Raw genomic sequence first — 116,174 nt, 5'->3', positions numbered from 1 at the left:
TGGGGAGGGCTAAGACCAGGAGCCCTCTCCATACACCCGATGTGTGACGTAATGAAATGCCACACTTCTGCGGATCCCAGTGCAGACATTAACCCTTGCAATGCACTGGGCGGGGGGGTTTGGGGTTGTACATTTTTATTGTATAGGCTTTGGGTGATTTCTACAGAGGTGGATTTATTGTAATCCAGCCTGTGGTATAAATGAGGTGACTGCTGTAGAGAAAACTCCACAGAACTAAAAAGCATCATCCCTATTAGACTGTGGCCAAATATAGAATATTTTTTATAAAATATAGATTGTAACCTAGAAAATATATTATGTGTATTAAGGATTTATGTTTCAGATAAAAAGTTGGTTAAAAAAAAAGTGACATTTCCTGTTATCGCATTCCCCTTTTATAGGGATAGACTGTATTCTGATGGCAGCCATGACTGATCTCCTATGGCTTCAAAGAACAGAATAAATAGGACCAATATAATGAACAAAAACGTCATCATTTTCCACGTTTATTAAACATATTTACAGTCAATTACTGACAGAAGAAAAATAAAACACAGAACTATTACTTATATACAGGTGGCCAGGGTTTTCTCTTTATGACCCACATGTGTTGTTAACGCTCGCAAACCTTTGATGGACGTAGTGAAGCAAGTGCTTAGGGAGACAATCCAGCGAGTTGGACAGTATCTCTTTAAGGGAAATCACAGTCTCTAGGGAAAGTCTGGGAAAGGAAGGTAAATATATATTATCAGATTGTGTACGCAATTGCTCATTTAAAGGAAATCTACCATCAAAATCCATCATGATAAACCAGGGACACTAAGTCATAGATCCAAGCACTGTGATGGTGGTCATCTTATTTGTTATCTATTGCCTCCTTTCTTTTTAAAATCAATATTTCAAATTATACTAATGAGTCTGAAGAGATACCCTAGCACCTATGTGATCTAGCTTTACAGACTCTTACGTGGTCTCACCCTTCACCCCTGCTCCCTCAGCACTGAGAATGCTTGCTGAGGATGCAGACAGTGTAAAAGTATGTAAAGACAGATCACAGATGCGCTAGGGTAGCCCTCAGGCTAATTAGCATATTTTAAGTTGTTTTAAGAGAGGAGGCCATGGATAACAGATATAAGTAGATTGCCTCAGTCACTGTGTTTCCCCAAAAATAGCTAGGCCTTATTTTCGGGGGATGTCTAATTTTTCCCTTGAACAAGAATTCACATTTATTGATGAACAAAAAAAAAGACATTTTTCTAACATCCTTATTACGGTATATACTTGAGTAAAAGCAGAGACCCCTAATTTTACCATCAAAAACTGGGAAAACCTATTGACTCGAGTATAAGCCGAGGGTGTAGTATACAGCCAGCCCCAAGTGGTACACAGCCAGCCTGCCCCTGCATGTTAAGCATATTAAAAAAAATAAACTTGTCAGTTTATTTCACTGACAAAAATTGAACACTCTGCTATCACATTGGGGAAGATTTATGCAACTGTTGATAATAATAGTAACTTTAAAAAAAAAAAAAAAATGGTCACCCCAGTCATGCTGCGATGAGTAGACAGATTCCTTCCCAGTGCCCTTTTTCTCTGATCTGCAGCAGAGGAGCTTCACTACTGAGCATGTACATAAGGTTATGCCACTCATCTCCTTTAACATCATCGATCTGGGGTACACAACCCACGGGTGACATATGGCCCATCAAGCCTTGAGTTGCCTCCTGCTGTCCAATAAACTCTGGTGGAAGTATTCATTGGTGCAGGAGGCCGGGTAGCAGTGCTACAGAGTCTCGAGTCGTCTCCTCTCTGTGTCCTGACTCCTGATGCTGGTTGTATGCGGTGGGGTCAGCACCTAGAGGTGCTGGTCAGCTGTGCTGCTCCTGGCACAGTTCTGCTCCAGGTCCTGATGCCAGTGCATACAACCAGGACACAGAGCACAGCGGCACATGGAAGAAAGAAGAAGCTGCAGTGTGGTCCTGGGAGGAGAAGATGATCCAGGAAAGGAGATTTTAGTCTTTTGTCTACTCTGGGGTCTCCACAATTATTATCTGCTCTGGGGTGGTATTTGGTGCTCTACTTTTGTAGGTAGTCCATCTAATGTGCTGGTTACAGGGACAGCCCCTTCTAGTCGAACAGTATGATTATATGGTACATGGACCAATAAATGTTGTTCACTCATGGCCTAAATCCTTAGATCAGGAATACAACAGCATTTAAAAGGAAATTTCATAATTTATTATATATTTGTGGAGTCTGCGTCGGTCCATTTTATAACTACTCAGCCTCCACCAAAATAGTCACTGATTCAAAATACCTGGATTTAATTTATTTTAGCCTTGAAAAGGAAAGCTGCAATGTGATTGGTTACTATAACCAGCAAATGGCTTTTTATATACCATTTTTATACATTCTCCCCATTGTCTGCTATTAGAACAGAAGACAGACAGTACTGTGAACGCGCCTCTGATTCTTCTTTATCTGCAGTGATAAATTACCTTAGTAAAGACCTTGGCTGTACCGAAAACACCAGAACTGCGTTACTATGAGCCTGTAAGAAAAAGGAGATATAACTACACAAGAGGTACTGCAGGTGAAGCAGGGCTCTGTTCTGTCACACAATGGGGCAGTTTCATCCATCTGTTCGGTCATAATTTGCTTTTTTTTTTTTTAAAGTCACTTTTGCCACAGTACAACCAAAAAGTTGTGGCTTTGCAAAAACAGGACATGTGCACCGAAAATTATGCAGATGTGCCAGAATTTTGACACAGTTTTCTGACAAAGTCAAGCAAGGGGGTGCAGAGTATGACCGGCCAGACTTTTATCACCATGTGTAATGCAGCATAAGACTGTCTAGTGTAACTCTGCACTTACCTTGTGTACCTTCTGATAAATCAGCCCCATTGTCTTACCAACGCGTTGTGTATCTAAATACAGGCCCTGCAAGCATCTACTTAATATGCAAAGATACTAAATAAGACGTTTATACAAAATCCCTCCAATATAATTTTGACAAATGTCATCCTATAAAATTATGATCCATACAGAAACCCCACAAATGAAAAAACACAATTTCCGTATAAGATGCGAATAAACAACAAATATAGTTACCGCTTTGTGATGGGCAAGTAGATTGTTGGCACATCCTCCAAAGACAAATATTTCCCCCTCCTTACTGGCACATGCTGTGTGCCACAACCTGCAAGCATCACACAATATATCATCTGTGAGAGGGAATAGGATGTGATACAAGCACATGGGATTTTCAGGGCATTATGTCGTTTATTACTCAAGGTTTTCATAAACTTCAAATAAGGGAGGGAGACAATTGTGTTCCACAAACTGCGGGAATTGTATTGTCTCAAAATACTTCTAGTGACAGAGAGCAGAACTAAGAAGGACGGGTACAGACGAGCCCCTCGTACAGCTTGTAATGACGGAGCCCAAAAAGGATCACATGACAACGGCTTCTTACCTCGGTTTCCCAACATGGCAGCTCTGGAATGGAATCCACTCATTTGTTTTAATACTGTAAAGCCAAGTGTCACCTAAACACAGAGAACTCATCAAATGTAAGAGATTCAGGACCATTTGTCAGATTTACAGCAATGTACAGAAGGCCTTTCACTGGTTACAAATTATTTTGGTACTAATTACATGCAAAAAAAAAAAAGTTAAAAAGGAGTCTGACCAAAACTCTCTGGTCATTAATGAGTTAAACGCACCAAATTCTGGGCCCCCCTATCAGTGACTTACTCAGAGGTTGTTTGTCTGTGGTAAATCCACCAAAGAGAAATAGGGTGTCTTGAGAAGCTTGTGTTAGTGAATGCCAGGATCTCCCCGCTGGAATGACACCTTGAGGAATTCTAGAAAAGGGATTGGTTGGAATTAGGAAACGTGGAATGGAGAAAACATCAGTTATGGCAATCATGATACTTTTGTGAGCAGGACACAGAGTCTGAGAGGAAACTATTCTAAGGAGCAACTAGAATTGTTTTAAGTTATATATCATTATTAGAGATGAGCGAGCACTAAAATGCTCGAGTGCTCGTTATTCGAGACGAACTTTTCCAGATGCTCGAGTGCTCGTCTCGAATAACGAGCCCCATTGAAGTCAATGGGAGACTCGAGCATTTTTCAAAGGGACCATGGTTCGGGAATAAAATGTGTTAATTAATTGAAAAAGAATGTCTTCTGATAAGTTAGCAGATGTATGCAAACATCTGCAATCTATTCTTCACTGTTCCGCGCGTATATTATCTCCCGACAAGTTAACAGATGTGAAGAACAGTGAAGAATAGAATAAAAACAGTGACCACATGATCATTTAAGTGAAAAACACAGTGAAGAATAGATTGCAGATGTTCTGCACATCTGCTTACTTGTCGGGAGATACGCTGTCCCGGGATCCGCTGCTCTTCTTCCGATGTCTCCGTGCCCAGATGTCTCCGTGCCCAGATGTCTCCGTGCCCAGATGTCTCCGTGCCCAGATGTCTCCGTGCCCAGATGTCTCCGTGCCCAGATGTCTCCGTGCCCAGATGTCTCCGTGCCCAGATGTCTCCGTGCCCAGATGTCTCCGTGCCCAGATGTCTCCGTGCCCAGATGTCTCCGTGCCCAGATGTCTCCGTGCCCAGATGTCTCCGTGCCCAGATGTCTCCGTGCCCAGATGTCTCCGTGCCCAGATGTCTCCGTGCCCAGATGTCTCCGTGCCGCTCCCCGATGTCTCCGTGCTGCTCCCCGGTGTCTCTGTGCTGCTCCCTTGTGTCTCCGTCCTGCTCACCGTGTTCTGCAATGTCTTCTTCACACATATATATTGTTCTTCACATGCTATTTTGTTCGCACCGTTCCGCGCGTATCTTCCGACAAGTAAGCAGATGTGCCGAACATCTGTAATCTATTCTTCACTGTGTTCTTCACTGTGTTTTTCACTTAAATGATCCTGTGTTCACTGTGTTCACTGTTTTTATTCTATTCTTCATTGTTCTTCACTGTGTTTTTTTAATTAAATGCTCGATCTCGAGCAGGGGAAATACTCGTCCGAGCAACGAGCCGTCTCGAGTACCTTAATGCTCGAACGAGCATCAAGCTCGGACGAGCATGTTCGCTCATCTCTAATCATTATATTTATTTATAAAGAATAATACTGCAATGTAACATGGGCATTCTGGACCTGGTAGGTGGCTGCTGCCTATGGGACTATGTTTTATATCATCATTTTAAGGGGTTTCCCACTATGGTCACCATCTCTATCCAGGAGACAAGATATAAGCCTGGGGTAATGGCCCATGAGTCCTTTGAGGTGCCCCAGTGCAATGCTTCACCTTTGCTTCATCCATTTCTATGGGACAGCATTGTGGGTCTTTGTTTTATGCAAAAAGTACTGGGTCCATTACCCAGTAATATTTGCTAGGTCTACCCCATGTATGCATCTGATAACATGAAATCACAACATTCCTCCATGGAGTTTACACAATGATTTTTTTTTAATATTACAGTCATGGAAATGGAATAATTTAGGGATAAAGGTAATGATTTTTAATCGTAGTTTTTCCATTATTTATCAGGTCACCACTGAGAATAACAGTTTTTATATTTTCAGAGATCAGGACTTTTAGTTATGTTTATGATTGTGTTTGTTTTTATATTCTAGGGAAGGGGGGGCGATTTGAATTTATTCATTTATTATTTTTTTTATTTATTTTTTTCACTGTACTTACAGACCCCTCTGGGTACTTTGGGATCGTTCCTACCATATACTGCAATACAATACAAACCTGCAACTAGCCTCATTGGTTACAGAGTGCTGCCTTGGACTTTCACATTTCTATTGCAAAATATGGCAATTTTGCTCATGATCTGTAACAGTGTGCCCCCAGCACACTGTAGCAAATTTCGAGAAGTGACAAGCCCTGGAGTCTCACATAGACTCCGCGCTCTCATGGAGACAGATAGTCTTCCAAGATTGTGCCGTAGGGATTTAAATTCCATTGCCAGCTTTTAACAAGTTGATACCTGCAAAGGGTGCCACTACCTATTTCAGGTGTTAGCGCTGGGTGTTTTCTGCATTTTGCAGCAAACACCCAGTCTGTATGGAGAGGACTCCCATACTATTATCTCACCTGTCAATGTGAGAGTAAAGCAGATCAGCTGCTAGGTCCACTCTACTAGTAGTCCGAATGGCACAAGAAATGTTACCTATTTAAATAGAACCCGTCAAGGCGATTCGGGGCACTAAACGACCCACAGGTCTGTAAATCCGTAGCTATAAGCTAGCTACGACTAGTACCAAGAAACTTTTCCAATATACAGACTAAAAGAATTCTGAAATACTTACACTTCATGCCACTCCCAGGTATCAAAATTCAGGTAATAGAGATCATTCATTCTGGAGTCCTAAAAAAATAAAAGTACAATGTAATTTTATAGAAATTATCATTTTCTAATGTGCAAACCCAGCTGTGAAGACAGGTACTCACCCTATATCTACCACCAAACATATAACCTCTATTTCCTACAGCAGCACAGGCGTGAGCGGCTCGCGGAGAGGGACTTTTACCCTATAGAGAAGATTGGTGATTGTGCCGTTTTTGCACAGGTCATACAGTTATTTCTTCCACTAGAAGGCGGAGTCAGATTTATATTTTACCGTAGTCACAACGCGATGCCAGGTCAAGTTATGTAGATGAAGAGCATGGACGTGATTATTCCAACCCCTTGGAAGACCTGCATTCTGACAATAAGAGATATGACTAAATTATTGAATATAGAATATAGGAGGATTTTCTTAGGTCTCACATGGTGGTCACATGGGCTATTCGTGTGCAAGAGGCCTAAGGCTGCATTCAGAAAAACGTATGCCCGACAGACAGTAGCCTTCCGATAGAGAGGAGGGGTGACCCCTCCCCATGGAGATGTACGGCGTATGGGCCGCAACACGGGGAAAGATAAGACATGTCCTATGTTTTCCCTGTGTACGGAGCGGTACCATATCGCTCTGTGCGGCCATTGCCATCTTTGGGGAGGTATGTGAAGTCGCAAGTTTGCGCCCATACATACGTTCCCAATATGTTCGTCTGAATGTAGCCTAAGATATCCACAAATACCGACTGCTGCAGAAACAGCTTCATTTAGGTGAAAGCAAATGATTTTTCAGCACAGAAATTTCTGTCAAGTGTGAGTTAACCACAAGGTCGTCAGTCTGTCAGTCCTGCAAACAGTCTGTTATGCATGTATTTTACCAGGGAAAATATGTAGCATAATAGATCTAGCATTACGATGGGATTTATACAAGCGACTTCCACGTTATTGCTGTGGATTCTGGGTAAGGAATTGAACAAAAACCAGCTACATTCATCTGGATTTGGCCACTGTGGTATGGCTGCTGAATTACTTTTCTGTAAATTTGGCAGCTAGTTTACTGGAGAATACTATGGCCTCATGCACACGACCACCAGGAGTCAGCTTCACACGTTAAAGCTAGCTCACAGCAACGTGCCTCACCGCACCGTGACAGAGCCGGGAGCCGTGCCACCACTTAAAGAGCAGGTCCTATACTTACCCATATTACGGGCAAGCCATCAGGCTCCCATGGTGCCAGACCATACCGGGACTCAAGCTTTCCCCTGTGCATGAGGCCTAAGCACTTGTGTGCAGCTCTCCTGGTTTGTCTTTCACTATGCTACCATGGTCTGGTTTCTACCGAAAACCTAGGTCACCTGATTACCCGGTGACCTGGGTAATGGAAATGTCATTATTATACGGCACTGATATACGTACTCCAAAAGAGGTTTCATCATACTCAAACGTCCCAATAGAATCTTCTGGATAATAACCATATCCACCAAAGAAGATAATCCTGGAAGAAGAATAGAGAGCCATTACCCCTCTGACATTTTAGGGAAAGCACCATATAAATATATCTGGGCTTTTTCTAAAGTCAAAGAGTTGAACTGTTAAACCACATTTTTTAAAATAATGTTTTATTGAGTTTCCATCCATCTTACACAAGAGATAAATCTTGGAGAATAAACTAATGATTTCTGGCTCTGCAAAGACCTAAAGGAAATCTACCACCGGATCAAGTGTTGTATACCAAGCACAGTTAGAGGAGTTGTCCCAGACTATACAAAAAAAAAAAAAAACAAAAGGTGGCCGGGAGGGGGCTGCTAAAAAACAAAAAATAAACATGTACTTACCTCCTGGCGCCCTTGCTGCTATTTCTCCGGTTCGTGCCCCATGTAAACAAACATGGCCATGGAAGTGCCACTGCATTCAGCTTCTGGTCAGGCCCGACACCCATTCACCCCACATATACAATGCTGTGAATAGGGACGGGTGGGCGTGGCTGGCCAGAAGCTGAATACAGCGCTGCTTCCACGGCCATGTTTGTTTACATGGGGCACGGACCACAGTGACAGCAGCGCGGGACACCCGGAGGGGCACCGGGAGGTAAGTACCTGTTTATTTTTTTAAGCAGCCCCTCCCAGCCACCTTTGTTTTTTTGTATAGTCTCGGACAACCGCTTTAAATTCAGGTGATGCCCCATGTGGCAAGATTCACTTTTTTAGCTTCTTATGCCCTTGTTTTAAAAACAAAAACTAAAAAATGAAGCAAACGAGCCCAAGGGGCTCTGGGCTCTATATCCTTTAATGGAGCCCGGAGCCAAACAGACTCATTTTGCATAATTTTTAAGGGCATACGGAGCTTTGTAACCATTGCAATAAAAAGCTACAGGTAAGTGAACAGCCCAAATGGCTCTAAGTGTATGCAAACACATTGCGGAAATTCCACATCCAATATCCATGGTTTCCATGTGCGTTTTTCATGTGGATTTGTCTATTTTCTGTGCCTTTTTATGTGGATTTGTTTTTTACCTGTTTTGTTTCACCTCATCAGACGACATTTCAGACAAAAATCTGCATCACATCCGCATCATGGAGCAGTTTTGATGCAGATTTTCACTCTCCCATATACTACAATGTAAAGAAAGCATGCAAGGACGCAAAAGACACGAACATGATTATTTTATGTTCCACACCGAGCAACAAAACAAAAAAAATGCATCATCTACATGACTTATTCCAAATCACATTTATTTTAATACTACTGTATTACGCTGCAGATTTTCTGCATCAAAAGCCTAAGGGGGCTGTACACGGGCGTGTATATGTGCCGTATGGAGGCCGGATCCCATAGTCTGCACACACAGCAGAGGATGGGAGTCCTTCTTCTGGTCAAACAGCAGCATCACAACTGTATTAACTACTAATAGCCGTTGCGTTATATTTCTATATAATGTAAGGACTCCCGTCTTCTGCTCTGTGCAGTCCGTAGGATTATACCACTATATGGCACATATACACGGCCTGCACAGGTTTGTGTGAAAAAGCCCCAAGACAGAAAAAAGTCACATCCAAAGATAAAGGAGTTAAGATTGACACTCACTTGTTCTGATAAACCCACACACCCAGTTTATCCTTTGGAGATGGCGGGGTTCCTTTACACTCTAATCTTTCCCAAAAAAGGTCACCGTCCCTATAGTTCAGGTTTAACATGAAAAGCTGAAAAGGAAATCATTGGAAAATAATTAAAATAAGCAGAAATTTAAAAAAAAAAAACTACATTTCCCTCCACTAAGAGTTATTGGGCTGACATCTCAGCTATTTGGAAGTTGTAATTTGGGGGTTACAATTCTGTATCCTGTGCTGGTCTAGTAGGAATTGTCTAAAAGCCTATACATTATATACTGACCATATTGGTGTTTCCATGTGCATGATGACCTCCGAACAGGTAGAGCACACCATCCACACACGCGGCACAGCTGCCAGACATAGAGGGTGGGACATTTCCCTTGGTCTTCCTCCTCTGCCTGGAATATATTGGCACAGTATAGAGAAACAAGGAGAAATGTGGACTACAAATCAATTGCAACCCCCCACCCTCAAGATCTGCCCACAGGGAAGAATAAGTACACATCGTACAGCCAAACTTCTGGTGATAGAGGGTATAATACTAAATAAATGTATTTCACATGTAAAAACTCTAGTAAAGCTCTTATTCTATGGAAATCTACTATTAAAATCCATGGGCATGTACTTATAGATCCAGACATCAGGACTGTGGTAATCTTATATGTGTTATCCATGGCCTCCTTCCTTCTAAAGAAAACTTTAAGAAGAAAACTTTTTAAGATGAAAATTATGCTAATGAGATCTTGTCCATGCTCTGGCTTCACAGGATGTTACAATGTCTTGCATTGGGGGTTGTTTTGGGGGATGTTTTTTATTGTCTGCATTGGGGGTCAACAGTATCATTATGCTCTACTCTGGGGTCTGGTATCATCATTGTCTGCTTTTAGGTCCCCAGTATTATTAAATTTCATAATTTAATGTATTATGCTACAAAACGTATCATATATTTGTGTAGTCGGAGTTGGTCCTTGTTATTACAACTCTGATCCACAGCCCCGGTACTTGGAATGTGGTTTGAAATGCACAGCAAACACATTGTGGGAAACTCCTCCCCTAAAGTTCTTAATACACCCAAGTGACCCAGATTTAGTGACCTTTACCCTTATCCACAGAATCTGCCATAAAGACAGGAAAACCGCAGTAAACTGATTATTCACAACTCACTCACCAGGATATCCCATTTACCATGTCATAAATCCAGATTTCATCCCGTGGCAGGTAGAAATCATAGAATCCTCGGACAGGAGCATTCTGTAAAGACAAAATGCTCAAACTGATTATTTCATAAAGCGGGAGGAGTTGAGCATCTTATACATATTGTCCTATCTGCAGGCAGCATGTTATGGAGCAGGAAGAGGTGCACAGATTATACATAGTGTCCTATCTGCAGGCAGCATGTTATAGAGTAGGAAGAGATTCGTAGATTATACATAGTGTCCTATCTTCAGGTAGCATGTAATGGAGCAGGAAGAGCGGCATAGATTATACATAGTGTCCTATCTACAGACAGCTGACAAATTGTACATACCGGTGGTATCTGATCTGCAGACAGCATGTTATAGAGCAAGAATAGCCGAGCAGATTGTACAGTGTCCTATCTGCAGGCAGCATATTATGAAGCAGGAACAGCTGAGCAGATAATAAATAGTGTTTACAACACTGACAAGTGTTACAGGACACACCACTGTGTAACATCTCCCTATGGCCAAATTCTTTTCCATCAATACCATCACACTTGTCCAGGCCAGTTGCATTAGTTAGGAATGAGCTTTAGACTGTTGGGACTCCCAACAATTAGGGGAATATGGTCCTGAAAATCATGACTGCAGCTCCATTCACATGCTACAGGACAGTGATCTGGCACAGTGCCATAGTATAAAGCAGTGGTCATGTAGTCCTGTGTCAGTGGTGGTCAGGCCCGCGGCTGTTATCCCCACATGATGTCCTAATATTATACATGTGTACTTATACCCTGGGCCTCACCCCCCCTCCGGAATACATAGGAGCTGTATTCTGATTGGCTGCTGTATGTGACAGCTCAGAGACACATCGCAGCTGTCACCTTGTATCCTCCCCACACAAACATCCGAGTCCCGTCACTGACAGCCACATGACCGCTCCGCTCCGCCGGGAGACTCTCATCTGCCCCGGGCACTGCCTCCTCCTCCTCGTCTTCTTCTTCATCATCAACATCGTTGTCGTCGTCGTCGTCGTCCTCCTCCTCTTGCTCCCGCTGGGCAGGAGGGTTCTCATTGTCATCAGCCATCGCTGTATGTAACTAAACCTCAAGGCGCACGAGTTCTACGTAATGGTCGCATAGAAGGAAGGGGTGATGGCAGGGGCGGGGCGTCTGCACAGAGGGGGCGGGGCTCCCTACGTAACTAAACAGTCGAGCAGGAGCGATGATATATAGGTGTAACGTGTAGGGCACCAGAGGGATGTATGTGTATATATCCTGGGACAGTATGGCAGGGAGTCAAAGGTCATATATTTCAAAAGGAACTGTGCGTTACGGAGTTAAAGGGACAGGGCTCATTTATTTTACATGGGACTGTATTTTAAGGAGTTAAAGGGGCAGGGTTGATATAGTTTACATGGTCCTGAATGTTAGGGTGACTAAAGGAGAGAAATAACATTTTTACATGGGATTGTGTGTTGGGGTGAGGTAAATGTAGCAAAATATACATTAAGGAATAAAATAAAGGGAAGTTACATTTTTACATAGGACTGCAAGTTGCAGTGGGCTGTGCTGTTTGAGAAATTTTTACACGGTACTGTGTATTGGATGAACCAAAGTCAGGGGAGTGAGCTTTAAAAGGGAACCTGTCATCAGGATCACACATTTGCAGTTAATGACAGGTTTCCATACACTTATTAATACTAGTAGCAAATAGTAGTCCAGCAGCACTCAATCCACCACTCAGGTAGTACTGTTAAAAAATCTCTTTTTCTTCCTTTATTGCATCAAGTGATAAAAACGTACAGCAATGGATGGATAAATACACGGATCTACGCGTTTCGACGCTACTGCGTCTTAATCATGATCCCAAATAACATGAAACACATCAACATATATATAGGTTAACTTACCCAATCGTTGACTTGCCGCTGTATGAGGGGGGTGGAGTGAGTGGAGTTTCTTAGTTCCGTTTCTGAGGACCTCGTGGATGCGAGAAACCGGAAGTAACGCTACTCCGGAAGTGTCCTCAAGTCACGTGACCCGTCATGTGGTTGGTCATGTGACATGTATGAGTGAAAGCTCCGCCTCTCATAGAGCCGCAAGTCTAGTGTTCCGCTGGGCAAGAAATTACACTTTATGTAGATACAAAACAGATAAAAATCAGCAAGTTGCTGCATGTGTTAGATTCTTGATCTTAGGTAACCAAAATAAGTGTGGAGTGTGCGGCCCATATGAATATTCATGATATCATTTTATGTTGAATCAATGGCTGTTAGAAAAGCTCAGATTAGATTTATCATATACATGTTTGATGCTGGAACATCATTGTAGCCCTTGGCAACCCATACATATTTGTGTCCGAGTCAAATGTCGTTTGATATTGTGTAAAATATTCTTAGATAATTGCGAGCTTTTTGTATGACAAATCATGGAGTCTCTATATACAATAAAAATTATATATATTATATATATATATAATTTAAGTATTGGTTGACCGATGTAACGAAATCGGGGGTAAAGATGTATGGCAAACGATGTATACTAATTAGTATGCATGTGTACTCGCCCTACAGGAATAAGTAAGAAAAGACATGGGCATCTGTAGGCAGAAAAATGGCTAATCCCCTTCTTTTCCGGTAGGTATATACTATCTAGTCTAGTAAACAGTAATAAGATCTAATCTTCTGTTCAGGCCATCTGGATGTCGACTATTGAGGACGAACATCCAAAAAGTTTCCCTATTATAGAGTAACCTCTTGATGTCGCCTCCTCTTCTTGGTAGGGAAATTTTTTCTATACCATACCAAAAGAATCCCCTGGTAGATTTGTGGTGCTTATCCCGAAAATGCCTTGACAGTGTGGAGATATTAACATTGTTATTATCTATGTCCGATAGATGTCTCCGTATCCTAATCTTTAGAGCATTAGAAGTGTGTCCCACATATTGTAATCTGCATTCTGAGCACCCTGCCACGTATACTACATTTTCTGAGTTACAATTAATGTAGCTTTTAATCTCATATGATTTACCCGTAGAGAAGGACTGGAAACTGTTCTGAACTTCAATACAAGTGCAAGCTTTGCATATGTTATGACCGCATCTAAAGCAGCCTGGATATCGTAGCCAGTTGGGGGTTATACTGTTGCCTCGTGCACTGTCAAATAGACTAGGGGATACAACTGAGCCCAATGTTTTGGCTCTTTTAGCTACACACTTGATACCTGTTTCAACAATGGGGATTAGTGTGTCATCCTGTGTTAAAATTGGAATATATTTGTTGATAATCTGTTTGATGCTATTAAACTGCCTACTGTAATTGGTTGAGAACACTATTGGGTGTGTACCCTGTTCGTGATGATGTTTCTTATTCCGATTATGTGTTAGAAGATCCTTCTGTTTAATGCCGTCTATTTTATTGCTAGCTACTTTCAAATCGCGGGGTTTGTATTCTCTCTCTGTCAATCTTTGTATGAGGGCCTCTTTTTCTTCCTTAAATATTGTATCTTCTGAGCAATTTCGACGTAACCTTATCATCTCTCCATACGGAATGTTTTTGACTACATGCACTGGGTGGCATGACGAAGCCAATAGTATAGAATTGCCTGCCGTGTCTTTTCTAAAAGGTGTTGCTAATACCTTACCATCTTTCCCCTCCAAATTTAGATCCAAAAAATTAACACGTGGTCCACCAAAACAGTATGTGAACCTAAGGTTCATGTCATTCTTGTTAAGATAAGAACAGAAATCCTCAAATTGATGTATATCCCCCCTCCAAATCCATACCAGGTCGTCTATATATCGTCCTAGCCAACATATAGACTCCCGGTATGGATTGCTGTCTGAAAATAGGAACACGTCCTCCCACGAGGTCCTCAGAAACGGAACTAAGAAACTCCACTCACTCCACCCCCCTCATACAGCGGCAAGTCAACGATTGGGTAAGTTAACCTATATATATGTTGATGTGTTTCATGTTATTTGGGATCATGATTAAGACGCAGTAGCGTCGAAACGCGTAGATCCGTGTATTTATCCATCCATTGCTGTACGTTTTTATCACTTGATGCAATAAAGGAAGAAAAAGAGATTTTTTAACAGTACTACCTGAGTGGTGGATTGAGTGCTGCTGGACTACTATTTGCTACCAGTTTTGATCGTATGCTTGAGGATCTGGAAGGCGTGCACTCCACACACGGGAAGGTCCACATGAGGAGGAGGATCGTGATTGGGTGAGCGGACAGTGTTTTCTTCTTTTTTCAATTGACTTATTAATACTAATTCCCAATCTGCTTTTATCATTAACATTACTGCTCCCAGCCAGCAAACTGCATGGAGTCACAGGAGGTTGGATCATCCTCATCATCTCCTCTGTCTCTTCCTGCTTCCCCCCTCTGTCCCGCCTACATGAGCTTAGAACATGGGAACTAATGGCTGTATGAAGGAGGAAAAGCTAGTAGGGGCCCTGATAGGGATTTTTATGCAGGGCCCCAACAGCCCTCTTGACTTTTGTAAGGTGAGTCCTAATTAACCCTTTCATGATTGAACACAAAGACCAAGACATGTCAATCTCTTAGTCAAGATCTTCTACCCTTTAATAAACAAAATACATAATATATAACAGACAGAAGAATCATCAAAGGGGCGTGAATAGTATACTCCAAACCTATTGGTCATCAGCACATTCTGGGAAAAAAGTTAATTAATTGTGCTCAGTTCTCAGAGACCTTGTACACAGATATTGTTTATACTAATGCTGAGAAGAAGGTGATAAGTGGCTCCAGAATCATATTATTATGCAGCATCAAGGACAGACTGGCTTCTCATTAAATGTCAAAGGGTATTAGCTGACAGGACAGCACACAGGTTACATAACATGAAGTTTGAATGATGATATTAACTTGACAATGGTCAGGGAACATGGCCGCTGTATCTAAGATGGCGGACAGTAGTCAAGATGGCGTCCGAAACCAGTGCGACCTCCTTAACAATTCCCCCCTTTGAGCTTTGCTGGCCTGTAACTCCATCCTGAGCGACCTCCTCAAGCTCCAGGTACCCACAGGTAGGCTAAGCCCGTACCTGCTGGACTTGTTAACTCTTCACCAGATCCCCTGGAGGCCAGTCACTCAGGGGTTACAGGCCCGCACACTCAAATCCCCATAGTTCATAGGTTTGTAAATAGGCAGCATCATCCTCCGCTCCGGGCACTTCTCCTGTCGTGGTTCTTACCGCTTGGACGGCCATCTGGGACATGGTGGACTTGATGAGGGGAACCACACAACGCGCAATAAGTGACAAGAGCAAAATCACAATCCCCAATATCACCCCTACTTAACAGAAACCCTTCCAATCCCCCATCCACAAAGTGGAGGACAAAGTGTCCACCCCAGAGTTTCCCTTGAGTTCCCTGGACAGCCCTTCAATCTTTTCACGAGCATGGGTAATGGATCCATAGGGGGCGATGTCATCTGGGATGTATATGCGACAGGCCACTCCCACCATCTTACAGACTCCTCCCTTCTCAGCAAGGGTCATGTCCAAAGCCATGCGGTTCTGGGAAGCATCTCGGATATAATTCACAAATCTCTGTTGATTACAATAAAAAAAAAGTTAACCCAACCAACATCTTTGCTCATAGCTCTCTGGGGAATAATGATCTGTCATGGGGAATACCTGTCCATATCTGATTGTGGGCCTTGTACTCATCTGGGACCCCCCCCCCCCCCTTGGTGCTCCCACTGTATCCATATAAATGTTGTCATCTAGGTGCTTCTCTCTCAGACCTTCAGAATCCTTTGGGGTTCTCTACCTTTTCTTATGTGTCTGATCAACCTTATCCCTGGGGATCACGAGGAAGGATTGCACAAATCTTATCACAGCACACTCACCTTCCCAGCCTCTAGGCCTGACCTGACTCTCCTATCCCCACAAATCCAGTACACATCAGACACTGCTAATACAGGGTTACCTGTGCTCTCAATGTTAAAGGAGGTCATTGTCTTGTTGCACCAACCGTAGGTAAAGTCTCCTACCATGGGGGTACCTACCCTTAAAATGGCCGCCACTGAAGAATGGTAGGGCGTGTCATCTTCTCTAACCACCAGATACAGGGGTGGAGTCTGGATTACAGGGGCCATTTTTCACTCCAAGGAAAATATAAAAAAATCCCTTTTTCTCAAATTCTTTCCACATCAAAAACTTTGAAATGTCCCTTATCGCCTGTCTCTTTCTTCAATGGGCACTCTGAAGGATTCCTGTCACTCTGTCCTGGTCCGTCCGTCAGTCAGAGGCTCTAAGTGTCTGTTTGCAAAGTTTTCTCACTTGTACAATCATCAGATCATCTGACACATCCCAAAACCTTCAAACCTTCAATACTTTTTACTTAAAACACAAAACTACCAGCCCTTATGTCCGATCATGTCAACTTGCACTTTTCCATCAGTCCTACTTAACTCAACAACCTTCTGTCTCTGTGCATCTTTCCCCTTCATGTGGGACACAATCTGAGTAGCTTTTCTAGGTCCGCACCCTTGGCTTACTTTACTTTGCTTACTTCCCATCACAAATGTCTACAACTGCAACACTGCCAAACCTGTCCCCCACAGATACAACGAATCCGACACCTTGTGTGACCGACTCCAAAGAAACTAGATACCAGACTTCCACAGAGGACTCTTTACCAAGTCTCCCTTATTGACTCTTAACCAAATCAACTCTCTTTACTGAACTACTCTCTCCTTGACTCTTTACCAAGTCAACTCTCTTACTGACTCTTTACCAAGTCACTACTAGTTCTTACAGTCATCCACAAAGTCGTTCAGACTCCAAAATGAAGCTAAACGCACACTTGATCAGAGTGGGTCTCCGCTGCACGTGCACAAATTGAGCTCTATACCTCTATGGGCAACCCTATTGACACTAGTCAAACAGTACTATAGACACTATGATAATCTGACAATCACAACAAAGTATCTCCTACTTTAGCAGTGTGGACCTCTAAGGGCTACTCCTTCCCGTCCCACAGTTTCAGCTAACATCACAGACTGTCTGACCATCCGTCTCTGTCCAGTCTCTGTCCATCACCTTACAAAGTGGTTCTTTGCCAAAAACTCTGAGCTTAGGTTACAGTGAACAACAGTGGCAAATACATAACACAGAGACAGTCTTACCCGGTCCGTCCAACTAGTGAACCAGAAGTGACATATCAAGGTAGACAACAAAAATTAATATCTTACCCTGAGAGCTCTCTGGTCAGTTCTGTTCACCAAGCCGGCGGGGACCCTTCACGGAGGCTGTCTCGGTGTTGTTGTTCCCTCCTAAGCCCACCCAGAAAAGGACGCCAAATACTGATAGGGATATTTTATGCAGGGCCCCAACAGCCCTCTTGACTTTTGTAAGATGAGTCCTAATTAACCCATGATTGAACATAAAGACCAAGACACACGTCAATCTCTCTCTTAGTGTATGTAAAAAACTTCTACCCTTTAATAATCAAAATGCATAATAACAGACAGAAGAGTCATCAAAGGGGCGTGAATAGTATACTCCAAACCTATTGGTCATCAGCACATTCTGGGAAAAACAATTAATTAATTGTGCTAAGTTCTCAGAGACCTTGTACACAGATATTGTTTATACTAGTTTGCTGAGAAGAAGGTGATAAGTGGCTCCAGAATCATATTATTATGCAGCATCAAGGACAGACTGGCTTCTCATTAAATGTCAAAGGGTATTAGCTGACAGGCCAGCAAACAGGTTACATAAAATGAAGTTTGAATGATGATATTAACTTGACAATGGTCAGGGAACATGGCCGCTGTATCTAAGATGGCGGACAGTAGTCAAGATGGCGTCCGAAACCAGTGCGACCTCCTTAACAGGCCCCATGACTCAATGTGGTTTGATGGCAGGTAACTTTTATATACTTTTAAAAGTGAGAAGAACCAGTAATGTTCATTTTAAAAGCAAATTGGTAATTACCGAGCAATACAAAGCTTTGGGGTTATGTGAAAATGTGTGATCCTGATGACAGGTTCGCTTTAATGTAGGAATGTATTTTGGAGGGGCAGTGTTGCTGTGTTTTTTGTCTCCCAGTATACATAGAACTACATTGAATTACCTCAGGCAATTTTTTTTTTTTAATAAAATTTTTAACCAGGGTTGTCTGAGGGGAGCCTTTATTGTAGAGTGAACCTCTTAACAGCATTTTCACCAGTAAAACCACCTTCAGTTAGTTTTTCTAATTTTATGTTGAAAATCGCCCATTAAAGTCCAGGTCATACCTGCTTCAGGGATTTCCCTTGGACTCTCCATTTTAGAAGAGTAAACGGTTTTCCATTCCCCTTTCTGCTTCCCATATACAGGTGGTCCCCTACTTAAGGACACCCGACTTACATACAACCCATAGTTACAGACAGACCCCTCTGACCTCTGGTGAAGCTTTCTGAATGCTTTACTATAGTCCCAGGTTGCAATAATCAGCAGTAAAGTGTCTATAATGAAGCTTTATTGATAATCCTTGGTCCCATTACAGCAAAAAATGTTTAAACTCCAATTGTCACTGGGGCAAAAATTTTTTTTTTCTGGATCTACAATAATAAAATATACAGTTCCGACTCACATACAAATTCAACTTAAGAACAAACCTCCGGACCCTATCTTGTACGTAACCCGGGGACTGACTGTAGTTCAATGGAGCTTCTGTTATTCTTCTGTTATTTGTAGCGGTAAAATTCATTAAAAAAAAATATCAAGCGGCAGTAAATGAAGCTGCCAAATGCAGGTGTGTAACCCATAAAAAAAAAACACTTTCAGACTTTTTTTTAGGAAACTTTATTTAAAAAGGTTGTCTGGAATTAGAAAAAAAGTTACTGGGGATGGGGCTCGTATTAAAACAATAAACCTCTTATACTTTCATCTCTCTCATACTCTCATAATGTCATAGTCCTGTGAGGCTAAATCACATCACACCCCACATTTAGCATTAACAAGAAAAAGGAGCTCTGAGTAGAACCCATAGAATGACCATCACCCAACGGGGGAATTTTAATTAAAAAAAAAAACTGTCTGACAACCAACCACAGCAAAGCACAGTTATTACCAGGGCTGTGGAGTCGGTAAGCCAGAATCCACTCCTCAGTATCCCTAACTCCGGACTCCAGCTCCACCAAAATGGTATTGCTCCAGTATCCTAGTTTCCAGGTCACTCTTGCAGTGCTGTGATGGGTGCAGTCCTACCCAGTGCCTTTATTCTCTCATCTGTAGGAATATCTGTCCCGAGCATCAGAATTATGTCCAAGTCGGAGAACAGGCTGAGCGCTGCCTTGAGCAATGGCCACTGTGGCAATGCATCCGTGGATGACCTCGTCCCACAGCTTGTCCAGTTGGAATTGGACGCCAAAAGGACAGGGAGCAGACATCCTAATGTGAGTACAGTAGCACGGTTTTGTGTCCCTGACCAATTTCTTTAGGTCTACTCTCCACCAGTTTACACCGCCCAAAAATGTCTGTGACACATTAATTGTGTCTGAGTTTCCACTCCACCAAAGCCACGCTCCTTTTTGGAGAAGAGTTGGAGCAGGCGGAAAAAGTAATTTTTTCTGGCACCACCAGCTAATAAAATAGGTTGGAGAGCAGAACATGCAGTGAGAGCACCACAAAACTGGCAGAAACACCAAAGTAAATGTCCCCCAGTGTCTTTACTTTGGATATGCATCAGCATCAGGATCCAGATCAGAGCAGCTCTAGCAGCAGGAGCAGATCCAGGTGTGGTAAGTATGTGTCAGCTGTACTGCACTAGGTCCTCTCCTGCTCTTGGTGCAGCTCTGCTCTGGCGCATGCAACCTGCGTGGAATACAGAGCAGGGCGGCACATGGAGGAGAGAAGAAGCTGCTGTGTGGTGCAGGGGAGCCAGGAAAGGAGCTGGGGAATCTAGTATGATTATGTGCTCAGAGGTCTCCAAATTATAAACGTTGTCTTGGAGGTCCCCAGCACAGTGGCTTAGTGGTCAGCTCTACAGCCTTGCAGCGCTGGGGCCTGGGTTCATGTCTCATCCAGGTCAACATCTGCAAAGAGTTTGTATGTTTTCTCCGTGTTTGCGTGGGTTTCCCCCGGGTCCTCCAGTTTCCTCTCACACTCCAAAACATACTGGTAGGTTGATTAGATGATGAGCCCCATTGGGGACAGGGACTGATTTGTCAAGTTCTGTAACATTTTGTACTGTACTGCGGTTGCTGGTGTGGCCCCTTAAAGCTGAGCCGTATGACAGTGTGGCCCTTGGACCAATAAATGTTGCTCAACCCTTGCATAAATCTTTAGATCAGGAGCAGAACTGACATTGAAAGGAAATGTCATCATTTTTAGAATATATTATATTTTCGCAGAGTCGGTCAATTTTATCACCAACTCCTTAACTCCCACTCCACTATCCTGGTTATTACTAAGGGCAACAAAGACAGATTTTCTTTAAGGGGAACTACCATCAAAATCAAGCACGATACGCCAAGGGCATCATGTGCAAATAGGTCCAGGCACATATACTTTTTTATCTACGGCCTCCTTCCTTCTAAAAGCAACTTGTAAAATTATGCTAATGACCCAGAAGAGCTCTGTTACCAGCGATTCTCTGTGCTGTAGCTTCACTATGCTGTTACAGTGTGCAAGGAGCATTTCCAACTTCCACTGAGTGCTGAAACAACAAGGGATGGGGAAGTGCAGAGGGGAAGAGTAACAGCCTGTGAATTTGAAGCAGGGAGGGGCTCTGGTAAAGCCATAATTATACAAGTTGATTAATGAGGGAGGCCATGGATAACAAGTATAAGAAGATTACAATACAATGCTTGGATCTATGAGTAATGCTGGTTTATCATGATGGATTTTGATGGTAGATTTTCTTTAAGACAAATCTGCCACAATATTCATATATTATGAATAAAACTTTGTGAATATATCAGACAATATATTGTATATAACAAAATCCTTTAATTTTTTTTTAAATAGTTTATTAATTTGCAGAAAACAAACAAAATACATTAGAAAGGTGAAAATGCAGTAGACTTTTAGTGTTAATGTATTTTTACATGGGAGACTCCTTAAACAAACACAAAAAAGGGAACACTAACACAGGTTCATATGCCATCGCATAATGTTTTTTTACTTGCCAACAGGCAGTATGATAGGTGTATTCCCAGTACACATGTCATCTAGAACACAAGTGACTGATTTTAATGAGGACGTACAATGTACTATACATACCCTAAAATTTAAAAAAATATATTGACCTTTTTTCTTTTTAAACAGAGAATACCAAGAATTTACAAAGTATACGAAAGCAATACATTAAACATACCCAAGACTAGTTGGGAATTAAATACAAAGGATAGTGTATGAGGGTTTTTTCTTTACGGTTTGTAAAGCGGACAAGAATAAATATGCAATGTATTTCCCTATAATAGCTGCTACTGTTCACTATCTCCAGTGATGGGCCAACAAGTGCAAGTTGACCTGTCAGGACAGAGGTGGGTCTGTCTAGTCACGAGGCTCCAATTTGCAAAAAAATAAACAACCAATTATAGATTTGTGAGATTCTCATTGTCCTTGGATATTTCAACCCCCAAACACGCTCCATCTTTGATATCCACTAGTTCATCGAAAACCTCTTTGTAGGTCTGATTAAACTGTAAATATGGAAATTCCCACGACATCCTTTGACGTGGTCTACAGAATATTTTAAGCAGTTATCTATGCGGTTACGTGTAGTGCAATTCTATTAAGTGCAGATTTACAATTCATAAAGGGATTTTTCTAGCTCCTACATCACACAAGTAAAAAAAAACTGCATTTTTGTCGGGAATTTATAAGCTTTCCAGATGTACATTTCATGTCCTCAAATAAGCCTTAGCCTTAAAAGAAATTTCTTGCCATCTTTCTAAAAATGAGCCTCTGGTGCATCAATGTTGTGTCTGCCTGTACGCGAACCCTGTTTTTTCTACAACTTAGGCCCCATGTGAACTGCTGTTGTGGGGACGTAAATATGGCTGACAACTGGCCTGATGTCACCGACCAATGACAGTGCTGTGACACTATGACAATAATCATGTGAGCACAGTGCTGGCTGGCAAAAAGGAAAGAAAATGGGTCTCCAGCATTTGTGGCTAATTGAGAAAATGGGAAGTTAAGTCTGTAGAGCTGATAGAGTTCTCTACACAATACTATCTTTATTAATATCTTGTCATGTTTCAACATTAATAAAAGGAGCAAGGAGCATAAGAACTTGTCTGCTCACTAAAGTTACAAAAAGAGGGACACTACACTATATACAGCCCACAAAAGTATCCCCTAACCTTCTATGTGGACAAAATATATACATCTTACTTATTACCATGTGGGATAATGGAAGCACTTGCATTATGGTATACGGTGGGTTATGCTAGGTTTTACATTCAGCACATATGTCAGGAAAATTTCCAAGCACATGTGCTGAATATATATCCTTGCATGTTGTCAACAGATTGTTAATAGGGCCGGTGATCACTAGATGGCGCTATATTTGCTCCGCCGCCATACTCTGTGCATATCATGTATTCTGATAAAGTAACATGTACCAGTGAATATAAAACATTTAGAAACCACACCAAATGTTTGCATCAGTCACATATAGCAAAGAGCCCTTTTCAAAATGCTTCTCTCAAAGGGTTAAAGACAAGTAGAAATAGCCTGGGACTGTCACCATCCAGTCTTGTTGTTATTGATTTCATAACAACTCTCCCTCCTGCTCTGGCGGAACCGGGCTGCCGTCCAGAACGTGATCCTCTTGTTGACCTGATCCAGCAGCCGTAAGGGTAAACAGGATAATTGGTTTCTTAGTTGGAAGGAATGTTTCCCAATGATATCCAGACACAACCTGTAGTAAAAAAAAAAAATCATTGATTGAGGATTGCTGGCAAGTGATATGAATCCCCAAAACTAAATAAAACTGACATTAAAAAGCATTGCCTCTATCCCTTCATTGTCCCTCTACATTGCCTTCAGCAATGAGGTCCTAAAGCTGTATGCAAATGACCTGTGGGAGGTCCAATGAGTCATTATCATATTCAAGCTGTCCAGCTTATTCATGAGTGGGAGGTACAGCAACACTCCCCAGTGCTTGACTGACAGTCTGTATAATGATGTAATGGCTCCTCCATGTGCTTCCTGGTGCTGGCGCCCCCTGCAGCCTTTGTGTATGAGCTACTCCTATACACATGACTGACAGCCTGTATAATGATGTCAGGTATAATGGTGTAATGGCTCCTCTATGTGCTTCCTGATGCTGGCGCCCCCTGCAGCCTGTGTGTATGAGATACTCCTATACACATAACTGACAGCTGGTATAATGGTGTAATGGCTCCTCCATGTGCTTCCTGGTGCTGGCGCCCCCTGCAGCCTATGTGTATGAGATACTCCTATACACATAACTGACAGCTGGTATAATGGTGTAATGGCTCCTCTATGTGCTTCCTGATGCTGGTGCCACCTGCAGCCTGTGTGAATATTATATACTACTATACACATGACTGACAGCCTGTATAATGGTGTAATGTCTCCTCCAAGCGCCTCCTGGTGCTCGCGCCCCCTGCAGCCTGTGTGTGTATAGGAGAGATACAACTGCTCCAAGCAGCCATGTTATAGCAGAACATGTCAGGTACTTGTGTAGCTGATGTCTGTGTCTCACACATGTGTATTAGAAGGATGCAGCATGTCAGCAGATAGAGCACACACACTAGCCATGCTTTACTATACATTACACACAGACATGAGCAGGGGGAGGAGAGGGGAGGGGTAACGGGGTGACATCACTGCCTCTGACCACGTGACCAGCCTCATTTACATAATAAAGAAAATATGATTTTATAATGATTAATGTATAAATTGACTAGATAAAGGCTGTGATGGATCCTTATGAGCTGCTCTAACAGTTCGTGGTGACAGAATCAGTAACAGAGACCTGATGGCAGGTTCCCTTTAAACTGGTTTTCCAGGTTCTTCGTTTTAATAATAACCTTAAAGTGAACCTGTCACCAGATTTTACCGCATTAAAGGACTTCTAACACCAACCAAGCACACGGAGATCCACTGTTCTTTAAGCTTTCTATGCCATTGTTTTTTAAGAGAAAAGGCTTTAACGCCTTCACGCCGCAGCCCTTTTTTTTTTTATTTCAAAAATCTGTAACTTTTTTATTTTTCCATGTACAGAGCTGTGTGACGGCTTATTTTCTGCTTAACAAATTACACTTCAAAATGGTGGTATTTAATATTGCATGCCGTGTACTGGGAAGCGGGAAAAAAATTCCAAATGCAGTGAAATTGATAAAAAAGGCATTTGTGCCGTATTCTTGTGGGCTTGGTTTTTTACGGATTTTGAGTCGGTACGATTACGGGGATAACAAATTTATGTAGGTTTAAAATTAAAACCTCTTGTACAAAAATTTTTGGGGGATTTTGCCATCTTCTGGCGCTAATAACTTTTTAATACTTTGGTGTACGGAGCTGTGGGTGGTGCCGTTTTTTGCGGATTTTGATTTCATTTTTAGGACTGTACGACCTTTTGTTCACTTTTTATAGAATTTAAAATTTTTTTTTAAAATGGCAAAAAAAGTGCCATTTTCGACTTTGGGGGCGATTTTTCGGTTACGGGGTTAAACGCAGTGAAAAAACTTTATCAAATTTTGATAGGGCATTTTAGGACGCGGCGATACCTAATGTGTTTATGATTTTTACTGTTTATATTAATATCAGTTCTAGGGAAAGGGGGGTGATTTGAATTTTTAGGTTTAATTATTATAATTTTTTTTAACTTTTTTTTTTATTTTTACTATTTTTCAGACTCCCTAGGGTACTTTAACCCTAGGGTGTCTGTACGATCCTATCATATACTGCCATACTATAGTATGGCAGTGTATGGGGATTTTACTCCTCATACATTACAATGTGCTGATGGGTCTTCGTGAGATCAGGCGCTACCATGGCGACGGATCACCGCCCCCCGATGACGTCACGGGGAGCGACGATCCACGGAAAGATGGTGGAGCCCATGCAGGTGGCGATCAGCAGGAGAACACCCACGATCGGTGCCGGCACTGTGCTGTATCTTACCCTGTGTTTATGGCCAGGCACCGTGCATCACTATGGAGAGGGGAGGGTGAGCAGCATGTGCATGGTATGGTGCCACGAGTACTGCCAGTGGGCGCCATAGCCGTCAATGGGGACATATAAAAAATAAAGACAAAAAACAGAGACAACGGAGGGCGGCGCCTCGGGTGATATCGTAAGGCAATTAGTGAATGTAAAGAAAGTCCCAAATTGGGTGCTCACCATTAGCCACCTTGGCTAGTATGCATCAAGCCCTTTAACAGGGTAGCAAGGGAATGGACGCGGTCCCGGTCTGCTGCTCCTCTAGCCCAAAAACGAAGACGCCAATTCCAAGAAGCGGAGTCAGCGGTATACAATATATAAGGATGGGTTGGCTAGATTCTACGGGCGCTGACCACCGACTGAGAGTATCAGCGAATGTATCACTGGTTACAAATCCAAATAATTTATTGATAAAACCAGAATGGTAAAACAAAAGTACAGGAATGTATAGTATATCCTCCTATTTAGGAGGATTTGTAACCAGTGATACATTCGCTGATACTCTCAGTCGGTGGTCAGCGCCCGTAGAATCTAGCCAACCCATCCTTATATAATGGGGACATATATCCATCCGCAAACTTGCAGTCTGATATATGTCCCCACGCGGACAGTCTGAAAGGGGCCTAAAATACTAGCCCCCTTAGATGAGTCAAGTTTCAAGCCCTTCCTCCTAAGACAAAATATGATTCTTCTCTGCTCATTTTCACAAGATTTTAGTAGGTAAAATGGGCAAGATGTCACATAAAAGAGGAAATTCTAGAAAAGACATTCTATACCCTACCTAAGGGGGGCTGATAGTTTAGTGGGGTCAAATATGTTGATAGGTTCCCTTAAATAATAACACTATTACTTCAAAAAATCATGTAATCATATACAGTAATAATAATAATAAATTTCAAACTAGAGGAGATTCATACAAGTCTCACAATCTATGAGGGAAAAGGTAAATATGCTTGCAACAATTCTTTATAACACGGTGTGAACCAGTCACCACCAGTTGGTATCTGTGTATACCACAAAATAGTAGCCAAAGGAGAGTGTAACAATCTAAGTTTGATGTGGGACCCAACTCAAGAGCCCATCAATCATTTGATTCTGGCAGACTCTGGTGCTGGAATAATAACAGAGAATGGAACGGAAGTCCAGCTCCTTTCTGTAGCTGAGTAACGGCCTTTATCATCTAAATGACTGTATGAGCACTGACTGTATGATGCACACAATTAATTCTCACCTTTGCAGTGGGTATGGCTGTGTCTGAAAAATCAGCAAGTCATTACAATGACCCTGCAATAAAAAAAAATAAACACATCATCACCAGTGGTAATAGAGAAAATACAGAATGACAATGAACAGTAAACAATTTGAGTAAAAAGCAATCAAAAGTTCATATAGTTTCAAAATGGTATCAATAAAAAATGTATCCAATCACGCAATCAATGACAACGTCCACAGCTCTGTACACTCAAGTCTGAAAAAGTTACAGGTGTAACGTTTTTTTTTTTTTACTGCATGGTTTTTAAGGTATTAAGACATAACCCAACTATATGAATTTGGTATGTCTGTGATTGTACTGATCCAGAGAATAATTCCAACATATTTAGAATTTTTTTCAAGCTTCCCAGTACATGGCACATTATATTAAACGGTGCCACTAGAATATAAAATTAGTCTTGCATATAACTTTGGAAATCGGAAACGCAAAAAAAAATGAAAAAAGGGGGTCAAAATCACTGTCTAACTCTAGGATCTGGAGTAGAACTGGTTTTAACAGGTGACATTTGAGGCTGAGATCACAAACTTGGTGAGATATATTAATGTGTGAGTCGTCACACCAATGCAGAGTAGAACAAGACAGTTTTTTCCCTGCTGCTGGTGCAGTATAAGACTGGTGAGTTGTACTTTGCACCTCCTATTATTTGGGCTAGTTTACTGCACCACAACAATTAATTTTCTGGTGCACACGCTATTTACGCCCCCTAGTTATTGAGGACACATCCCTTTTACAGACGCGTCAGAAAACTGCCTAAAAACAGTCTAAATCTTTCAATAAATGTTGAGCACAGCATTTCATGTGCAAATTACTCCTGTTTTCTGGCAAAGACAGATTGATAAATCTTCCCCACTGTGTTTGAATTGCATTTAGAACTAAAATCTTGTGATCTGGAATGTGCACCACATATTTGCCTTTTAATTACATCTAAAATATGTGGTGCTCGTTCCCTATCACAAGCATATAGGACTAAACACATCTACGATTGAATTGCATTTCCCTGATGTTATTGCATTTATAAACACAATTCAAGTGCAGCGTGTGAATGCCGTCTATTAAAGAACTTACAGTATAGCTAACTATGTCATCTTCCATTGGAATTTTCTGTGTATAGACAGTGAAGCTTTTAATGTCTCTTTTCTCATCCCTCTCCAACACTATACCAACCCACGTCCTTAGACCATGTTCACACCATTAGGTAAATGTGAGGAGTGGTCATGGGTGGAACTTTGGGCTGCATTTCAAAATTCAATGAAAACATTACATGTAAAAAAGACCTCCGAGTATCCCACATTTTTATTATAAAGGTTTTACCATTTTTAATTTGGGATTACTTTTACTTTCATTTGAGCGTTACAGAATGCATTTGCGGTTTTTGTGGAAATGAATGCGATTGATAACCAGCACCGGGTGTCTTGGATTTAAACAATACAAGACACCGGGTGCAGTTTCCACTGAAACACATATGTGATCGGGCTGTGCTAAGACCCTGTGGGATTTGAATATGCTTCCAAACAGAATCAAAGTGGCACATGTGACCGCATACTTATTGTGGGGGAAAACCCCACTGTGATTAGAAATACAATTTGAGTGCAACTCAAGAGAAGTGCACCCAATCGTAGTTGTCTTTAGACCTAAACGCGTCTGATGAAGTACGAGCAACATGTGTTTTGCATTGTTTATCAGCTTATTCCAGATTGCAAGGACTTTCCGGACACATCTGCGATTGGGACAAGCTCCTTCCCACGGTTGTTGAATTGCATTTCTCACTGCAATTGACATGCAGCGTGTGAACATGGCCTTAAGAGGTTGAATATACAGAAATTACCATTTTCTGGTTCCAGTTTTTGTTAGGACGCATGTAGATGAGGTGAGCAGACCTACAACTACTATATATCAGATAACAATTTTATGCCTACTAACAGTGTCTATGGAGAGCAAGTCGTCTTTGCTGCCACCAAACACCATCACTTCATTATCTTTTCCAGGACAGGCCGTGTGCCAGAGTCTAGAAATAAAATGACAGATTAATTAGCAAGTACCAGTAACTGAATATTCCGAATATTAAAGAGATGAGGAGAGCAAGCTTTGTGATAAACTCCAGAAAACTCTGATGGTTCATATTTAATGACAAGTGTTTGATATTATGAAATACAGTAGTCCCACCCTCATTTGTCATATCTCCTACCTCTACTTCCCAGTGCCCCCGTCCCTTAAAAGGAAACCTGTAATCAGAAATTGGCCTAATAAACCACTACCAATATGTTGTGAAGCAGCTATCATTGACCAAGTTTGGTGGCATCATCCAGAAAAAAAAACCTTGAAGTTAGATGTATAAAGTCAGGGAGGCAGAGAATTTTACACGGAAGTCAAGCTCTCCCTGCCTCTGAACACCTCTTCCCATTTGATTGACATCATGCGACAGACTTTCCTGGACACAGGACCATCAATTACAGTGAAGGGGGAATTTTAAGACAGGGAAAGCTTGACTTCATTGTTAAACTTTCTGCTTCCTTGACTTCATAAAACCAATTTACATCTCACTTGAAAGCTGATTTTCTGAATGATGCCACCATGATCTAGAAGCTGCTCAGCTACTTGACAACATACTGCTAGTGGTTTATTATGGCAAATGAGTGTTATACAACACTACTGTATTTCATAATATCAAACACTTATAGGATTGTGTATTTTAATTATTTTCATAGATTATATTATATTCCATGAAAGTTAACAAGAATGGGTAAATTGGGGAAGTAGAATGCTGGCGGTGGGAGAATTAGAGGTGGGGTTTCTCCACATTAGTTGGAGTTGTCAGAGATTAGACAGTTCTTGGAACGGGTCCAGAAGATTGAAGAACTGTTGGAACTATCAATTGATGAGGCAGCAAAGGTTCTGGTCCTTAACATACTTAGCTGTAACCTTTAAGGTCTGAGGAGTAACCATATTGAATACCGGTATTTATGTTGACTGTCCCTACTGGCAAAGGTGATCATTGCGAAAAACTGGAAGAATGTTGTACCCCCATCAGTGCACGGTTAAAGAATATGAAAAAATATACTACACTGAAAATCAATGAATGGAAAAGGATCTGGCTATGCAACTAAAAGTGAATAGGTAATGAGGAAGGGATAATAATAATGGTTTTTTCCCCTTTCTCGCTTGGGGGTGGGACTGGGTGGGTTAATAAGGACATTGTAAGGTTTGTATTTATATATTTAGTGGGATTTATTAGTATATGAGTAGAAATAAGCAACTCTACCGATATAAGAAGTAAATAATTGAGATGCTGCGCTTTCTTGGGATGTCACATGGTAGGGCAATTTATTGCGAATGCTCAAGTTCCTTCTTTTTGCTAAATAATGTGATTAAAAGTTTCTTTATGTAATTAGTATTTTAACTTAAATCCGATAAATAAAGTGGTTCAAAAAAAGAAACGAGGCCACATCTGTCTATGGGTTATCAGCAATACTACACCCAGCCAATTGACAACTATGGCACAGCAAGAGGCACAGGGTATTTTTTATTTTTTTTGTCTTTTGTGGGGTTAATTTACTATTCTAACTCTTTCATCTAGTGATGTAACACAGTGATATAAGAGATAATTACTGTTTTTAATAGTTTTATTTTCCATTTCATTCTCCTTTAATCATATTTCATATCTACCAACTAAGTTTATTTTAGGTGTATGCTCAGCGATAAGACATACATCTGTTCTGATACCTGATCAGTGGTAAATCTGATGGTCACCATGGACATGACATATGATCTCTAAGGTTAGCTTGTTTCAATTATTTTTTTTTTTTACACTTTATGCCAATTTCACTGCATTTACCACTTATTCACCATTTGGAATAGTTTTTTACTTTAGTTTTTTTTGTTAAAGTTTTTATTGTCAATTTTTTTGCTATAATTCCAAGAAATAAAAAGGAGATAACATGAAAGTCATTGGGGGACATGTATCGTTATTTTGTCCTGTTTTTTTTTTCTCTCTTCTTTTTGCAGGTTTTTTGGATTATTTGGGTGCGACTAACGTATCTGCCAGGGGTTGAATAAGTTTGACGCTGTGTTTGTCTTTTGCAGTGTTCCTAAATATATCTTTCCAAGACAGATGTTTTCTGACAGACTTTTTAGGTGCAAACTGAAGTACAACTGACCCCGTGCTTAGTTGCAAACATGCAGCTAAAAAGTCACAAATTTAAAAAAAGCAAAGCAGAGACAAAATCTAAAAAAAATGTATCACCACGTCAATTTAGAAAGATACATATCGCTGCTAAAGGATCCTGACTGCAGCCAACTGTAAAGTCACAGAAGAAAACAAACGACACATGTGCCCCATTATGTTACACAAGTCACAAAGTAAATATTGTAATTCTTGAAGACAGGAGTATTATACTGTTCTTTTTTTCTTCCTTTCCAGAATGGAAACCTTGTGCAGAGCTGTTTTAGTGCCCCAAGAAGTATATCTTTAGGGATATCTTTAGGCAGTATATATCTCTGTCTAGGACACAGTTAAATTTACTATGTGTACTGAGTTTTGAGTGGTGTAAGCATACGGACAGAAGCCCTTGTCTTTCTCACCTCATTCTCGTCGTGTATCTCTGGCAGCAGTGGGGCTTCTCTCCTTTGAGGATGTTCCTTCAGTGCATCAGGGAATGCCTGTCCTGCCATGACTTGGTTGATATCCTATATCTTATTCATTCCTAGATTGCCCTTATAGAGTCTCTAACTTAGCATCTAAACCTAAACATTCTAACAAAGCAGGTTATTTACACAAAATATCAATTGTACCAAATAGCCATGAAATACAGCAGGTGTTTTTATAATGAAGTGTAGGGTTCCTTTCTGTAAAATTAGTATACCTCCAAATTAAAACCCTAAGAAATAATGTGGAACTGTAGTAAACCCAAAAATGTCACCCCTCAGAGTCCCACAAAGCCGATGATTTTAGTAGGAGTCTATACCAAATCAGAAAGAGCAATAAATAAAATCAAGGCTTGTTTCAGATGAGAATATAACAGTCAGAATAATTTTCTTAACTAATTATGGATTATGGTTGAAGGAGGCATCTTATCTTACTGTATTCTTGTGCATGATAACTGCAGATACCGTCTCAGACCTGCGTGCATATATAGAATATAGATATTTAAGGGTTCATTCAGACGGCCATCTGGGGGACGTACATGTGGCCGTAAATTTGCCACATGTGTGGCACCGCTCCGCACGCTGCCGTTTCTTATGGAGGGGGTCACCTCCCCCTCCTCTCCAGCGCACGACGGGTATACTGCATGTGAATGCACCCTAAGGCAGGAAAATCTGGTCTTACTATATTGTAAACAAAGAAAAAGAACAGTATATGGAAAAAGCCAGTAACATAGGAGAAGGTTTATTCACAGTGCCTAAGGGTAAACTGCTCCAAATGTCCATTTTTATACTGATATCCAGTTTCAAAGGCAGCAGTGATCTATGTCTCTGAAATCTTTATTTCATAGATCATGCCCCTTAACATATCTCTAACTATTACAATTCAGTAAATTCTATAAAACACACAGTATATTTAAAGATTTTCCAACAATAACACATCCATGATAAGATGTAATACTGGATGTGTCAGTATTCCACCTGTAAATTTACGTTCAGTGTATTTTGTTGAACAATGCAAATATAGGTCCTTTTATTTTCCCAAAAGAATATTGCTGAATGTAAATAAATCAGGAATTATAATGAAGAAAAATAGGACAGGTAACGTTTTTCTAATACAGATGATTAGCACAATAGATTATTATTGGCAAAATATTACAGACCCCAAAACCCCTGGATGTACTGTAGTCTATAAATATGCTAATCTGAAACAAGACTGAAGGTATTTATCATTGTGTGTACAAAGGAAAATTAGAAAGATGTGATCCCTCTGTGGCATCTATTCCACTTTTCTCTAGCACTAATTTCAATAAATTTCTCCCAATAAATCTTCTTCTACCATAGACCCATATCAAACTATTACATGTAGTATATGTGTTTTGGAGATATCTTACCTTGGCTGATCTTTGGGTAAGTGTTTCAATTCTGTCCATACATTGGTTTTGAAGCTATAGATCCATCCATCGCCTGAGTAACAAAACATATAGTAAAGGTACCAGTTCTAATGAGAGGAGGAGGTTGGCAATAAGGCACACTGCTAAATTCTTTTCACTAATTATTTTATACATAATGAGTTAAATTCTAATAATAAGTCTTTACCAAAATACTTAGTATTCATTTGTGAGTAAAAATAACAGATAAGAAGAGATGCGATGTTCCAACCTCAGTCAAGCTTGATCTGTACCTGGGTATGGTGGTCATAGGAGTATGATGTAGGTGATGCAGCCATACTCCTATGACTACTATACCCAGATACAGTTAAGGCACGACAAAAGTCCATATGACCGAAACGTTGCGCCTCTTCTGATCTGATATAGATATTAAAAGAATGTTGGTGTGTATCTTGTTCTCAACCAACTGAGTAATCAACATACATGTATAGCAGTGGATTTACCAAAAATGGCTGACAAACACATACATGTATAAAACTGCATGCCCCCACTGGATGAGTTCAATTCTGTCACATGCATCTGCCAATAATTACTCACTTAATGGTACACTTTCTGCACTCAGTCCTCCATAAAGAAATAGTTGGTCATCTCCAATGGGTGTTAAGGTATGCCATGATCTGCCAGGAGGTTTTTCTCCAATAATCTGGATCCTAAACATCAGGCAATTATTATTTATTTAATGATAGCACATCATTTATTCAATGGGACTCTACATTTGAAAACCTTTTGCATAAAAACAAGCATAAATAGGTAGAAAAGACATAAAACTAAACTGAACTGTCACAAATAGAAGGAAGACCGTGCAGTGAGGGCTCCCAATCCATTTGAAAGGGTTGATGGCAACATTAGGTGAAGGAGCAATATAGAGCATGAATACAGCCCCAATCACACAATACAATGAAGTATGGATGCTTCGTTACAACAAAGTATAAATGTTCAATAATTGCATGCTAGACCACAGTAAATTCTTTTGCAGAACAGCTTTATCGTTCAATAGCTTATATACAAGTACATTAGGCATAGGTACTTCACCCCTCTTCGGTTGTAGTATGCCGTAGTAGTATTGTACAGTCCACACTCAATCTTCTATGGCTCCACTGAGACAACAAGCGCCAGGTGAGTCCTGTCCAGGACTCACCTGGCGCTTGTTGTCTCAGTGGAGCCATAGAAGATTGAGTGTGGACTGTACAATACTACTACGGCATACTACAACCGAAGAGGGGTGAAGTACCTATGCCTAATGTACTTGTATATAAGCTATTGAACGATAAAGCTGTTCTGCAAAAGAATTTACTGTGGTCTAGCATGCAATTATTGAATGTTGAATAGAAGGAAGGGGAGAGACTCCTTACGATAGACCAGTGTACACACTCAGGAGAAAAGAAGGAGCGATACATGTTTTAAAGTTGTAACAAAGTATAAATGCTCTGATGTCTGGTTCCTGGGACCAAATGAATAATTCTAATTGTGAATAGGTAGGGTCAAAGCAGTTAGCAAGTGACATAGCTCAGCAGTAAATACAACGGGGGGATTTATAAATGCAAATATGGTGAAATGCCTTGTACCACAGTTATCAAGGCTTTTAGACCTTTTTTTAGCACTTTCCTGACTTGTCCGATCAAGAGATGACTTGCCTCTGGAGATGGGCATGGCATCATGTGAAAGGGCGTGGCTTGCAGGAAATCGTTCAAATCGTCCAAAATTCTGGCACACATTTTACGGCAACTAAAAGTAGGTCTACGGTAGGAGGCGACAGTCTTATGCTGCACCAGAATTCATCATCACAGTAATAGATCTGGCGCAGCAAAAGACAAGTGTTTTCCAGCTAGAGACTGCTGGAACCTGAGACACTTTATTAAATTCCCCCCCAATGTTGAGTTTTTCTATTCTCTGGATAACCTCTTTCATAGACTGGATTGAGTTTACATGATCACAATATTTACTTTTGGACATTCTGCTATTGGTTAAAACAAGCTTGTTGATTAACATTTTATTTTTACTCATTCCTCTTACCCTCCAGACCAAGTCCATGTGTCCAAATTCAAAAAGTGCAAATCATTCACTCGTGTTTGCTAGAAATAAACAAAAGTCAATAATAAAGGTTATTAACTCCTTTAGAAACTACTTTTCTTTAGTGACTATTGCATTTATAAAGAGACTAGTACAAAAAGGGATGTATTAAAAACGTTTTATCAAGCTCAGCTTCCTCACTAAGATTCAGATGCTGAACACCTTCTTTCCCTTCATGCACGAGCCTCAGTTACAATATCCAGCAAGCCATAGAGCTCTGCCACAACCCCCCCTCCTCCATCTCGCAGGAGACATCTCAGTGTGATACAACTCTATCACTCTGTCACACCCCTCCCATCACACAGGTTATCGTGATACAGCTCAATAATGTTGTTCCCCTTCCTCAGTCATGCCCCCTTGTGTTATACGCACTGCCCAGTCATCTTACCCCAATGTTCTTTGATCCGCCAGTGATCTTAGATTATTCTCTACCTTAATTAAAACCTCTCAATCACGTCTCCAGGACTTCTCCGGAGCTGCACCTATTCTATGGTGTGCCCTACCCCGGACTAACAGACCAATACCCAACGACCAACGTTTCAAAACGGGCTCTTAAACCCCATCTCTTTAGGCAAGCACACACATTGGGGCACATTTACTTACCCGTCCCTGCGTGTACCCCGATCCAGAGTGTCCAACGAGAATGAACTATGCCGCGATTCACAAAAATCACGCGCCCGATTTCCTGCATGTGTCGCTTCCCCGCTCAGGTCCGCCGGAGTTCACCTTCTTCCCGGTGTTTGTTAGTGCATTGGCTTGCGACACAATTTTACTGTTAAATCCTGCACTCAGTCCGAATCCGTCGGAACGTCTGAAGGCCCCCTAATTTTTTCGCATGAAAGCTGGGCCAATGCATGCAACACAATCCCCTTCTAAATGCCTGTCTCAGCGGCGCGATACCCGAAAACGCTCGAAAACCCGACGGAAATGTGGCCACGGGATCCTTAGTAAATAAGCCCCATTAAGTGCAGTTAGTGAGTGTGATAGGCCTGCCTAATTAAATGGGGTTTAAGAGCATGTTTGAAGCTTGGGTTTCGGTATAAGTCTAATATTCCGGAGTAGGGCAATACAGGGAATTGGTGCAGCTCAGGAGAAGTCCTGGAGACGTGAGTGGGAAGTTCTAATTAAGGAAGAGAATAATCTTAAGATCACTGGCAAATGGAACAGTGCGTGTTGGACGGGTTAGACAGAGAAGAAAGCAGATGTAGGGAGGTGCAGCATTATGAAGAGCTTTGTGGATGAGGGTTATTCATTTAAACTGTCTTCAGAATAAGACGGCAACCAGTGCAGTGACTGGCATAGGATGAAGGAATCAGAGAAGCGTTTGGTATGAAAGACGAGCCTGGCTGCTGCATTAAGAATAGCTGTAGAGGAGAGAGTTTAGTGAGGGGAAGACTGGTTAGTAGGGAGTTACAGTTGTCTAGACGAGAGTGAATCAGAGTCACAATTAGTGTTTTAGAGGTTTCAACTGGTCGGATTCTAGAAATATTTTAAGGTGAATCCAGCAAGAGTGAGCAACAGATTGAATATATGGTGCAAAGGAGAGGTAGGAGTCCAACACAACCCCAAAACAGCAGGCCTGCTATCTCAGGGTTAATGTGGACATCAAAGACAGAAATGGAGAGATCAGGGTTGGGTCAGTTAGTAGGCGGTGGAAAAACAAAAAGTTCAGTTTTTGGAAGTTTCAAGAAGAGGGAGGATATGATGTTAGAGACATCAGAGACAGTCACTGGTGTTCTGCAATAAGGCAGGGGTGATGTTACGTGCAGTGTGCTTTAGGTTAATAGAGAGAAGCATCCTGAGGAGGAGCTGGTGGTCCACAGTATCAAATGCAGCTGAGAGATCCAGAAGAATGATGAGAGAATAATCCCCTTTGGATTTAGCAGTGAGGAGATCATTGGAGACTTTAGAAAGAGCAGTTTTAGTGGAATAGATAGAGCCAAAACCAGATTGTAGGGGCTCAAGGAAGGAGTTAGCTGAGAGATAGCGGGTTCAAAGCCTTTAACACCTTGCCGACCGAGGACGAACTATATCGTTCTTGCGCGGCAAGGGGTGTATGGAGAGAGCTCACGAGCTGAGCTCTCTCCATACACAGCGGGTAACGGCTGTATATAACAGCCAACACCCGCCTGTCACTGCCGCGGTCGGTGCTGGCACCGATCGCGGCAGTTAACCTGTTAAGCGCTGCGGTCGAACCCGACCGCGGCACATAACATATGCGATCGGTTGCTATGGCAGCCTAGAGTCTCATTGAGACTCGTAGGCTTGCCATGTGCAATGATTTATAATAGCCAGCAGAGGACAGGCTATTAAAAATCATTGTAAAATTGCTATATACTTTAAAAAAATATGAAAAAATAGTAAAAAAGTAAAAGTTTAAATCACCCCCCTTTCCCTAGAACTGCTATAAATATAAATAAACAGTAAAAATCATAAACACTTTAGGTATCATCATGTCCCAAAATGCCCGAGCCATCAAAATAAATTAGCGAATTTTTCCGGCGTTTAACCCCGTAATGGAAATTGGCGCCCAAAGTCAAAAATGCCACTTTTTTGCCATTTTGAAAAATATAAAAAATTCAATAAAAAGTGATCAAAAGCCCATACAGTCCTCAAAATGATAGCATTAAAAACGTCATCAAAAGTCGCAAAAAATTACACCACCCACAGCTCCGTGCACTGAAGTATGAAAAAGTTATTAGTGCCAGAACATGGCAAAATGAATAATTTTTTTTTTTGTACAGAAGGTTTTACATTTTTTTAAATGTATGAAAACATTATAAAACCTGTACAAATTTGGTATCCTCGTGATCGCACCGAACCAAAGAATAAAATAGACATGTGATTTGGGGCGCTCAGTGAAAGTTGTAAAATCCAAGCCCACAAGAAAACGGCGCAAATACGTTTTTTTTCATCATTTTCACTGCATTCTGAATTTTTTTCCCGCTTCCCAATACACGGCATGGAATAATAAATACCATCACTATGAAGTGCAATTTGTTACGCAAAAAACAAGCCCAAACAGAGCTCTTTACATGGAGAAATAAAAAAGTTACAGATTTTAGAATGTGGGGAGTGAAAATTTAAAATGCAAAAACAAAAAAGGGCTACGTCCCTAAGGGGTTAACACAAGCAACTTAAAAAAATTACTGTATTTTTCGGACCGTAAGGCGCACCATCAATAAATGCCTGCTAAAACGTCTAGGTTCATATATAAGGTGCACTGGATTATAAGGCGCACCTGATTATAATGATCAGCAGGTGGCAGACCTGTGCACAGTTCAAGGCAGCTGTTGTATGCAAGTACGGTTCATGTATAAGGCACACTGGACTATAAGGCGCACCTTTGATTTCTGAGAAAATCAAAAGATTTTTTGTGTCGCCTTAAAGTCCGAAAAATACTGTATTTTGTTTTACATTCAAACCACATAACAAAGTGATACTTACTAGTACCCGGCCAGCAAACACATATCCTTTATTTCCAAGGAGGGCGCAGGAGTGGGCTGCCCGGGCTTGAGGCGGCGAGTTCTGGTAATCAGGTAAGCGCCACTTATTAGTGGACATTCATGATAAAGAGATTAAAAGATATTTCACATAGAGGACATAACACTTACTTTTACCACTGGTTGTATCCAGTTTTGTTTCTCTGTGTCAAACACATGGACATCATTGTTCCATCCCCAAAACATCTGACCTTCCTACAGAACAGTAAAAAAGGAATAGTATCAGGGTCAGAAAAATAAGGCTGCTTCTTCCAAAAATAGCATCCTACCTGGCCACAGATTTTGTTTAGCATTGAAGCTCCATAATATTTACTGTAAAGAGGTTTTAGTTATCCATGTCTTATGCCTAAAGGATATAATAAATCAGATCATGAGGGTCCACCGGTCAGCAACCCTTCCTTCCCCTCCTGCTTCTTGCACACTGTAACATAGAGGGTCTGGTAACACCCCCAGTTGGCCATTGCCGCCTGAATCGCACACATGAAAACTCAGTCGTGCCTGTATCTTTAAGATATAGACACCATTAATGCACAGAGAGGCACAGTCTGTGCCGCTCTGTAGGACTCAGGTAGCATGCCCCGACACAGAGCAGAAGAGCCAGGAAGATGAAGAGGGCGCGAATGGCGGCATGACAGGGTGACAAGTCGAGGTGAGTAACTACTTTATTATGTTTAGAATTGATAGTATGTAAACCCTCAATTTCTGTATAATACTTTTTCTACAAGTGTCAACATAGTCGAACCAAGAATACAAAGCATAACTTAAAGGGGTTGTCCGAGTTTTTGAAAAAAAGCTAAAAGTGGCCGGGACAGGGCTGCTTAAAAAAAATAAAGATGTACTTACCTCCCGGTGCCCTCCCGTATCCAGCGCTGCTGTCACTCCGGTCCGGGCGCCATGTAAACAAACATGGCCGCCGGAGCAGCGCTGGATTCAGCTTCCGGCCGGCCGTGGCCGAGCACGCCTATCCGTCCCTATACACAGCATTGTGTATGGGGGCCGGAAGGTTGTCGGGTCCGGCCGGTACTGAGTCCAGCACTGCTCCGGCGGCCATGTTTGTTTACATGGCGCATGGACCGGAGTGACAGCAGCGCTGGATACGGGAGGGCACCGGGAGGTAAGTACATCTTTATTTTTTTTAAGCAGCCCTGTCCCGGCCACTTTTAGCTTTTTTTCAAAAACTCGGACAACCCCTTTAACATAACTAAATTGTCACAGGAACAATTGCATGTTTTATAGAAGTGTCAGTTCCTGGAATCCCCTATAGGCGACATGGTTCAAATAAGTGTATTTCTGCTCCCTCCTGTAAATCGGGTTCATGGGTTACGAAATGGAGTTACTATAGTGCTGCCAGGGCTTCCAGATTTCCTCCAACAATTGATGCCTTAGAAAACAATAAGCTAACGCTTTTTCGAAATTGAATGTCTTAATTATTGCCATCTCTAGCTCTCTCAGAGAGGCACTGTTTGGTGATTTCCAATACCTAGCTATCGCCATCCTGGCTGTGGTAAGTATTTTAGCGATCAATGATCTATGTCTAGGTGGTAGGGTTTGGAGGTCTAAATCTAGAAAAACCTGAGCTGGCCCTTTATTAAGTAAGGAACCCATTAATCTTTCTAGCATATTATAAATTGTACTCCACAAGAAGATGGTATCTTGGGACAGTTGCAGAGTGTGTGCAATAAGAAAGCCTCAATTTAAAGCAAGCATACCTTCTTGTTACAGTTGGTGTCCTGATGCTGGATCTTATGTAAAAAAGCCTTAAAACCGTATCATTTTTGCAAAGTCTTTTTTAACTTATGCCAATCGGACCAGGTACTCCGGTGCCCTGGTGACATGCCAGGAGTGCCCGAATCCAAATAGCATAATTTAAAAAATGTTTTTTTTTTTTGCTTTTTTTGTTAAATTGATACAGATGTATTGCTCTTCCAGAAACAGAATACCAACTGCAACAAGAAGGTATGCTGCTTTAAATTGAGCATTTCCAAGAGGTAGATATCCTTTAAGTGTGAAAAGAAGCTGCAACCAAATGTATAGGATTTCCATTAAACTCTCTGTTATAGAAAAGTGTAATAGGAAAAAAATCCGGAAGTGAACGGAAAATTAACTTCCGTTATTTGTAGTTGAAAAAAAAGAACACAGCTGCTGCACTATATTTCCCCTGCTATAAAGAAGAGAAAGACACACATGTGAACTTAGTCTAAAACTACCACATTCATTTATATACATGGAGGCTTTAATCAATTTATTCAAAATGTTCTGCAGTTTTACTTTGTGTTTCAGTTCCTCACCATTTTTAAGATCTCTTTTGTATGTGTTTTCAGTGGAACATGAACAGGACATGGATTTTAGCTTCTGGGAATAAACAAGAATTCTTCCATTCACTTACAGCAGCCAGAGTTCTTAAAAATAAGAAAGTGAAACACAAAGTAAATGATAATATTCCAAAATTTACACATGGTTTGTATTTTAAAGGAAATATATTCACCAGAAGCAAATGAGAATCATAGAATGTATTTAACTGGTTTATTGTGTCCATTGTTAGACACATGGTAATGAAAACAAACAAACAAAAAAAAGTTGTGTTACCCATGATGCATCATGTACATCAAAGCAGTCGTTAAGTTCATTGTGTCTCCGACTTCCATAGCCTCCAAAATAGATCAATCTGCATGCCAAAAAAGTTATATTAGTGGTGGTATGGAGAGGGGCGAAGTATGACTGCTCCAATTATATCTGAGGGGCTAAATAGTAGGTAAAGCAGTTACTGATATATAGAATACCCGGCATCTTACCCTAAGGCCACATGCACACTGATGTATGCCTGCACAGTTACGGTCGGCGGCACACGTCATCCGCGATGGAGAGGAGGAGGGGTGACCCCTCCCCTCTCCATAGCGATCCACGGCGGAGGGCCACATATTACAGCACCGTATCTCTTGGTGCGGCCATTGCCGGTCTATGGGGGGGGGAGGCGTGTGCCAGTCTATGGGGGCTTGCGGCCGTAGATTTGTTCCCTAGGGTCGTGTGAATTCGGCCTAAGCTCCAGTCACAATCTTGTGTCATAAATAGAATGCGGTCTGATGGCTGGGATACCCAGCAATCACAAAAATGGGGTCCCCAATTGTCCTCAATATGAATAGAGAGGCAGTACGCACGAAGGACCACTGTTAAATCACTTCTAGGGGACCAAGTAACCCGAGGACAGTACTCTGGCCATTGGGCTTAATAGTATAATGACATTTGAGGATTCTGTAATACTGTAGGGGATTATAGGGACAGCAGTCACCCTATTTAGATCACAAACAACCAGACAGGATTTCAATAGATTAAAAAAAAAAAGCAGACACCGTCATTACTGCCACTACCAACAATAGATGATGTCACAGCATAACAAATACTTGTGCAATCTCCAAAGACTTTTTTTCATGCAAACATGGTCAAAAAATTGGTGCCGACACAATAATATATCCGGGCCAATGTCTAGAAATCGTTCATTGAGTACCCAAACAACTATTGCTGCCTAAAGCCCAGAGGCCGCAGTAAAGGATAATACTAAGTGCAGTTACTAGAGAACTACTATCAGAAAACAAAAAATATATATTTTGTTATTTGGTTTTAGCTGTACCATACAGCCTTCCTCAGGATAGCATCCATGTATGAGGATGACTATGTTGCTGTATCTGTATATATTTGAGCCTTGTTAGTGTAAAGGACAAAATCTCTGCCCAATCTAAAAAACATGGAATAAAAGCCATACAATGGCATCTGGATAATGGTTACCACTGCTTACAGATCTTTATAAACCCAGCAGGATAGTTTGTCTCTAGCAGTCGGTGGTTGACCCTTGAAATGTTTCACTTGCTTCCAGGTGAATTCTCTGTTACCAGATCGCAGATTCACATAATACATCTGTATATTTACATGCAAACAACAAACAAAAAAAACCTGTCAATTCCACATAATGAAAATAATTGTAAAAACTTAGATTTTTCTAATGTGAATTAAAATAAAAAGGTAACACTATGAACTCTATGTCAAAGTACCACATATACTTGTGTATAAGCCAACTTTTTTAGCACAAAAAAATGTTACTCAGCTTATACTCGAGTCAAAAAAGGCAATACTCACCCTTCCGACACCCCCCTTAGGTCTTCTATTCTTCCTGCAGCTGCAGGTCCATGCGGTACACAGGCTTTGACGTCAGCTGCCACATACATCAGAGTGTGTGGTGTCTGCCGGCACACAAAATATGATGGCACCAATGGCTGACGCCACAGCCTGTTTGCCAAAAAGAAGATAAGACCTGCAGGGGGTGTCGGAAAGGGAAGTTTAAAAAAAAAAAAAAATGTATTAGGCATACTGGTGCTGACTATATACGGGGGCCAGGCAGGCTAGATGCCATTCACTGAATGATCAATGTAGACATCCATTTACCTGATTGCTGTAGCCCTTATCATCATATCCACCAAATATGTACAGTTTTCCATTCAAACAAGCCCCACAACTACCAGACATGGACGGGGGCATATCACCATCTGTTAAGTGCACACGCCTGCAATTATTACATAAAAGGACAATATCAGTGATTACATACAGACCACAATACAAGGTCAGCAGGGAAGTAACAATAAATAGTATAAGCACCTACAGACTTAGGTCGCACAATGCATCGAAACATCAATACTTGTGCAATACTTTCAAAATCAGAACAGTTCAATACTGGGTTACTGGGTTTCTGTCACTTGCAGTACTGAATGATTTCTACTTTTCTACAGACTGAACCTGTCGGGAGGGGATTCCCATAGAGGAGACATCTGTCCATCTATGGCAGTGATGGCAAACCCTTTTAGGAGCCGAGTGCCCAAAAAGGATCCAAACCCCCCCTTTATTTATCGTATGGTGCCAACCAAAAACTAAAGCAGTAACTTATTGCTCCCTGATCTTCAACAACTTTCAATCATATTGGCCGCCTGAGGACAGCAACACAGTAGAAAGATAGGAAATTTGCATAATGTTAGCTTCTTTCCAGTGTCGCTCTGTGCATAGAGAATCATGGGGCCAGCAGGAGGTCCTCCAAAGATAATTCGCCCCTGTCTATTCATTCACTCCCTCTTCCTACAGTCCCAAGTAGTGAACTAAGTATCAAAATATGACTGAAAGCAACATCTTTTAAGTTGCTTGGAACTGCAGGAAGATTCTTTTAGCTCTGTCTGGTGTGCTGGGGCAATGGACCGGGTGCCCACCCGTGCCATAGGTTCGCCATCACTGATCTATGGTGTCTAACTCTCAGGGCTGCCCCAGACATAAGGTCTCTGTGTTATTAAATTAAATATTTATTTTCCCAGCCCGGGGTGTTAACTCTCCACCTCCACACTCCACCTGCCATAAGGATACAGAGCCTCTATCCACTGGACTATGGGCTTACTGGTTGTCAATGGCAGGATTTTACGTAGCTTCACTACAGCCTCCATAAAGTTACACTATAACGCAGGCTTAATGCACTGGTATATAGAGACGAAAAAACAGCATAGCATATGGACACCAAAAACGCCTATCTAAATTAGCCATAAATTATACTATATAGTATACTATTTTATATTAACATTGCCAGGACAACCATCACAATTAATATAATAAACTGTCATAAAACACTAAAGCTTCTCCTGCCAAATCACTGGTTGACCGTTATTGATCGCATGTGTTTTAATGGAAACGCATATGCAATTAGGCCTAGCCTCCAAACATTTGCATTGCATTTCTAAACCCAATGTAAACGCCCCATGTGACCGCAACCAAAACATTAAGATAATACTTTTTTCCTTTTCTTGAAAGTATCGTATCGGTATCGATACTTTTCTGGGTATAGTATCGCAATCACAATTCTGTTATCGGTGCAGCCCTACTACAGACAACTTACCATAAACCATTTTCAATGTCAAACACCCAGATCTCATCATGTGGAAGGTAAACTTCATTTTCTTCTATTGTCTGTAAAAGCAGAGTAAAAAAAAAAAAATTATGAAGAGCATAAAATTTCTACCTTGTAAGAAAATATGATTAATAAATTATAAAAAGGAGCCAATGGCTCTCCCATAGAGTAGTAGATCAGTATGGTAAAAAAGCACACAGGTGTCCCGGACCCAAAAGGGGGAGGGGGGGGGGGTGTTATCTGGTATCCAAACAAATTTGAAGTTTTATTGACAGACAGATTTAACAGACGCGTTTCGATGGAGGATTCCCTCTTCATCAGATCCTACATATACCTACACATAACTTTTTTTTTATTCTTTAGTTCCAACAATACAGGACGAGGCGTTCAGAGCTCCCCACCTTGACTTCAGCGTTAAACTCTCCTCCTCCTTGACTTTACACAACCAGTTTACATCTCACTTCAAAGTTGATTTTTAGGATGATGTCACCACACTGGGCCATGAAAGAAACAAAAACTAGGAAGGTGTTAAGCTGCTTGATAATATTCTGGTAGTGTTTTATTAGGCCAGTTGCTGATGGCAAGTTCCCTTTAAGTACGTAAAAAAATCACAATCGGGTATATTAAATTTATCAGCATTGAACTAGTTTGTTATATTTAAATGTGACATACAGGTAGCAAGGGTAGCTCCATCAATACAGACAGTTGTCCTACACCAGCATTGAACTAGTTTGTTATATTTAAATGTGACATACAGGTAGCAAGGGTAGACAGTCTTATACTTAAAAGGAGAAAAATATACATTCTTAACCCCTCTGCAGTATTTTTTCCAAACATCCACCATTGCTTGGGTAGAACTGAATGTAAAGCAGGCTTATCTAAACCTAGTCACTGAGGGGGGAATGTAGGGAGTACAGACTGGTTAAAACTTAACCTTTATTCAATAGGTAATATTAAAATGTTGTAATACACGATAAGTAGATAGTGTAACCACAGTGTAAACCTAACACCATTGAGTGTACAAAATAGGTGAAATTTAAAAAGAGGAAGACCCCAGACCGCAATATTGCAATCAATGAATTAGTCGGGGACCCACGGTATATACAGAGGAGGCTAAGAAATTGTGGATGATAGGGTAGTCTGAGTGGTAAACCTATCAGTCCTAGAGTATTTGCATATCTGGACTCTACGGAGCTACTCTAATGTATTGACTATCCCCCACTAGCTCTCCTAATGATAGTTTATATGATCCGACGCGTTTCCTGATTACATTCATCAGGGATCATGATGTACTAAGTTAATAGACTAGACTTAGATATTCATTTTTAGTCTATCTAAACACTGATACAGCGTCTCCCCGCATTGATGATAGCGGCTACCGCCCGCGGGGAACGCCGGGTATATAAAGTTTACGCCACGCCCTCCATTGTCCTCACGGGGTGGCCCTTAGCCAATGGGAACGGGCCTGGGTAACATACCCCTCCGCACTGGGCCCGCCCCATTCACGTTGAAGGATGGTATATCCAATGAAAAGCCGGAGGCCGGAACCGACTTCCGGTCATGTGACCGTGCGTCATCGGGCCTCCGATCATGTGACCACGCGTCATTGGCATGCCCAAAGGACCGCCCCGTTATGACGCGGGTCACAAGCATTGGAGGAGGTGCGGGCGAAGGTAAACAATATTATAGGCCACTCCTAGATATGTATAGGACACGGATCCATGAGGTAAGTTTAATTTATGAGGGAATAAAAGGATACTTATCACTTAGCGTCCCCGATGGGGTGTTGTATAGTTGCGATCTGCCAGTAATGGACCGTCTAAAAATAGACAATATAGAATAAGACCTCATTCATGATGTAATGGGGTAGTGAAGCCCTATAGTCGTGATTATGCTAGGTTAGAGTGCCAAACTGTTGAGTGTAACTAAGACGAATATGGAGAGCCATGGAGATATAGAGACATAAGATAAGATAAAAATAGGCCAACACAGTGTAGAGCATTTGCCAGAACAGGATACTAGGCTTCGAGAGGGTGAAGAAGAGGGCCCTATGATACTGCACCTAATTCAAGAATGCACCATATCCATTGCACAGGTAAGCTAGAATGGCTATTAGAATTACAGGAAACTAGTGAAAGACAAGCTCTCATTGAGGCCGTCTGGCTCAATGGTCCTAAGGGTGTAAATCCATCGAGTCTCCTTTTGACAGATCAGCCTATCCCAATTGCCTCCCCGTTTGGGTGGTCTAACCTTCTCGATGATCTGAAAGCGTAAACACTTAGGGTTACTGCTGTGTTCATTTGCAAAGTGTCTAGCTACTGTCGTCTCCCGGTGGTTTCTAATGTCGCCCATATGTTCCTGTATCCTGATTTTAACCGGACGATGGGTTTTTCCTACATAGTTGAGCGGGCACGGGCATGTAAGCATGTATACCACTCCTTCAGTACGGCAGTTGGAGTAGTCCCTGATGGAGAATGTCTCTCCCGTGCTCACGCCCTGAAACGTGTCCCCTAGAAGGACCAGTGTACAGACGCTGCAGTCTCCACATTTGAAGGTGCCGGTCCAAGGCGAAAGCCATGTAGTTGCCACTCGAGCCGGTTCAAGATGGCTGTGAACCAACCTATCCCGTAGATTTTTCCCTCTCCTATAAGTAATAGAGGGGTAAGGTTGCAAGCAATCTTTAAGATTCGGGTCCTATCTAAACCTAGCCAAATACTAACCAGCAGATCTTTAATTGAAAAAGTTTTAAAATATTTCCTCTTAAATACAAAACCAATTCTCCTTCTAAGCCTGCAACCATACAATTTTAATTAGATCCAACAGACAAGCTTAACCATATGCTTCCATATTAAGTAAACTTGCTCTTCCCCAGCGTTGTGAAGTATATAGTATGCCTTTAGACACCCTAGTTCTATCCAGGGCCTAACTTTTCTTCGTGGGAAAACCCCTTTAATTATGAAATCTATTGATGGCCCAATTTCAATCCTCAAGTATGTGCACCTTGTGAGCACATAAATGAATAATCTATTTTCAGATTACTCACTATCAAAAGGATTTAGAAGGATCTGACTTTTACTTTAATTTATGATATTTTATAATAGGAGATATTCAAATACATATCAATTGTTTGCTTGAGAGCTGACAGAGATGAAGCTTGGTTAATGCATGAAATAATAATAATATCATATGTTCTTTATATAAACACCAAATCCCTTCCATTTTATTAGTTTAACCTAATTAGTTTAACAACCCATATAATAAAATTATATCATTATTGAACCCACATGATGAACGCTGTGAAAAAAAATTGTATAGCCTGCAAATGGGGCCAATGAGGAAACTAAAATCCTGGCAGGTGCAAGGTGCTCCTTCCCCTCTGTGCCTCGCTGTGCGCCCATAAAACAAGTAACGGCCACATGTGCGGGAATAAATTGCATAATAAATTAGAAGATGGGTTTTCTCTTTTTATCTTTTGGAATTGTGTAAATTTTAGGGCTAAATGGACGTATAACTGACAAAATTTGACCATTCTAAATTTCACCTAAATTTTGATTCAATTACTATGAAGATCTCAAGGGGTCAACAATCTTCCCAAATCTTGTTTCTGATAGGTTGAGGGCTGCAGATTTGAAAATGGGTTGATAATGTAGGGGGTTTTTGATGTTGAATATGTAAAATTTAATTCAAAACTGTATTTATCCCCAAAATAGAAAATTCTGAAAAAAACGAAAAACCTATGTTTGATTTGCAAGCCTCGTGACATCAAAATATATTACCCAGACATTACAAAAATTATGAAAATTTAAAGTAGACATATGGTAAATCTATCTAAATTCCAAAAACGGGGCTGAGCTGTAAGCTAAAAAATGGCTGCGTCAATCTGCTTTTCACCTATAACTGGGGTAAGTAGAAGAGTGACCCTCTGTGAGGGCAGATGTTTGATCAGACGCAGCAGCTCTGACTATCCCTTACAGACCCAGCGGTCATGTGACAGCCACCTCCCCTTCTCTTTAAATTGTGCTGCTTCAGCCCGATGCTGTGGGGAAAGATGCACCAATTCTACCTAAGGTCTCCAGCTTTTTCTGACAACTTGAGAACTGGTCCTGCTCCTGTGATGATGCTGTAGGCTCGGGAGCACAACCACTGACGCATTTCATAATTCAAAGAGGAAGGGTAGGGCTTCGCCGATTGCATACGAGTTTCCACTGAAATGCATGCGATCAGAAGTTAGCTCCAAAAAAAGGCAGTTTTCAATGTCTTAATTTTCACAAATAACTATACAAAAAGTCCCCAAAATTAGCCACAGACTTAGGCCGGCGGCACACGTGGAGTTTTTAGTTTTTTTGAAAACACATCCATTTTTTGACTGGTTTTACCAATTATCTTAATTGAAACGGGTCAAAAACGCATGCGTTTTATAACGGACTGCTTAAAAACGCCCCAACAACGGCCCGTGTGCGTGGAGCTGTGAACCCGTTTTTGGGCCGCTTTCCCAATAATCTTGATTACAACAGGTCAAACAGGTTAAAAACAGGGGTTTTTTTAACGCATGTGCTCTTTAACGGACTGCTTAAAAACAGGCCAAAAGACTGATTACTGCATCAGGATCCGCAGCAGATAAATGACACGCTGTGAACGATAAGTCTGTAGCAGAAAGCGGATTTTGCAGTGTGTATGGGATTCAATATTCTGTTACTGAAGGTTCCATTGACACAACCAACATTCACGCCCCCAGTAGTAAATGCACCATAGTCAGACCCACAGTACTCGGGCTGCCTACACGCGTTACGTCCACACACATGCGACCACCTCTTACCACGTATCCCCCCCACACATAGAGACAGTGCTGGTCCATGGCGGCGCAGTGACCGCTCCTCTCCTCCGCCACACTGAAGCGTTGTACAGCGGCCATAACCTGTCAGTGTGGTCGCATATGCGCTCCCCCAACTGTCAACATCATCCCTATCATAGCGATAACACAGACGGACGGTGGACAGCGAGGAACAAATTTCACTCCGCGTTTATGTTTACGGTGTCATCTCGCAGCTATTCATATACGAGGGACTCTGTCCACTATAGTTATCATTTACATGTTAGTTATGGACGGGAAAATATAATTGTTTATGAAAGACGCCGACTGTATTACTTGGTTTATAACACTAGAGTCTGGGAAACTTTGGTCTCCAGAAAAATGGCGGCGGAATGTGGACTTCAGAGGACATAGTGCTTAGTCCCCTATTGTCAATCTTCCTGTGAAACAGAGAGCATGTTTACGGAATGACGTCATCGCAGCTGTGTGTGGGGTTTGGCGCGAACTTTTCGAGATGGCAGCTGACAGACTGAAGAGTAAAGTTTCCTCTGCTTTCAAAATGCATGGCCTCCTCCTACGGGCGTGAGTAGCCGTGTACAGAGGGCAACTGTGCCTGGGTGTGATGCCGGGAGGCTGTAGTTGTGTGTTACAGATTATAGGGGGCGCATGTTCACCACTTTAGGCCCATACATTATACACTGGAGATTACTTATACCATGGTTTTAAGATCTTTGCTTGCTGCCATGGGAATGACCTAGATATGTGAGAGAGTACAGATACATATACACACCGATGTGTCTAATGGAACAAATGTATTTATAAGTGGACAACCCCTTTAATGGACACCTACCAGCAGATTACCTGTGCTCCGCCACTCTTCACAGATAGCCGGTGATGTCCGCAACTCTCGCTGCGCAAGGAATGGTGTTCTTGCGCAGGATTTGCAGACAATAGGTTGTCTGAAGAGTTGGGGGTAATGATTATTTGTTGTTGGAGCCATGAGGTGCTCGGGTGACGTCAGCCTGACCGCCTCGGGCTCTTTTACATATTCATAGAAAGTTATTTTCTCTTTAATTCCGAGGCCATATGACTAATAAACAAGACTTCCCGCATCCCCTGCGTAATGCTAATTAGATCAGTCTACCACCAGTAATATGGTGGTGTCTTTTACCACGGAAAACTGCCCACATAAAAACTATGGGAAGATGGGGAAACAGATCTAGTTGCCCATGGAAATGAATCAGAACTAAGCTTTACTTTTATAAACCGCTTTGGGAAAATATAAACTTAGCTCTGGTTGCCATGGACAACTAGAACAGTTTTGCCTCGGACACTTCTGATAAATCTTCCCCTTTATATCCCGAAACCCAACTAATGAGATGACAAAGGTCACATTTAATTGGGTGTAATATGTATTGAGATCCCTACAGTGTGCTCTCTGATTGTTCTATGTAGGAGATGGTTAATAACATGAACATAAGTTAGTTGCCTCTCCCCCATGTTTAGCTATAGAAGCAGATAATTTGTGTTATCTACAAGCTGTGAGCATATTCTTCTCTGCAGCCCCCTTGCTTCTCCTCTCTACTGCCTGCTGTCTAAGAGAATGGAGGGGGCGGTATATATCAGAGGGCTATTACTTTGGATCACAAGTCACAATACTGTTATCTGACAAATAATCCCCTCTTCAATTTGATACTAGGATTGTGTTTTTAGGTGCCAGACAACTGAAGATATTAACTGTTTAAAGAGGAGCTGTCACCCCCAAAAAGACCCCACCAAATATGCCCTCCATAATCCTCTCCCCAGCCCATTTCTATTTATGCCAATGTCTTTTAAATTTATTTTGGGAAAGTTGGTTTTAACAGATCTGACCACTTACCAAATAAGAGGTCGGATCCTTGATCCCCTGCGCTGGCAGTCAGCTTTATTCATGAGGGGGCAGGCGCTTCCATGCTGCTGTCAGCTAAGAGAAGCCGGCAGCATCGCATATATTGCACAATTATATATATTTGACCGGGGCTGTGATTAAGTACGCCACAGCTGCTGTCCTCGCGGCTGGCCGGTGCTGTGAGTAAGTACGGCACGGCTAGCAGCGATTGCGCAATATATGCAATGCTGCCGGCTATTCTTACAGGTCCCCGCTGACAGGGGCGTGGTGGGGGAGTGTCAGCCAGCCCCCTCATGATTAAAGCTGACTGCCAGCGCAGGGGATACGAAGATACGACCTCTTATTTTGTAAGAGGTCAGATCTTTTACAACCAACTTTCCCAACATAAATTTGAAAAAATTGGCATATATAGAGATGGGCTGGGGAGAAGATTATGGAGGTCATATTTGGTGGGGGTCTTTTTGGGGGTGACTGGTCCTCTTTATGGACATCTAACAACAAAATAAAGTGTAATAAGCCAGGGACACACTCATAGATCCAGGCACCACAGGTCTCTTGTCCATTTTTTGTGGTTATAAAGAGGCTTAGTGATGGCTGCTGAATCTAATGGCTAGCACGCATCCCAAAATGACATTCGTGTACAAGAGAGATCACAGTCAAACCTCTTGGAGGCCATTTAGCCTCAATCCCCCCTGATGACACAAGACAGAGGAAGCATATTGTGGAGCCGAGAGTCCTTGTATTGTACAAGTAGCCATCTACAACTTTCTAATACTGCTGACGGCAAGAAAGTACTTGGGAGCCTGTGATATCCTGGGATATACAATAGGCAGCTTATACAGGAATATTCCAATCATTGTGAAAATATTCTGCATAGCACCATTACCACTTTTTAAATGTTGGGGTTGGCAAAAAAGACTATTTTGATCCTGTAGGGCAGCTGCATTTACTGACACTTAAACAGATGCGTTGTACAGATTGGATACATACATTATGGAAAAGATTAACCAAATTTTCTTAATATCAGGACAACATGGCTTAATCTTCTCCACTGCCGAACATGTAGTTCTTGGGCTGATGAAAAGAGGGAGACTTGGGTTTGATTAATATATAGATCAGATTTATATATAGCATTTTCAACACTGTCCACTTCTTTGATGCCGATTCTGTCTTTGCAGCATAGCAGAATTTGCATGGAATTTTTGATGGAAAGTGACTGACATGTCTTATATTTTTAGCAGGATTTGCATGGATTATGATGAGGATAAAGGGCAGGTCACTACTTTTGTAAGCATGTGCTGGAAGCCTTACACTGAAGTTGGAGATTTTGGCACAGATTTTTATTTTTTTTTTCAATGGAAAATTCATGCCAAAATCTGATGTGTGAATGTAGTTAATGAAGTTACCACACGTTCACAACATCCTTGTATACAAATACATAAGATAGATGGTAAGTGTAAGGAATTGTGAGGTTAAACTGCTGGGACCTCTACCAATCACTAGACCTAGAATCTGGGCACTACCGCTCCATTCAATGCTTTTCTATTCAGCAGTGCCATAGTGTTGAATGTTCCATTGAAAAGGAGTGCATGAAGACCTTAAGGTACATCTGTGTCTATTTCAGGGAGGCCAGCAAGTTTCTCAGTGAAGTTCTCCGATCTGTAAATGAAGTAGAGCTTGAGGATGTCATTGACAGCATCATAGATGCCGTGGAGAAGCAGCCATGTAAGTATTTTACCTCTTCTCATATGCTGAATAAAAAAAATAAAAAAAACCTGTGAATCTACAATTATATTCATGAGGAAATAATTGCACAAACCTATAAGATGGCTGTATGTTCAAGTCTCATTCCGAATTAGGTGTTTTGTTTTTATTCCCATTTAGTGTCTTCTAATATGATTGAGAAGTCGGTGGTGGAGACTGCAGTACAGGAGTGTAGTCGCACTTGTGATGAAACCATGTAAGATAACACTTCAGAATTACCTATATGATAATTCAATGGATCATATTATGAATGTACTGACAGTAAATGTTTTCAGAAAAAAATCAGTACCTGGTAGATATAGTATAAAATAATTTCCTATTATCAGTTTGATAAACTTTGGGGCTTATGGTTGATCACTTTCCTTTATTAAATTGGTTGACTAGGATTTAAAAAAAAAAAAAAACTTTATATTTGGCTGTGGGGCTGTAAAAATAAACCTTATATGCTTGCCTCTCTCTGCACTCTGCAAAAACGTCCATCACTACCGGCCTGTGTTGTGTACAGAAGCCTGCAGTGCCACCCTTTCCCAACCACTGTTGTGCACCTGCTGCTGCCAGAATCTCCTCTAGCTGGAATTGTGGAACAGCACAGCCGGCTTCTGTATACAAATTGAGGCGGTTGGCGTTATGGGTGAACAGAAGTACAGAGAGAGGTCAGTATCAGAGGTTTATTTATCTATTTTAGTTCCCGATGCTTCCCCTTTAATCATAGCATCAACCGGTTAACAAATACCATTTCCCTATACTCTTGTTGTCAACCATTTATTTGAACAACTCTGCATGTCACCAGTTGCACCCACTGCAGGAGATATGTTTGGCCGGCCAAAGTTTTATTCAGAAGAATTCTCTTCTACCCTTCACTTTAAGGAGTCTGTCAGGCCCCCCAAAAAATTCAGATTATATTGCAATAGGAATGACTATTGTATGCATTGAGTAGGTTAATAAGCCAACTAGAGATACAGTTTTCATCAAAAGGTATACACAGCTGCAACAAAACTACATTTCTAAACAGAAAAGAAACACCTTATTCTAAAATAACAAGACAAGAAAGTATTATTATATTAATATTATTAGGTTAGGGATACCATATATATCACACCAGGATGTCTGGGGAAACAGCAGACTTTATTGATATGTCATACAAATACTGCGGTGTCATGGTAAGTGCCATGTCTGTCAAGGCCATGGCACCTAGGTCCTTTAGAGTGTCAGAAGCTTATATGTACAGGAAGATCGCAGGAGACTCCTAGCTTTTTACTTTGTGTTTCAGAGAACATATCTTCAACATTATTGGAGCATTTGACGTCCCACGATTCATCTATAACTCTGAACGAAAGAAGTTTTTGCCGTGAGTAATCGTATATTTCATTTTTACCCTGCAAATGTTTAAACTTTATACTTTACAAAAAAGCCTAAAGAATCAAAATGGTGAAATTGCTTATTTCTTCTTTATTGGATATGTTATAGCAGAATAAAGGCTTTATTTGTATAAGCTGATCTTTGATTTGCATTGCACTTTGTCTTTATTTTGCTTATATTCTGCAGTATAAAAATAGCCAATTATCCTGAACCAAATTTGTTTGGAAGTGCAAAAGACAAAGCCGAATTATTTCGAGAAAGGTACACAATACTGCAACAGGTGAGACATGCTGAAATATTTTTACCATAGTTTATGCTGAGGAACTACAAAAAACATGGTGTGTAATAATGACTTAACCAATATTTCTGTCTGCAATAATTAAATGTACCATAATGTATGTGTGTTTTGTGAATTCTAGAGAACTCACAGACATGAGCTCTTCACTCCACCAGTAATTGGTGCGAATCCTGATGAAAACAGAAGTAAATTTCAGGTAATTTGGAAGGAAATAACACTAGGCTTTAAAAAAAAAAAAAAAAAAAAAAAAAAAAAGGAATTTTTCATGCAACCACTGACCAGCTTACCACAGTATTTGACAATATTAAAAAAATTAACATATGACAGTCTGGATAAGGGCCGGAGTAATTGTGATCAGTCCTAACAATTAAAACAAAGAATACATAGACACAAGACATTCACTCACACAACCATACCACCATACACAATATCCTATATTATAAAATCAAACTAGGCTTTAACACAAAAAGCCATATGTACAAACGCCATACAAGGGCATATTGTAGGATGTGCCAAATAAAACAAATATATTATGTGCATTCATATGAAAAAGAGAGTAAATTCTCTTTGAATGCCATAGTTTATATATTAGGAATTAATAAAAAGGTCTAAATATTGAGTAAATACAATGGAAAAGCCACCAAGTCCCCGCCCCTATGTATTTAAGAAATTGTCTAACCCCTTAGGGCGATGTCAGACGTGCCGTCTTGGCTGCGTTTGCAAACGCAGACCAAGCCGCACCCACTGGGACGGGCCATGGCCCAATCGCATCGGCGTTTCTATGGAAACGCCTGCGATTGGGAACGAGCCGCCGGTGTTTTGCGTTAATTTAATGCAAACGCAGCCAAGACGGCACGTCTGCCATCACCCTTAGTGATGTGGTCTGAAAAGGCTCTAGTGACCGGGCATCAATAGCAAATTTTTATATGTGGCAGTTTTAGGGCCATAATCTTTTAAAAAATTTTTTTGCGGTGTTTTTTTGGGACACACGGAGCTAGCTAAAACGCAAGGTTTTTTTATTTGTGGTGTTAAAAATGGAAAAAATTGGGGGTTTTTTTTGTAATGTATATTAGTTTAGTTTTTTTTGTTTTTAATTTTCAAATGATTTCCCTATTTTGTTTCGGTCATTTTGATATATAATATTTATATATGTATAGTCTCTGCAAACAGGGTGACTATGGCGGTGTTTTTGTAGTGGTAGCGTTTTTGTTTTTTATATATGGGGAAATGCAATTTTATTTTTAATATTTATTCATATTTCTTGTGTAGGAATATTTTTACTATTCATGTCCCCCATGGGTCTTTTGTGACCTCATCTTCAGGATTTTTTTTTCTTTTTCAAGTATTCCCCTGTAACTGAGAGATCTGTACAAGAGCCTCTGTTACAGGGGGAAACCACCACCTGTTAGAGCTGATGTTAGTCAGAGCTGCACTGGGTCTGATTAGACCTAGCAGCTTTGGTTAACCCCTTCAGACCGCCTAGTCTATGGAGCTGGTGGCAGCACCGCCTCTGCTCCTCCGTGCATCACGCTTCTTCAGTGCGATGCTGTGAGGAGCAGAGAAGGGAGAACCTGTAATAAAACATTCACTGGGGTCTCCAGGTGTCTCTGACACCCAAAGACCAGGTCCAGCTAGCGCATGAGCACTGGAAAACTCTGGATCTGCACCCACTGGCGTCTTAGGTCATAAGAGAGTTAAATTGCACAGATCAGGCTTAACTCCTTTATTTATTTTTATAGCTCAAAACTGTTGAAAACCTCTTGGGCAGCGCAGCAAAGATGGGAGAGGTGATTGTCCTCGGAATGATAACACAGCTAAAAGAGGTAAGAGAAATGCACTATTGATAAGTCACACACAAGTGAAGAGTCGGCTCACCTGCAGAGTTCGCCATGTGAGGCTTTCGTGCATGGAGCATCTTGGTCACAGGCTGAGAAACCCCACAAAACAAAAAGAATTTTCCAGTTCGAGGAAGTCAGAATTAAAAATAAGTCATTTTATTTAAACATCATCAAAACAATCTTTTCCAGGAAAGGAGAAAACAAAATATTCATAGTATTGAATAAGGATTTACAGTATGAAATGTGTAGGCTTTGCCTGCCATACCGTTTTATTACTTTACACTTTGTGTTCCCCCGATCTCATTTACTATCCTACAGTCATGACCATAAGTTTTGAGAATGACACAAATATATTTTCACATGGTCTGTTGCCCTCTGGTTTTATGTGTGTTTGTCAGATGTTTTTATCACATACAGAAATACAAGTGCAATCATATTGTGAGTAACAAAAGCTTTTATTGACAGTTAGAATGAGTTACTGCAGCAGGTCAGTATTTGCAGTGTTGCCCCTTCTTCTTCAGGACCTCTGCAATTCTCCCTGGCAGCTGCATTTTGTCACAATTTGTTGGTTTTTGTTTGTCCACCCGTCTCTTGATGATTGACCCCAAGTTCTAAATGGGATTAAGATCTGGGGAGTTTCCAGGCCATGGACCCAAAATCTCTGTTTTGTTCCCTGAGCCATTTAGTTATCACCTTTGCTTTATGGCAAGGTGCTCATATCATTCTTAAAACCTATGGCCATGATTGTTTTAATGATATACAAATATAATGACCTGTTTTAATCGTAGATTTCCTGGAGCTAGACCAATTCTTTTTCATATTTTTTGTGAATGGCAAGCATGTCAGTAATTCAAAATAATCTTGATACTGTTTTTATGTCACGAAGTAGAGGTACCCCCGTTAATCTTTAAAAAGTGCATGTAGTTCTCATTTAACTTTGTCCTGGATGTGTAGGGAAATTCTTGTGGCCTCAATCTTCAGAGGATGCAAAGATAAATTGTCCCTTCATTGTTGCAATTGGTGCGGCCACTGAGATCAGAACTATTGATATACCATGACGTAAGATGGTAATACCCCCTATAAATTATTTGATTTGGACTTAACTTTATTTGTTGTCTGCAATGTTTTGATATATAGATGGGTGTAGCTATAATGTATCATAATTTTTCTGTGTAGTAATAGGATTTCTATTTTATTGATAGGGCAAATATTACCTGGAAGATCCCACTGGAACAGTTCAGCTTGATCTCAGTAAAGCAATATCCTTTATTTTTCCCTTTTAGAAGCCGTAATAATAGAAGTCCTAACTGTTTTTCACAGTTTTTACACAAAGTCATTGTTTGCTACATAGAAGTAAATGTTTTCAACTTAATGACCAAACTCTATTTTTAGAATCCGACATATGTCATGATAATTGGTTATAACTTCAGAAAGCTTTAACATATCCAGGTGATATTGAAATTGTTTTCTCGTGACACATTGTTCTTCATATTAGTTAAACAATTTAAGTCATAATTTTGTGTTTTGTTCTGGAAAAAATTAAGTTTTGAAAAAATTCTGAAAAATTCTAAGTTTTCAAAGTTTTAAATGTTCTGTTTTCTAGGTATTTAGTTAGACCACCCAAGTAGCTTGATAACTAACTAGCATAGAAATCTAGGTGCAAGAATTTTCATATTCATGAAAACCGCCAAGACTCATGTTTTGAGTGACAACTTGGCTTTCAAGTTAATTTGAGAGGCCTAAATATAATATACACTATACACATAGAAAAACACAACTTAATGTATGTAAAACAATTTTAAAGTCTAACACTTTAAGTGTTTTACAGGAGCTAAAACATTAAGGATGTGCGATTTAGAAACTTTTGAATTTTTTTTTTGGTAAAATACATTTTAGGCCAAAAATTACACAATGATGAAAAGTTTGATACCTAATGTCTCCCAAGATTTCTCCCGAGTGTACCCATACCCTATATGTAGTGGTAAACTCCTGTATGGGTAAGTGGCTGGGCATGGAATGAAAGCAGCGCCATTCAGAGCAGGTCAGCATTGTCGCATTGTACAGGCTGTAAAATTAGTAAATTTTTTTTTTTTTTTTTTTCATTTTTAAGGTACACACAAAGAAAATCGTCAATTTTTGTTTTGGATTTTAGCCCTTTTTTTGGCCGCTCACGGTAACATAAACATATTCTCTGGTTCACTCCGATTACAGTGATGCCTCATTTATATAGCTTTTTTTTCTTTTTTAACTGAGCTGATTGAGGGCTTATTTTTTGCGTTAAGGGTTGTACCATTTTGGGGCATGTCCCTTCTTTTGATCAATTTTGGGACATTTTTTGTGAGGGTATTTGAAAAAATAATTATTTTTTTTGTTTTATATAGGTAATTTGGTTTTTTACATGTAACGGGTGATTTGTGGGTTTTCCGATCCCGGTTGTTAGTACCGGTTCTGGGCTGTAATAACACAGCCCAACACCCCCACTTACAGGAGTCGATCTCCTGCAATCTTCTGTTGTGCCGACGTAGAAAGGCAGTGCGTCAGAAGTACCCCTAATGTCCGGTGTAAAAAAAAAACCCTGATATGACGGTCATTAAGGGGTTAAGTAATGTTGTTAGCATTTAGGTGGGGGTTTTTTTTCCTTCACTTGCACAGGAAGCTGATTCCTTCAACTGCATATTACACCTCTGCTACATAGAAATACCTGCGGGTCTTTCTATTAAAGTTGACATGCCACATTTCCTAAAATTCACCAGTTTATACAAAGAAAAATCTCTGTATTGTGTGGAAGAGATTGCTTTATGAACTTGCCCTTATTGTCGACTATATTATTATTATTTTTTTTTATATTGTTTCCTTAACCTCATTTCACCAGTTCCATAGTGGCTTGTACACAGAGTCCTGTTTTGTTCTTGCAGAAGGTAATGTCACGGCACATCATAACATTTTCCTTAAAGAGGTTGGCTACTTTACCTCTTGTATTTTGTAATGTGTGGGGGGCTGGATATTAGGTAATTTACCTGTATAAATCTAAAAATAGTTCTGCACCGCTTTCTGGATACGTTAAGTGAAGCTTCCTGTCTTTTACCTCATCAGCCAGACTTTCCTATCCATAAAATGGCCGCAGATGGAGGGTCATGTGATCTATCTGTCCATAAACAATTAGCAGTTATTGACCAATAAATACCTACTAATATCCTGCACCCTACACTTACATGCACATCACAAATAACATGAGGTAAAGTGGCCAACCCCTTTAATGTGTAGAATAGCGATATATTATATGTGGTTTGTCTCTACACAGGCTGGTACGAAGATAAATTATTTCATGTAAATGCCTTCGGCTTTCCTCCTACTGAACCTTCTAGCACAACACGGTAAAGTACAGTCATGTTTGTTTTTTGTTTTTTAAATCCACAATACATTTTATTGAAGGGAACGTAGAGACGCGTACCGTGCAACAGTCCAAGCACAAGCATGCTAGTCACGTAGGACCTGTAAAAAGATACAATGTATGCTTATATATAGAGATGTATACAGTCCACTAGTAGAGTCAAATCTTCTGGAACATAGGTGTAGACTTCAACGTCATAAGTATAGAAAACCTAGACCTAATCCAAAATCAAACAAAAAGTACAACATTACACCTGCACTGCACTGCACCACCACCCCGAGGTCCACAACTTACAATGCAACAGGAGGTGACACTCTGGGTCATAGAGGCCATTATACACTGCCCAAAAAATAAAGGGAACACTGAAATAACACATCCTAGATCTGAATGAATGAAATATTCTCATTGAATATTTTGTTCTCTACAAAGTTGAATGTGCTGACAACAAAATCACAAAAAAAAAAAATCTGTAATTGAAACCAAATTTTTTAACCAATAGAGGCCTGGATTTGGAGTCTCTCAAACAAAATGAAAGTGGAAAAACACAGTACAGGATGATCCAACTTTTAAATGTGCTTTCAAACTGAGGCTCAGTATTGTGTGTGTGGCCTCCATGTGCCTGTATGACCTCCCTACAACGCCTGGGCATGCTCCTGATGAGGTTGTGGATGGTCTTCTGAGGGTTCTCCTCCCAGTCCTAGACTAAAGCATCCACTAACTCCTGTATAGTCTGTGGTGCAATGTGACATTGGTGGATGGAGTGAGGAGACATGATCCCCCAGATGTGCTCAATCAGATTCAGGTTTGGGAAACAAGCGGGCCAGTCCATAGCTTCATTGCCTTCATCTTGCAGGAACTGCTGACACACTACAGCCACATGATGTCAAGCGTTGTCCTCCATTAGCAGGAACCCAAGGCCAAACACACCAGAATATGGTCTCACAAGGGGTCTGAGGATCTCCTTTCGGTACCTTATGGCAGTCAGGCTACTTATGGCGAGCACATGTAAGGCTGTGTGGCGCTCCACTCCCACTCCATTACTGACCCACTGCAAACAGGTCATGCTAAAGATTGTTGCAGATTATCACTCTCAAGGGCGTCTTCAGACTCTGTCACATCTGTCATATGTGATCAGTGTGAACCTGCCATCTGTGAAGAGCATAGGGCACCAGTGCCAAATTTGTCAATCCTGGGGTTCTCGGGCAAATTCCAAGCGTCCTGAATGGTGTTGGGCTGTGAGCTGGTCTCCTGGTATCGCCTCTGAAAGCTACGCTGACAGACACAGCAAACCACCTTGCCACAGCTCTGTTGATGTGCCATCCTGGATGAGCTGCGCTACCTGAGCCATTTGTGTGGGTTGTAGAGTCCGTCTCATGCAACTACAAGTGTGAATCGACCACCCACATTCAAAATTGACCAAAACATCAGCCAGAAAGCATAGGTACTGAAAAGTGGTCTGTGGTCCCCACCTGCAGAACCACCTGTTGTCTATTCCATTTGTACAACAGCATGCAAAATCGATTGATTCAGTGTTGCTCTCTAAGTGGACAGTTTGATTTTTTTTTTGAGCAGTGTATAAATGTGTGGTTAAGTGGAATTAGGACAGCGGTAAATGGCGATTTAAGCCATCTGTCCCCAACTTTCTTTCAATGAATAAATATCCACTTTTAAGGAAAAGAGTAGCGTTAACTGACTTGATCCAATAACGGAGCATTGGGGGATGGACAGTCATCCAGCATCTGATTTCCCTTTTTCTTGTAGGTAATAATGAATTCATATTTTATTTTTGACAGCATGTTTTCTTTCTGTGAAACCTTTTTGAATATGTATTCTCAGGGCATATTATGGTAATACCAATTTCTTTGGTGGACCCTCAGCAACATCTGTAAAAGCTTCAGTCAAACTGAAACAACTGGAAGAAGAGAATGAGGACGCCATGTTCGTGTTTTTGTCAGATCTTTGGTTGGATCAGGTTGAAGTGATGGAGAAACTTCATGTCATGTTTTCAGGTATTTTTTAATTTTCACTTTAAAGGGGATTTCTTGGATAAAAAAACTATTTCTATCTAAACCGAAATCCATCCATAGGTTGTGTATGGTATTGCTCTACTGAAGTGAATATTGTTAACCTGCTATACCATGCACAACCTATGGACAGCTGTGGTCCTTCAGTGCCAGACAGTTATGTTTCTATAACACTGAACATTGAGTTAGCATTAAAAATATATATATATTTTTTTTTCATTTGGACATGCATAATGCAGGCACCATAACGGCATTGGCTCTCAGCAAAGTATTTCTATTAACCATCACCCAAGCAAACTTATTTCTCATGTGCTAGCCGTTGTTTTGGCACAGATTTATGGACTCATACAGATGGCCATTTGTTTTTACAGCCCTATGTAATCGCCTACTTCCTCTGAGAAAAAACTCGGGACGTGTCCTATTCTTGGTTGTTTGAGGCTCTGCCATTCCATAGAAATCTGAGAACATGAAAAATACAGATGCCACACAGGTGTCAACCATTTGTCGTCCGTTTTTGCAGATCAGTTGCTAGGTAACACAATCAACTCTCCAAAGGGTTGGGATCATCTACTGACCTTATTTGCCAGCCTCCTGTTTTGCGGATCTGCATAAATGGATGACGTGTGTGAGATATGGACTGTTTTTGAAGACTAAAGTCTCAGATACTTTAAAAAAGACTTGATGAAAAATGGGCAAGAGATCAGTGCTTTGCAGACAGAGATAAAGTTGTGTGGAGGTAGCCTTGGATATCTGTTAGCTAGCTGCATATGCTACATCCTTAACAATTAATATGATTGTTCTTTATTGGAAAAATTAAAATTATTTCTTTGTACATTACCTGTCACTCAGCATCATAAAGGATGAAGAACTACTAAGTCTGCATATGTCTTCACATCTCCGCTGTAGCTGAAATATGGAAAGCGAGATGATGGACCTTATTGTCTACCCTTTTCTACCTTAAAATGGGTCGTCTATCTTCAAGGAAAACATTGGTTTAATGCAGCAATCTCTACACAAGAGTTTGTAGAGATTGGCTGTAACTGTGACCTACATCATGTAACAACTCCAGAATGGCAGCTGGAACAGAAGGGGAAATGACTGTTTTTAAACAATGTCACATTAAACCAGCTTTTATCTTGAGGTGTACAGCACCTTTAATGTAGGGAAAAAAGTGATGACATATGAGGATATTTTTTCCACTTTTTTTCAGGCTACTCCACAGCTCCTCCAACTTGTTTCATCTTCTGTGGCAATTTCTCTTCAGCTCCCTATGGGAAAAATCAAAATCAGTCCCTGAAAGGTATGGTTAGAAAAGTAAATATTGTGTTAATTTTGTTTTTTTGATGTGGGTTACCTTTTTAAGTTCTTATAAATGATCTGGTTAAACCAAGTTTGTACCACCCCCTTAAATTTGTCTTGGTGACGTAGGCCACAACATAGTACAGTGTATCTCTGAAATATGTTTGCTTCATGAGCTATGGAAAATAAATAAAAGATTAATGAAGTGTAGGACCATAGAGCTGTGAAAATCTATATCTATATTTTTATTCATTGTATTGCAAAAACAAATGAAGATCATACTTTTATTAGTTGTTTTAGTAGGGTTACTCCCTCTGTATTTCTTCATAGACTCTTTGAAAAATCTGGCTGACGTTATATGTGAATACCCAAGTATACACAAAAGGTAAAGGTTGAAGGTCTATGCAGTTCTTTTCTGATTATATATCTCTATTTGTGCTTTAAAAGAAAATGTTTGAAATGAATTTAGGACAGCATGCTGGTAGTTAGTGGATTAGTTTCCAGCATTTTCCAGTCAAAACTGATGTATTTTATCATGTCTGCTGCCTGGGTTAAAACCAAATTTCCACTTATAGAAATGGAGTGGAGAGACGAGAGGAGACGGAGAGCGCTCCTATGGCGTATTACCCTTAATAATGTGTATATCAATGTTGTGGTATTCCACTCCCCTCTAAGAGTTGTGCTTCAAGGGCACAACTCCTTTTGATGCCTGTAACAATGCTCTAAGCCGCTTCCCGGTCCCACTGTTCGCTCTCCTGTAAACAGTATGCAGTATTCCAGAGCATCCGAATGGGGTGCGTTGATCCTTTCCTCAAATTTTGGGACATGAAACAGGCACTTACAAACTGGAATAACGTGTTTCGCGCTAGGACTTATTGCCATTTATGGCTTAAATAAAAAAGTGTTTTTAAGAAAAATTTTCCGATACAACCCCCTTCACCCTCGTTGATTCCTTATGTGGGCCCCTCCAGCAGCCCTGGTACTTGGCCAGCTATGCCCAGTGCTGGTGCTGGCCCTGCATGGACACTAAGAAACTTCTAACAGGAAATATCTCTCATAATGGTTGGTCTTGTTTCCCATTTCACAGCAGTCGATTTGTGTTTGTACCTGGTCCTGAGGACCCTGGCCCTGGTTTCATCCTGCCAAGGTATCACTATGATTGCTTTCATAGCATTCTTTTGTGTTGAAATTATTAGTCAGTGCAGTTTGAAAAATGTTTGCTGAATCTTTTTCATATTTTGCAGACCTCCTATTGCAGAACACATAACAGCAGACTTCAGACAACGAGTGCCTTTCTCCATTTTCACTACAAACCCTTGCAGGTGAGAGCATGTGTGTCCCTTCAATATATCTGCAAGCACTGGAATAATTTGTGTTTTCTTGGTTCATTCTATTAAGTTTCTAAAGGAGGACTTGTGCTTCCTGTATGTGTCCTGACATCCTGGGAAAAGCTAGGGATGGAGTGGTGACTCACTCAGCCAGTGATTAGCCCCCAGTGTTTCCTGTGTTGTGGTAGGGGAGTGATAAATACCCTATTATTATGTTACTGACCCCATGTAGAGTCCTATTTAAATGTTATCCTACATTTATCATACAAACAAAGCTGGTGGGTAACTAGTTTTTTAAGAAATCTGGCTTCAATCCAAATCTAAAGACTGACTATATTGATTTAACTTTTGCTGTTTTTATTACAATCACAACAAAGCTAATTTAATGTTGTATAATGCATGCATTATTTGCATTGCAAGTATGAATTTAACCCCTTCTTGTTTGTGTCTACTACATTGTTGCTCTCACGCCTTATTAGCCCCTGCCCTTCCCAAAATTTTGCATCATCTTTCATAACTTGCAAAGTAAGGGCAGTTTCAGATAATTGTGATGAATCAAGGAGTGCAGTGTCCAGAAGAGGACTCTGCATCATACTTATGCATGATACAAGGAGTCCCTTCCCTGCTGTGATCATGATTAGTTTGGTGCCTCTGTTTCCTGGAGAGAAAGTCTCCCTGTGTCATACATAACTATGCTGCTCTGAGCCCTGTCCTGTACACTGTGATTAGAACATGAAATTGATTCACATATGATGTAGAAATAATTTCTGTTGCATAATGTAAGCAGGCACCCAAAATCATACACTGTGCAGAGACCATCACAGCAAATAAACCCCACTTTCATAAATACTTTTATAATAGGTTGGTCACAGGCCCCGTCTGTTTTCTTAAAGGGAAAAAAAAGTAAAGTATGAGGGACTCCTGAACCTAGCCAGTCTTTGCTACTATTACTCACACATCTCTGTAAACATAAAAATAAAAAAGTTTCCGCTTTTGAAATGAGGGGAGTAAGCGCAAACATTGAAAAGTGGCTGAGGTTAAAGAAGAACCTGAAGTTGATGAACAAGTAACCATCAATAATGACTAAACTAATGTGTGACTTTTTTTTCCCTGTTCTCAGAATACAATATTGCACTCAGGAAATAGTTGTGTTTCGAGAGGATTTGGTAAATAAAATGTGCAGGAACTGTGTGCGCTTTCCTAGCAGCAGTTTAGATATTCCAAATCATGTAAGTAATTTACTTCAAACCTTGCAGCTTGCGTTAGACATATCAAGTGTGTTATATTTTATCAACGTTTCTATCCAATTTGCTTTTTTTTTCCCTCCAAGTTTGTGAAAACGATCCTATCACAGGGACACTTGACGCCTCTTCCATTGTTTGTCAGCCCTGTGTACTGGGCGTATGATTATACTTTGCGCTTATATCCTCTGCCTGACCTGGTAGTAATTGCAGATAAATATGATCCTTTCTCCATCTTGAATACTGAGTGTCTCACCATCAACCCTGTAAGTATTCCTCTTTATTTACTTTGTTTGTGGTCACATGTGGAGAGAGGACTTTTTCTTTCCGCATAATAGAAAAAAAAATTAGCACCTAAAATGCTGGTTCCTTTTCTATTAGCAGATCCTTTTGTTATGTAACAACATTTAATTAAAGCGGCACCTTCTTTTCATCCCTGTACCCTTGTCTGATAATGGACATAACACAATTGCAGATTGTGCTAGACACACATTTCCTTAGTGTAGCCATCCGTCTGCTCTCATCAGACACCTTCATGACTGTCCCTTTAAGTCTGATTGTGTTGTAAATCTTATTAAGAGCTTTTTAGAAATGTTCCAGTTTAGATTTTTTCTTTATAGTTAATTCTAATTTGGTGTATATACTTTTTCTTTTCATCTGTTCATTAACCTTTTAGATAATACTCTGACTGACCAGAACAAATAAAATACAAGAAACTACAAACTGATAAAGGACTATACATGGCATTCGGTAAATGCATCCATGTGCTGGGTCAGTTCCTAGGACACATCTATGGGATGACTACATAGGACCAGTGGAGGGAAATTACTTTTTTTATTGTGGTTATTACAATAACATTTCTGCTGTGTGTGTATATTCACATAAAAAAGACTTATTGCCTCATGGTCATGTGACATGTTATATGTTTTGGTCCTCTGAAACAAAAACCTTGGTTGTAATTTTTCCTTTAGCTGCTTATGTCATTATCTTTTGGATTTCTATAGTTAGATCAGCGGTGCAAGGCTGTCTATTCGATCTTAGGACAACACTTCTGCGAGCAGATTTAGCATATTAGGTTGTGAACTATGATTATTGTGCTTCGATGGGTGGGCAATGCAGTCCAGGGATGGAAATATTGACATTGATTGCTGGGGATCAGTAGCGACTAGAGAAATTCTAACTACCAGAATCGGTGGAACAATGCCTAATAAAGAGTTGTGGTTGGTGAAGGTGATTTATAGGATTTTTATGCAGGGCCCCAACAGCCCTCTTGACTTTTGTAAGGTGAGTCCTAATTAACCCTTTCATGGTTGTCCTGGTACCAGAAACTTGAACATAAAAACCATGAAACATCAGTCTCTTAGTGTATGTAAAGATCTTCTCCCGTTTAATATCTCAAATGCATGATGTCACAGACAGAAGAGTCATCAAAGAGGCGTGAATAGTATACTACAAAGCTATTGGTCATCAGCACATTCTACAAAAAGTTAATTAATTGTGCTCAGTTCTCAGGGACCTTGTACACAGAAATTGTTTATACTAATTTCCTGAGAAGAAGGAGATAAGCTGACTCCAGAATCCTAATATTGAACTAAAGATGGACAGACTGGCTTCTCATTAAATGTCAAAGGGAATTGGCTAACAGGCAAGCAAGCAGGTTACATAAAATGAAGTTTGAACTGGACAGTACTTTGACCCCCAGCGTGACCCTTGGCTAATACTTAAAATGGCGGACAGTCCCTTATTTTGGGATTTTTTAAGTCAAGATGGCGTCTGAAACCAGTGCGATCTCCTTAACAGTGATGAAAGATCTTCTTCAAGCTGATTTTCAACTGGAGCACAAAATAAGTAAATGTTATTGTAAGAGATGTACTTCTCTACAAGACGCCATTTTGAACCAAATGGACGCCATTTTAGTCTTAGCTGTGGGGTTATGCTGACCACTGTCCAGCCATGTCATGATTCAAACTTCATTTTGTGCGAACCGTTTAGAAATTACTGTGTCTTCCCTATTGCTACCATATCTTTTCTGCAGCTTATCTACTTGAAGCCCATGTTGTGATTTATACAGAGCTAATTAGTATAAACATTCTGTTTATACGAGAACAAGGCCTCTGGAAGAGACGGGGCATAGTTCATAAACATTTTGGAAGAATGTCGTAAAGAGGATGTTCTGGTATGTCCATTATGGGCAATAGCATTGCAGTATTTTATCACCTTTTCATGGCCCTACGCTGATGATTTTGTGTCTTATATATGCAGCTGCGCACTAATAAACATTGCAAGTTTTGCATTTTCTAAGAGACTGGTGTGTCTTGGTTCCTGCTCTCAACCCGGTATCGGTCTAAAAATGGTTAATTCGAAAGTCAACTTACTACTGCAAGCAGAAGGTTTAAAGAGGACCTGTCATCCCAAATTAGTACCCCCATCCAAACATACCTACTGAATCTACTCCCCGGGCCCCTTTCTAATGCTGCCCATTTCAAAGTCCTGGCATTAATCAAACTTCAGTAGTTGGCGCTATAGCACATGACACCTAACATACTTGATGTCCGATCGACGGACAAGCAGTCCAGCTTATTCATTAGGGGGCCGTCCAGGCACTGCTCTTCTCCACAGGCCACCACTCCCCCAGGCACCAGTTCTTTTCATATGCACTAGATGCCGGCGATCGTGTCATCCAGTGCGCAAGCGCTGCTGGCGTCATGCTCCCGGCATCTACTACGCGCGCTCAGCAGGACAATTGGAGCCCGGGGAGCGGCGGCCTGTGGAGAAGAGCAGTGCCTGGACGGCCTCCTAATGAATAAGCTGGACTGCTTGTCCGTCGATCGGACATAAAGTATGTTAGGTGTCATGTGCTATAGCGCCAATTACTGAAGTTTGGTTAATGCCAGGACTTTAAAATGGGCAGCATTAGAAAGGGGACGGGGAGTAGATTCAGTAGGTTTGTTTGAATGGGGGTACTAATTTTGGGGTGACAGGTCCTCTTTAAGCCCTAGATAAAGATCTCTTACATTATGTAGGTTGAAGGGTCCAGAGTGGAATCAACTTGTGTTAGGCCCGCAACCTCTTAAAAAATGCTTGGTATCACATTGACACATTACACAGAAGCTGGGTCAGGACTAGACTGACCAATTCCTTCTTTTATTTTAGGGTTCATTTCCTAGAAGTGGATTTTCCTTTAAGGTCTACTACCCATCTAATAAAACAGCAGAAGACAGGTAAAATTCAAAGCAGGTGTTTCTCAGTTAATAGGTGATCACGTAACTAGTTTCTCTGCCTTTATAAGACAACTGGCTGCCGGTGGTTAGTGTAAGGTCTCATGCACACAAGTGTTTGTGCAAAGTGGATGAAAACTGGGGGAAATTTGCAGCCTATTTTTGTCAAGTGGATGGGGGGGGGGGGGGGGTCAATTGCGGCTAAGCAGGTCATTCACTGTGCAGTGAGAGACAGTGTGCTCACCAGTGTCATCGTGCACAACAGATCTCAGTGGGGGCTATGGCCCCTATGTAGTCATGTATATGAGGGCAAGTAATGCATAACTCCCTGCAGATTTTGATATGTCCATGGGTTATCCTTTGATGCACTGAGGATTTCCTTTGATAGATTCAGACACATTGCTGTGATTTCCCTGCCCCCCTGCTTGAGCTGCAAAAATCAGAGTAGGCCAGGTTTTTGGTGTGTGGGTAAACTGCAAACAATGAACCAGAGATTTATTGTTTGTGGCCCAATAAAGCACATGTTCGCTGACGCGGGTAGGCTTAGGCCGTGGTCACATGTTCCGCAAGGTGTCCGTTCATAACACGATGCTTTCCAGGGAAACGCATGCAATCGGCTTTTCAATCGCATGCATTTCCCTGGAAACGCATGTGCGTTCGGGCCAAGGACCGCCTCCTGTAGGCTAGCATCACGTTATGAACGGATGCCTAGCGGAACTTGAGACCGCTAGGCGTCTCACTCAAAGTTTGCGTACACTTAACCATTACTGCCTGCTATATTTGCACGCTCAGCATCGCTATATTGGTGAGGGGTAATTTCGGAATCGCACTGGCTTTCACTTGTCACTCTGTGATACAGACCTTTGTGATCCTTTTTAGATAAGAACTTAAGTGATCACTTTACCTGATCTACAATGCACACACAGTATTTGGTAGTCCGGTATATGGTCTTAGGCTTCTACTCCATATCTCCCTAATGTCTTACTAGACCAGTGATGGCAAACCTTATGGAGACAGAGTTCCCAAAGTACAACCAAAAGCCACTTACATGTTGCAAAGTGGCAACAACATGACAATGTAAGCAGTAACTTATTGATCCCTGCTGTATCACAGGTTTCAATCGTATTGGTGTCCGAGTTCACCAATACAATAGAAAGATGATGGAGAACTTGGATTCAGGGTCCCATGAAGAGGAACAATCAGGGCTCCCAGAGCAGGCACTCCAACGATAATTTGTCCACACTTTCTTGTTCCTCCTGTAGTCCTGGCAGCCAAGGATGTTGCTTTAAAATGGTGCTGGGCATGGCACGTCCTGGGCTGTATTGGACCGCAGGAGGAAGTCCTGTCTGGCAAACTCTGTGTTGGTGTGAAGGCCTCTGTGCCATTAGAAAGGGCTCTGAGTGCCACCTCTGGCACCCGTGCCATAGGTTCGCCACCACTGCACTAGACTTTAGCTGTCTTTATTGTCCCTATATAAAATAACTTTTTTTTTATTTCAGCAAATTGCAGACTGTTTGACTGGACCAAGAAAATAAACTTATGGCTACAGAAGATTTTAAGACCCTCTGTAAAAAGTGTTGTTTTTATGTATATTATGTATGTGTATTTTATGTATTGGCTAAGTAGAACATGTTTTGTAATAAATTCTGCTATCTGATTCTTGGTTTTTGCTTTAAAATCACATCAAAGACTGCATGATGCCAATTGAGGTGCCCAAGACAATGTGGTGTTGTATTCACCTTACTTCCATTGTTTAGAGGCGACATACATAGTTTTATTGGTTCGGAAAGGGATCTGACAAGTTTAACTTGAATCCTTGTGATCCTTTGTTTTCCTTAGAGATAGCTGGTGCCTATTGTGTATGTGGCCTATTATCAGATCTAGAATGTGAGGAAAATAATATAATCACATTTGTTAAAGGGGTAGATTGATTAGAAACACCTTTTAGGGTATATATGCACTTTAAAGGGGGGGGACTTAGCTCTGCTTCCCTTGTTAATATATAGTTATTGTCTTTCCAAAGCAACTTTTAACCATATTAACAGCAGAACCTTTATTTATACACTAATATAATGGTACAACCTCCTTTACAGAATATATATATTTTTTTCACACAACCATAATGGAAGGGGGGGGGGGGGGGCGCGTTGGTCTGGCCACACAATTAGCAGGCAGATCACCGACCTTTTGGATATCTTTTTGAATTCTCAATTTTTTACTACTTGTTTTATATAAAATTAGAAACTGTTTAAAATATTATGTGGCTGATCCCTTTAAGGATTAGTATGAATCTTAAAGGAGTTGTCTCATGAAGGACGTTCTCACCAGGATACTTTGATGCAAGCAGAAACAGCCACAATTACCAAGAATAGTTTTTCTTTCACAGGCATTATGGGCCTAGATGCTTCCCATGTGACCCACCGGGACTTGAGAACTTGTAGCTGTAGTTCTCAAACATATTTCCTTTGATTATTAAGTGGAACATTGTAAATTGATATGGGATGCGGAGCCATCCTAATGACGAGCCAAAATAAATGAATCCATACAATGTGAATACCATTCAAATTATGTGCATTGATAAATGTATAGTGCCATCATATTATGCAGAGCTTTACAGATTATGGGCTCCATATATAAATGAAATAAGATGTTAGAGTAATAAAATATTTCTCACGGCGTTATTTTGATCCCTCTTTTACATGGGACAAAGAGCAGGGAACTAATCAGGAATGGGTAATCCTAATTATCTCTGTTCCCAATCTGTGCTGGATGAGTTCACTTGCAGCAGCCATCACTTGGGATCATTGATCCTATACATCATTGACGGTTTTACTGTAAATCTCGGTGTTGGCTTTCAGTCCAGACGCACTTCCATTTTATGCCATTTGTGACCTCCATTCACTTGGCCTTTTCTGTCAGTAAAATATGGATTATATGAGGCCATGTTTCCCAGGTTACGCGATAACTGACCTGGGCATATACATTCTGCCAGGGACACCTACCTACTGTGATTTCTTGTCCCCAGGTGAACTAGTCACTCCCAGGATGCTGGGGCAGTCCATAGTGTACACACTGAATGGGGAGATTCTGAGCTCAGAACTATTCAGAGATCAGCTTTCATTTTCCCACAACAGTTTATTAAATGAAAGCTGAGCTCTGATTGGTTACATTTGGTTATCTAGAACAGTTCTTCTCTCAGACACCTCTGATAAATCTTCCCCAATGTGCCCATGTGACAGCAGCCATTAGTCATTATTATACATCTATATTTGTGCAACGACCCTGCAGAGAGACGGTGTAATGCATAGATCTGCTGCCATTCACTTCTGGTTTGGGCGGGAATCCTGTAGTTGGCTCCTCATCCACCTTTTAGGCCAATCCTCACCCTATTAGTCTCTGGAGAATGATATTATCTATACGTATTAACTATTATCAATTAGATTGGTTTCCTCATTCTCTCTCTGTAACAGCAGTTACATTACTTTCCCATCACCCCAAAGCCTGGCAGCTCCTGCTGGGGCATGACACTAGAGCAGCTGGGCGGGCAGTATATATATAGCTGGCATCAGCTGTGCGGGACATTCCCCTGTGCGCAGCACATGGTCCGCTATCTCCAGCCGCGCTTCCTCTGTAAATAACCGCGGTATTTCATCACCAGGGCAACCAGCACCACGCTTTCATCCTATTGGCTGAGTGGGTAACTTCCGCACCGCGTGATCATACGCCGACCAATCACCGCCCGGTCGCTGATTGGCTTCCACTTCATCACTCCGCGCCCGTCTCCTAGGTGATCATTACTGGAGTAGAATGGCGACCAAGCTGGACGAGCTCAGCGTGACCTCGGAGGAGCTGGAGCGCTTTAAGGTCGCCTTCCAGGACGCCCGCTTCCGGGAGCTGTTCGCTCAGTACGCGCAGGAGATCAGCAACCCCGAGAACCGGCGCCGCTATGAGCAGGAGATCAGTGAGATGGAGCGGGAGAGAGGGGTGGACATCCAGTTCATTCACCCGGAGCCCGGACATGTGCTGCAGACCAGTGTGAATGGGCAGCAGACGTGCTATCTCAACGTGTGCGGTAACGCACTGGTCCGTAAACCGCAATGTGTGATCGGGACGGACAAGGAAGGGCGGCCTGGACAGCACTGGAGCCTCCCCTGTACCCTGACGCCCCCCAGAGAGGAGCTGAGCCCCGGGGGCAGCAAGGAGGTCATCTACGACGTGGTCTTCCACCCGGACACTCTTCTTCTGGCCTCCAGGAATGAGAAGTTCCGAGCCATGGTGGACCTCACTGCCCTGGACACTGTCAGCAAGCAGTTCAAAGTGGTCCTGGATAGCAGGAATGTGAGTACACCGAGCGATAAATATAAGGGGGTCCCACAAGCAACAGTCATCCGCAAGCCGCGCGCTGGAGCAGCCCCCAAACCACAGGACCCCACCGACCCCCTTCGCTTCCCCTATCCTTATAATAACCCTAGAGAGCAGACGCGACATGGGAGAAACTACCGCCACCAGCCCCTCAGAACTAACGGGGAAAGTAAAGCGCAGTGCCAGGAGCCCACCACCCCACACTACACCATCAGACACCGCTCCTACGTGGACCTCCAGGACTACCGAGACTCCAGGGACTCAGCCCCCAGCCCCGTGCCTAAGGAGCTGGTGATTACTGTGGACATGCCGCTGCTGTACTCTTCTTCTGATGTCGACCTTCACATTAAAGGTAAAAATCTCAGCCTAAAATCCCAGAAACCTGCCTATAAGCTGGAGCTGAAGCTCCCCTACCTAGTGGAGGACGAGCGGGGAACGGCCCAGTTCAATAAGATTAAGCGGCAGCTTGTGATTACGGTGCCTGTGGTCCAGCAGAACATCCTCCAAATGATGCAGAATATTTCACCAGACCCTCAACACACAAACCCACCGGCCAACGGCGAAGAAGAAGCCATCCCCCCTAACCCCAACGGGACCACAGAACCCTCTGAACCAGATCAAGATGAAAAGAGTCAAGCGGCAGCAGCAGAGGGTGGCCCCCAACTCTCCCTGCCTCAGGATACCCCCGAATGTCCCATATTTACTTGTTCCCAGGATGCCACATCACTGACTCTCATCATACACGTGAAGCACATTGATGAGCACAGCGTCACTTCCGAAGTCAGCAGCTACCAGTGCGAAATCCGCTTTTGTGTGAAGTTAGGAAACCTCCCTTATGTTTTATTTGTGGGGTTTCTGCCGCAGTATAACCTCAATACTCATCATATTGCTGTGAATGTCTCCGAGGACAACATGGTCATTGAGCTGACCAAATCCCCTGAGTGCTTCGGACTGTGGAAGAATCTCTTCTTTGGTGTGAATAGCAATTCTCTGCAGGTAAGTTTATGAATGTGCGTTATATGATCATATGACTTGCTGTAGATACAAGATATCAGAGGAGACTGGCAGAATCGTATTCTGACTTCCAATCTATTTTCATGGCTATTTATGGCTTCTCACTCTTAGTATACAGCACTACAGTGCGATAACATTTTGTGTTTATTGGGCATTTCACATGTGGCACCTGGCTTTGCAATATGTGGATGATGCTCCATGTGTTGCCACCTGTTGGCATGTATTAGTTTTGCATAGTGGTAATTGGTGTGAATGGCTTAGAGGGGGTTTCCAGTCACTTCTTAGTATTTTGTTGGCTGAGGTACCAGCTGTTGACTCCTTTCCCTTTAGATTAACTACTAAAGGGTATGTAATTAGTAGTAGTGTAAGTGCCTGTAAGACCCTTACTTTAGGGTTACTTTGCTATATATATAGTGAGTGCTGCCCTTCAGGTTTCAGTCTAGTGCCATATATATGTTACTATCCTCGTCCAAACAGTTGGCTCTGCAGCTGTTGTAAAACCACAACTCTCAGCATGCCTTGCTAGACACCGATACTACCTGGAGTTGTAGTGTCACATCCGCACCAGTAGGGGTGAATCATTATAGAAGGTAATTTCAAAACAATTACTTTGTTGCGCCAAGTAGATTCATTTAAGTCCTTTGTATATGAAGTGGTTGTGGGAATTGGCAATTGTTATGTAAAACTAAACCGGATTTGGTCATTGAGTTAAGAGGTTAGCACCTCAAAAGGTTAATTTTGCAATGCGGCTTCTATACAGAATGTGACCTGACTCTTTTATGTTTGCTCTTTTGTTATGTAGGAAAGAAGGTTCATCAATGAGGAGAATGTAGCCGAATTCTTAGAAAATGGTTTACGCCCATCTACTATTCCATGGTCGACTCTGGAGGATCAGCCACTAATAAATGTCCTTGGCATGACTGATAGGAGGACCCACATCCAGCTGAGTGTAAGTTATGATCTAAAATGAGGACAATATTATGCGACCTATGATAATATTCATAATGTATATAATGTGTTTGTGTGTTAAATATTTAATGGTAGAAAATAACAAAATATTCATATTTAATATAATTCACTTCTTCAGAAACCCATTATGAAGAAAACATTTAAGCTGAAATCCCTAGCAGTATCATATCCATATGTGACTTCTGAATTGATATATGAACCATTGCACACATATGGCCAATTATGTAATTTTGTGTAATCCCTTTAATAGGCCTTGAATGGATCAACGGTCTGTACTTCTTTGTACATTGACAGATTTTACACAGTATATGCCCATTACCTATTTAGTGAGAACAAGTTAGAACCTTCTGCGATGCAATAATAGGAGTTGCATCCACTTAAGCATTTATAGCAGGAAAGTTATAGTAGAATTCATACTGCCCATAATAGTACATTTTAAGACCATTAAGTACATTTTATGACAAGTGTCCCTACCACAACCTGATACTTTGTTACATGTCCGTCCAATAAACATTAGAACAAAATATGCCTAAAAATGTACGATCTCGGACACTTCCAATATAGCTAAATTGCTAATACATATATATATATATATATCTCAAATCTATGTGCTGTGCTCAACTATCTCGTCATATAGCATATTATGGCAGTAAAGCATATAGTCACCGACGTGCTCCATAAGGAGACAGACGCCCCACGTGTATTGCCACCAGCAGGCAGCCAGATATAACAATATATAAGGTTGCAGAAGGAACTCTTATCATATCATTGTACCTTATGCATTGTTAGAATGATGTGTGTATTTGAGGCATATCAAATAAAATTTTGTATTAATTTTACAATTGTTTAGTATTGTTGCAGACACAACCTTCTATCTGCCTACAGCCATAAAGGGGGTCGTCCGTTTTTGTATAATTTAAATTTATACAATTTCAATATACTTTCTGTATCAAATCCTGGTGGTTTTCTAGCTCCGCTTGCTGTCATTCAATAGGAAGCTTCATTGTTTACTTTTGGTGTATAAACACCGGTCCATGGTCATGTGATGTCACAGACGTGCACCTGTGTGATATTGCATGCACAAGGGATCGGTGTTTATGCAGTAAACAATGAATCTTCCTATATAATGACAGCAAGAGGAAATCTACAAAACTGAGGAATTGATAAAGTATATTGGAAAATCTTATAACTTTTCATTATACAGGCGGTCCCCTACTTAAGAACACTCGACTTACATACGACCCCTAGTTACAAACGGGCCTCTGGATATTGGAAATTTATTGTACTTTAGCCTTAGGCTACAATAATCAGCTGTAACAGTTATCATAGGTGTCTGTAATGAAGCTTTAGTGTTAATCCTGATTCTTATGACAACCAACATTTTTAAAATCCAATTGTCGCAGAGACCAAATAAGTTCTGGCTGGGGTTACAATGATAAAATATACAGTTCCGACTTACATACAAATTCAACTTAAGAACAAACCTACAGACCCATCCTATGGATAGGGCCTAACTTGCTGATCAGTGGGGGTCTCGGTGCTGAGACCACTGCAGGTCGGGAAAACGATCCTCAGACTAATGGAGCAGGCGGCCGCACATGACCGTTCTGCTACATTGATCTCTATGGAGCTGATGGAGTTCTCAGAGTGCGACGCTCAGCAATCTCCATCAGCTCCATAGAGATTAATGCAGCAGAACGGTCACACGCGGCCGTACGCTCCGTTACTCTCATGGAGCTACAAGGGGTCAGTCGGACCCCTTGTTATCGCCATCTGTGGGGGGTCTCGGCACTGAGACAATCACTGATCAGCTTGTTGGAACCTATCCTGTGGATAGAGCCTTGCTTGTCTTTGTGGGGAAAACCCCCTTAAGTGAGGTCCCAAACACTATTTTATAGGTGGGTCAAATGCTTTAAAAAATGTGACCAGCAGGGGGAGCTGCAGAGGAATATATAGTTCATATTATAAGTTTTACAACAAATAAACCAACAGCAGTACAAAAATCCAAACTCTCCCTCTTGTGGATTACCACCTCTTATTGACTAATTCATGACTTCTTTGTTTTCTGTGCAGAAACCTGAACTGGAAGGGAAACCTTATCTGACCGCTGGAGAGCAAATTTCAGATGTCAGCAAGGTGACAGAGCGGATGAGCTTTAGGTTGGATAACACCAGCCTATCTGATACTGGGGAAGAGGAAGGAAGGCAAAGTCCGGACCAGGCAGTACACCTTGCCTTACCTGCACCACATACGCCTGCCTCAGATGACTCCGCTGAGGAAGATAAGGGTCTCTGTTTCAAAGAGATTACACCAGCAGGAGAACTTGATGAAGATGATCTACCTGATCGTGTGGTGAACACAGAGAGCCCTGATCCGAAACCGGCTACTTTAGAGCCAGCCCTAAAGGAAGTCAACCCATTAGATGGCTCCGTCCATGACGTCACGAATCAAAGAACACAATGTGCCTTTAAGTTTGAGAATCCTGTTTTGTTTGACCTGGATTGATTGTTACACAAAGTTCATTGAGGATGTTTAGTGTTTTTTTTTTTTTTGTAAAGTCAAGTTTGTTTAGCAATATTCAATTCCATGACTGCTTCTGTGTGATAATTGTTTTTGTTTGATTTATTAAATTTGTATTTTCATGGCTCCTTGAAGTTTTGGTAGTGATTTCTGAGTTTACTTTGTAATTATTTTGTTATGGTAAATAAAATAATATAATTTGGCATTAGGGAGGCAACACCACAGTAACAAGTCGTGACTAATAGAGAAGTGTCATGGCACCAACCAAAGTTCACATGTAGCTTTACTCCTGATCACATAATGACACAGGTACAAGCAACACGTGTTATGTGTTCTTTACATTCTAAACACATGGTGCAAGTCCCTGAATGTTTAGGCGTAAATACAAACGCGGTAAGAATTAGTTTTTAAACCTTTAGGAATGTGGACTTGTGTCCGGTTCTTTAAGGAGAGGGGATATAGGATCCTCATTGATATTACTGTCTAATAAATAAGAAATTTTAATTATGCAACATTAAAGGACTTCTACCGTCAGATAACCTGATAGTAGATGTTTATACTTGCCTCCCCATCCCAAACGGCAATAACCTTTTTTTTCATCTTTTAGACTGACTGCGTTTCCTAGAAAAAGAGCTTTACTAACTATGCAAATGAGCCTGTGGCGCTCAGCTGGTTAATTTATGCACACCCCTCAATGACACACCGACAATATGCTGAGAGTCGATCACTTGCATTATCTCACTACATTTGTGGCCGGTGACATTACCGTCTCTCAACATTTTGTCGGTGTGTCAGAAACTGCTGATCTACTGGGATTTTCACGCACAACCATCTCTAGGGTTTATAGAGAATGGTCCGAAAAAGAAAAAACATCCAGTGAGCGGCAGTTCTGTGGGCGGAAATGCCTTGTTGAGGTCAGAGGAGAATGGGCAGACTGGTTCGAGCTGATAGAAAGGCAACAGTGACTCAAATCGCCACCCGTTACAACCAAGGAAGGCAGAAGAGCATCTCTGAACGCACAGTACGTCGAACTTTGAGGCAGATGGGCTACAGCAGCAGAAGACCACACCGGGTGCCACTCCTTTCAGCTAAGAACCGGAAACTGAGGCTACAATTTGCACAAGCTCATCGAAATTGGACAGTAGAAGATTGGAAAAAACGTTGCCTGGTCTGATGAGTCTCGATTTCTGCTGCGACATTCGGATGGTAGGGTCAAAATTTGGCGTCAACAACATGAAAGCATGGATCCATCCTGCCTTGTATCAACGGTTCAGGCTGATGGTGGTGGTGTCATGGTGTGGGGAATATTTTCTTGGCACTCTTTGGGCCCCTTGGTACCAATTGAGCATCGTTGCAACGCCACAGCCTACCTGAGTATTGTTGCTGACCATGTCCATCCCTTTATGACCACAATGTACCCAACATCTGATGGCTACTTGCAGCAGGATAATGCGCCATGTCATAAAGCTGGAATCATCTCAGACTGGTTTCTTGAACATGACAATGAGGTCACTGGACACAAATGGCCTCCACAGTCACCAGATCTCAATCCAATAGAGCATCTTTGGGATGTGGTGGAACGGGAGATTCGCATCATGGATGTGCAGCCGACAAATCTGCGGCAACTGTGTGATGCCACCATGTCAATATGGACCAAAATCTCTGAGGAATGCTTCCAGCACCTTGTTGAATCTATGCCACGAAGAATGAAGGCAAAAGGGGGTCCAACCCGTTACTAGCATGGTGTACCTAATAAAGTGGCCGGTGAGTGTACATGGCCACAGAATAAGGTTGTCCATGATTAGAAAAGTGACAACTGTGATACCTTGCATAATATTTCTGTACGATGGAAGGACTCCTGTACTGTGCTCTATGGGATCTTGCACTTGTCCGTTTCCGCAAGCTGAGCATGTTAATTGGCAGAAGGTCTAATGGAGAGGAGCTGCAATACCAAACAACCCATAGTCAAGAATTGTTTTTTTAATTTATGGAAAACCCATAGTTTGCATTAGATATTGCCCACGTTGTCAGCTTCTTCTAAGTGATGTTCCTTTATTATTCTTTTGTTTGCAAGAGACGTGGAGATTTCTTCAGCCCTTGGGGGTGCATTTACGCGGTTTCATTAGCGCTGCTTATTTCTTTGCCAGATTCTAGCAGTAGGGATGCTTTCCTGTTTTGTGCTGGGATCTGTTCCCAGTTTTGGCAAATACTAACTAGTCTGCAGTTACAGAGGCCAAGAATGGGACTGTAAACAAACCATTTTACAGATTAATTATGATTTTTGTGCAGCAGATAAAGCTTTGTCCAAAGTCATTTATAAGGAAGATGATCCTTTTTGTACAATAGTGGTCACCACCATGTACCTAGTCCCTGGAGCATTAGTATTAGTGTGTATTAGTATTGTGTACCTCTATGTTATTATCAGCCTATGATATGATTCCCCTGTACATAACACCAGTCAGAGCAGCTGCTATGATACAATATGCAAGGTAACACTTCTATGTGCTGGAAAATATGAATTGTCCTCCAGAAGACGATAACATGTTTCTGAAGTCAGAAGGATTGTTAGGAGCTCATATCACAACATGCTTACATTTTCCCAGGAAATCAGCTAAGTACGGAAGGATGTGATTATGGATGACACAGGGTTCAGAGGTCAGGTAACTTTGCCTTGTTGTCTGTTCCACAATAATCTGTTAGGGTTCATTGAAACCAATGTCTTGCTGTAACTTACACAGACCAGATAAACATGAGGTGCATTGGTGGGGAAGGAAATACTTCCACCAGTGATAGTTGATTTAAAGGGGCATTCAGACAGTCCTGCGAACATAAGGTGATTCGCTCACATTTGGGAAAGATGCCTCACAAAAAGAGGTGATAGCCAGACAAACAAACCGCATTATACAATAAGTAATTTTGTTCTGTTTGAAAATTCCTGGGATTCTTCTCTTCAGTTGGGGCATGTGATCTCTTGAAATACAAGGTAACTCTGAGAATTATATGTCTTTCTGATGTCTCTGGCTCCAGGATGATAAAGCTGCCAGGATTTTACGACACAAACAACTGTTACACTTTCTTGATTATTAGAAAGGTGTCTTACCACACATTAATGGCGAAGGTAACAGATAAGGGTGATGCCACATGTGGCGTTTTGAATGCGTTTTTGACCTGTTTTTAAGCAGTCCGTCATAAAAGGCATGCGTTTTTGACAGGTTTGACGAATTATCTTAATTCAAACTGGTCAAAAACGCATGCGTTTTCCAAAACAGGTTTAAAATGCCATGTGTGGCATCACCCGTAGACTTCATGAGGGGGGGGGGGGGGATTTATTATTAGTCAGGATCTTTCTATAGTTTTTAGATTGTCTTTAAGTAAACCTACCACTGCTCAGATGATGAAATTATGTGAGATCACCACCCTGCCGGCTATTTAATCCTCATGCCAGAAGACACTTTGGTTAGGCATAGCAGTCTTTAGTTTAGTTAAAAAAATAAATAAAAATGATTAACTTACATCACGGTATCTGCCGGCATCAGGATTAAATAGTCGACAGGGTGGTATTCTCACATGATTTCATCATGAGAGCAGTGGTAGGTTTCCTTTAAAAGCTCTTTAGATATCCAGCCTTTTCGAATTTCAGGCTCTGCCCGTTGCCGGCTTGAGGCATGTCCCAGGACATTTATTGTCATCCTCCAGCCACCGACAGAGATGTATGCATAATTAACAAAGAGAGACATTTGTTCTCTGCACTATCTCTGTGCTTCTCCTACTGCTTGGCGTAGCAGAGCCATCAGGCGCAGTGTGATGATGTCATCCGCCTGTTGCTTCAGTGCGCCATACAGCAGAAGGAGAACTGCAGCAGGGGAAAGGGGAGTGGTGAGTATTCAGCCCAGAAATATTTAAACTGCTGCGCGGTGCGTTATTTTTCTTTGCACTTGCTTTGTGCAAGTTACAGCACATTATTTAATCGTTGTACACACTCTTTATTATTCAGGTCAGTTTTCTGGATGTGACACAGTTGCACCTTTTTTTTTTCTTGGTGCACTTTACTGCATGCTGTTGTGATAGAATTGTGTCACATCTCATTAATAAATGTGTCACAAACTAAGAACATGCACTACGACACTCCTTTAGGTGCACAGTATTAAAAAGTGTCAGACAAAAAGCAACCGAAAGATAATGGTAGCCAGGGCCGCATCTGCCATGAGGCGAGATGAAAATCTCGCCTCAGGCGGCAGATTGCGGGTCCCTGTACAGGGCAGCGAAATTTGCCGCTCTATAGTGGGCGATTCGGGCGTCCATTAACGCCCGAATCGCCCACCAGCTAAATAAATCGCGCCTGTCTCTTTAAGACACAGGCGCGATTTATATGCCGAGCGACGCAGCGCCTTTCCGGCTGCTGCGTCGCTCCGTTCTTATCAGTGACACAGGCGTCATGACACTGTGTCACTGTGCGGAGCCGCGGCTCACAGGAGAACCGCGTGAAGAACGGAGCCGCGCGCCGAGGGAGCAGCTGCCTGCAGGTGAGTATGATTTATTATTTTTCATTCACTTTCATTAATTCTAATCTGGCTGATAAGGGGGAGTGGGGCCATAATTGTCATATACTGTGTGTGTGTGTGGGGGGGGGGTGTATACGTTATACGTGGCCATACTTGTTTTATACTGTGGGGGGGGGGGCTGTATACATTATATGGGGCCATAATTGTCATATACTGGTGGGTGCTGTATGCATTATATGTGGCCATACTTGTTTTATACTGTGTGGGGGGTATATATTATATGGGGCCATAATTGTCATATACTGGGGGGGGGGGGGGGGTGCTGTATACATTATATGGGGCCATAATTGTGATATACTGGTGGGTGCTGTATGCATTATATGTGGCCATAATTGTTTTATACTGTGTGTGTGTGTGTGTGTGGGGGGGGGGGGTTTGATATATTATATGGGGCCAGAATTGTTTTATACTGTGTGTGTGTGTGTGGGGGGGGGGGGGTTTTGATGTATTATATGGGGCCAGAATTGTTTTATACTGTCGGGGGGGGGGGGGGGGGTTGATATATGATATGGGGCCAGAATTGTTTTATACTGTGTGTGTGTGTGTGGGGGGGGGGTTGATATATTATATGGGGCCAGAATTGTTTTATACTGTGTGTGTGTGTGGGGGGGGGGGGGTTGATATATTATATGGGGCCAGAATTGTTTTATACTGTGTGTGTGTGTGGGGGTTTGATATATTATATGGGGCCAGAATTGTTTTATACTAGGGGGGATGCAGTATATACTATATGGGGTCAGAGTCATTTATACTGGGGTGGGGGGTGCTATATATATTATATGGGCCAGAATCATTTTATACTGGGGGGGCTGTATATATTATACGAGGCCAGATTCTTCTTTTCCTGGGGGTGTTATATATTTCTATGGGGCCAGATTTCAGCTGAGGGGTAAACAGTATATTACTAAGCTGGGGGGGCTGTATATGGGATACAGTATATTACTAAGCTGGGGGGATGTATATGGGATACAGTATATTACTAAGCTGGGGGGATGTATATGGGATACAGTATATTACTAAGCTGGGGGGATGTATATGGGATACAGTATATTACTAAGCTGGGGGGCTGTATATGGGGTACAGTATATTACTAAGCTGGGGGGCTGTATATGGGATACAGTATATTACTAAGCTGGGGGGCTGTATATGGGATACAGTATATTAGTAAGCTGGGGGGATGTATATGGGATACAGTATATTACTAAGCTGGGGGGCTGTATATGGGATACAGTATATTACTAAGCTGGGGGGCTGTATATGGGATACAGTATATTACTAAGCTGGGGGGCTGTATATGGGATACAGTATATTACTAAGCTGGGGGGATCTATATGGGATACAGCATATTACTAAGCTGGGGGGGGGCTGTATATGGGATACAGTATATTACTAAGCTGGGGGGATCTATATGGGATACAGTATATTACTAAGCTGGGGGGGCTGTATATGGGATACAGTATATTACTAAGCTGGGGGGCTGTATATGGGATACAGTATATTACTAAGCTGGGGGGCTGTATATGGGATACAGTATATTACTAAGCTGGGGGGATGTATATGGGATACAGTATATTACTAAGCTGGGGGGCTGTATATGGGATACAGTATATTACTGAGCTGGGGGGCTGTATATGGGGTACAGTATATTACTAAGCGGGGGGGGGATGTATATGGGATACAGTATATTACTAAGCTGGGAGGCTGTATATGGGATACAGTATATTACTAAGCTGGGGGGCTGTATATGGGATACAGTATATTACTAGGCTGGGGGGGCTGTATATGGGATACAGTATATTACTAAGCTGGGGGGCTGTATATGGGATACAGTATATTACTAAGCTGGGGGGGCTGTATATGGGATACAGTATATTACTAAGCTGGGGGGGCTGTATATGGGATACAGTATATTACTAAGCTGGGGGATGTATATGGGATACAGTATATTACTAAGCTGGGGGGCTGTATATGGGATACAGTATATTACTAAGCTGGGGGGCTGTATATGGGATACAGTATATTACTAAGCTGGGGGGATGTATATGCGGTACAGTATATTACTAAGCTGGGAGGCTGTATATGGGATACAGTATATTACTAAGCTGGGGGGCTGTATATGGGATACAGTATATTACTAAGCTGGGGGGCTGTATATGGGATATAGTATATTACTAAGCTGGGGGGCTGTATATGGGATACAGTATATTACTAAGCTGGGAGGCTGTATATGGGATACAGTATATTACTAAGCTGGGAGGGCTGTATATGGGGTACAGTATATTACTAAGCTGGGAGGGGGCTGTATATGGGATACAGTATATTACTAAGCTGGGAGGCTGTATATGGGATACAGTATATTACTAAGCTGGGGGGATGTATATGGGGTACAGTATATTACTAAGCTGGGAGGACTGTATATGGGGTACAGTATATTACTAAGCTGGGAGGGGGCTGTATATTGGATACAGTATATTACTAAGCTGGGGCTGTATATGGGATACAGTATATTACTAAGCTGGGGGGGGGCTGTATATGGGATACATTATATTACTAAGCTGGGGGGCTGTATATGGGGTACAGTATATTACTAAGCTGGGGGGATGAATATGGGATACAGTATATTACTAAGCTGGGAGGCTGTATATGGGATACAGTATATTACTAAGCTGGGAGGGCTGTATATGGGATACAGTATATTACTAAGCTGGGAGGGCTGTATATGGGGTACAGTATATTACTAAGCTGGGGGGATGTATATGGGATACAGTATATTACTAAGCTGGGGGGCTGTATATGGGATACAGTATATTACTAAGCTGGGGGGGCTGTATATGGGATACAGTATATTACTAAGCTGGGAGGCTGTATATGGGATACAGTATATTACTAAGCTGGGAGGACTGTATATGGGGTACAGTATATTACTAAGCTTGGAGGGGGCTGTATATGGGATACAGACAGTATATTACTAAGCTGGGGGGGCTGTATATGGGATACATTATATTACTAAGCTAGGGGGCTGTATATGGGGTACAGTATATTACTAAGCTGAGGGGATGAATATGGGATACAGTATATTACTAAGCTGGGAGGCTGTATATGTGATACAGTATATTACTAAGCTGGGAGGGCTGTATATGGGGTACAGTATATTACTAAGCTGGGGGGATGTATATGGGATACAGTATATTACTAAGCTGGGGGGCTGTATATGGGATACAGTATATTACAAAGCTGGGGGGCTGTATATGGGATACAGTATATTACTAAGCTGGGAGGCTGTATATGGGGTACAGTATATTACTAAGCTGGGAGGCTGTATATGGGGTACAGTATATTACTAAGCTGGGGGCTGTATATATGATATAGTATATTACTAAGCTGGGGGGCTGTATATGGGATACAGTATATTACTAAGCTGGGAGGCTGTATATGGGGTACAGTATATTACTAAGCTGGGGGCTGTATATATGATATAGTATATTACTAAGCTGGGGGGCTGTATATGGGATACAGTATATTACTGAGCGGGGGAACTGTATATGGGATACAGTATATTACTAAGCTGGGGGGCTGTATATTAGGGGGTTCTATATATTTACATTAATCAGGGTAGCACCGAATATAAAATCACATGTAACATAATAACAGGGTGGGATATATTAGTGATAGGATACAATAGGTTACTTTGCATCATTTAAACCAAATGTTGGGGGGTCTGTATTAATAAATTGGGGGTGTTGTATATTGATTGGTGCTGTGTATGCTATAATTCCAGTAGAATATATATAATGAAGGGATGTTTTATATGTGGGGAGAGTGCGGTCAGTTATGTTGTGAGGGGTATATACTTCATACTGTAAGTGACTGTGTTATTTTTAGGGATGCTGGGTGGAGATGCTGCACGGAGCTGAAGATATCTGCCCGTGAATTCAGCAGTGATACGTCATGGATTGGAGAACCCGGAATAAAGTTCTACTGATGGAAGAGATGGAAGAGATTGTCATCTATAAAGTACTAGATTCCACTAATGCCTCTCAGATCCTGTAGTCAGTCACACAGTGTCAGGGAGCTGTCTGTAGGATTGTTAATTGTTAGTAAAGTTTAAGGATTTACTTAACAGGGAGCAGGAGGGGGGGGGCAGCATTTTAATATTCGCCTCAGGCAGCAAATATGCTAGAATCGGCCCTGATGGTAGCACACAAACTTAATAAATACATGTGCAAGCTCCTAAGACTAGATTTATTTTTAGTTCAGGAATATATTGTGTAGTGTCGAGTTTCATCATGTTTACATTGTCAGTTGTTATAGCATTGAAACAGGGACTCCTTGCATCATATATCGCTATGATACAGAGTCCCATCCCCGGCAGTGAGGTCGGCCTGTGTACAACCGCTGTCATGTGAAGCTGCCCACTCCTCCACAATACAGGATCCTCCATCCATTAGAAATCATTACTTTTGGACAGTAAATTGGGGAACTAATTTTTACAAATCTCTTGTTGTCAGAGATTATGCCGCACAGTTGCCAAGTGATGTGCCAACACGTGAACCGCATGCGGGTGACATGTCAGCTAATGTGTAAATATTTGTCAGTATAAAGTCCAGCATAATCGCCCTATGTAGAGTGGACATGTGATGCACCTTCTTACTTTTTGTATGCAGACCTCATAAGCCGGTTATATACAGATTTGGTGAGCTATGTTTTAGACACTTCTGGAGTTTGGAAAACCTTACAGTAGATGGTGATTCTAATGGTTCCTATATATGAAACATCGACCAAAATACCTGCTTCATTGAATACTGACACTGCAAATAATAAACTAAACAGGATCCCTATATTTATTAATGACAAGCACTGGCCATGCCGTCATAGCACTGAAACCACTCTTCCTGGATCAGGCTATTGATGTGTAGATATTTGTAACTTCTCTTCTGGCTAAAATATTAGAAACAGCAGAGGATTTTCAGTTTTATCACCGCTGTGCCAATGCAACTACTGCCCCTCCAGGACCTAATCATATGTACATGCCAATGTTACTCCTAGGAGAGAAGGAGCTGATGATGATGGCTAAGCAGCGATTGTCAGGCTACGTGCACACATGGTTTATACCATATAACAGTTGAGGAAAGATTTGCCCAATTACATTGCATAGCATTAGCGTTTACAAAACCTTGTTAACATGTCATTTACAAAATGCAATGTAAACACCATGGGTCAACGTAGCCTAAAAGTAGCTCACTCTCCCCTCTTGGGCCTACACCATCAGGGCCAAATGGGTGAAGAAAGCATGTTGACAAGGTTGTTGCATTTACAGAACACAATGTTTATGCCATGTAAAGGCAGTGCATTCATGTAGATGTTTGTAAACACAAATGTTAACAACAAATCTCCTTTCCTCAGGGGTTGTAGGCGCGTAGGCATTGTAGGGGTTTGTGTGAAAGCTTTCTGAAGGGCTTTCCTACAGGCAGGTTCATCACTGTGCCCCCAACTCCAAATTAAAAAAAATAAATAAATAAAAGCAAGAACATTTACTATTTCCTGCCCTTACAAATAGCAATAGCATTTTTTTGGCAAATTCTTCCATGGAAGAATACTGGCTTTTTTCTGTAAGACTGGCTAGGTTTCCTATAGGAGTACTCTTTTGGTATTGTGATGCACTCTTCACCTTACAGTCTCATAGAGCTGAACAACGGTCCAGGACGGATCCAGAAGTCCCAATGTTAAAAATATATAAAGATAAAAATATATAAAATTTCTTATTTGACCAGAGCTCCAAATATTCTCTGAGATTCTACTTCCTTTTCGAATGTTCACAATAATTACCTTTACTTGTTCTTCATTTCGCTCACAGCACAAATCCAGAGATCCTCCAGATAAGAGTAGCCCACCGTTCAGACCAGCATGGTTTGGTTCCTCCTATTGCCACCACCGTTCAACACAGTGGACCACTAGAAGAAACACGCACACCAATCGTGTAGAATGTCTCACAAGTGATAATTTAATAAAAATGAAAATGAGGTCTACTCACAAACAGAAGCCGTGTCTGGCAAAACCCAGGGTTGGCGGTTGTGTAAGGCTGGTGTCCTTTCTATGTTACATGCGCATTTTTAATTAATGTTTGTGAGTAGACCTAATTTTTATTAAATTATCACTTCTACCAACTCTACACGATTCGTGTGCGTGTTTCTTCTAGTGGTCCACTGTATTGAATGGTGGTGGCAATAGTGGGAACCAAACCGTATTCGTGCTGGTTTGAACGGTGGGCTATTCTTATCTGGAGGATCTGTGGATTTGTGCCGTGAGCATAATGAAGGACAAGTAATGTTGTTGTTGTGAACATTCGAAAAGGAAGTAGAATCTCAGAATATTTGGAGCTCCAGTCAGATAAGAAATTTTATATATTTTTATCTTTATATATTCCTATAGAAGTAGTTATTACTTTTTTTTGGCAAACAGGGAATCGACCGCATTGAGTGCGTGGAATCTGACCAGCAAATGCTCCCGTTTCCATAAACAGAGCACTGTCCTGGCGGCCGGCCTTGGGCTTCATTCACGTGCTGTGTTTGAATGGAGTTTAGAAATGCAATTAAACAACAGCAGGTAGAACCGTGACCCGTTGCAGATAGTCTTTAAATTGGGTTTTGGAACACAATTCAATAGCTGCGGAATGGAGATTTGTAGAATTGCAAATGTAAACAATGCAAAACACCAGCCGCTAGTTAGCAACTGCACACGTTCCAAAGGAAAAGCATATGTGATCAGGCCAAGTCCCGCTGCTTGATGTACTAATGCAGGAAAATACTACAAAAACGCCGTCTACTTCTACACCGATTAATATTTGTACAGCAGTTGTGAGCAAATGGAGCATAATCCTCATGAAAACATTTGTAGTACCTGAGGCACAAAGAAGCAGTGACACACCCCAGCCAATTGTACAGGTGACATTAAACTCCCCATGTCACATTATACTTGTTCTGCTTTGGCGGCCTGGGATAAAAAGCCCCACTGCGGAGGCTGTGTGTCCTGTGTGCTCTGCTGGAAAGTAGCCAAATCACTTCATGGAAGGAAATAATGGAGAGTTTCTATGGATTGTTTGTCTTTTATACAGGTAAAAACAGGATCGGTAAGCAGAGGATCCCGGCACTGCAGGACCGAGTAGTCAGTGTGCCCATCTGTGATGCAAAGGAAATCGCTCTGGACTGGACCCTGCAGACCACCAGATTTTTTTTAATTTTTTTTTTTAAATATATAACAAAAAACACTCACTGATGATCATAAAAAAGCATAAAATAAATAAAAATATAAAATGTTGATGGTGAAGAAATGAGCCCCAAACAGAAAATAATTTACTTCACACCTAAATGTAATGGATTAGAAGTAGTATAGAGGGGGCGTGGCCTGCTATCGCATGGAGACGGACGTGTGAGCCTTAGCTCCCGCTCCTGATAGCCACCTACAGCGACATTAGCGCACTAGAACCGGACCCTCCGCCACTCACATACCTCCGCCGAGACCTGGGATCCCTCGGACTACGTCCCGGCGCCCTTTCGAGGAATGGAGCGCTTTCTCTCAACGCCGGCAGGCAAAGGGTCCGCGGCGGGCGCGCGTGTCTCCCCGCCGCAGACACGCAGCTCCGCAACACCGAGGGAGCAGAAGCAGGGACCAGGCGCCCGCTCCAAGGGGCTGGAGCCGAACTCCCGGGCAGGCGCCAGAAGTCGGGGAGAGGAGGACGAGGTCCACCCGAGCACGGCAGCACAAGTAAGTGCAACCCCCCTGCAGCAGCCAACGAGTCCTTCCCGCCACAAAAGACAGCAGGCCTCCCATGTGCCGCCATCACAGCAGGGCCCAGAGCAGATGCCAGGACAGGGCGGTCAAAAGCAACAGAACCCCTATAAGGGCTCAAATAAGCCACCAGGAGCCAGTAAGAGTGGAAACTCTCCACCCCATGTGCCCCCACTCTCCTACTCCTCTGTGGCTAAAAGTGTGGGGAACGAATCCTCTACAGGGATACCTCCCTCCCTCCCCCAGAGACAACAAAAGAAGACCCAGGCCTCAGACGGCGCTCCAACCGCTTTCAATAGCACCTCTGGGGACTGGTCGGATCCCCTGGAAGAGGACCTGAGCACCACCCCCTCCCTCACAGGCCTGGGATCCGTACAAAACCCATGGGCCTCACCGGTTGAACCCGATAACTATGATGATCCGCCGTCCACTACCTCTGTACTCATGTCAGCTGACTTGCAAAGTGTGCTTCACAGTTTACCTACTAAGCAGGATTTCAGAGAATTGGTGGAAGAAGTAAAAGATACATTCCGCACTGAATTAAACTCGGTTAGAGATGACCTGCACTCCCTAGTGAACAGAGTGGAAGGGCTGGAGATGGCTCATGATGACACAAGAACCTACGTGGCCCAGCTACGTGACTCCGTGGTGGACCAAACTTATGCTTTACGCGACATGAGCCGTCACATTGAAGATCTCGACAATCGCGGTAGACGCAATAATATCAGGGTGAGAGGGGTCCCAGAACCCAAGGGCCCTGAAGACGTCAAAACAATCCTGGAATCTATCTTTAACACCATTTTGGATGAGCCAGAATCGCATAGGATCAAATTCGACAGAGCCCATCGAGCTCTGGGCCCGAGAGGCTCAGCTGCAAGACCCAGGGACATTATCTGCTGTGTCACAGATTATGAGCTAAAGGAAAGAATTATGCTTAAAGCTAGAAAGAAAGACTCTCTGTTGTACAAAGGGGCCTCCATACAAGTCTACGCAGATCTATCATGGATTACCCTGCATAAAAGGCGCCAACTGAAACCACTTCTGTCCCAACTCAGAGATCGCAGCATCCCATACAGATGGGGCTTTCCCTTCGCCCTGCTCGCCCTGCACAATGGACAGACAATCCCGTTATCATCATACACGGACATGCCTGGATTCTGCAAGGCCCTGGGCCTCAGTCCCCCGGACATTCCGGACTGGGAGATCACTATTCCACCGCCAGCTCCTCCCCCGGAGTGGACCCCGGTGCAGAAAAAGAGACGCCGCTCATCTCCAAGAAACCCCACGCAAGATCAAACAGCTTAAACTTCCCAGCTTGAGGAGACGATAGCATCATTGCTATCATTATGTCACAAAAATGGCCCTCTATTCCTCCATCTAGAAGCCTTTTGGTGGAGAGTCCAGGTTTGCACGTCTGGATTAGGTGCTATACAGGGACGGTTCTGAGGTGGCTCGTCCCTAAATCTCCTTTAATTTTTCATTTTTGACTGACTATCTTTTTCACAACGTCTCAACTTGCCAAGGAGATCTATTCTCCCCTTTTTTTTTTTTTTTTTTTTTTTTTCGTAGTCTCCTACGTATCGACTACCTGTTTTTGGCTATCCTTGGCCGGGTCCGAGAGCTGAGAGGGTTGTTAATCTCTCCTGGCTCCCGCCCGAACCTAAAGGATGCCCCTACCGATCACTGTGCCCATAGGCACATATTGGTTATGTTTGATGCAATGTGTTGATTTTATTGTTGTCTTGTGTACCCTACCCCTACTTCCCTTATGTGTTCTCCTCAGGTTTCGCGTAGGAAAGCCAATGAGGCGACCCTCCTACACGTGTTACACTATCTTAGATCCATACGAGGGCCTCTACGGTAAAGTAAGTGACTTGTTTTATAGCGGTTCTCACCCACTTAGTTTTCCGCCATGGTTAAGTTTCTCACCCTGAATGTTAAGGGGCTTAATTCCCCTGCTAAAAGGCGTTTAGCCTTGACAGAAATGAGAAGTCAGAAAGCAGATGTAGTACTCTTACAAGAGACACACTTCGATGCATCTGGTTCCTGCTCCTTTGCTAAGGGACTATATCCCACATCCTATGTGGCATCCGGGGAGAGAAAACAAGGGGGAGTAGCCATCCTGATAGCTGCCTCATGTCCCCTTCAGGTTTCGAATGTAATATCAGACCCGAAAGGGAGATATCTTATTGTACAAGGTACACTACAGGGTACACCGCTCATCCTTTGTAACATTTATGCCCCAAACAAAGGCCAAATCCGCTTTCTGAGGCAAGTCTTGACCCGTCTCTCTAAACTACCCCGGGACGCACTACTAATGGGGGGAGACTTCAATCTACCATTTTCCCCACAGATGGATAGACTAGCTGTTAGTAGGAGCCCCCCACCTGCACCTTTGGTGTCTATGACCAGGGAATTTAGAAAACTCATACGACTTCATGGACTGTATGATCTCTGGAGGGTTGACAACCCAAGAGATCGTTCATTTTCCTTTTATTCCCCACCGCATGGTACACATACTAGGATAGACTACCTATTTGGAACCATACAATTCCTCCGACTCATGCGCAAATCCACCTTGGGTCCCCTCACATGGTCGGACCATGCCCCACTAACGTTAGAAACGACAGATAATTTTGCCGTAACGCGCGCATGTCACTGGCGACTGAATGAGTCACTTATTAAAAAACCCGAGCAGAGGGATGCGCTGGCCACAGCCATCACGGAATTTTTTCAATCTAATGCCAATGATGTGGCTCTACCAGCACTGTGGGAGGCCCATAAAATGATGGTGCGGGGGCAGTGCATCTCTCTAGCCACTGCAATAAAATCAGATAGGACCCAACAAGAAACTCAATTGACCTCCGAGCTTAAAGCATTAGAGACAGCACTAGCAACGTCCCCTTCCAAGCCAGTCCTCCAGCGAATAATAGAGACAAGAGCCAAACTTAAAGAACTGGCCATGTTTCGCACGGAAAAATTGTTATTATACTCCAAACAAAAGTATTACGAAAAGGGGAATAAGGCACACACAATCCTGGCTAGACAGCTGAAAACTGAAGCCTCCAAAACACAGGCACACTCCTTAAGACGCGCGGACGGTTCTATAACCTATGACCCGAGGGAAATGGCAAATATTTTTTATGACTACTACTCTAAACTTTATCACCTGCCCGACACACTACCTCAAGACCCAATGACTAGAGACACCCGTCTAGACGCCTTCCTACAGGAATGCAATCTCCCACGCTTACCAGACGGCGCGCTGACCGCTTTAAATGCCCCCATAGATGCCGACGAACTAGCTGAAACCCTGAAAGCACTCCCTGGAGGCAAATCGCCTGGCCCAGACGGTTTAACTTACCTGTACTATCAGACATACCAGTCCATCCTGACTCCCTATTTACTTCCCCTATTTAATACTTTCTTAGAGGGCTCCCCAGTTCCAGGCAACATGACACATTCGTATATTACCTTGATCCCCAAACCGAATAAAGATCACACAGACTGTTCTAACTACAGGCCCATAGCATTGCTGAATGCGGACTATAAATTATTTACCAAAATACTGGCCAACAGGTTGATCCAATGGCTCCCGCAAATGGTTCATAAAGACCAAGTAGGCTTTGTGCCATGTAGACAAGGGGGGGATAACACTAGGCGAACTATTGACCTGATTGATGTAGTTAACAAGGTAAAGGGGGAGGCCCTGCTTTTAAGCCTGGATGCCGAAAAAGCGTTTGACCGCTTAGGTTGGCCATTCCTGTTCCGGACCCTACGGGCCTATGGGCTAAAGGGCCCCTTTATGCGAGCTGTGGAAACTCTTTATACCAATCCCTCAGCCACGATAAAATTGCCCCACTCTATTTCACCCCGATTTCGCATCCATAACGGAACAAGGCAGGGCTGCCCCCTATCCCCCCTATTATTTGTCTTATGTATAGAACCCCTAGCGGCAGCTATCAGGAAATCGGAAAATATTAAGGGTGTCATGGTAAGAGACAAAGAGTTTAAATTATCCTTGTTCGCGGATGATGTTCTACTAACACTCACACAGCCCCATACCTCACTCCCTAATCTCTACGACCTACTGGACACATACGGGAAACTGTCAGGATACAAGGTTAATATAAATAAGACAGAAGCCCTTCCAATAAATATCCCCCAGACTCAACTGACGAGACTTTGCTCTAACTTTAACTTTAAATGGCAAACCCGATCACTAACATATCTGGGGATCCAAATCACCACATCCTATAAGACTCTATATTCTCAAAACTTCCCCACATTATTTGAAACTTTAAAACAACTGATGGCCAATTGGCACAAACTACCTCTTTCTTTTTTTGGCAGAATAAATGCAGTTAAGATGACCATACTTCCTAAATTAATGTATTATTTTGAGACACTGCCGATTCCGGTCCCTCTGAACGCATTGAGGTCACTCCAGGCCTCCATGCTTCAATTCATTTGGTCTCATAAGCGGCATAGATTAGCCCAGAAACTCCTAATGCAGCCGAGAGACAGAGGAGGGCTGGCAGTCCCTGACCTGCTTAAATATTATTGGGCAGCTCACCTCCGCAGAATCCCAGCATGGTCAACACTCTTGGCCTACTCCAGATGGATGGAAATAGAAAAGCTCTGGAGCGCCCCTATACATCCCAACTCTTTCCTATGGGCGACATCTCACATACCACCCCCCTCTCCCTTACTTGGCCCAATGAATCATACTAGATCCATTTGGCTACGTTGTGCCAAAAACTTCCCTCTGGCCTCGGAGCATTCCCCCATGACATCCTTCCTCTATAACCCGACCCTACCCACTAGTCTCACTGGACAAATGACGAAACCTTGGCATAAAGCAGGCTTATTCAGATTTGCGGACATCGCTGATTTCCAGAATAGAGAACCTCTCAGCTTCTCTGTTCTAAGGAACAAATTCTCACTCCCACTCACAGCTCAGTATGGATACTTACAGATTAAATCCTATATGCTTTCCCTTTACAATTCACCAGCGGTATCACTACCTACTCTCTTTGAAATTATCTGTAAAGAAGGGTCGAGCACCAAGGGTTTAATATCAGCCATTTATGCCCTGCTTAACAATCCCTACCCTGATCACAATCCCCAGCACGATTATATGCTAAAATGGGAAACCTTTTTAGGAAGAAAACTACCACCTACAGTCTGGAAGAGGATCTGGGACAGGGCAGCCAAGACATCACAGTGTGTACAGTACAAGGAAAATCAATATAAACTCCTGATGTGGTGGTACCACACCCCAGCCTTACTGCACAGGATCTATCCTGACACTAGCGATGCGTGTTGGCGCTGTGACTCTCAGGGTGCCAATATACCACACATCTTTTGGTCGTGTCCCCAAATAGGTAGCTACTGGAAAATGGTAGGGTCGGTAATAGAATCTACCCTGGGTAAAGCAGTACCCTTAGACCCCAGTGTATATCTTCTGAATATCCTCCCTGACACCTTGGGCAAGCAATCAGCTAAACTACTTTTACACCTCCTCACAGCGGCAAAATGCCTAATCTCCTCGAAGTGGAAACAAGCGTCTCCCCCTTCCCGAAAAGATTATTGTGTTAGGATACAGGAGGTTCGTACAATGGAGCATTTGACAGCCTTGTTGAACAACAAACTAGAGAGTTTTAATTTAGTGTGGGCTCCATGGGATGACTTCTGGAGAAGCAGAGACATTCTCTGAGTAACAATGCTCTATCAATGGCCAATAGACCTTTTAATGCGCCGTATTAGGGATACCTGAACCGGCACCCAACTTCCCCTTTGTGTTTTACCCTTGTCTCGTGTTTATATAGTGTTCAGCCAACACTGCCTTATTGTTACACTGTTATCTTGTTATACGGTTTTTATGTTTTATAATAATATACTATCCTGGCTGCGACCAGGGATACTCCAGTCATTACTATGTACAATGCTATATTTTGCTATGAAACATGGAATGTCTATAAAAAGGAAAAATCAATAAAAATACAGTTAAATAAAAAAAAGAAGTAGTATAGAGATCATAGATACCTCATATGTTCACACATCATCATAAAATCCCTAAAAAAATTAAATAGACAAAAGCCTTCCTTTCAGTCGGTAATTTTAAGATGGTCACAACATGCAAAATGTAGCAATTAAACGCATTAAGAGTACAGACACTTGCATTTGTCTTTATTAACCGTTTACAGCCCATACCAGCATCATACAACTTTGTGACAAACACAAAATTAAAAGAAAAAAAAATTGCATATTTTCACACAAACTCACTTCAAGGTGGCAAATAGGGATGTAAAAATAAGTGGAAGTGACCAGGTTCATATCAACATCAACAAGTATATACACTCACCGGCCACTTTATTAGGTACACCATGCTAGTAACGGGTCGGACCCCCTTTTGCCTTCAGATCTGCCTCAATTCTTCATGGCATAGATTCAACAAGGTGCTGGAAGCATTCCTCAGAGATTTTGATCCATATTGACATGATGGCATCACACAGTTGCCGCAGATTTGTCGGCTGCACATCCATGATGCGAATCTCCCGTTCCACCACATCCCAAAGATGCTCTATTGGATTGAGATCTGGTGACTGTGGAGGCCATTTGAGTACAGTGAACTCATTGTCATGTTCAAGAAACCAGTCTGAGATGATTCCAGCTTTATGACATGGCGCATTATTCTGCTGAAAGTAGCCATCAGATGTTGGGTACATTGTGGTCATAAAGGGATGGACATGGTCAGCAACAATACTCAGGTAGGCTGTGGTGTTGCAACAATGCTTAATTGGTACCAAGGGGCCCAAAGAAAATATTCCCCACACCATGACACCCCCACCACCAGCCTGAACCGTTGATACAAGGCAGGATGGATCCATGCTTTCATGTTGTTGACGCCAAATTCTGACCCTACCATCCAAATGTCGCAGCAGAAATCGAGACTCATCAGACCAGGCAACGTTTTTCCAATCTTCTACTGTCCAATTTCGATGAGCTTGTGCAAATTGTAGCCTCAGTTTCCTGTTCTTAGCTGAAAGGAGTGGCACCCGGTGTGGTCTTCTGCTGCTGTAGCCCATCTGCCTCAAAGTTCGACGTACTGTGCATTCAGAGATGCTCTTCTGCCTACCTTGGTTGTAACGGGTGGCGATTTGAGTCACTGTTGCCTTTCTATCAGCTCGAACCAGTCTGCCCATTCTCCTCTGACCTCTGGCATCAACAAGGCATTTCCGCCCACAGAACTGCCGCTCACTGGATGTTTTTTCTTTTTCGGTCCATTCTCTGTAAACCTTAGAGATGGTTGTGCGTGAAAATCCCAGTAGATCAGCAGTTTCTGAAATACTCAGACCAGCCCTTATGGCACCAACAACCATGCCACGTTCAAAGGCACTCAAATCACCTTTCTTCCCCATACTGATGCTCGGTTTGAACTGCAGGAGATTGTCTTGACCATGTCTACATGCTTAAATGCACTGAGTTTCCGCCATGTGATTGGCTGATTAGAAATCAAGTCTTAACGAGCAGTTGGAAGGGTGTACCTAATAAAGTGGCCGGTGAGAGTACGTCCCTATAGACAGGCGTCTGAATGTACCCTAAAGAAAACTCCTTTGCTGTAAAAAACTTTGTATAAAACATAACTTTAGAATTTATAATCACAGCCATCTTAATACAAACTGTGAAGCAAACTGTAATAAAAAATAAAAATTATATAAAAATTAGAAATTTCCAATAAAAAATAAAACTATGTAAAAAGTCAAACTACTTATAAAAAGATAATGTACTTACCTAAACAGAGTAATGTGTGAGCAGTTAATACATAGACCACATGTGCATTTTCAACAAACTATGCAGCAAAGGAAATTTAAATCCATGGGGGTGTGCCAAAATGTTTGCAAAAAATTGCACTGAGCTTCACACAGATATTATTGTACACTCCCTTACACAATGGTAAACCAAACATAAACTAGATATCCACAAACCAAGCTAATAAGACTTATAGGTGGGTGTAATACGTAAGCCATTGTATTAGCAGAGCAATAATGTAGTAATGTAGAAATTCATAAGAATTTAAGTAACAACAACTTAATGTAGGTATAAATAATGGAGGAATAGTATGAAATAAAAAGTTATATTCATGTTATTAACCTTAAAGAGAACCCGTCATGCAAAATAACCCCCCTAAACTAAATATATTTTCATAAACTGCCATTAGAGAGCATTGCCTCTATCCCTTCATTGTCCCTCTATATGCCTGTAAACCTAAGCAATGAGGTTCTAAAGCTGTATGCAAATGACCTGTGAAATGTCCAATGAAGCATTAACATATTCAAGCTGTCCACTCTATTCATGAGTGGGAGGCACAGCCACACCCCCAGTGCTTGACTGACAGCCTGTATAATGATGTGAGGCTGTATAATGATGTGCTTTCCCCTGCAGCCTGTGTGTGTATATAGGAGAGATACAACAGCTCCAGGCTGCAGCCATGTTACAGCAGAACATGTCAGATTCATGTGTAGCTGATGTCTGTGTCTCTCACCTGTGTATTAGGAGGATGCAGCATGTCAGCAGATGCAGCACACACACTAGCCATGCTTTACTATACATTACACACAGACATGAGCAGGGGGAGGAGAGGGGAGGGGTAACAGGAGTGACATCACTGCCTCTGACCATGTGACCAGCCTCATTTACATGATAAAAAATAGATGATTTTACAATGAATAATGTATGAAATAACTAGATAAACGCTGGGATGGGATCCTTGTGAGCTGCTCCAACAGGTAGTAGTGACAGGACAAGTGACACAGACCTGATGACAGGTGTCCTTTAAAGTTCATGCCATTGCCTTTCCAAAAAAAAAGACAATTTACTTTACTCTGTGAGTAGCTCCTATCTGCACTCTCCTTCTCCCTGCATACTGCCAGCATAGAGGGCTATAACTTTACATCCCTGGCACATAGACTCTCCCTCTTTCATATGAATCAAGGATTGTTTCGAGGTGGCATGGAACAGAGATATTAACTGTTAAAGTGAGTCAGGAGTGATATATATCGCTCACAAAACTGTAATTTTTAAAAGTGAACATCTCTGGATCCTTAGCACCTCTATAAACAATCTTAGATTCACATGAAAGATTCTCCACTTTCAGATATGCAGATGCTAGGTGCCAGGGATCAAAAGTTAAAAATAATACAGAACCAGATACGTCCGTGGCCATAGCCCTATGAAGAAGTATGAGATACGTACTTGGTGATAAAAGTGTTCCCTGCAACTTCACAACAGGAAATGAAACACAGTGGGGGTTATTTTTCTTACAATACTTTGTACATGTGCCTTAAAAAATGTGACATATCCACTCCAAATTCTTCAGTATTGTACCGGATTCATCTTAATAATCCAGATGCATTGGCTGGGACTTGAGGTTTGTCCAGAAACCTTACCGCACTGGTGTGCAATCAGTAACATAGCCACCTTTCTGCACTGGCTCCAGGACACCAGAGCTACGCGTGTTACTGCAGACAGTTGTTCAGTTATTTCCCGTATTTTTTATGGACAATATTGTGAGCATTATTAAAAAAAAACAAAGAATTACAACTGTGAGCAATAGCTCCAATAATACGAGCTCTAATCATGAGTATATATACTCCATTTTTTTCTTAGACTAATTTATCCAAATGCACCAGAAATAGTCTATTGAAACAAGATTGAAAAGACATTTCTATACATTATATATTATCTATACAACCACTTGTACCAATCTGCATAACAGTGCTTAATATGATGCATTTTATATAATACATTACAGGACATATTATCCTATGTCAAGCATATTGATTAAAACTTTTTTTTTTTTTTTTTTTTTTTAATTTCTTGCAAGGGCCCTGCAAGATATTGAAGTGGTAATGTTTATTTTATGTGAACACAAATGCATGTTATTTTAGTAAGTGTATTCTGTGTAATTATTGCATAATCCGTCTATTGCGGTGCCAGTTTTTGATTTAATGTGCCAGATATAAACAATGCACAATGTCTTCTCTGCTTATTGCAGATTCTCCAAGAATGGATGACACATTGAGAAACCCCTGCAGGAATCTTTACTATAACAACATTAGGCATTTATGCAGCATAGAGCAGCCAGGATCTAAGCTCCGGGGGAAATATGCATCTTTGTGCATACTATGTTACTTTAAAGTGCTTTGACATTTATTATCCATGCTACTTTATTTATCTACAGCCTCTCAAGAATCAAACACACTACTTTTGTGTCTCGGATTTGCATAGCATAGAGCATATCATTATCTGCTTTTCTCTGAAGAAAAGTTTCTGCAACCAGTTTGTACTAGTTAAACAGGAAACTGTGTTTCATAACGAAGGGTAAAATCTAGTTATCAATGGAGAACAGATAGCAGAACTGATACCGATAGTAACCAGCATTTACAGAGGGCAGTGGCTCAGATGTTGCTCGTCCTGTTTCTATGGCTTCTTCAGTTTTATGTATTTGCGCTCACTATGGGGGATCACATTATCTCCTTCATTCGAATCTGCAGTGGCGTAAATTGAAGCTGATGGGCCCCAGTGCAAAGTCTGTGCCAGGCCCCCCCGATTATAAAGTATGGTGTATAGTACTAGTCTTTTCATATGGGAAAGTGACACCTTATGGGCCCCCTAAGCCACTTGGGCCCGGGTGCGACTGCACCCTCTGCTTTCCCTCAAGTTACGCCCCTGCGGATCTGGGATATAACAGAACTAACTATTTCCATGTCAATCCCTTGGACATCAGAAAGTCTAGAATCAAAAGAAATTATGTCCTTCCACCTATTTCCACTTACAAGCCTCTCACTGCAGCCCATGTGGAGCAGTAGAAGACCGCTCAGAGCCCACTGCATTGTGCCTGTTCCTGACTGTTATAGTAACACTACAATCTTACCAACTTTTCTGAATAATGGGCCCAGTACAGATAACAGAGCAGCAGATGAGGTATATAACACTGCATGGTCTAATACATTATCTTCAGACCTGGCACCCCTTTGGGAAATTAAGAGTATTCGGCACACAAACAAATATGGCTGTATGAACAGCAGCTTGCATACGGCCGCCATAGAAGTGCAATGTGCATGGCCCGGGACAGTGAGCAAACCGTTAAAAAAAAAAAAAAAGGACATGCTCTATTTTTTTTTTGGGAAATACAACGCGGTTGCACGGCTGCCCCCTTCCCCAGCCAACCGTATGCTACATCCAGGTCACGGCCGGCTGTAGAAGGAGTTTGTGTACAGGAGGCCCAAATACCCTGGAATTGCTCCTGTCATTAGTATAAGACAATAGTGGGGAATCTGCAGTACAGGTGTCTAAGGTGGCACTTACAGCCATCTATATGGGCACCTAGGTCAGGTTTAATTACACAAGGCACCATTTAGTCCTGGGGGGCCTAGGATGTGCCGTGTCCAGCACTATTTTAAAACAACAATTCCTGGGACTGCAGGAAGAGGAAGTTGGTGTGGACAGGGATGGGTCATCATTGGAGCTTCTGCCCCACAATTCTTACAGTTCAAAGGAACCCTGGAGAGAATCACCATTGATACCAATTCCCCCTCATTCTTTCTATGATATTGGTGTCCTCAGGATGCTGATGAGATTGATAGCTGTGGCCCAGCAGGGAGCAATAGGTTGCTGATTAAATTGCCACGTCAGCACTTTGTAATAAAGAAGTTGATTTTGCTTGGAGTTTGGACACTCGGCCTGTACAAGGTTCAACATTACAGGTATTCAACATTCAGTTCAGGGGTGCAAACTCTTCACCAAAATACACTGCACAGTGGCCATTTTTAGTAATTGTAGCCACTGGAATGGGAAAACAAGCCACATGACAAATAGATGTCATTTCATTGGCCTGTGGAAAAAAAGTCACATTTAAGTCACAGCGGGAGATTTATCAGAAGTGTCTGAGGTAAATCTCTTCTATTCGCCTAGGGGAACCAGAACAGTTTTACCTCAGACACCTCTGATAAATCTCCCAGAGTAATCAGAGCCGTGATATAATGAGCTGTGCAGGGACTGATTTCTATCGACTGTTAGTAAACATAGAAGCCTATTGCATGACAGCAAGCACAGATCTAGGAAAAAAAAACCTGAGGAAATGACTAATTATATTGGAAAATGGTAAAATGTTCAATATATAAACCATATTATTTGCTAAAACTACAGCCCCTTTAACAAATTGGTGCAACTCAAGAACTATTTATTACCAGGACTATTACCACAGGACGTAAATATTGAAGCTCCCATTAGAATGACAGCAAGCAGAGTTCTAGAAAACCATTAGGCAACTCAAAGTGCAATCTTAGTTGAATTCCAAAGCTGACATTCTACAGATCCAGCGATGTAGGCATTTAAAGTAGGTATTCCCCCACTTCAGCTTCTCAACTCAGACTGTGTTCACATGTGATGTTTGACATGTTTTTAAATGATTTCAAAAACCGCATGCGTATTGAAGAAAGAACATATGCTTTTATAGGATGCGTTTTTCCTTGATGCAGCAAAAACGCCACGTGTGAATGCAGCCTAAGAGGGTATGGAGAAGGAGTAGTGAGAGCAGCAGAGATTTACTAGACTTTATAAGTGACACCAGGCGAGTGCTTACATAAACTTACCCTTTAACACCCCCATTCATTAGAAAAATATAGTAGTGAAGCAGCACTCCTTAAAAGTATTTATTTACTATGACATTTTGCCCCCTCTATGAAGGCATTATCAAGCTTGATAACGTAGCTTCTTTAATTACGGTGGAATAAAGAAATACTTTAAGGAGTGCTGCTTTGTTACTATATTTTTCTGGTGAACTTTTGATGCATCTGGATCAGCCGTTTTTGAAAACTTGCACCCATGATTTACCCACACAAGTGCTGCTCCAATTTTCTCGCTTTCTTCTATCTCTTGCCCGTTGGATAGCATACAAGATCCACAGATGTTCAATATAGGAGTGAAAGGCGAGGAAGCACTTACTTGGGTCATGTAGCAATGCCACAACCCATGTGGTTACACAGTTCCTATACTAATCAAATATGATTTGTAGTGTAAAATATGCATCTTCTGTGATATTAATTAAACGATACAGAAAGAGCTATAAAAGATTACCACTGGAGGGGAAAGTCTAAGCCACTAATATTTGATGGCTTTCAGACGCTTCTATAACTGGTCCTTTAATTAGCTCCAATATTCTAGATGCAAAAAGACATGAACTGCAAGAGTTTGAGCCATTTCATCCATAATAGAACAGCACACCTAGGCCCGATCTCATAAACGTTTGCAGTGAAACGCATGGGATTGTTTGCCGATCACATGCATTTCACACTGCAAATGGGGAAAACTTAGTTTACCGAGTTTAACAGAAAGCCAAGATGCAGGTGTGTGCAAAGACTGAGTTTATGGTTCAAAACTACTTGGCAGAGAACGGGTAAAAGACTACCAAGTGGGTGGGGGTGGGGGGGGGGAATGTCTGATGCTGTGGAGAAAAGTGACACTACAAATTATTGTACTTATTGATTAAGTATTTTTTAGTCCACGGGACTGCACAAAACTAGTGTATTAAGAATAATAAATAAAGTTAAAGTTTAGCCCCGGCCTTAGGGGGAAATAAAAACAAGCTTTTCAGGAACTGAGAATCTGTAACTCAATCTTCTATACAAAAGGGAAGATATAAGAACAGCAGATGCATTTCTCCTAACCAGAAAGCAATGGCTTTTGTCTTACAGGTTTCTCTTCTCCATCTTAGTGAATGAATATTTTATTACACCCAGTGGTTAGACCTGTAGCGGAGTGCAAGGAATACAAAGTACAATATCACCCGCAAGAGAAGTCACAACACTAAGTCAATAGATGAGAACACACAAGCCGGCTAAGAATAGATCACACAGGCCTTGGCTAAACATGATGCAACATTGCACATTACAAGGGGGATTCTTCTGGAATGCAGATCCACCACTTTCCTGAAGTGACGGATGTCTTTATTGAGAACTGGGCGCTGATCTCACTAAGGCCACGTTCACACAATGCGTTTGGAGACATAGGCACCAACCATGATCACATGCTGAGGCGTTTCCATTGCATTAATTCAACATGTGATGATGGGGGAAGCATTTGGAGTGCAACTCAAAACTCATTGTGTGAACAAGGCTTAATTCTCAAACCGGCCTAGGTGGAGAAAAGCATGCCTTTACTATATATTTTGTCACACTACGCCTCTCTGTAGAAGCATCAGCCATCAGGGTCACAACAGGAGCTTCCGAGACCAAAACAATGGCGATACAATATAGCCATCATGTTTCACAAAAACTATAAAAGGGAACCACGTATAAACCACGTAAATAATAGGTGATCAGACACAATGTTATATACTATATTCAAATTGTAGTGTCAGTCCCTGTAAAATGAATAATAGTATAGCCTGGGACACTACAGCTCCACCTGTACAGCCAAATAGCTGGTCACTGGTTAATGACCTATCCTATGCCATTGGATGCATTTTTATTTTGTTCATACTTGTATTTTCAATGGAGTATCTTTTCATGATTGTTTTCAACACATCCCTAAATTCTCTCTGGAAAGATATGCCTAAATTCTGGGCATGTAAATAGGATGTGCCCTTAAGGTGTGATCACATGCTGCAATAGTGTAATGGGGGTGTGCCTTAGGCCAAACGCATTTGTGTTTGCCTTAAAACGCATGCGATCGGTAAACAATCGTGTGTGTATAGGTGTATAAAGCCACCTATTTTATGAAAAATAGAAATGCTACAGGCACATGGCAAATGACATCTTATACTGGTACAGTGCAGTGACACAATGCTGGTGCTCTATTCTGTGTGACTCTCTTATACATTCACATAAGGATTCTAACAATATATCAGGCACAACTCTTGTGTGCCAAACTTTGCTAGGTTGAGTAGAAAAGGTGCAAAATTTAGCGCAAACATGCAAATGTGCCAAAACAAATAAGAATAAAAAAAAACATGGCTAAAGGACCCACACAGAGGTTGAGGTGACAAGAAGGGACCATTCCTACTTCCTAAGTGGTTCAGCAACTTAAGTTACCATCAACCAGACCATCCCTCTATTACCGACACCTGCAGAACAGACCTTCTGGGGTTCTCCTGTGAGGGGTCATTCAGACTATGCTATTAGTTAATGAAGAACAGTCTGTGCATAACCAAATTTCACCAACTGGCCACAGCACAGCGGATGGGACCAGTCCAGCCCCAGTCAGCCCACGTTTCACGGTTCACAGACTGACCATGGTCACGTAACACTGGCCTTAACATAAAGACAACCTACAACATTAACTGAATTTGTTCTCCCATGTAACATACTGGGGTGAAGGCACAGCGACCACGATGCAAAGGATCACTTCATAATCATTTATTTTGAAAAGGATTTGGATGGCCATGTTATACATGAAGCAAGTCTGTAAACAGTCATTAGTATCAAGAAAAAGAAGCCGGAATCAAGTTTCTCCTCTCGTCAGATTCCACACGGATAGAAACGACGGACAATTATAGGACAACATTTGACGAAAACTGGTTATTGAAATAAGAACATAAATTTGTATACTCCATCACTTGGAATACTGCGTATGCCATAGTACAAACTTAAAAAAATTAATAGGATCATAGATCACTGCAGTCTTCGATAGCTCTTACATAACTCATGGTCTCTAATGTCTCCCCATCCACCATTTTTCACATGAGGTGACAAAGCGGCCATTGAGTATCGCCTACTGATCACTACGTTTTCAGGAAACAAATAATTCTGGTTGCCTGTGAACAAAGCCTCCAGTTTGGCACTTTCTGTGGTTGGTTTACATGATTTCTTATGGTGCATTCCACAGCTTCCAATGTGATAAATTCTGGGAACCTCAGGGACAATAACTTTCCAGAATTTCGGAAGACAGGTAACAGTAAGATGCTGAAGGGTCCAGTCCCAGTTATAGTCATCATAAGAGCAAAAAGTGTCTGTACACTGGATAAGTTTCTGGTAGGTGTCCCAGCTCATGGCCATTCCCATGTTATGTTCTGTAGATTTCCACGTCTTCACTTCCACTTTATCGGCTTTTTCAGAGAAGGTCTGAAGGCGGGTGTAGGTCCCAAGGGTCATGACGTCACAGTCGGGGCATTCCTCGATCTTCCGATTCCACATCTTTTTAAGGACGTAATAAAAGTCAGGGGCCAGGTAATGATCTTCTTCAATAAACAAGACTAGACCTTTGTGGTCTTTTAAGACCCTGATCTTCTCCCATATAAAATGCAGCTTCCACCACCAGTGATGCTTTGTCTGGGAGAACTTGGCTTCTCTGTAATGGCCAAAAGAGTCTGGGTATTCAGCATTGATGCAGCCAAGCTTTATTGCGTCCTTCTTGTCTATGTCTCTAGGACAGTCCTTAGGGTCATGACCGGGGAATTCATTCGGGTAGAGCTGGATACTGAAGGGGAAAAATACCTGAAGCACTTGACAAAAATCCACAGTGGCCACAATCTGATTAATTTCAGGGGACCAGAAGTCATGGCTGAATATCAATAGGACATTCTCTATACCCTTGGCTCTGCGAAGAGACTCTAAGAGATAGCGCAAATAGTCAGGGCGATTGTGCACCTGCACTACTATCACTATGTCATTCAGAGGACGCTTTATAGTTTCCACATTTTTAACTGCTTGGTCAAAATTAAGCTGGAAAACCACAGACCTGTAAGCCAAGGTCATGTTATCCACTTCTGTCTTCTGAACCTTGTCCCCAAGTGACTCATTGGCCATTTTCCTAATTCCTGGAGACACATGTGCCCTGTTGTGTGGTTTTTCCACCTCTGGATCTTCCACAAATTCATTTTTCTTTTGTTTACCACTGTTCCATAATGCCAATCCACAGGCTACCACCACCAGAGTGAGGATAATGACTTTCCTTTTATATATTCGGCACCTCATGATCTGCAGCAACTGGAGGGAGGGAAGTTGTTGGAATAACACACAGGACCTGCCTGTGGGATCCAAATCAAAGCCCAGACGGAAACATTAAAAGCACAAATCTCTTTGGCTAACTCATCTTCCCATCTGATGAGGATATGAGTCGCAGCTTCAAGTGGGCGATCAGATGCATCTCCTATCCCTCGAAGCCTCAAACACATTGACTGAGGCAGATCACCGGCTGGGAACAGACTCTATGCAACATCTGCTACTTAAGGACATGAAGTCCTCAGCACCGCTCCCCCCTGCAAAACAAATAAAGATAATCCTGAGAAATAGACAAGTATCTCAAGAAGTGTTCAGTATTAGCATGAACATATCATTTAACAAGCTATAAATCCTTCATATAATACATACAGAATCCGCTTACAGGACATGACCTGTCATGACATAACATGACAGAAGAGGCCTTTGTTTGGATATATGAGCCTTCAGGCTCTCCAAGGCACTTTCACACTGAAGATGGAGAAGAAGCACAGAAGACTACATGCTGTAATTCTAGCTGTAGATGGAAGTCATAAATAGTGGCACTTTTACAAAGTTATTAATTCGACAATAAAAACACCTAATATATGTAAAACACAGCCCCCTCCATCCCCTAGACATAACGAGCAGCCTATTTAGGACACTAAATGGTCCTTTAAGATTTGCAGATCACCGATCCATAATGGATTTATACTGTAAAGATGGGCTCTAGTTTAGAAGACTCCTATTACAGGGTTGGGGCAGGAGAACGGAATGACAGTACGTCAGGTGACAAGACTTCACTCTAAAAGATTTTGTGTGGAAGCAACCCCATTACATTTACTACATCATCCCAAATCAGAAGGGAAGGAAATAACTTGTAGATTAGATGGGGAAGGGGTCTTGTGTACTGCTGTATAAACAGAGCAGATATCATTCAATCATAATTCTTATAGGACTGCTAAAGTAAGGGCAAGCTCATGAAAATTAAAGGGAAAGGCAGTGCCCCTGCGTGGATGTGGACTGATACAACTCATTTCTGGTCCTGTGGATAGGGGGTTGAGATTGCTTTGCAAACAAACCCCTTTAAAACCTGGCAATACACTTGAAATAATTGTTACCCACATGCTCAATCATTACTCAGCTACACCCTGAACACCCCTGACCCACATAAAAGACACTAACCAGCCAGCATGCCAAAATACAACATGTCCAATCTGTGTGTCACCAAGGGAACATCCGTGACCCCCACTGCACAGAAAACAATCCAGCCCTGCGGGTTCAGGTGACATATACTAAGGGCACATTATAGCCCAGGTTATATCTCACTTTTCTGGAAAGGGCAGGTGTAACATTTGTAACTTTTCAATAATTTAAGAGGCTGCATCACTGTCCTACAGCCGCCTGTTACAAGACTAAGAGATCCAGGGATTCTATGGCAGAATAAGGAGATACATACTAGTAACACAAGGTTACTTACTGCTTTTTAGTTAGATTTGTATAGAAACTGAAAAATAATGATGGTTACACAAGCTGGAGGCTGTAACCTCTGACCCCTGCACCCATCTCTAGGCAAGCATTGCTATAGGGCACCCACACTTACATGGGACAGGATCACCCAGGAGCAGTGGGTGCTGCAAACAGCATGCACGGGATTACATGTCCCCCATTGCCTTCCCTATGGAGCATGCAGCACAACACAACACAGCACAGCACAGGCCGCGGAGTACAGGAACATGCAGCTATAGGTGTCTATGGGGAACTACAACCCCCATCATGCACCCCTCACACATTAGCGGCGCTGCACGCCAGTCACACATCACATCGTCAGCCGCAACGTTGTCCTCTCACCTGAGGCTCCGGCTGCTGCCGTTGTCCTGTCGGCTCTGAGTCCCCCCCGACCCCACAACGAGCTCCCTGACCAGCGTCTCCTCCCGGCTCCTCCCCCTCACCAATCCCATTCGCTATCGGAGGTCGTGACGTGCCGCTGCGGATTGGGAGCCACTAGCGGTATCAGCTGTAGGCTAGAAAGGGGTTAACAGACCGCTTTTATGCTGATTGGACAAGACTCAGGAAGTGGCCCTCATTCCAACCAATGATAGTATAAAGGTGGGACAAGGAATGAAGTGGGTCTGCTGGGTGTAGAGGAGGTTACTTCAAAAACGCGAGCAGCCAATCATAAGGCGCGCTTTAGAGGCGACCTGTGGTCGTGGAAATTAGAACATGGGTGATATATTTCAAAAGGCGGCGCTAGTGTGACAAGTCAGCTAAGACATCACATACAAAGCTTCATGGGGGAGGACAAGAAGACAGGCTCAGCCCTTTACATAAGATATATGTACATCTAAGGCTTCGACAAGATGGCTTCCTCCACAGGCAGCTATAGATAGCGCTGGGAGGCGGGGCTAGCTGTGCTGTGTCTGCATCATTGCATTATTGTTATACGTCAGTGGCTGTAAGATACTGAATAACAACGTGGTGTTGTCTATGGATTATGTGTTGGAGCTTAGTTATAGTCACTTAATTAGGGATGGGCTGCAATATCAGGCACATCCTCTAGACACGAGTGGCGCTGTTTATTGTCTATATCACTCATTGTTTCCCATCCAGTCCCTTTCAATGCCAATAGCAGAGCTGCAGTGTACAGCATAGTACAGGGATATAGCTGACAGCCTTTATTAACCACAATGGAGATTCTTCATCAGCTCTGCCAATAAGGAGCATGTCCTGTGCATACAGCTGCAGGGCTGGATGGCTCCAGTCCAACATGGCTCCAGTCCAGAAACAAGCAAGGATGTGCTGCTCACATATTACTGAATACACATTGTACTAGAATAATACAAAGTTCCTCTTAATAATAATCACACAGGTTCAGACTTCCATGAACGTTAATATATTAAGTTATTATTTTGGCAATATTGTACCGTAACGGGCAGCCTATTGAGGACACTCCACCACCAGTAATCTGGTGGTAGATGTCCTCTAACTACATTGCAAAGGGGAGAGGAACCAAAATAAGAGGGGGAGATGAGAAGGGCCACCAATGAGGGGGTATGAGTGCTGTCAAAAATGAGGGACATGAGAGTCCACAATATAAGGAGGGAGATGAGTGGGGACACAATAAGAGGTGGAGATGAGAGTGCCACAAATGAGGTGGGCCACAATATAGGGCGTCACAATAAGAAGGGGAGATACCAGGGGGCCCATAGCAAGAGAGGGAAAATTAAGTGTGAAGATAAGAGGGGCTAAAACTGAGGAGGGAGATGAGTAAGGCCACAATGAGAGTTAGAAATTAGGGTGCCACAAATGATGGAGGTCTCAATAAGAAGGGAATATACCAGGGAGCCCACAACAAGAAGGGGGAAATGAGGGGACACAATATGAGGAAAAAATAAGTGGGGAAGATGAGAGGCGGACAAAATAAGTGGGGGGAGATACCAAGGGGCCACAATATTAATAGGAGATGAGTGAGACCACAATATTAGGTGGAAATGAGGGGCCACAATATGAGATGAGTGAGGACACAATATGAGGGGGAGGTGAGAGAAGCCACAGGATGAGGTAGTTATGAGGGGCGACAGTATTGATGGGGAGATAGATGTGGAACCAATTGCTTTTTATAAGAGGTCTTACTTTATGTTGGACCCTGAGGGCACGTTCACACATTGCGCTTTTGTTGCGTTTTCATTGCGTTTTAAAACGCATTACAACAGCTGAGGAGAGGTGATTTGCCTAATTACATTGCTGTTTACATTTGTTAACACAATGTTAATGCATGCGTTAACATCACGTTTACAATGCGTTTTGTAAACGGAAACGTTCACAGTAATGTAATTAGGCAAATCACCTCTCCTCAGCTGTTGTAATGCGTTTGAAAACGCAATGAAAACGCAACCAAAGCGCATCGTGTGAACGCGCCCGGAGGCAATTGAATTGCACTTTGAAACACTCATCAAGTACATCGTGAATAACTCCTCCCTGAATCCAGATGTGTTGAAACCTAGAAACTTGTGTTCAGTAAGTAGGGACATGTGTTTGCTACTTGCCAGACACAAGCCTTTAGGTCAAGACACATACGATACAATAGTAATTTATTGATCCCCTAGGCGGAAATGGTTTTGTACATAGTGTTACGGCAGTTGTTACACACACAGACAGGCCTAACATTACTGTTACACACATACACACAGTAGGAGAGGCGTGTTCTAACATGTTGCTAGTTCTTAGTTGCAAACAAGCAGTTACAGAACAGTACAGGTTAACAAGACCACATTACATGAGGTGAAACAATAACAGTACGAAATACAATAGTGACAATAACAAGTATGCGTTTCCTATTAACCCCTTAACGCTCTGCGCCGTATAAGGAGTGTATGAAGAGGGCTCACGGGCTGAGTCCTCTTCATACAAGGGTGGGGGTTGTTGCATATTGCAGAAAAACCCCACCGCTAATAACCGCGGTCGGTGCTTGCACCGATCACAGCTATTGACCCTTTCATTGCCGCCAGCAAAGTTGCCTGTGGCGTCTATAAGACGGCAAAGCGCGGGCACCGCCATCTTTATTAGATGGTCTAAAAAATAGTGGGAAAAAAAAAGAAAAAAAAAAAGTTTAAAAATTTTTTAATAAAATATCAAAAATTCAAATCACCCCCCTTTCCCTAGAACTGATATAAAACATAATAAACAGTAAAAATCACAAACATATTAGGTATCGCCGTGTCCCAAAATGCCCGATCTACCTCCGAGGCGGGAAATGGCGCCCAAATGTCTGAAATGCGACTTTTACACCTTTTTACATCACATAAAAAAAATGAAATAAAAAATGATCAAAATGTCGCACAGTCCTCAGAATGGTAGCAATGAAAACGTCGGCAAAAATGACACCTCACACAGCTCCGTGCGCTAAAGTATGAAAAAGTTATTAGCGTCAGAAGATGGCAAATTTTTTTTTTTCTTTTTTGTACACATTCGTTTAATTTTTGAAAATGTATTAAAACACAATAAAACCTACATAAATTTGGTATCACCGCGCTCGCACCGAACCAAAGAATAAAGCTGAGGTGTTATTTTGAGTGCACAGTCAGGGCGCGTTCATAATGCGACGCTAGCGCACAGGGGGCGGAGTTTGGGGCGATCGCGTATGCGTTTCCAGAGAAACGCATGCGATTGGGTTATTAATCGCATGCGTTTCCCATGCTGCTGTCGCTCCGGTCCGGGCGCCATGTAAACAAACATGGCCGCCGGAGCAGCGCTGCATTCAGCTTCCGGCCGGACCCGACAACCTTCCGGCCCTCGTACACAATGCTGTGTATAGGGACGGATAGGCGTACCCGGCCACGGCCGGCCGGGAGCGGAGTCCAGCGCTCCGGCGGCCATGTTTGTTTACATGGCGCCCGGACCGAAGCGACAGCAGCGCTGGATACCGGAGGGCACCGGAAGGTAAGTACATCTTTATTGTTTGAAGCAGCCCGCTCCCGGCCACCTATAGTTTTTTCAAAACTCTGACAACCCCTTTAAATGCAAGACATCGGGTACTGGTTACTGATTGCATGCATTTAACTGGAAACAGATATGCCAATGGACCAAGGCCCGCCCGGGCTCTAGCGTTGGGTTTGTTAACGCTCCGCTAGCACCACCTGTGTCCGCATCCTCATCGGAGACATTGCTAGACCCCCCCCCTCCCCCCTCTATTTTTTATTCTCCTGTGTTCTTCCTGACTTGTCTCTGTGTTGTTGTAATAATTTGTTTCCATATCTGGATGGCTTATCTTATCCCCCAAACTCACATGACCTTCTTATCAAAACATGAAGTTCCCTGAGTTTATAGTTTTTACACTGATGAATACTCTGACGTGCGTGTTGCTCTTGCTGATTTATTATGTAGTTTTGTATTTGAATGTTTATGTTTTTACTGTCAAAAATTATTTGACAAAACCTTATTAAAAATACAGTAAAATAAAAAAGGAATGTCAAACCAGAACATAAGCAGTATGAAAAAGTGTGTGGATAACCAATGGACAGTGGCGTAACTAGGAGAGGCAGGGCCCCATAGCCTGCTGAAATATACATATTTATATACTCGCCACACATTTATACACTCATGCGCAAACATAGAGCATGTACACATCACAGATACAGCATATTTACATCACATATATGTTATATACATGTTATGCTGTACAATATGAAGCATAATATGTATATAATATTGAAAATCATCCACTCTTTAATGTGTCATGTTGGGTGATTGGGCCCCCTGACACTGCAGGCCCCATAGTAGCTGCTATGGCTGCTACCACTGTAGTTACGCCCCTGCCGATGGAGCAAACTGATAAAAATCAAGACCATCTGTTTTACGTAGAAACCAATGTAAAAATTCTGATGGAAAGGAATCTTCCATGAGCCTTACGTTACTTCTGAGGACAAAATTGCTTAGCAGTTTGCATCCAACTATCTGCTCTAATAATGGAAGAGGTCATGACAGACACCACTAGAAGTCCATTAAAATCAAAATGGAAGCAAAAATGCCGATGGGAACCGTGTTTGTCGACATTTAAGCAAATACTTATTTCTGTTTATCTGGGCAAATAATTGAGCAATAAATCAGCTACACAAATAATTCAGTGTGAGAGGAAACTCATTTTAACTCTGAGAACAAGCAACTACAAGCAGATGTTGTCCTGGCTGGACCCAAGTGCTGAAGGATGCAGCCAGAAGTACTAAAAACATCACATTATATGCATCTGTATAGCATTAACATATTCCATAATATTCTTATGGTAGTGTCCAAACATGGGGGACCCCTGACATGCAGGAGGAATGCAAAAAGGGAGTCAATTGTAGTAAGCTTTCTGACAGTTGTCTAATGGCCCCAGCTTTATTAAACCCCCTTTTATAATGAGGGTGGCAAAAAAAAACCCACCTATGTTAGTGTAAAAGACGCAAAGCAGTGGGACAATCACATGGACGGTTTCCTTCCAGTGTTTATGGAATCCTTCCTACCAGACTATTAAGACATGATCTTTGACTTGACCTTTATACAGTATACCAGAAAATGTCCCCCCCCCCCCCCAACCACTCAAAAAATACAACCTCTTTCAACTAGATATGATGAGGTTAGTGTAATTTACTTCCTGTTATGTTAAGTTTCCTGTCACTTTCAATATGAATACAATAACCACCTATGTAAATGAAGGATGTCAATGCAAAGCGCCCCTGTGTACTGCAGGCTCAGCAGTCTAAGGCACCTTTCACATTTATGTTTTTCCACACACTGAGACACTGAACAAACTGACTGAAAACTGATTGAACTCTGATGAGAAATGTCAGTTTTTCTCTGACCAAACCCTGATCAGACTCTGACGTGATCCGCAACGCAAGTGTGAAAGAGACCTTCGTGTTGAGCATGAGACGAGGGGCATTCTTTCTTTCACATGAATTGCATTTAATTTCTGGCAAAATAATAAACTCTCTCCCCTCTGTGTTATTTGTGTAATTGACAGCTGCTGCTTCTATTGCTGCCATCTGGCATTGAGTTGCATACTCTTGTTGCCAGAGGAGCTGCTCACCCTGAACCAGTGAATGTTGGTCGGCTACAGGAATAAAGTTACACAGTTCATGAAACGCCCTGAAACTACAACCTCCCACTAATGACTGTGCTAATTGTTTGTGCTGAGAATTGTGATCCATCTGGTGCCTAGATAGTCAGATCGTTCCTACCATATACTGCAATACTGCAGTATATGGCATTTCTGCACACTATACATCACAATGAGCCACTGGCTCATTGTAATGAATAGGCAGAAGCCATTCAGCCTCGGGTCAAACGAAGACCCGAGGCTACCATGGCAACCGATCGCCGCCCCCCCCGATAACATTCGGGGGAGCGATGATCGCAGGTAACATGGCAGCGCCCATGCGCCTCCATGCTTTCCGTGCCTCCGGCAAAGAAAAGGTAAGCACCGACCGCGGGTGTTAGCGATGGGTCTTTGCTGCGATATGCAGCAAAGCCCATCTCTGTATGAAGAGGGCTCAGCCCGTGAGCCCTCTTCATACACCCTTCATAGCTCCGTGGAGGGGTTAATAATAATAATTCACACACCCAGGCTTGAAAAAGGTGTCCAACACCAAAACGTTGCCACTTGCCTCAAGATCACCAACTTTTGAATTCTACCTCTGGAGCGCTGCTCGCTTCTTCGTGTATATATATAAATTTTAGAGACCCATTTATTTATCAAAAGTAACTTATTGCCCCCTGTCCCATCACAACTTTCAATCGTATTGACATCCTGAGGACACCAATGAAGGGTCCCTGTAACAGGAAGAGTCCAGAGCAGGAGCTCCAATTATAATCCAGACTTGTCCACACCTTCTCACTCCTCCTGTAGTCCCAGGTAGCCAAGGACATATCACATTAAAATAGCACTGAGCGTGGGACGCCTTGGACTACGTTGGACAGTCTAGTCAACTCTGTGCTGGGGTGCTAACAGAAAGGGCTCTAAGTGCCACCTCTGGCACCCATGTACCAGGTTCGAGTGGATGGCCAAAAGTGTCAAGGTGTACAAAAAAGCATGGTCGTGTATGTACTTCCTCAGGAAGAGCAAATCCTTCAACATTTGCAGTAAGATGCTGAGGATGTTATACGTCATTTTCTTGCCGTCATCAGCTGGGGAGAGGAGGTGGGGGATATTTTTTTTTCCTCCTGTGATGAAATGCTATGTACATTTTTTTTCTGTTTTTCATATGTATTGTAATTTTCTTGCCTAGGCCAATGGTACAGTTTCGCCCCTGGGGATCAATAGTCATATTGTATAACATTCCCAGACACTGTGTAAAAAAAT

General features: G+C 41.9%; 5 protein-coding genes across 9 annotated transcripts; 2 read left to right on the top strand and 3 right to left on the bottom strand.

Annotated features, from left to right (window-relative positions):
- Positions 1-493: 493 nt before the first annotated feature.
- Positions 494-11,813, bottom strand: KLHDC2 (kelch domain containing 2). The gene is made up of 13 exons (XM_072116005.1): positions 11,533-11,813; positions 10,639-10,721; positions 9,751-9,868; positions 9,445-9,560; positions 7,777-7,855; positions 6,647-6,730; positions 6,477-6,557; positions 6,335-6,393; positions 3,757-3,866; positions 3,476-3,548; positions 3,112-3,199; positions 2,499-2,551; positions 494-721 (listed from the first exon to the last, which is right to left on the bottom strand). The coding sequence occupies exons 1-13, from the start codon at positions 11,734-11,736 to the stop codon at positions 595-597; spliced, it is 1,275 nt and encodes a 424-aa protein (XP_071972106.1). The 5' UTR covers positions 11,737-11,813; the 3' UTR covers positions 494-594.
- Positions 11,814-21,642: 9,829 nt separating this feature from the next.
- KLHDC1 (kelch domain containing 1) lies at positions 21,643-49,691 on the bottom strand. Of its 5 annotated transcripts, none has more exons than XM_072116000.1 (13): positions 49,500-49,688; positions 44,672-44,742; positions 43,189-43,306; positions 42,545-42,663; positions 41,341-41,419; positions 38,866-38,949; positions 38,699-38,779; positions 35,195-35,253; positions 33,719-33,831; positions 33,125-33,197; positions 29,013-29,097; positions 27,051-27,103; positions 21,643-23,549 (listed from the first exon to the last, which is right to left on the bottom strand). In XM_072116000.1, the coding sequence occupies exons 1-13, from the start codon at positions 49,593-49,595 to the stop codon at positions 23,372-23,374; spliced, it is 1,209 nt and encodes a 402-aa protein (XP_071972101.1). In that variant the 5' UTR covers positions 49,596-49,688; the 3' UTR covers positions 21,643-23,371. The 5 variants fall into 5 exon arrangements, 4 of the variants coding, with proteins under 4 accessions (XP_071972101.1, XP_071972104.1, XP_071972102.1 ...); XM_072116003.1 differs by lacking the exon at positions 49,500-49,688 and adding an exon at positions 45,085-45,484; XR_011848861.1 differs by lacking the exon at positions 21,643-23,549 and adding an exon at positions 31,671-32,390 and having other exon boundaries at positions 27,073-27,103; positions 49,500-49,691.
- Positions 49,614-70,798, top strand: POLE2 (DNA polymerase epsilon 2, accessory subunit). The gene is made up of 19 exons (XM_072115999.1): positions 49,614-50,075; positions 53,006-53,106; positions 53,266-53,341; positions 54,416-54,493; positions 54,691-54,784; positions 54,924-54,998; positions 56,542-56,625; positions 57,843-57,899; positions 59,510-59,558; positions 59,942-60,014; positions 61,868-62,040; positions 63,266-63,355; positions 63,685-63,739; positions 64,442-64,501; positions 64,599-64,676; positions 65,803-65,911; positions 66,013-66,189; positions 69,077-69,144; positions 70,641-70,798. Exons 1-19 carry the CDS (start codon positions 50,008-50,010, stop codon positions 70,657-70,659), a joined length of 1,584 nt encoding a protein of 527 aa, XP_071972100.1. The 5' UTR covers positions 49,614-50,007; the 3' UTR covers positions 70,660-70,798.
- A 2,066-nt stretch (positions 70,799-72,864) lies between these two features.
- Positions 72,865-78,140, top strand: DNAAF2 (dynein axonemal assembly factor 2). The gene is made up of 3 exons (XM_072115998.1): positions 72,865-74,499; positions 75,320-75,466; positions 77,560-78,140. The coding sequence occupies exons 1-3, from the start codon at positions 72,949-72,951 to the stop codon at positions 77,989-77,991; spliced, it is 2,130 nt and encodes a 709-aa protein (XP_071972099.1). The 5' UTR covers positions 72,865-72,948; the 3' UTR covers positions 77,992-78,140.
- A 27,620-nt stretch (positions 78,141-105,760) lies between these two features.
- On the bottom strand, positions 105,761-109,418 carry MGAT2 (alpha-1,6-mannosyl-glycoprotein 2-beta-N-acetylglucosaminyltransferase). The gene is made up of 2 exons (XM_072115997.1): positions 109,187-109,418; positions 105,761-107,616 (listed from the first exon to the last, which is right to left on the bottom strand). The coding sequence occupies exon 2, from the start codon at positions 107,330-107,332 to the stop codon at positions 106,031-106,033; it is 1,302 nt and encodes a 433-aa protein (XP_071972098.1). The 5' UTR covers positions 107,333-107,616; positions 109,187-109,418; the 3' UTR covers positions 105,761-106,030.
- Between the last annotated feature and the right edge of the window lie 6,756 nt (positions 109,419-116,174).

This window comes from Engystomops pustulosus, chromosome 7, assembly GCF_040894005.1.
Source record: "Engystomops pustulosus chromosome 7, aEngPut4.maternal, whole genome shotgun sequence".
In the NCBI taxonomy this organism is placed as follows: domain Eukaryota; kingdom Metazoa; phylum Chordata; class Amphibia; order Anura; family Leptodactylidae; genus Engystomops; species Engystomops pustulosus.
Note: the sequence above shows the minus strand (reverse complement) of the source record. Positions and strands in the feature narration are given on the sequence as shown.

What these genes read in the sequence shown, in the direction of transcription:
- KLHDC2 (XM_072116005.1), bottom strand. Translation starts at nt 11,736, where the DNA reads ATGGCTGATGACAATGAGAACCCTCCTGCCCAGCGGGAGCAAGAGGAG. An exon ending in CACATGGAAACACCAATATG is followed by an intron (nt 9,561 to 9,750) that starts GTCAGTATATAA and finishes TTTCCTTTTCAG; the next exon opens with CTTTTCATGTTAAACCTGAA. An exon ending in TACTTGCCCATCACAAAGCG is followed by an intron (nt 2,552 to 3,111) that starts GTAACTATATTT and finishes TTTTTCTTACAG; the next exon opens with GCTCATAGTAACGCAGTTCT.
- KLHDC1 (XM_072116000.1), bottom strand. Translation starts at nt 49,595, where the DNA reads ATGGCCGCTGTACAACGCTTCAGTGTGGCGGAGGAGAGGAGCGGTCAC. An exon ending in TTACCCAAAGATCAGCCAAG is followed by an intron (nt 29,098 to 33,124) that starts GTAAGATATCTC and finishes TTTTATTTCTAG; the next exon opens with ACTCTGGCACACGGCCTGTC. An exon ending in ACTTGCTCTCCATAGACACT is followed by an intron (nt 27,104 to 29,012) that starts GTTAGTAGGCAT and finishes TTTTTATTGCAG; the next exon opens with GGTCATTGTAATGACTTGCT.
- POLE2 (XM_072115999.1), top strand. Translation starts at nt 50,008, where the DNA reads ATGGCAGCTGACAGACTGAAGAGTAAAGTTTCCTCTGCTTTCAAAATG. An exon ending in GAACGAAAGAAGTTTTTGCC is followed by an intron (nt 54,494 to 54,690) that starts GTGAGTAATCGT and finishes TATATTCTGCAG; the next exon opens with TATAAAAATAGCCAATTATC. An exon ending in TTCACTACAAACCCTTGCAG is followed by an intron (nt 64,677 to 65,802) that starts GTGAGAGCATGT and finishes CCCTGTTCTCAG; the next exon opens with AATACAATATTGCACTCAGG.
- DNAAF2 (XM_072115998.1), top strand. Translation starts at nt 72,949, where the DNA reads ATGGCGACCAAGCTGGACGAGCTCAGCGTGACCTCGGAGGAGCTGGAG. An exon ending in TGAATAGCAATTCTCTGCAG is followed by an intron (nt 74,500 to 75,319) that starts GTAAGTTTATGA and finishes TTTGTTATGTAG; the next exon opens with GAAAGAAGGTTCATCAATGA. An exon ending in GGACCCACATCCAGCTGAGT is followed by an intron (nt 75,467 to 77,559) that starts GTAAGTTATGAT and finishes TTTTCTGTGCAG; the next exon opens with AAACCTGAACTGGAAGGGAA.
- MGAT2 (XM_072115997.1), bottom strand. Translation starts at nt 107,332, where the DNA reads ATGAGGTGCCGAATATATAAAAGGAAAGTCATTATCCTCACTCTGGTG.